Source organism: Pseudochaenichthys georgianus, chromosome 12 (genome assembly GCF_902827115.2).
Source record: "Pseudochaenichthys georgianus chromosome 12, fPseGeo1.2, whole genome shotgun sequence".
NCBI classification, from domain to species: Eukaryota; Metazoa; Chordata; class Actinopteri; order Perciformes; family Channichthyidae; genus Pseudochaenichthys; species Pseudochaenichthys georgianus.
In genome coordinates this window covers 21,645,335-21,789,513 of record NC_047514.1, presented here as the reverse complement: position 1 = coordinate 21,789,513, position 144,179 = coordinate 21,645,335, and the positions used below count along the sequence as shown (strand labels likewise).

Below are 144,179 nucleotides of genomic sequence, written 5' to 3'. Positions count from 1 at the left end.
ACATAGATGTAGTGGAGTAAAAGTAGCAAAATAGAAATACTTGAGTACAAGTACCTCAGAATTGTACTTAAGTGCAGTACTTGAGTAAATGTACTTAGTTCCTATACACCACTGCACACATGCCCTTTCAAGACAAATACACACTCACACACACACACACATTATTTTTCGCTCTTGGGCTGGAAATGGGCCGATGGGCAGAGAAAGTGTGTCATCAGCAGAAACGGACAGAGTGAGAGCACATGACTGATAGGCTGGAGGGGAAAATTGATCGGCTCCACGTCTCCCAGCCAGGCGGTCTGTCCTCTTTCCATCGCTCCATCCTCCTCCTCGTCCCCCCCTCCCCTGGCCTGTCTCCCCGCTCAACCAGCCCTGGTGACTCAATAAGGCTCAGCATGCTCCGCATCTCCAGCCCTGCTCGGCTGGCTTTGGGCCGCTGCAGATAAATAGGTGTGTGTGTGTGTGTATATGAGCACCAAAGCCACACACACCATTCATCAACCTACCAAAACTGTCCCTAGATGATTACCTCTTCCAAGCTCCCCAAAACCAGGGGGAGGGAGATAGAAAGGGGGAGATGGTAAATGAAAGTTTTGAGGGGTCAGTGGTTTTGTACTTTGGCTATTCATCTTCTCTCTCACCTCGTGGGGCGGCAGAACGGCAGGAGTGCTGCTGGGTAATTACCTCTCAGCGTGCCGCACTGCTTCATTATGTCCTGCAACTCCAATCCACTGAAACATTTGTAATTTAGTCTGGGAAGCTCCGTGCAGGCCATGCTGAGAAGGAGATGGTTGTGTGTGTGTGTGTGTGTGTGTGTGTGTGTGTGTGTGTGTGTGTGTGTGTGTGTGTGTGTGTGTGTGTGTGTGTGTGTGTGTGTGTGTGTGTGTGTGTGTGTGTGTGTGTGCGCGTGTGCATGTGTGCGTGCGTGTATGCATATTATTGGTTGGGATCATTTCTATCTCTACCTAGCCCATTTAGGAAATGAATCGAAATGTAATTCATCAGTTGCAGAGATTGCCCATTATTTTCCATGAGTATTGTTTTTCAAATCAGAGACTGGATTTGTATTTACTGACCCTTGTTGAACGCAGTGTACATGATGCATACAGAAATATACTTTCTGCTGAATACTGTGGTAATATGACTCCGCAGCAGCGACCATTTTGGCTCCTGGATCTCGATTTGTTTTTAGTATTTTAGCGAGAATGTATTGTTGAAGGTTCAAGACAAATTTTAAGGATCTTTGTCCAGTTTTTGTCCGTGGGATCTAGCCTCACTTTTGTGGTGTGTTTTAAAAGTTTGTGTCTTCAAAGCATTTTCAGGTTGAAGCTGTTGCCATGTTTGTTGTGTACAGCTACTGGTGTCTTTCTTGTCCATCAAAAGGTTAGTGTAAACACAACACAACAGATTTATTCAGTAAATCCAGGTATCCTTTACAAACTGGTTGTTTGAACAGATCCACTCTCTCCTAGCATTAGCATTTCACAGCTACATCTCCACTGCAAAAGCTGCATTCACCATATACTAAAACGCTGTTCGTTGTCTGGTTTTAGCCTAAGAAGAGAGGCTTATGTAGGATCATTTAGGGATTCTTCTTTACTGAGCATTTGGTGTTAGATTTAGATAGTAAACATATATCTTTCACAACCCGATATCACGGAAAGACGTGAACATGTGACGATTTACCATGCTGGGAGACGTGAAGATGTCACGATTTCGTCCCTTCAAACGTGACAGTTGCACGGTATTGTTAACCCATGTTAACCAGTGGAGAAATAACCGGAAATACCAAGCAAATGCTACCCCGACAGTCGGTTGTTATTGTCAATATTAATTTAATAATGATTTCTTTTTAATAGTCACACTCGATTACGCCGATTTTCTTGTTGCCCCAGCTGGGCGACACCTCTTTTAGCAGAAACCAAGGCTGCATTAATGTATTAAATCGATGTTAATCCATGCGTGTGGAATTAACGGACGTGACGTTGTGCGATTGAGTTGCTAGGCAACAGCTTCGGTTCATGTTAATTTACAAACTCTTCAACTACAACCGTAGTTATATTTAAAAACATGTTAGAAGGCCTCACGAAATACTTTAATGCAAATTAAAATGTAAATGTGAAGGAATTTGTGTATAACAAAATACATCGGTCATAAATGAAACCGGAAACAGACGTAGGCAAGATCCTCAGCTTGATGATTGGATAGATGAGAGTAACACCTACGTCACTTCCGGGCAAACAAATACGGCCCCTCCCACTTTTGGGGGAAAACAACGCTGTGATTTGAATGGCGGTCAATACAAATTCTGAAGTTTTTGCCAATCCGATAAATTTTTTTTGAAAACCGTCGATTTTTGTATCTTCAAAGAGCTCGATTACGATGGCCAGTCAGGCAAACAATTACATTCGATCATTGGTAATCGACAATCGGTCTTGATATATGGTTAAATTAAAATCAGTTGGCGAGGCTGTAATTTCTCCAGCTGTTACTCATGAGCAGTGTTGGGACTAACGCGTTACAAGTAACGCCGTTATTTTTGGCAGTAACTAGTACTCTAACGCATTACTTTTTAAATTCAGTAACTCAGTTACCGTTACTACATGGTGCGTTACTCCGTTACTGCGTTAGTTTTTTTTATATAGTCAACAGCCAGGTGAACAGAGATGAGAACTGTACTTAAGTACAGTACTTGAGTAAATGTACTTAGATACTTCCTGTGTCACATGCGGAGACGGGCTGTGGGCGTGTTTGTGTTGTTTACTAACAAGACTATCATGGCGGCGGCGGAGCTCAAGTCTAGTTTCTCCACCTGGAGATATTCTCACTATTTCACTTTTGTCGAGCACAAAGAAAAGAACGTTTTAGTTAAATGTAAGTTGTGTCCTGGCAGGTCAAAGAGCCTATCTACTGCCCAAACCAGTCATTCAAATCTCTTAAAACATCTGCAAAAACAACATGCTGGGAAGAAGCTAGCAGCTAAGACCACAGAGACTCAGCCGACGCCACTCCACCTGCACCTAAGCAACAGCGGCTGGATTTTAACCGAGGGACTGCTAGCCAGGGAAAAGTCGATAAAGCCATTGCACGGTATGTTGTAGAACACATGCAGGCTGTTGCTACAGTGGAGTCACCCGCTTTCAGGGAGCTAGTTAGCATGATAGCATGTCCGGGCGGCACACGGCATATGGGACGGAAAACTTTTTCCAACTACCTGGAGAAAGAATATACAAAAATATAAAGCCAGCTAATATCGATGCTATCCAGATTGCATATAATGCATGTCAAGTTGATCAACAGATTGTATTATTCTCCAATGCAATAACAGTACTGACATGAAGGCTATAAGGGCATTAATATAATGGGAGCCTTTTTTTAAAGTAACTAAAACGTTACTTTTCACAGTAACGCATTACTTTTTGGTGTAAGTAATCAGTAAAGTAACTGAGTTACTTTTGAAATGAAGTAACTAGTAATGGTAACTAGTTACTGGTTTTCAGTAACTAGCACAACACTGCTCATGAGCGAGGTGGAACATAATAGTTTTATCATGCCAAAAAGCTGCTGTATCGTTTATTGCACCTCAAACATTAAAAATAATCAAGAGTTCAGTGTTTCTGTACTTCCTCTAAGAAGAAAAGACAGTAAAAGAAGAGCTCTGTGGCTTCAGTCTCGATCGCCGTTCAAATGACAGCGTTGTTTCCCCCAAAAGTGGGCGGGGCCGTAAAGTGACGTAGATGTTACTCTCATCTATGAAAATCGATAGCCTACTGCTATATTTAACCATATATCTAGCCCGATCGTACATTTCTCATCGGATTGGCAAAAACTTCAGAATTTGTATTGACCGCCAACTGACAGCGTTGTTTTTCCCCAAAAGTGGGCGGAGCCGTTATTTTTGCCCAGAAGTGACGCATTTGTTACTCTCATCTATGGTTTATCCGCAATGCATGCTGGGATTTGGTGTTTATGTGATGTGAAATCTGAAAACGTTTTTTAAAAATAAATATTCCAAGTGTGCTTGCTTTTCTCTTTGAAAGTCATCATATAACGGCATTGTAATACACGGTTCGACTGCATTAAATATTACATATCTGCCGTAGTTCTCTCTAAAAGTTCTCTCTTTTATAGAGCCCTGCTGAGAAGACTTCTAGACAAACAGGAACAACTGCCGCCAAAACTGAAAACGTGACGTGGATCATAAATATATCACCAATTAAACAGCATCTTATATTTCTTTTCACACAATACGTCTCCTTGCAGTATCAACACTAATTCGGCTCACTTTTATATTTGATCCAATTGGTAGATAGGCTGTAATGTATTTACACCATAACGGTGCAGAGCTGATAGAAAGGGACACCTGGTGGTTAAAGCATGTTATTGAATTGTATAATTTATTTTATTATTAGATATTAATAGGATCCCTATAAAGTATATTCATTCGATTTAATTAAAAACATTAATGGAGCCTTTGTTTCTGCTAAAAGAGGTGTCGACCAGCTGGGGCAACAAGAACATCGGCGTAATCGAGTGTGACTATTAACAAATAAATCATTACGTCGGGGTAGCATTTGTTTGGCATTTCCGGTTATTTCTCCACTGGTTAACATGGGTTAACAATACGGTGTAACTGTCACGTTTGAAGGGACGAAATCGTGACATCTTCACGTCTCCCAGCATGGTAAATCGTCACATGTTCACATCTTGCCGTGATACCGGGTTGATCTTTGACCATCATATTTTTTGATAACTAGTTTACTTTTTCTAATCGCTGCCTTTGTGTTTTAGTAGTTTTTGTTTCTACAAGCTGTGATTGTAGATTAAGTCTAGAAGATCATAAATTGTTTTTTTAAAGGAACCTCATGTTAGATAACATTAAGAAACATGGTGATACTGAAGCATGATGTATCTTGTTAATTTTTTGTGTCAAGCATTTTAATCTTCCTCTGAAAATCCATATTTATGGTTTTCTGAAGATGCATGCAGATCATTGAACATAACATTGCAGCAAAACGATTTGTACGTCTTTCACTGTTTTTTATCATTGAGGATGGATTTTTCGTTATAAAAGTTTACCTTTTATTTGTTTGAGTCTCATTTTGTTTGTGATAAAAGGCTGTTAAGAAGAATTTCTCCTCACCGTTTGCATTGGCAAAATGTTCCGGTCTCTGCAGCCATCATTTAAAGAAATTGACCCAAACCTTATATCCCATCTTCATGCCTGACTTCAGTCCTCTACTACAAACTCTGTGGTGGAGTTGGACTGGAACAACTGTCTCCAGCCTCCATGTCTCTCTGTCATGACCTTTATCTAATCCCTCTCCGTGTCAGCCAATGACGTCACGGTAAGCTGGAGCTGTACCAGGGATGAGTCCCTGTCATACGTTCAGACCGGTGACAACACACTCATACGTCCTCTGCCCCCCCCCGGGGCTGTCGTCCAGCCGAGGCCTCCATCTCAGATGTGGACTCAGATGAGAGGACGGATGGATGAGCAGGCCTTTGTTTTGACAGAGCCGCTGGGACCGAGGTTACAGTGGCTGGAAGATGTGTTCAGATCTTCTAAAGGCTCCGCGCCCAGAGGAAACTCAGAGCTGTCACTCAAAGCGCTTTGAGTATGACACAAGCTCCGACTCTAACCTGCCATGAAGTAGTGAAGCTGCTCTCAAAATAATAAATAAACAGGGTTCATTTTTGTAAAGGTTCAGTTTTTTCATCAACTTTTTTCCGACGTTAAAAGAGGAAATTGTAACTTCATTAGTGACTATTTTCAGAGGTGGATTAATACATATTTAGTGATTATTTATAATATATCTCTCACCTGGAACAAGAGTGTGGTTCATTGATGTGTTTTTTGTAGTTTTTTAACAACGTCGTACAGAGACGATACTTGTAAATAATTAATTTAGTTGACGATAAGAAAATAAATCACAAATTCAACATTAGTCATTATTAGTGTGTATGCTGTTTACAGCATTCCACTATAGTTCTTCAAATCTTTATCTTCTTCTTATTATTATTATTTCACCCAATATTTTGCCGTCCGACAACTTCAGCCGACTTTCAGCTACAGAAACCATTCAAATATCAATATATTCAGCCTTTTCAGCACATGATGGGACACTTTCAATTTTTTCAAAATATGTTATACTTTTTGAAATATTCAGCTTTTTAAACTCTTTTTTAATGTAACTCAATGGGAGGAACCTTCAAATCCTCTTTTAACTACACCGTGCGCCAAATGCTACTCCTTCGACATAATTTCAGACTTCATTCCAACTTTAAAATGATCACAAGACATTCAGCTATTAAAGTCTTATTCAGATTTTTGATATCTTTTACACGTTTTGAGATATTTTACTTAGTCTGGATGGAGCTTGGTAAAGAGGCCTTCTTCAGATTTTAACATTAGTGTGTATTGCGCAGCTCGTTAAGGCTTAGAGTGCGTGATGTCACAGCTCGAGTGGAGGAGAGCTTGACATTTGCCTTAAAAATGTTTTAAACCTGCCATAACTCCCAAACCCTACACTCCTTGGACATCATTTTTCATGAAAAACGTAGGAAAACCTCTCTTAGGTTTAAAAAAAAAAATTAAACAAAATGCCTCTTGAGGGCATGAATTGACAAAAACGTTCAATATGTCTCCATTAAGGCCCATTGTAAATGCAGTGTCATCTTTTATCACCGCACCAGCTGCACACCTTTGGTTAATCTGCCAAAAATGCCATATTATTGACCCAAAAGTACAAAAAAAAAAAAGCACACATAGACACTCCCCAGGATCCTGCCACGCTCCACGCGTTGAAATTGTACCGATAGCTGCAACGGTTTTCAACAAAAGTTAGAAATGTAAGAGGTTTATCTCTCATTCAGAAAAATGGAAAGGCTCTCCTTTCAATGCACATCTCCATGGAAACCTCTGATCTCTGGGCTCACGTACACAGGTGTTTGATAACGTTGTCACCATGGTAACCTTTGATCTCTGGGCTCACACACAGGTGTTATGATTTGGTGCTCAGCACAGAAACAAACACAGACAAACAGACTGGAGTATAACAGACTGTCTCAGCCTATTTTTTTCTGTCTGATGGAGACTTCATACTGACTTCAACATGTTCCACATATTTTATACATTATTGGTGACGTATAGTTTTAGTTCAAAAGTTTGCTGCTTTTTCAAGCCTTTTTATTTTATTTTCTCTTCTTAATACACATTCATTCAGTATACTTACATTTCATATTTAACTCCGTCAGCCTACTTTCAGCTACAGAAACCATTCAACTATTAACTAATTCAGCTATTTCAGGACATTGAGGATATACATTTAGTTGTTTATACCTTTTTTAAACCTTTTCTTTTAAATATTAAGCTTCTTCACTATTTCTCCAACTCTTCCAGTTTAACATTTCACTTTCAAGTGTTCAACAAAGTTATTGCAATGCATTTGAGCTGGAACAATTTTGATTCAAATCATTTCACTTGTCTGCATTTCTCCGCTAAGTTCAGCAACACACTTACTTGGTTTCTGGAGCTAAAAGCAGCTACTATTCAACTAATAACATATTCAGCTTTTTATGCATTTTCAGCAACAAATGTACACAGTTTACAGCATTCACACGCATTTTTAGCAGGAAATGCTTTTTCTAGTTTAATATGAAATTCATAATCCAACAACCTAATAACTACTAAAGTATTAAAGATAATTGTGCTTCATCTTAAATAGCTTAATTTAAAACTATAAATTGTATATGATAAATATAAATATGTTAGTAGCCTGATTTATTATCTGTGTTTTAAACATTTTCTAGAGGACTAGGGATAGTTGACTGCTATGCCAGAAATAAAGTAATTACAACATTTAATTAAATACACAAACATTTCTATTTAATGTAACTTACACCATCTTAATGCTCATACATGTAAATGCTTCGATATGACTGAGGATATTAACTCAAGTTGCGAAAAGTCCTCATCCCATAGTCGTTTCCTTAATTCATTCACACTTTTAAGTCTGATTGCTTCCTCTTCCTCTCATTATCATCCAGCTCTTCCTAACTGAAGCAGCTCTCAGACAGTCTCTATTAGAGACGGTTGGCCTCTAATCCGCTAATCAGAAAACTCATTTTTCCCCCCATCTATAAACTCCCAGCAGCCCACAGCACACATACATTATGCTTGTTCACTTGCATGTTTACACACACACACACACACACACACACACACACACACACACACACACACACACACACACACACACACACACACACACACACACACACACACACACACACACACACACACACACACACACACACACACACACACACACACACACACACACACACACACACACACACACACACACACACACACACACACACACACACACACACACACACACAGTCTTCCTGTAAGAGGTGGGGCCTTACAGTAGGAGGAAGAGCCCTACTCCTCCTCCCCCTGAGTGGAGAGGAGAGAGTGTAGGGAGGGCAGGAGCAGCCAGCTGGGTTGTAGGAGTAATAAAGAAGGAGAATCAATAGGGCATGCAATGGAGCCAAGGTGCTGCCATTCATCACGCCGCCTCCCTGACTCCCATCATTCATCATGCTCAATGAGGCAGCAAATAGGAAAATGACTATTTGTATCAAACACATCTGCACTCATCCACCAAGGTATTTTATTCCCATTAACTCTCAGAGTAAAATACGCACAGGGTTGTTGTTTTTCCCCCCCCTCCTCTCAGTGATTGTGTGTGTGTTTGAGTGTGTGTCGTCTTTGTGTTGCACGTGTCTCTCTGTTTGTAAAGAAAGATTCCTCGGGCAAAGAACATATTTAGAACATATTGAGTTTTTTTCCCGGGTTTCCTTTTTTTTTTTGGAGCAGAGACAAACATTTTCTATGATTCAACCACACCCACATCCAGCCCTCTTCCCCTCCCAGGTCTCGCACCCTCCTTCCCATCATCCTTTATGTGCTGTCATTGGCGGGTTGTCATGGATGTCTTCATTCTTGAACATCGACCAGAAACACACACACACACACACAGGCCGATTTCTATTTGCCTTTTGGGTTTACACTCCGGCAATAAATCTCTGCGGTTGACTCTAAGTGCGGCTTGTATTATTCCAGAGCGGCTTATTCACGCCTTTGCTCTATAAATTACCCGTGCCAGGTAAAGATGGAGGTGCAGCTCAGCAGCTTAAAGGCTGGATGGGATGCAAATGTCGGGGACTATCATCATTATAGTGTAATACCCCATGAAATGGCGGGATCATTACAGTCTATGGCAGGATCATTATTGTCTATGAGCTTTATGAGGTTCTGGGGAATGGCAGGGAAAATAGGCCCGCGTGCACGTGCGCTCGCAGCGCCTCAACCTTTACATTAAAGTAGTGCTGTTTGTTTTCAGGCTGCTCCCCTGGTGGCGACCCCATCACATCATTACGGGCCTGCAGTTTTAATTGGATCTGTCAAATTCTAATTAATGTGGATGATCCTCAAAACACAAAACATAAACAACCAGATTCTCATTAAGATAAAAAAAAAAGGCAATCACAGTTTTGAAGGCCTTGTTTTTCATATTATTATTTTATATATCAAGATAGACGGCACACAGTTGTGTTTCAATATGTTGTTCATGTTTCAGAGGGAGACATTTGTTGGGAACACTTACCTTGAAGGCAAGGCAAGTGTATAGCACACAAATTAAACATTACAAAAATATAAATGCAAAATAAATAGTTTATAAAATTACATTTAAATAAATATAAATCTCTCATTAAAATGCCAACTCCCCCTATTTTGGGCTCATAAGCAGCAACCCTTTAAAAAAAAGTTTGACATTATAATGTAGGTGTAAGCAGGTATACGTTTAATGTATTCATCAAAAACTAAAACTCTTCTCAATTAGATTTGTATTAACAGATAAACAAAAGTTTGATATGTAAAACAAAGCTCTGATGCATTAGCAAACACTTAAAGTCTGCTTACAGCTGCATTTAAAAATATATATATTTTCCTTTTTTTAAACCTGAATGTTACATTTTTATATAAATGAGTGAAAACTGCTGATGTGGGTTCTTGCAGCTGGCAGTTTGGAGCTGCTAAAAGGTTTACCTGTAGGGAAAGGTGGATTACTAAAAGATCCCTGGGCAGATCCAGAAGACAGAGGGCCTCTTAAATTAGGATGTCTGTATGAACAGTTCTTTAAGATGGAAAAGATTAAAAGAAAATGTTTAAAAAAATCTTTATCAAACTAATTAAACTAAACACACAAGGCACCAGTAAAAGAATAATAGTGACATTTTAAGTGCAGTTTACTACTGATACTCTCTTCCGCAAGGTATTTATTTCGCAATTTGACATCCAGATGACTATACAAGAGAAATAATGTGCAGACCTTATTTGACAACAAAAGATCACCTGCATCTCAGCAGTCAGACAGCTGCTCTTCATCTCGTTTTGAGTCATTTTAGTCTGAATTTCCCATATGCACATGTTAAAGAAACAAACTCTTTATTGGTGAAAGTCAACCTTACGTCTATGTTTTAATTTCAGCCTATATTATATACAAACATAACAAACATGTAGAGTGGAGGAAGAATTATGTTGCACATTTCTCAACAAACAATTACAAATAATTGAATAAAATGAAAGACATACACATGACAGTTTCTAACAACTTTCAGCAGACTTTTGGATGATTTAATTTCAGCTTTAAGTTATCGTGTTTTTCTCACTAAGGGCTCCTATTAACACCTGAGCTAACTACAATGCCTTCTTTTCAGATCAAATATGAACTTGTTCTTGCATCACAGCAGCTCCCCTTTGCAACATAAACAAGGTCAAATATTGAGGCAAGCAAACAGACATTTAGCATAACATTACAATCACTGAAGCGACATTATGCTTAACAACTACTTTTGGGTTTTTTCCACTGAATTAAAACAAATTAGACATATCTCAAAAACCGAATAGTGCCTTTGGGCAGATCTAAGCTAGCTTTCTTCACCTGTTCCAAGTGTTTATACTAAGCTAACCGTCCCATTTTCATATTTTGCACAGACATGAGTGTGTATGGATCTTCTCCTCTAATTCTCAGAAAGAAAGCAATATCGTAAAATACCCAATTAGCAGCTGACTCATTTTATGTTTAAACCATATTGACCTGAGATCAACTCTGCATTTCATTTTGGGATTGAATAGTGCGCAAAAAAATGCTTCAGTTAAATCTTGAAATGCTTTTTGCTGCATTTAATACACAACAACAACAAACTAATCTAATCAATCTAAGCTTCTCACTAACCTCGGTCATAGTAGATTGGACCTTATATGGCATATAGCACCATCATTAAACTTGACCTATCACCAAAATACACACATAAAGTTTGATAAAAAAAAAAACCTTTGCAACTTTCCTTTTCTCCTCCTCTCTTCTAAATCTCCTCCATCTGGCCCTCTTCCTGTGCCCCACTTTCCCTCATCTCCTCGGGGAGCCGCCAGCAAAGTCACAGACTGCAGGAACAGACCCTTCAAATTCATAAAATTCATAGGATTTTTCACAAATGAATGAACACAATTTTCTACCAATTTCCTCATTATGCAAATATGCAAAATATCGCATTTAGGCCAATTAGGGATCCACACAGTTCCAAATTTAACCGTTTAAGTCGTAATTGCAGAAACTATCAAATAATTACCGCCACTAATTGTGAATATTTGTGACAGATACAACAAATTCTCACACAAATTACTTTTTATTCAAGGAGCCACTGAATGCCACTGAAACTATTTCTGTGTGCAGAAAGTCTAATTTAACTTACATAATAAAGTGAATTGACTGCTTGTTATCAGATTTGAACAATTCATAAGGCTGTAATGTGGAATGATGAGGTAAATTGGTCCAAGATCCACACAATATTTTGCCGATCTTCTTCACTGGCCTCTGTATTTCTGGGAAAATGTCTCCCATTATTACTGTAGGTGTCAGAAAGCCTTGCAGAGAGTAATAGAAGCTGATAAAAGGTGATGGGCTCTCATCACCGAGCCTCTCTCCTCCTTCTTCACTGAAGCTCATATTTTTGTTAGAATGAGCCCATTTAATAACAATATACTAAAACATTTTTGTGACAAAGCCTTTCTTTCTTCTGCTTCTTTTTTTTCTTTTACCCTCCCTATCCCATTATAAACTGCAGGGAGCGCTGGGTGCTGCATTCAGGGAAGGTCATTTTTGGACACGGACATCTATTCTTCCCCCCCAATACCAGACACAGGCATTTATAACTGTCTTGCTAGTGACCCGTTAGCGGATTATGGATGTCCCCCTCGGGCAGTGATTTGTTTAATCCGTGGAAATAGTCCTGGTGCTATGTAAACAAGCCAAGTGCGGAATGAAGGTGGCTACCCAAGCGTGGCGGGGGGCCCTATTTGTCAGGGACCCTTCATAAAATACGAGGATGGCGTTGGAGATGTGATGTCTTCATTTTACACAGAGGGCAAAAAAGGCTCTATTCGAGTGGATTTAACCATAAGAGAGGTTATTATATCATGGTTAGTGCTGCTGCAGAAATGTAAAGTTATACTCAGTTAGTGGCTTAAAGTTAATTGCCTGGTTAAAATAATTTTAGATTAAGTCCAAATTTAATTAGTTAACAATCAGAGAGAAAATTGGTTGACTTTGTGTTTGCTTAAACGTGACTACATATGTTTGTTTACTCTACTAACTTTAGTCTATATCAGCTTCTTATTTAGCGCTTTTTTGATTTCCTTATTTCTTGTTCCCATTAAATATTGCTCTTTTAAAGTGTAGTACACTTTGCGATCTATGCTTATTTGCTCTCTTTCTCAGAGTTAGACGGAAAAATCGATACCACCCTCATGTCTGTATGATAAAATATGAAGCTACATTCACGAGATGATTAGCTTAGTTTATAGCATAAAAACTGGAAGAAACAAAGTCTACCTACCTACCTGCCTAAAACCTACTTTCCGTCTTGATTTAATTTTATAAATAAAAACTTATAAGTAGCACACGTTTCAAAAACCAAAGAGTGGTTTTGGGCAGATCCTATAGCTAGCTGTTTCCAGTATTTATGCTAAGCTAGGTTAAGCTAACGATTTTATGCAGTTTCATATTTTATCATACAGACATGAGTGTCTGAGTGTGTGTCTAATTCTCAGCAAGACAGCAATACCATATTTAAAGATTTAAAATAAGTAGGCTACCCAATGACCTAATTCATTTTAGACATTTAATGTAAATAGAATCATCTTTAGGCTATACACACAAAATAGGGAACATGTTTTGGATGGATGATTCCTGTGTTACAGTAAAAACTGTTTTTTATTCCAACATCATCTTTTCCTGAAACACACACACGGCTGCAGCGTTGGACCCTCATGCAGAATGCTTTGGGAGTGAATAGAGATGAAGGAGGGATATTAAGTCACTCTATATAACATCCAGGACACAATGCCGCAGTGATTGATGGGGGACAAAGTGGGAACAGCAGGGCAGGGTGGGGGGGGGGGAAGTATGTGTGTGTGTGGGGGGGGGGGGTCCTCTGAGAGAGCAGGGGGGAGTAAATATTTGAGAGGAGAGGAGAGAAAAAGGACAGGAGAGGAGGTGAACAGAGGGAAAACACATTTCTGGAGGGAGTTTGGAGTCTATTTGTATGAGTAATCAGCTGCCTATCTACCGCCTCTCACACACACACACACACACACACACACACACACACACACACACACACACACACACACACACACACACACACACACACACACACACACACACACACACACACACACACACACACACACACACACACACACACACACACACACACACACACACACACACACACACACACACACACACACACACACACACACACACCACACACACACACACACACACACACACACACACACACACACACACACACACACACACACTGTCAGCCGTGTTTACTCACTGATTTTCTCAACAAGACAGCCATTGACACTGGATGGATGGGGCTAATCCGACACAGAGAGGAACAGCTCTGCCGGGGTTACAGGTCTGAGATAAAGCGCCCTCGACACACTCCCTTCACCTAATCTTCCGGCAAATATTTATCACTATCAATTTGGCCTGACTCTGTGACATTAAAATACCACGTATAGATAACCTCGAGCTGGAGAAATCGATGGCGGGCCCCTGCCGGCTGTCCGGCTCCGTCTCCCTGGGTATCAGACCAGAGGATCAGATGGAGAAGGTCACTTCAGTGGGACATCACACCTGATACTAAACAGCTCATCCATGCTGCTGCTGCACAGGGAACCCTCATGCATTTTAATAAAGGTTTGTTATAGAGGCTGGTGGATCCTTAAAGGGGTCCCTAAGAAGAGGAGGGGGCACCAAGGGGCCTCCTGGCAACAAAATGAGGGTTTAACTAAAAGTAGATAATCACATGTCTTATTGTCAGTTAGAGGCAGAGGTGGAGGGAGTACTCAAATGCTCAACCCGGTCTCATAGCATTTCGTGTTCACCAACACGATTTTTAATCTATTGATTCGTTTTGCACAGCACGATTTTAAAAGCAATGTATTTCTACTGGTAATGTGTTTCGTGCCTGCAGCACGTCTTTTTTTCCGGTCGGGTCGTGTTCATAAAAACATGTTCTTACTCAATATCAAGCCACAATTATTGCTTTTATTTTAAATCGTATAATTTCGGACTTTTGTTGCCGTCTGTGAGGAAAATAAATGGGGCTCAGAGCCTCAGAATTCTGAAATCTGTATTTTTAAATCTTTTTTTCCTTCTAATTTGTTATTCTTTTCAAAATAACACACTGTTATTTACTCACCAATAACACAATTATCCTTGCTTTTATTTATTGGTTTAATTCCATAATCTCTGGCTTTTTTGGCGTCCGTCAGGAACTGAATTTCAAAATAAAAATAACCGGAAACAAACGTAGGCATTTCGAGCGATTACCCAAGATCCTCAGCTATGGTTTTAAACTCGCTGATTGGATGTTTTAGCCGCAATGCATGCTGGGATTTGGTGTTTATATGATATGAAATCCGGAAAACATTTTAAAAGAATAAAATAATACTTAATTCCGAGTGCTCTTGCTTTTCTCTTTGAAAGTCATCACATAACGGCATTGTAATACACGGTTCGGCTGCATTAAATATTACAGATCTGCCGTAGTTCTTTATTTATAGAGCCCTGATGAGAAGACCTTTGGAAAAACGGAAGAAATGCCGCCGAAACTGAATACTTGACGTGGATCATAAATATATCAACAATTAAACAACATCTTCAATTTCTCTTCACACAATACGTCTCCTTGCAGTATCAACACTAATTCGGCTGACTTTTACATTTGATCTAATTCACAGATAGGTTATATTTACACCATAACGGTGCACAGCTGATATAAAAGGACTCAGTTTTTAAAGATATTACTGATTTTCTTTGAATGTAAGAATGTAAATACTGAGTCTGAAATAGTATAGCAATATGCTGTAAAATTATGTGAAAGCATGCATAAAACTATACATCTTCAGATGTTGTACATACATAAGTGTCCTACACTAATAATACAAAGTTATTATGGCTGTGTGCACCGCCTAGTGGTTAAAGCACGTTATTGAATTATTGTTTTTATGTGTTATATTTGATTAAAAAAATATTAATAGTACATACTTTCATAGGGGGAAAGTATAAATATATAAATATAAAATATAAAAAATCAAGAACATACTATAAGTGATCTCTACAATAAAACAGTTTAGTGCAGGATGTACAAAGATATTAATAGGAGGAGGTGCAAAACAGAAAAATGAATTAACCTTTATTTAAACATTAAATAACAGATTAAGGTCTTCTTTTAAATAAGAAAAAACGTTGGGGGTATCTATCTACAGATAAATATTAAGCCTGACAAAGTACTTAACGTCTAATATATTGCTTTCCTAAACATTTTAACTATGTTGAAGCACTTATTTTAACTGATATTATACATATGAATTATACTCTTATTTATGTAGATATAATAAGAAATGTGCAGAATATGACAGTTTAATGGTGGAGGTACACACATAGATGTCTTGTAATGCACTGCTGAGGAACCTGTGACCCAGTAATGAATATACTTTATTACTCGTTTCCATTCATGTCAATTGCAGATACATGTTTAGTCTTCTCAAGCACCAACTATCAAATATCTCTCCTGATTGTTGGCACTTGACAATCACCTTACCTGAATTTTACTCAGGTGTAACTAAAGTCTGATTTAAGGGTTGTTTATATTTTACATAATTAATCAGAATCTGCAAAGTAACTCAAATAAGTGTAGTGGAGTAAAAATACCAGGTTAACCTCTGAATTGTAGTGGAGTAGAATTACAAAGTAACAATGAGCTGTCATGTGGGTATATATTAATGCTATATATTAATGCTGCGCATTATGGACACAAGTGATTTTCACCCATTTATTAATTATATGTTTTACATTTGATAACACCAATGTGTTTAATACTGGCAACTTCTAATTGTGGGAAAAACGAAAACGTTCATTAGAGACGTACCATAGAACACGGGGGGCGTTCGATTCCAGTTTTGGATAGTCTGGTGTGGTTTCATTCCATTTCAAACAGCTGTTTGACGCTCTGCGTAACCTTACGGGGACTGTAGTCCTAAACGATAGCTGGGAATTATGGGTAGTGTAGTGTCTTCGGCCATCCTAAACTAAGAAATGTTGACAATCGCAATGATGCTCAAAATGTCCCTTATAGGCCTACGTCTGTTTCCGGTTATTTTTATTTTGAAATTCAGTTCCTGACGGACGCCAAAAAAGCCCGAGATTATGGAATTAAACCAATAAATAAAAGCAAGGATAATTGTGTGTTATTGGTGAGTAAATAACAGTGTGTTATTTTGAAAAGAATAACAAATTACAAGGAAAAAATATTTAAAAATACAGATTTCAGTATTCTGAGGCTCTGAGCCCCATTTATTTTCCTCACAGACGGCAACAGAAGCCCGAAATTACACGATTTAAAATAAAAGCAATAATTGTGGCTTGATATTGAGTAAGAACATGTTTTTATGAACCACACAGCTTCCGGTCTTCTACGACCCGACCGGAGAAAAAGACGTGCTGCAGGCACGAAACACATTACCAGTAGAAATACATTGCTTTTAAAATCATGCTGTGCAACACGAAAAAAAACGGGGAAATCGTGTTGGTGAACACGAATCAATAGATTAAAAATCGTGTTGGTGAACACGAAATGCCATGAGACTGGGTTGAAATGTTAGGTGACGGAATATATAATAAATAGAAAAAATACTATAATAATAATAATAATATTTTTATTTTTTTATTTGATATTTATTGTATGTTGGCTGATAATCTGAATCTGTGAAGTAACTAAAGCTGCAAAATATATGTAGTGAAGTCAAAAGTTAAATATTTGCTCCCAAAATGTAGTGGAGTAGAGGTATGAAGTATTAAACAAATGTTGTTGAGCAACTTTTACTGCAATTTGTCTACTCATGCATTTTTACCCAAGCATTGAACTCCTCGAAGTCTGACTCAATATTTTTCAAAATGTAATTAAAAGTATAAAGCCACACAGGCCCATACCAATTAGGAAATATTTACTAATCATTACTGAAAATATTATTATAAAAAAACACTAGTTTCACTTTGTGTATACAGAAATACACTAATACTGCTTTGTGGATTTTTCATTGAAAGTCAAATGTAACCCTTTCGATCAATACAATAAATATGAACAAATATGTTATTTTTATATAGACATCAATAAGATACTGTGTGAATTTAAGCATATCAGCACAGCACATTTGTTTTCTTCACATGTCTCTGCACATGCCAGACAATCTGAGTAACAAAAACATTGTGTTTCAGCTGCTTCCTTTAACCCCTACTATTGTGTCCCTCTTTTATTTTACCTTAGCTTTCATTTCATAAAATCATCTTATTCAGCTTCTTTCAGCTCTTCATGGATGAGGTTTTTACTATTTATATGGCTATGGTTTTATTATATAGATGTATTGTGCATGGCTACACACTTTACCAAAGAGCCAGACATTTGTGTCTTTGGAAACTCAACTGGGATCTTCAGGATGAGTTGAAACTGCAGCTGGAGGTTCATGTGAAGATATCAGCTTTATTTCAGTTAATACATGAGACAGTGCCTGAGATGTTGCAGTTATTTTTGGTCCTTTTCTGATTTGTTTTTACTTATTGACAACACTAACTGTTTTTGAAATGATAACAGTCTTTTCTATTCTTTTCCCATTAACTGATATTATGTTTGGATCTGTATTTTTAATGCTGGAAGTGAGTAAAAAGACTAGCTAAAAATGTTCAACAATTTGGACCCTGAATAATCCACAAAACACTCTGTGAACAGATTTTATTAGAGCTACTTTCTAATAAATAAATATTATTATTTTTAAACTGCATGGTGAGGTTTGTGGAGTATGTGGGGCACTATTTCTGTATGTGTTACATACATTGAGTACCACAAACAAAATCACCCCTATTTTAACGAGGCACATCTCAGAGACTGAAACTATATTCTGCATACCACCAGAGGTATACTGAGTTAATCTGTTTCATGACAATTTGAGTAAACTGACCCTATACATTCTGATTTAAATGTATGATTGTTGTAACACTAATAGTATGTTTTCAGGAAATACAGCCAATAATAAAAGACTTTAGTCACCATCACAGTCAGAGATGTTCCCAATTTTGATATAAATCAGAGAAAAATCACATAAGGTTTCAGAGAGAAGACAGAAGGCTGGGGGGTGTTGAATGTGTGTGTGTGTGTGTGTGTGTGTGTGTGTGTGTGTGTGTGTGTGTGTGTGTGTGTGTGTGTGTGTGTGTGTGTGTGTGTGTGTGTGTGTGTGCGTGCGTGCGTGCGCGTGCGTGCGTGCGTGTGTGTGTGTGTGTGTGTGTGTGTGTGTGTGTGTGTGTGTGTGTGTGTGTGTGTGTGTGTGTGTGTGTCTCCTGGCAAATCTGCACTATATGAGAGTACCAGCTGATTTTCCCGCCTCCTCCCTCCTCTTCCTCTCGCTAATTGACCGGCGGCGTTCATACACACATTTCTCTCTAATTTCTCATTTGCTATTCCAGCAGTGGCCAGGCACGTCTCGAGGAATACATCTCACCCTCACTGCTGCAGAGTCCATCAACGATCTCCCCCCTCCCTCACCCCTTTGCTCCCTCCCCAGTTATAAATTAGCTGTTTTGTTTGATAATCAAATCTCTGTTATTCAGCCTAGTTCTCTCTCACTCTCTTTCTCTCTCTCTTGCACACCACTCGTATTATGCACACGCACAAATATGCTTCACGCTATTTCTGATGGAGAAAATTGGCAAATTAATATATGATTTCTTTAGGAATATAAAGCACAAATGTGTACAGTGCATTTTGCGTCACGTAATAGACAACAAGTACTAGGCTACACACAGACAGACAAAACACATGTGTATGCACGTTCAAACAGGCTAATATAACAACACGTTCTCACTACCAACCCGTCACATGTTGGCGGTCGGTCAGGGCCCCTCCCCGTCACTCTATTACGTACAGGGTACCCCTTGGAAGTCAGTTTTCAACGGGCAGGGCGTCACATTGACTTGCAGAGAGCTCCCTGAACGTTGGTAATAGAGGAGTTGGGATCGCGGCGAAATGCTCTCCGCAGATCCATTCTCACAGCGTTTATCAACCTTTTTCTTACTCAATATCAAGCCACACTTATTGTTTTTACTTCTTTATTTTAATTGAATAATGTATACTTTGTTGCCGTCAGTTATGGGGAGAGTCGGGGCTCAGAATACTGAAATCTGAATTGTTTCACCGTTTTTTCCTTCTAATGTTGTATTCTTTTCTAAACCACACACTGTTATTTACTCAACAATAACACATAATTATCCTTGTGTTTATTTATTTGTTTGATTAATAAACACAAGTTGGAGTCCGTCAGGACCGAGGGTCGGAGCAGCTCATAGTAGTTGCTTTAGAGAATTTTACACCCGGAAGTAAGTATTCTCTCCGCTTCGCTTGACAAACCCCGTGATAGTCCTCAAGCTCTGTGATTGGATGTTTGAGTGTGCGCCGAGGGTTACGCCGAGCGTCGAACAGCGCTTTGAAATGGGATGGAACCACGGCAGACTGTCCAAAACTGGATTTGAACGGGACTTTGTGCGATTTACAATAAGTGCGTTCAACCAACAAAATACAAACTTGAAGAAAACAGAATCATATAAGTACATCAGGTTTCATGGAGCTAAAACATTTCAAGTGCTACTCAACTGGCTTTAGATAAGCAAGTCCTTTATTAGTATATAAGTGCTTTGTTAGTAATTATATCGCTCGAAGTGGAGTCGAAAGAGATGAGATATACTTTATTGATCCCAAGTTGGAAACATTTGCGTTACATCAGCATGTGTAACAGTTGTAAATATGCAGTGGTGTTTATTTGTAAATCATTTAGTATAATCACACAAATTCTGTGTTTTATATTTAATAATGATGTGTTCTTTATTTATTGAATGTTCAATACCTGACAAGGTGAAAAACCTGGGTCGCAGGTTCCTCAACAGTGCATTACAAGACATCTATCAATATGTGTGTATACCTCCACCATTAAACTGTCATATTCTGCACATTTCTTATACTATCTACATACATCTTATAAGAGTATAATACATATGTATAATGTCAGTTCAAATAAGTGCTTAAACATACAGTAGTTAACATTGCAGGAAAGCAATATATTAGTACTTTGTCAGGCTTAATATGTATACCCCCAAAGCCCTTTTTTCTTATTCAAAATAAGACCTTAACCTAAAGTATTCTTTAATGTTTAAATAAAGCCTTATTAGTTTGCCTGCCTGTGTCTCCTATTAATATCTAATAATAAAAATAGTAAATTTCAATAACGTGCTTTAACCACCAGGTGTCCCTTTCTATCAGCTGTGCACCGTTATGGTGTACATTATACCAATATACCAATTGGATCAAATATAAAAGTCAGCCGAATTAGTATTGATACTGCAAGGAGACGTATTGTGTGAAGAGAAATTGAAGATTTTGTTTGATTGCTGATATATTTATGATCCACGTCACGTTTTCAGTTTCGGCGGCAGTTATTCCTGTTTGTCCAGAAGTCTCATCAGGGCGCTATAAATAGCAAACTACGGCAGATATGTAATATTTAATGCAGCCGAACCGTGTATTACAATGCCGTTATGTGATGACCTTCAAAGAGAAAAGCAAGCACACTCGGAATAAAGTATTATTATTTTTTTTTTAAATGTTTTCGGATTTCACATCAACAGGAAGTCCGGTTAACTATAATGTCCATATGTCATAATGTCCCATAGATCCGCGGGTGAATAATAATCACCACATTACACACATCCCTTCACATTTAAATTTACATTAAAGTATTTCGTGAGGCCTTCTAAAATGTTTTTAAATATAATTAGGGTTGTAGTTGAGTTTGTAAATGATTGCGTTGCACAATCGCACAACGGCACGTCCATTCATTCCACAACCACACACATGGATTAACATCGATTTAATACATTAATGTAGCCTTTGTTTCTGCTAAGAGAGGTGTCGACCAGCTGGGGCAACAAGAAAATCGGCGAAATCGAGTGTGACTATTAAAAAATAAATAATTATTATATTAATGACAATAACAACCGACCGTCGGGTAGCATTTGCCGGAGAGCGTTCTCATGGCGTCTATTATCAACGCTATGGGAGGTCTATGAAGGTCTATGGGACGCCCTGCCCGTTGAAAACTGACTTCCAAGGGGTACCCTGTCCGTAATAGAGTGACGGTCAATATGTGACGAGTTGGGAGTGCAGAACGTGTTGAATATAAAGACACACACACACACACACACACACACACACACACACACACACACACACACACACACACACACACACACACACACACACACACACACACACACACACACACACACACACACACACACACACACACACACACACACACACACACACAACCATTAGAAAACTCCAAAGTCATCCAGTTTGCTCTAATCATTACAATTAGTCGTGAATTATCACCGGACTCTGACAGACGTTCCTTGTAACTCTCTTTTATTTCCACCCCGCGCTAATCAGCGGCTCTCATTACAAACGCTGATTAAACTGCAAATTACCAGCAGCGGCCCCGTCCGCGCTACCACTGCCTCGCTCAATATCAATTAAGGCCAGCAGCCCGTCTGTACTCTCGCGGCGCTTCCAAATGCTTGATAGTGCCACTTATTAGTTTGGAAAAGTCGGAAAATACCAATAATCAACGGCCATGAAGCTGCAGGGGAGAGAGCCCGGGGTTTTCCCACCTCTCACATGCAAGCATGAGCTTTGCCCGGTATAGGATTTCTCTAATGCTGCATGCAAGCCTGGAGGAGGCACACACACGCACAAACACACACACACACACACACACACACACACACACACACACACACACACACACACACACACACACACACACACACACACACACACACACACACACACACACACACACACACACACACACACACACACACACACACACACAGAAATCTGCGCCATGTTTTATTCTTGCCGACTTTGAGAGAAACCCATGTATTACAAAAGCTCAATTTTTTGTCTTGTTTAATTGTGTTTGTCTTACATTAATACACGGTAAATCTCAGATCTAACATCATTAGCTAATTATAGATGCTGAGAAAGAACTGCTTTCTACCCTGTTATGTTAACCATTTAGTATAGTTAAAAAGCAACTCATAAATGTTTTGCAATAGAAGGGAATCCGGTTTGAGCATGTCTCTCACCATGGCGGTGGTGGCAAAGTCCAGAGACTTGGCTTGGCAACTGGAAGGTCACCAGTTCAAGTCCCGGAAAGACCAAGTGCTACTGAGGTGTTCCTGAGCAAGGCACCGTTCCCTACACTGCTCCCTGGGCGCCGTACATAATGGCAGCCCACTGCTCCTAACACTAGGATGGGTCAAATGCAGAGAAACCATTTTGTTACAAAGTACCTGTAGTAATGACAATAACTTGAATCTTCTTCTCTATCAATTAACCCCTTGCTGTGCCAGTAGATAGACTCATTATGTAAGGAAATGTATATATTCTAAAAATAAATATTACTGGATGGTTTTAATTATGCTTTTGCAGTGTGAGAATCAGCATTTGTTTAGTAATATGTGACTCTCAAATATGGAGCAGAAATGTAAAGTAATTAAATGAATGTATAAGATACCTCATTGAATTGAATTCAAGTGCAGTAATGTTTTCCATCATTGTTGTTGCTTTATTTACCCTATCTCTGAACATGCAGCTCTAATAATGTCTATTTCCCTTGTTCAAAATTCTAATGATTGATTTGGTTATCTGTTTACTTCCAGGAATCCTTATGTGAGTCATATAGAGGAGTTTATCTACTTCATTGTGGAATTGAGTTTGTATTTATATCGTTTAGTATTACACACGCAGAAGCTGCATTTAATGAATCTTTTAACATACAATAGATATTTGCTGAGGATCGTTGCAGTTTAGCAATTAAGACATTTATGTTGTTTTTGTAACATGCTCTACAACAAGTATTCTATTATGGAAACAGTATCAAAGCTTTTGTGCAACATGTGCAGACATGTAGTTGAGTAACATGAACTTTTAATGGTATTGGCAGGCAGGAATTGCAATCAAATATATATTCTTTTGATACAAGCAGCCTTGAAGAAGACTATGAAATTGATTCCTTTTTCATAGATCACACAAATCAATATCAGATGCACAAAGATTCAAATGATATTGAATTTGCTGTCTTTGTAACACAGCTTTATAAGCCATGTCAATTGTTTAGCTTAAGTGATGTACTGTGTAAATAAAGAAATAGGCTTATTCTGAGGCTTATTAAACCTTTACTTACACGGACGCGTTGAATATTTGTCTATATAAAGAGTTTAATGCTGACACTAAATGTTTAAGGCCGGGTTACAGTAATGGAAACATATATACAATGGACGTGATTCAAAGCAGGATTATTTCATTGTAGCCTAAGTATGTTACCTTATTTGGTACCACTTCAATAAGACTCCCTTATAAAGGGTTTACGAATAGTTTGTAATTCATGTATTAATTAGGTTGTGAACACTTTATAAATCATTAATAAGCTTTTACAGGACATGAGATAAACAGGGCAACTGTGACCGGTTGCTTGCCAAATAGTGAGCCCACATTTATCTGTACTGCTAAGCCTTATATTGGCTACTTCGTCTTCTTCATCAGCTAGCATCCTTGGTATCTGTTGTTCACTGAGTTGATTCCCTCCCTTCCATCTTGATGTTTCTTTGCATCTCTTATGACCATTTATTAATGAGTTACTAAAATGTATAACTGCCAAAAGGGAGCCTTATTGTAAAGTGTGAAACCCATTCCCATTTGGGGGGAGAATCAACTCGGTGCCCAACAGATACCAAGGATGCTGGCTGATGAAGAAGACGAAGTAAGCTAAGTAGCCAATATAAGGCTTCGTCATCTTGCCAAATAGTGAGCCTGTGTTGATGTATGAAAACTGTTAGAACTGGTTTATAAATGGTTCTTAATGATTAATAAAGTGTTTACAACCTAAGTAATAACCTAATTATAAACCCTCTATGAATCCTTTATAAGGGTAGTCTTATTGTAAAGTGGTACCATTTATCTTATATACTAGATAGATAGATATATAGATAGATTATTATTATTATTATTATTATTATTATTATTATACTAGCTCCCTTGTTGATCAGGCCCACGGTCAGCACCCTGTGGTTTTTGTGACAGTGTTTAGTTCTTAAAGAGAGTTTTTCTGGTGTTCTCTTTCTTGTAGTGTGTTATATAGTCCCCTATAGTTCACTCTTTACCACAGCTGATATTTTGTATTTAAATGTCTTCTTACATTTCACATTGGTGTTTCTTATGCACTATTTCCGCCTTTTCTGAATCAATATATCAATTTAAAACGTGTTGATTTTTCTATTTTGTATTCTTTTTTATGGGTTTTAAACTGCTGTTTGTCTTGGCTAGGTTTCCCTTGAAAAAGAGATTACAAATTACATGATCAGACTCTCCTGGCTGAATGAAGGTTTTTAAAAAAAAACAATATATAAAAGACTATAATGAAATTGTGCATGAATGGTGGTCATTATACTCCAATTCTCTTCATGATTTTGGTCCTTAAAAAAAATGCTGGAGATGTTCTTGTTGTGGCCAGTGCTCTCTTCTTTGCTGCCGTCTGCTGGGGGGCATCAGAGCTGGTGACACCATGCAGGATCAATAAACTGATCAGGAAAGCTGGGTCTGTCATCGGCATCAAGCTGGACCCCTTTGAAGCTGGTGTGGAGAGGAGGACACTGCAGGCTGTTGTCTATCATGGATAACCCCACCCATCCTCTCCACCTCCAGCTGGACAGACAACGGAGCTCCTTCTCCAACAGACTGATCCGCTGTCACAAGGAACGATACAGGAAAACATTCCTGCCCACTGCAATAACACTGTACAATAAATCCCCTCTGGCTGGAAGAGAACTCTGTTCCACAGTTTCTCTTGGAATAAAACCACATTGGACATTTATATAATCTGTTCAATATTTAATATTCCATCTGTCATATATTTATGTATATATACCTTGTTAATATTCAACATGTATATTTTCTACTTTCTTGTTTATTTCTTGTCTTTAATTTGTATTGTACAATGTCATGTCTTTGTATGCTGCTGTAACACAAACATTTCCCAAATGTACTATCTTATCTTATCTTAAATAGAGTTCTAATTGAGCTGTTTTATGTCAGGACATTTATTATATTTATTGTTTACTTTTTTTTATCATCAGTTTTTTTATTTAACTGTAGTGCAATAATGTAGCTTAACCAAAGCTAATTCCTTAGGTGTTTACTTTCCTGTATATGTTATTATATTATGATCCATTCACTCGATAATCATCCGCCTCTATCAATGTATCTGTGCGCAGCTTCTCATCCCTGTCCTGACTTCCAACCCGCACACCGTTCACAGCACGTTTCAACTGAGAAATACCTACAATCTACAGCCATGGCAGACCCAAGAATAAGGCAAATCAAGATTAAAACTGGCATCGTTAAGAGGTAAGATTTGCTTGCATATATAACATATCAGAATAACTATCTAATTCAAGCCAACTGCATAGAATAGCCACGTTAAGCTAAATGTAAGGAGCTAACTAGCTTAGCCTAGACGATTGCAAGACGATTTGTTCGTTAGGTTCTAACTTTATTACGGTGCTTCGGTGCGGCCTATGGTCGGTGCACAGTTATTTTGTGTTATTGCGGTACATACACTCCCCCTTACCCGTCTGGTGCATAATACAAGCGTACTGTGTAGGCTACTATACATAATGATGTGTTGGGTGTGACTTGCAGTGGTAGCTAACGTTGGTCCAATGTTGTTAGCTGTTAGCTTTCACATGCTAAACACATGTCTTGTATTTCGCTCGCCAGTGAGGTGACGCTGCAGCTTTGTTTCTCAAACTTCATTTATGCTAATGGTAGATGTCTCTCAAAACCAAGGACCTACACGTTTTTATTATGATGTTTTATTCGCATAAATGGATATATATTGGAACAAAGCTAGCTACAATTGTTCCCACAAACAACTGCGTACATTGGCTAACATAGTCTTATACTGGGTGCAAAAAACTAATCTCAAATCTCTTCGTCAGTTTTTAAACCATCGTTTCAACAGCCTGTTCAGTGTCCTCCTCTCCACCACAGCTTCAAAGGGGTCCAGCTTGAAGCCATTAGGCATTCAATATTTAGTATCTGGTTTGTAACTAGTTATACATTCGTTGTTTCATGTTCCTAATTTATATAACTCTTTCTGTCTTTTTATATACATATATAAGACAAGCTTAGGTTAACTTGTTACTCATATCCCTTGATCAAACTATCAGCTTTGTTAACATACTGTATCAACATGTATTGCAAGATCAATTACACATGCCTTGAGTTACTGCAATCAAGGCGGCTGGATGCAGCACAGCCACACCCTCTCCAGATGAACCCACAGGGGCATCACAAACACACCTTAAACCATGTACAGTCTTCTACGTTTTCTTCAGAATATGTTTACCTGGCATCTACAGTAGACTATGCTTATACATACAGCAAGCTTGAACTATTATTTGTGTAGTGACAGATGGAAAGTGATTTGATTAATGAAAGCAATTCATTGAAAAGTAGTGGTTAAAAGTATGCACATTTAGCACAAGACCAAATTCTTCCCTGATTTAATAAATGGACTCGCTCAAGAAAGCTGCTGCTGGTAGCCAAGTGAAAGATAGTTGTGATAGACATGTAGTTAGTTACACTTTACATGTGACTGTGCCTTCTTCTCAATAAAAGCATGCCATATGTCCCTGTTACAAGGTCTTTAAAAGGCAGAAACAGGAAATGTGGAGTTTGCAATAAAAGCATGTTCCATTTAAAAAATCTCTTGTCCTATTGGAGCACTCTGTCCCTGTGATGCTCAATGTATCTTCAGTCCTAGCTTTTAGCTGCATGTTCAGAGTAAGACAGGCATTGAGAACTCTTTACAAAGACCCTGACAACTTCTACAACTTGAAAGTTCACTGTGAAAAATAATTAACCCGATTTGTAGACTTAGTCGCTGAGATGTGAACACTATGTTCTCAATGTCAAGATACCAGTAGAGTTTGATCCTCTTGGCATAATGATCTTAACAAAATAAAGTAATGTGATCTTACATGTTTCTCTCAATATCCTGATGTAGATTCAAAAGGAAATGCAAACAAGGATGAGTATGCTGATCATTTATTTTACTCAACAATACTGCCAATGCCACTGTTATACAAGTCTGAATTTCTTTATTTGATAAACTGGTGTAATGAAAAAAAAAAGCAATAGCAAAGGTACTTGTAGATGGGGTTTCTCTAGGAGTTTGTTAGTAGAGGTGGTAACGCAGCAGACTAGAAAGACTGCAAATATTCACTTTTGAGATATTGAAATCGGTGTATTCATGCACTATTAGTTGATATAAATGACCATTATTTTATCACAATAGTTCAATGAACATTTATGTTAATCATTTCATTGAGTATTTGCTTTAGCTGCTTTAGAAACATCTGATCGACCTGCAGGAATCAAGTCATTTATCAAATGAATAATTCAAATATTATTTCTTATTTTAGTGCTTTACCAACCTACATTATTCTCTATATCAAAAAGAGATTTGCCACGGGTCAAACTCTACGACCAGAATTAGGGATGTCCCGATCACCTTTTTTTGCTCCCGATCCGATTCCGATCATTTGATTTTGACAATCTGCCGATACCGATTTTTTCCGATCTTTATGCAATGCATTAAGAGAAAGAAAAAAAAGGTAACAGATAACGGCTGGTCATCCAACGCGATGAATTCAGCTATCTTGGCTGTTATTGTTTGGCCTTTTCACGGTTCTGGGGCAGTTTCTCTTTCCTTTTTAAAGTGTTGGTTGTTTCAGTGCCGTTACCTGAGTGGCCGCTGTGTACTCGTCGTGTTGTTGTTGGTGTTTGTTTCTCAGGTGGCGTATTAGATTGGTCGTGTTGAACGTAGCTCTGTTCTTTCCACCACGCGGAACCTCCGCCTTGCAAACATTGCATCTGGCTGTTACACTGCCTTCGCTTTAAATGTTATAATACTTCCAAACTGCTGACATTTTCTCTGTCCCGACTCCCGAGTCACCAGCTGAACGTAGCCTCTCGTTAGCTTACTGCTACTATTAGACACTGCGCCCACTCTGTTGCCAGATTTGAGAGGAATAAGCAACCAGGTCTGAAAACAAGCCCAAAAGAAAGCAACACATACATGATGTTGTGTAACTTTAAACAAAAACTAAGGCCTCAGGATGACTTTAAGACGTGAACATGGTCATTTTTGTTTTGTACCATTAAATAAATAAAAAAGTCCCGATCCCCGATTTTTTTCTTCCGATCTTTTGAAAATCACGTGATCGGCTCCGATCCCCGATCACGTGATCGGATCGGGACATCTCTAACCAGAACACTTGCACTGCCTAAGCCTTGTGTTCACTATTTGAACCTGTTTATCTCTCACTCTGTCTCCATTCACTCTCTTCTTCCCCGTTTGCATCATGTTCTAGCTGATGATGGATGTAGCCTTAGGATTAGCTGTCTTAATTTTGTATCTCTGACATAATGGCCTGTTTCGGCACAAAAGAATAATGAATTGTAATTTCAAATCTGTAGCATAATGCATTTGTTTTGTTTTGTACATGACATCCGGGACAACACATAAGCTTTGCAATGTAAGACTTCTAAAACTCATCATCCAGTTGAAGACAGCCTAAGCCTATTAATAGAGTTGGCATCCATTCTGAGCTAAGTGTGTGCAATGTGTCCAGATTTACCATGCTGGACTATGGAATAGATATAATGAGGTGTGGTGGGATAATGCGTCGGTATGGTAGTCTGTGTGATGGACTGAGAGTGTCTCTCGTCCATCACATCTCTAATTCCCTCCTGTCAGTGGTGATAGTGTAATGTGCTATTGATTGTGTTTTGATGAGGGTCAGAAGACTAACAGGCTCACTGAGGCGCTGATGATGCTGGCTGGATTTCCCACAGTGGGAAAGTGTTCTTCATTGAAAATACTGTTTGATTCTCTAAATATGACATCTTACACCCTCTCCAAAATCTTGACATGTTCCCTTAATCAAGCAGTTTGGTTAAAACGCACAGACTCATTGCTTTCTGTGTCTTTCTCCTCTGTCTCTCCTTCCCTTTTCCTCTCCCCTTGTACCCTCTCTCCTCTCTTTTTATATATATTGGAGTTTAGAGGAAACCTGCCTGCTCTTTTAGCCAGGCCTATTTCCAGTGGCTGCTGCACATTCCAGTCAGTGCCTTTTCTGCCCTAGCGAGGCGGATACCCTTAATAAAATGACAACAGTAATTTGCCTTTGTCATTCCGGTCCCAGCACAGACTACATCGTGGCTCAAAAATACAGTGCTAGAGGAGGCGGCCGAGTGTGTGTCGGCTGGCTCTAATTCCCTTTTTTTCCATTTTCCACAGAGCTGCCTTTTCCATTAAGCCTGAGGTGGCAGGTCTATTTAAAACCAGCCACGACCCTCATTCACACAGCGCTCCAAGTCTGGGAGAAATAAGAAATTAACATCAGGACTGGAAGGGGAGGAATGGACATTTTGTTATTAGACTGTCCTTCAGTTTTATTCAAATGATTCCAGCCTTCCTTCTTCCATCTTTCCCCTCGCTTTGCCTCCTTCTTTGAGTCTAAACAGGAGACATCACTCACTCTGCATCTAGCATGAGAGGGGAAGGCAGGAGGCTGCGATTGCATATGGTGCCTGTTTAAAAGCTTCTTGATGGAACCGTATTAGAATGAGTGGTAATTGATGTAAAATATGACAGAGTGCTGTTGGCTTCCTTGGCTAAGCAAGGAGCGGTGCAACACGGAGGGAAGGGTCTCCTGTAATGTAACTGATTAATGAAGGATCACTCACTTACGCACACGCAGCTGATTTTCTGAAAAATTAAATTTGTGTTGTCATTCCCGACAAGCATACGCAGCCGGAAAAAGACTATTAGCTGGGAATCATTATCAATAGCGAAATTTTCAAACTCCATTATGCCAATCAGTGCCGGAATCTGTTTAATAGATTTAGTTCCATTTGGCCCGTAATTGATAAATAATCAAAATGTATCAATGTACTCAAGCCCATTTTCACTAACAATTAAGGAAAAGAGGCCCATTTACCACCTGACTTGCTCCACATTAGGGACTAAATTGATGATCAATTCATCTCTAAAAAGGACTAGTAGTGTGTGGGTGTCTGTGTTGTGGAGGCAATAGAAGTAGATACAAGAAGTCAGAAAAGGACAAGTGAGTGTGAGATAGAAGACATCATAAAGTTTCCAAGAACACCAAAAGTATTTTTATTTATGTGGCTGCTGCATGTTTATTCAGTACGGGAAACAATGTTGGGATACAATATATACAAGTTGATATTTCTTAAGACTTGAAAATACCTGATAATTTATAGATTTAAAAACAAATGCAATCACAATTCAGTTTGGTTTAAGGCAAGGCAAGACGAGTTTATTTATACAGCACCTTTCAACACAAGGCAATTCAAAGTGCTTTTAAAGTAGTGATTATAAAGAAAAGTCAATGTTATCAGTATTGAAATTGTTTTAATGTCTACCGTGTCACTGCAGAGTCTCACTTTGAATATTGTGGAAGAGAGAAAATGGAATTAGATTATTAATGGAATTGAACAGCATACAAGGGTCATTTTACATTTCTCTGACGCTCTGAATGAATGTGAAATTAGCAAAGCACAGAGTTGTCCGTGTAATAATAATTCTGAATTGTCCTCTTGTACTTCATCATGCTCATTTTTGTTATAGGAATCAGTGACATGCAGATATAAAATATTCATTAGATTATAGATCAGATTAGACTGAACAAGTGATTGGTTGATCCCCAGAAAATGTACCATATAATTCAACATTTTCTCAATGGTCAACTGTAAAGGATCTGCAAGTCAGATTCAGGCTGGAATAAGCAGAGACAGTTAGTTAAGACTATAACTAAACAACCATTCATATGATCTAATGATATTTGGATTTATTACATGGCTTAGTTGAATACTCGATTCTGATTGGTCAATTCAGAACACGTGACACGTTGTTAATACCGAACAGACAGACCGCTGTCAAGGACTTATTGACCGTTGTTAAGGACGCTCACATCTTCAGAAAGAAGTCCGGTCGATTGAACTGTATACAGTTGGGCCGAAAAGCAAACGGAACTGGGACAAGAAAAACTGCGGAGAAGTAACGGGCAGAAACCCTCCTTTTTACGCAGCGGTCCAGACATAGACATCAAACGGCGACACATATTCACTTGCCAGTTACTTTGTCATTAGGGCAGGGATATCTAGATACTTTCCAAGGTTTGACATCATGAATTGTGCTACTTTTAAAGCAAGGAGCGATGTTTTCAAATCTGTAATCAAAAAGCTCCTCAAAAACGCTATCGAAGCCTGCCGTTGCTACGTTAGTTCAAACAGTAACAACGGACTATTTTTCTTCGCGGATGCATGTCAATTTAAATCAATACATACAACTATTTTTTAAATCAATAAAATCATTTTCTAAATCCATAAAAGCATTTCAATTAATATTGGGAGTCATAACGTTACTTTGTTGAGAATGTGGCCATGTAATAAGCGGGATAATGTGCAGCGACTTGGTCATTATGGGGAAAAGAACACCTTCATGCCGATCTAGATCCCTCCGCTTCGCGTCGGGCTCCTGATCAGCCTGTCGGTGTTCTTTTCCCCATAATGACCGCGTCGCAGCACATTATCCCTTACATAACTTGTCATCAGGCTGAATAATTGATTAGTTGCTCCCTAACAAATTAACATTTTAATTAGTTTCAAGATTTTCTCCATGATCAGCTTTAGAGTAGGATTACTGCAAGTCTACTTCACACTGAAATAAGAAGATACCGTTAAGACAGTCGCCAAAGGGCTGCACGATTTTGGGGGAAAATCTAATTGCGATTTTTATGAAAGATTGCGATTCTAATTGCGATATTTATTTTTTAGCGACCCAATGGAAGTTTATTGTAAAATGCAGCCATAACTCCGGCTAGGAAGGTCGTATCAACGTACTCCCATCTCTAGCAGCCCCGCAGCCCGAGCTACGAGTGAAAGAACTAAACTTACATGAAACTTCCGTTGGGTTGCTTTAAAGTCAAGCTTCAGTTTAAGATTCACCCTGCAATAGAAACATGTGATGGAGCATCAGTAACCTGACTCGGATGCTTTGTTTCACCAGACCATCTAAAGCTCCATTGGAAGCCATTTGGAAAAGTATTTCTAAAACACTTGGCAGGTGATTGGATCAATCTGTCTATCACCTTCTATCATGGGCCACTTCTGATTGATTAACAATGGCTGGTACATGTGGAGCACAGCACTTCTGATTGGTGTGGATGACTGACACACAAGAAAAAAAAATTGTAAAAAATAAAATAAAATAAAAATCGCAGGCTTTGCGATTTGATAATCGCAGGCTTTGCGATTTGATAATCGCATCATTTCAAATTTCGATTTAAAATCGATTAATCGTTCAGCCCTAATAACCCATTTAATGTGGTTTAAAACGTTGGAAATGTCCACATTTGAGGCTACAAACATATTTTCATGAAAAACCTGTATAACTACCAATCATCAAAATAGTCAGCGATTCTTTTCCTGTGGATTTTTCTGTGCAACCTATTCCAAGTTTCTTTATTTGAAAATGTAAGGTTTCATTTCAAAGCCTACTGTAAGGCTGCTCTCCGCCACAATACCATGTGTATCAGAGAGCAGGAGGGATGGTGTTATTGCGGTGTGTGTCTTCCCGTCCTGCGGGAGATGATCTCACTGTCCCCTCAGTCAGAGAGCCGTGGGACAGAATGAGGATAGATGGCCCCGTCTGAGACAGATGACCATCCCAACACGCCTTCTTCATGCTTCGGCCTATATTATCTGTCTGGGAGTGCATTTATGTTTCCTCTCTGATGAAACAACACTCTGTCACTGACTCTAACTGTGAGCTGTCTTCTCCTCGGTGTCTGCAGGCTGGTGAAGGAGGAGATTTCCTACGAAAAGGAGATGAAGCAGCAGGAGGAGAAGGTGGAGCGCATGAAAACAGAGGGAGGATGTGAATATGTCCTCAGGAAACAGGTATGTTTGGACCATATGTGACTTAATTTAAAACATTTACCATCAGCAGTCTATCTCTATAGTGAGTAAGTGGAGAGGTTTTGCTCTCCCATAGTTAGAGAGATTTGTGATCTGAGTTGCCCCTCATTCATGTAATGAGGTCAGTCCACTGTGATAATGAAGAATTAGGTTTTGAGAGGAGAATCATTAGTGATTTTGTAATTTGCCTGATGCATATGTAATTATATCATGTTACTTTAGAGGAGTTTGATAATTACTGACACATGCTGGTAATTCAGTGTCCCTACCCTTCTCTCATTCATTTCCCTGTGCATTGGATAGGGTTTGAACATGTGTATGCAGCACAAGTCGCTATCATCCTAAACACACACTGTATCTCTTTCTAAGACTTTTTACACTTCACTCTTCTTTCTATAAAGTATTTAAAGCCATGCTGGCATCATGGCATCAGGGATTGCTATGACTCTGTTGGTTAACCTGTTGATCACTTAGACAGACAGAAACATATCAACAACTGTTTGATGGACATTTAAGGATTATATTGGCGGAGATAAACTGCCCGTCCAAAAACAAAGTTACCAACTGATGAATATGTTTCAGCTGGCAACAGGTTATTTAACCCTAGCTGGTGTGGTGCTTAGCTTCTCATTTCTTAAACGACCATGTCGGAAGACATATCCTGGGGTCTTGGAGAGGATGTTAATCACTTTCAGAAGGGTCAAATGATTCGCCTGCATCAAGCAAAGAAAACAACAAAGGAGATTGCTGAAACTACTCAAATTGGGTTAAGAACTGTCCAACGCATTATTACAATCCAGATTGACCCTGTTCCAGAGGGATGGGCGCACCAGGGTAAGAAGAGAGGCGGATGAAGTGATGCACCCATCATGCCTACCGTACAGCCTGTGGGGGCAGGCTATGATCTGGGGCTGCTGCAGTTGGTCAGGTCTAAGTTCAGCAATGTTATGTTCCCAAAGAATGAGGTCAGCTGACTACCTGAATGTACTGAATGAACAGGTCTTTCCATCAATGGAGTGTTTCTTCCCTGACGGCACGGACATATTCCAAGATGACAATGCCAGCATTCAAGGCGCTCACATTGTGAATGAGGGGTTCAGGGAGCAGGAGATATCCTTCCACACATGGATTGGCCCCCACAGAGTCCAGACCTCAGACCCATTGACAATCTTTGGGATGTCCTGGAGAAGACTTTGCCCCGCGTTGCGACTCATCAGAAATACAAGATCTTGGCAGAAATTAATGCAACTCTGGACAGAAATACATTTTGTGACTTTGCTGCAGCTTATCGAAATGATGCGACTGCGTGCTGTACTCAAAGCTAAAGGCGGTCCGACTTTTCTTTTGGATAGGCAGTGTGCTTCACATGTTTATGAAAATGCTCATCGTAGAGGGGTGTCTCTGAAGCCAAGATCTTTTGTTTTACTTTTACACAACACTTTAGGCATATCTCCAAAAAGTACGGAGCGCCCTAGGGGACATGGAGAAGAAGAAAAAAGTATTTAAAAAAAAAAAAGTTTTGCAAGATTCGGCAACACAGAAACCACAACAATGGAGCGGTTCATCGATTTTACTTTGAGCTTGGCTTTAAATATAAAGATATAACATCAGTGCTTGGCAATAGGCACGGGTCATGCACGTCCCTCTGAGCTGAGTTATTGACGGATTCGAATTTCGTGGATCAATAACTCATGAACATAACGTTGTAAAAATACAACAACAACAAACAACATGACTTTACAATCATAGCAAGGTAGACAACGAGCTACAGAGTCGTTTCTATCAGAACAGTTCGATACGCGCCGTCATCCGAGCTAAACTTCAAGTCACAATCTGCAGCTGGAGGAGAGAGGAGTGCTCAGGGACCGTCTACAAACTGCAACGGGGTTTTGCGGGATCTCGCAAAGAGGTTTTGTTTTTGGTCAACATCATCCTGTTTTTTTATTTGCTCGCTCATTTTCAGGTTTTGGCCGACAACTTCAGTGGCTTCTTTTGTAAAGTAGCCATGAACATTTTCATGGGTGAGTTTTCAGCCAAAAAGTTGCCTGAATGACTTGTTTGAGGATATCCTGACCTGGCAGATTGCACCCTCCGCAATGTGACTTTTGCGACACATCGCAATCACTAGGCAGAAATGTTATATCTTGCAGCCCTACTTGTCAATAAATAACCCCAAAACACTGAATCGATGCAATACCAAAATATGCGGACAGTCACGGTTCACAATCAAAGCTCCACAGAGTGTCCTCGTCACTTCATGTTCCAGGCAGGAGGAACTGCAGAGCAGGCAGCGCTCCTGATCATGTTTACGGGGAACGTTAAAATTCTGTGTGCGTTTTTGTTTTGTTTGTTCATTCAGAGCAGCGGCTGGGGCTGAGCAGCCGGCTTGGCCGGTGTTAAACAGGGAGAGTGGGAGGCCAGATGGATTATGGTTGGAGATGAGAGGTCTGAGGCAGGATGGATTAGAGGTTTTGATTTTAATGGAATCAATACGCTGTAAGTGTCATCTTCATCCAGCGCTGATGGGATCATTCCACTGCAGCGCGAGGGCACCGTGACTTTTCTCTGTTTCTGCATTCCTCTGCTTTGTCTGGCTCACCTTGTCACATGGAGACGGCAAACAGCTCGACTAGTTGTCTGCCGTCTCTCGGCGTAGTCTGTGTATGAGTTCATCTGCCTGCCTGTTAGTGTGCAAAGCCGTGTAATGTACATGTGTGTAGCTGCCTCCGTGTTTTGACTCTGCAGCTCGACAGAGGGCTCGGTGAGGAAGCATCTGTCATGAGTGAGTGTGTCTGACAGCGTTAGCCAACTCTTCTCTGCTCTTTAGGGTGCCAGCCGGGGGAATTCCACATTATCCGCGGCTGTGAAAGTTCCCCAGCCTGTAACAGTTTCCCTCCAGGCGTAGTAATACCTCTTTACGCCTGATCACAACTCCTAGGCCCAGGGTTTGTTCATTTATCCAGGTGTGCAGTCAGATGGAGGTGCTCTCCCCCGCTGCCCAACTCCCTGCCCGATCGATAACTCAATAACATATTTCATACCGCCGCCTTGTTTGGAGATGTTCACCGCGGCAGAGTGGGCCCTGCAGGGGACTGTCGGGAACAAGGGAGTGAATATGCCTGTTTCTGGCTGTTTGAATAAATGTCCTTCACTTGGAAAATACTTGTTCCATGATGTGAGGAATGATAACCGGAGCAGTGGAGGGGGTACCCATGAATAAAGATGTTGATGAGTGTCTCTGCGTTTCAGGTGGAGGTGTTGCAGGAGGCCAGGATGATGGTCCCAGACTGCCGCCGGCGCCTGACCATAGCACACGCAGATCTGCAGCAGTTAATAGTAAGTGTGAAAAAACGTTTTCCATTTCACAACAGGACAAAACAATATTGATGAAACTCTCAATCTATTTATTCTGTTGCTGTTACTGGAACTAATTTGTAACCTTGTTGAAACTACATGGTGAAATTGTATTTGTGAGGTACTATTTATTATTATGCCTCAGCTTGTGTTTCACACTGAATGAAATTCTCCCTCAAGCAGTGTACCTTATAATAATGTTTTGTTCCGATTCTATATCTGAGAGTAACTTCACATAGCTGATCTAAAGTAGGAGAAATTAGTTATTAAACGTGACAAAATAATGAACAGCAGGAAAGTAAACACAAATAAACTAATATGTTGGTCGGTAGGTGGCATAATAACTAAGAACAAGCTGACAGACGCTATTAGATTGAACATTTGTGATAGCTAACATGGCAATCAATTTCATTATTAGAGACACCAATGCAAAGAAAGAGTAATGTTAACGTTTCTGCTGTTTAGTGTTGTATACGTAATGTCATTTTCCATAGCCTGTGCTCCCTGTGTGAAAGTCAAACTGAGTTAAAGTAGCTCAAAATAAGTCAGTGACAATATCAGTGTTTCCCCTACCATTATCTTGGAGGGGCGCTGCGCCCGCCCACGGAGCCCCGCGCCCCCCCCCCCACGGAGCCCCGCGCCCCCCCCTGAAATTCAAGGTTTTTGTTTTTTAGATATTTTTTTTACATATACATATATATTATATATATTATATATTATATATATATAATATATAGCACCAAATTGCAACTAATATATATCTACTGTCACTTTTCACATTGAACATGTGCTCTTTTATTAAATAAACTAAACACTTTCATTGTAAGTTGTGAGTTTAGTGTTTTTGACCCTAAGAAACACGGATGCATTGATCAATAACAATAATCCACGGTTCCTCTCTCTGCTCCCCCGCTCAGGCAGCACCCCCCCAAAGCAGTACACCAAGGGGAAACACTGAATATTGTTCTTATCTTCACAGCTGGCTTACAAATACCTGCAGTACTACATATGAAACCATAGAACAAGTTGTTCAATGCCCCCAACTGGTTCAAAGCAGTTCAATTGGTGGCAAAACTATAAACACTAATTACTGCAAGATGTTTGAATTCCAATGCTTCAACACTTTTCAAAGCAATTTGTTCAAATAAGTAATTACCCCAATCACAATGATATTTGTATAATTTACACACTGCTGTAAACCTAGATATTGTGTTGCATAGAAATCGTAGCAACAAGATGCCAGAATTAACAGCATGCTATTACTGACAATGACTTAAGCATATGGTCTTTGCACATACATGCTACGTTTGAGTTAATAAAGCCACAGTTCATTTGATTTATTGCTATTATATCATCCTTTTAATCGGTGCCATTAATCGTCTTGAAATTACATTTCCGCAATTTCTTCTCGGAATATATCTTACAACAAAAGGAGATATTTATATAAATAAACATTGATTGATATTTGAAAGTTCAATCAAATCAAATAGAAACTACTTCTGTAAAAATGCTTTATTTAAAGTCATCTTTAGAATATACTCAATTATTCCATGTCACACCAATTAAATGCTATTTTGGTTTACCCTTTCCACCACACTGCGTCTACTCCCTGCAGGGTTGATTTGGTGAGAAGCAAACATAAGCATGCATGTGTCGGGGTCATCTCAATTAATGCAGAGCAACAGGCAGCTGCTGACTGAGCTCCTCACGTGAGAGGGAGCTAGCCCAGAATTAGCAACATGTCCTCTTCACCTACCTTTAAGACAGACATGCACACATGCACACGCTCATCACAGTTCATTAGCAGCACTGTCATTGGCTGACCAACACAGGAACTCACACACACTCCATTAAAGGACACCTCCCTCTGTCGAACCCTTAGTTGCTACATGCAGAGCCTGGTGTGATGAAAAGAAGGAAATGTGACGCCTTGCAAGTTTCATGACACTTTATTTCAAATGTGTTTCATGAAGGCAGACAAAAGTTTGAGAGTAGCTGTAATTCCTCCCTTTTGGGTTTAGGAGATGGCTGTATTGTTCTAAAAGGACATTAAAACCAAAGCGTGTGTGTTTGTCTTTCCAGGAAGCAGAGGAGGATTTGAGCGAAGCACAGGAGTACAAAGAGGCCAGAAACATGTTGGACTCAGTGGAGCTTGAAGGATGACTTCTGATGGTTTCTGTGCTCAGTGCGAGATTCTCTTGCTTTAAATGTTCATTCCTTTCGTCAGGCCCTGTTTGGAGAGCTGAATCCATTCAGGGTCTCTGTTCTTGATGTAATTATTTCTACTGTTAACGTGCCACCACATCTGATCCCACGTGAACACGTTTCTAACGCCACACGAGTAGAGGGTTTTCCTTAACGTCGTGATTCACTATCTGGACTTTAAACATTAAATACTCACATGTGTTTGTTATTTCACTGGATTGATTTGAAGTAGTTTACGATGGGGACTATTGTAAAAAGCAGTAGTCAATTTGCAGATCACGTTTTATGAAGTTAACCTGAATACTTTACAGATATGTTTAGCATTCTTTTTATATGTGTGCGAGTTGTTTAAGATCTAACCTCTGATGATGATGATGATGATGATGATGATGATGATGATGATGATGATGATGATGATCCCTGAATACTAACCAAAGCTGCAAGTAGCTATTATCTTTCATCCTGCTGATTAATCCTTTGGTTTGAAAATGGTCAGGAAGAAGTGAAAAATACCTCTTTGCAAAACACATGGGACTTACAATGACAAACTGACCAGCTGGACATGATCATATCTGAGAAACAAATCAGCCTTTTGTTTATTGATTGTGAAAATTGTTGGGAATGTAATTTTCTTTCAACCTACTAATCGATTAATAAACTGATGGATTGAGAATTGATCGATGAAATGGCACAGTGTATTATCCTGTTAAGAGCGGTGAATTGATTGTGTCTTGATGCCTACACAATAAAGAGAAGCACTTCAGTGAAAAGACACATGTTGGTTCCTGCTCTGAATGACAAAGCAGCCTGTCTGCAGTTACATCTGTCATCCATGGCCTTAAAATAACGACACCTTGTATTGGGGCTGAGAGAGTCCTTCCTAAATAGTCATACTAATAAATGAACTCAATTGGCAGACAAATTAAGGTTACATTTGACTTGATCCTTATTTTACAGATTTCGATAATTATCGGGATCACCCCAAAGTCTCATTACCTCCCTAATGAGGCGCTGCTACCGCGTGACATCTACCCGGCTCCATCTCGTTAAGGAAATCGCTCTTCAATGCTGATTATTTTATTTGGAGGTATAATTATATTTCTTTCGGATAAATCACGGCCCTAATCGAGTCCGTGCAGAGGGCAGCGGCGCTAATTGAGGCATGAGATGCGGCGGCGGGGCGCTGCATCTGGGTGTGTGACCGGAGCACCGCGGGCTGCTGGGGGAGAGATATTCACATCTCACACTGAAATAAATAAATACGGTGTTACAAATCCTGCACCCTTTGCTAAGTAGCCTAAACGTATGAAAATATTGTCTGCAAAATGCACATTAACTATCAAAATAATAGCCCTGATTAGACAGTATAGAATAGCCTCTTTTTATGGAGTTATATCAATTTACTATAAGCACTTGAACATTTCAATATATCTCTTGGGGAGATGGGCAAAATCTAAATTGTTACATCTGAAACTTTTTTTAAAATAAAACCGATAAGGATTTATGAAAATCACTACATTGTCTTAGATGTAGTGGACTAGAACAATAACAGCAACAAATGTGGTCTTAGTATTTAAAAACTCAAATGCAGAATACTAATTACATGAAACTGCTTTACTCATTTGGAGCATTATATATATACTTATTTCTCAAACATGTCTGCTTTGTTTTAAGACTGCATTATATGTGAATCATCATGTAAACCGACATGCGTTCTAAAATTAGCATCAATTAAATAATTGGCCTTTATATAACCCAAGGGTTAGCTGCCTCTTTTATAAATCAACTACAGTATAATACCACCATGCAGGGATGTTAAATTAAATATATATTTAAAATGTAACTCAGGCTAAGTGAAAGTACGTTTGCATCAAATGTCTTACTTAATGCGTACTCAAATAAACAATGGTCCATTTCAGATTAATCTATATTGTTCGATTATAAGGATTGAATGTGTTCAGGCCTAATGTGAAGTAAAAAAAGTATCTGTTTCTTATATGTCTAATAAAAGTATGAAAGCAATGAAATACTAAAGTAGCCCTCAAAGTACTGTCAATCTCGACTTTACAGTTTTGAGGTGGACTATTTAGGGATTACTTCGTTTTTATGTCACTTTATACTTCTACTCTACAACAATTAAAAGCTAAATATTGGGCTACTTTGCAGAAAAATATTAAAATAATTTATAATAATCATGTAAAATGGCCTTATGCATTTACGTTCAGTAAATTAAACAACTAAACGGTATATTGGTGCTTATAACAATCTAGTTTCTGGATACGTTATAAAGGCTATAGCTGGAGTAAGGTGACTTTTAAAACTATCCTAATTATTTTACATTTACTTTATGTTAAGTAAATGTTTTTAAATGTTGAGCCTCATAACACTAAGCATTTTATATATTATTGTTTAAGTTTATTGATATTGATATATTGACTGCGTTGGATATTGTCAAGAAACCTACATATTTGGAGGTGAAAGCGGAAGGATGTTAGTCTCCCTGAAGTTTGCAGTTGAAAGTTTGTCGGCTGCTGCGGAGCTGCGGCATCAGAGGCAGCTGCTCTCCTCCTCTTCAACACAGAACCGTATTACTCCTAATCCCCAGACTGTCACCAAATCAGCTGCATGAAACAAGAATCTCATTTGTTAAACTGGGGCTTGTGCAGATGGAAGATCGATTGTTTTTCTCCTCAGAAATCTCTAATTGAGTGAATACAGACTGCAAAGGCAGATCAAAGAGAGGAAAGGAGAAACGAATCACACGGGCCTTGTGGTTTGGAGAGACTGTACTGTAACCAAGAGGTCACAGGTTCGAGCCCCGCCTGCCACCAACCCCACTGTGAGTCCATCAGAAACACAACTCTCATGGACCTGAAGGTAAACCTCAGAGGGTTAACACACACAGCAAGGATCACTCTTTATGTTGCTTTTTGCTGTTTTCATTAAAAGTCACTCCTCATCTCCACAAAGCGTGAAAATGTCTACTTTCCGCTCAGATGCACCGCATTAACCTGCAGGGGTGAATTTGTTTGTCTATTTTTATTTATGCCATGGATAAGATTGATGTGAGCATGTTAGTGGAGAGATGTAGCTAACTGTGTGTGCTCCTTGTTTACCCTAATTACAGCCTTATCAACTCGGCAAAACCAAGACCACACACACACACACACACACACACACACACACACACACACACACACACACACACACACACACACACACACACACACACACACACACACACACACACACACACACACACACACACACACACACACACACACACACACACACACACACACACACACACACACACACACACACTATTAAGTAAAACGATGCCTTTGAATTAGCTGAACTAAATACATTGCAGAATGACATTAGGTGAGAGTACTTTATGAAACAGAAAATTGTGTCACATTAAAAACAAATATCTTTTTTTATACTAAAAAAAAGGTCTAAAATGCATTGAATAAATTGTTGTTTTATTATACACGTTGCTAAACAAAGCATGACATATTGCAATATTCACTCTTATCAAACTAAATAGTTACAGGCAACAAGCGTATTTGTTTTTAGAAAATCAGTTATTCACCCTTAAAAAAAGATATTTAAGGCTTTTGAATATTAAACGAAATTTACAAAAAATGATCATGATAACATTTATGTTATTATTTTTATTTTGCCCCTTTGTATCTCATATCTTCCTGACATCCCGACCCCCCCCCCCCCCTCTCTCTCTCTCTCTCTCTCTCTCTCTCTCTCTCTCTCTCTCTCTCTCTCTCTCTCTCTCGTTGTTTAAGGTTAAATATGACCTGCTGCACCGACAGGAGTCATTCACTTGTGTATACAGCTATAAAAGCACTGAGCTATTGAAAAGTCGTAAAATGAAGCACGCAATCCATCATCCCTCAATGTGTGCATTTTTTTTTAAATCCTTCTTATAGGCTGTCAGCGCGCCAATGAGAGCTGGAAAAGAGGAAAATACCTTGAAAAAAACACCATTCATTTTGTACAGAATTATAAAACAAATAGCGATGATATTGCGTTAAATAGACAAATGCGTGATATATATTGGTTGAGTCCTGAAAAATATAAAACCCTTTTTTAAACGTAAACCCAGATTTAAACCGATTAAATTCTACCTTAAAGTCCAGCTTTTCAAATAATACGTCTTGATAAAGGAGAAGACGATAGATATCTCCAATTGCGCATTTTGATTCTCTTCATCCACGGAAGAAGACTCAGCCAGAAGCGCAGCGAGACGAAACCTGCTACACATTTGCGCATTTCATTCTCTTCCTCCTTGGATAAATTACGCAGACAGAAGCGCAGAGAGGTAACCTGCTCCACATCCCGATGCGTCCGGAACAGACTCCCGCACAGGTCTGCTCTCCATGTCGCCCCATGTCGCCACCAGATTGGAGAGAAATAAAAGATGCGCAGAGGCGAGTGAAGCCTGGATGGATGAAGAAAAGAAGCCCTCGGGTTCACGCTCGGACGCCTCCTTTGTGCCACTTTTTCAGCACACAATAAATAAACCTGCTCCCTCACAAAACGTCCCGACATCTGTCTCAAGCATGTCTGATTTTTTTTTGTCCCTAAATATCTGGCAGACTGGTGTGTGTGACAAAAGAGCTGCTGAGCTAATTGAGTCAAATGGTGGTTTATTCAGGAGATCCTTTTTTAAAGAACTGTTAATGTCTCATGGAGAGTAAATAACCCCTAATTTAGACAGATTATGAGAGATTAGGAATAAAGGCCTCCTCCACACATGATTATGTGTTTGCACATCTATCTATTCAGGTGTCAGCTTCTTCACAACCTTTCTGCTGTATCAACTGTGTCCCTTTTATCAAAGGCTCATTCACAGCTCATGTTGAACTCCCTCCACTTTCCGCCGAATTAATTCGCTCACACATCATTTATACCAAGTCCCTCCCTGCTTGACAGTCGGGACTAAATACTAGTAAATTACCGCTAATTTACTGATCTGATATTTGCGATAGATTCGGCGCTAATTGCATAAAAGCCTAATGGCCTTGAAAATGAGTCCTGGTTAGAATTAAATAAAGTTTGTTGTTTGGCTGACTGGGAAATCAAGGAGATTAGAATAGGTTCACTTGATCTCCAAGAGGCATTTAGTGTCGTAAAAATACCATCAAAAGAGGGAGATTAAAATAAATGCATGCACCATGTTATATACTCCATATTCAAGGTGTAACACATTATCCATACTGTTGGATCTGTTAATGCAGCCATGTGCTTCCTCCTCATATTATAACTCCTATTCTTGCCCTATAAAAACACAACAGCATGCACAATTAAACAAAATATTGTGGTGATCCAACATTTCTTGAACGGGTCGAAGCACTCACAGATATTAAATCAGGTTATTTTATTGGATGTAATTTGGAGGAGAAATCAAAGCCAATTACAGGAATGAGGAGGAATGAACTTGTGGATGTGAGAGGATGGGGGAGAAAGGGGGAGGAGGGTGAGGGGGTGATGGGGGTCTCTGGCTAAAGCTGACATACCTCAGGCTTCAGCTCTGATTGGTCCTCGTTTGGAGAAGCTCATGGGTTCATTCCGTCGTTAAGCGCCTCCCCATTTCTCTAAACTACATTATAATGCAACGAACCTCCCTTTTAACCACAAACCGAATTTGCTTTCATTTAGGCTATATATATTTCTTAAATAGGTTAAAGTCATAGAGATTTTTTTGGAATAGCACTTCGCCCTGGAGCGGTGCGCAATGCTATCTCATGCCGACCTCCTGGATGCTCGCCTCGGTGAGTTATCATCACCAAACTCCGGTCTTCAACTCTACTGTAAGCTGGAGGCACTTTTCATCTTAAATCAAACTCTGAAAATTGTCAATTTGCTTCTTATATTATCTTAATGTGACTGGAGTGATCTAAACTCGCTTAATTCATTGCAAAAGTAATTATTATTATTATTATATTACTGCGTAATTTGATTTAACAATTTCCTAAGGTATCGGTTTGATCGAATTGAATTAAGAGTATTTAAGGAGCAGATTGTAATGTGCATGCTGTATTGTGTGTGTCTGTCAAAGAGCTGCACTCGTTGCTCTTTTAATTTCTGTTTTTAAATGTCAGCTAATGTTAATGCATGTGCAAACATTCTTATGTATCTTTTGCCTTGTGTGCTGTATTTACCTAACATGTCCTTTTCTCTCCTAGCACAAATGTTTACTGTGCCAATCTCACCAGCTGTGGTTGTCTATGCAGGGATGAAGGATGCCGCCGCGGAGCTGCTGGGCCACAGGGAGGCTCTGAAGTGCAGGCTCGGCGGAGGAGGGGGACCTGACCCGGGACACTCGGGGGAGCTCGGCCCTGGCCCGGAAGGCGTGGAAGGGTCCACAATGCTTCCCGGTGATGATATCAGCAGCGGCGGGGGATCCAACACGGTGCAGGTCAACAGCAAAGAGCAAGACAAACAGCAGCAGAACAACAACAACTCCAGCCAGTCCGGAGGCGGACAGAGTCAGAGCCAGAGCCAGAGCCAGAGCCAGAGTCAGAGTCAGAGCCAGAAACAGAAGCGGCACCGGACCCGCTTCACGCCGGCGCAGCTCAACGAGCTGGAGAGGAGCTTCGCCAAAACGCACTACCCGGACATCTTCATGCGGGAGGAGCTGGCTCTGAGGATCGGCCTGACGGAGTCCAGAGTGCAGGTAGGAAGCATTGGAGTGGAGAGGGGAGATGAACCAAAGCTAGACACAAGTCATGCGGAGACCAAACGACAGAGACTGGTGCCGTTTGACATTTAGAAATAAAGCAAAAGCAGCATTCAAATACAGCTGCAACTCAAAAATGAAGACACGATACAGATACAGAAATATATCCAAATCAAATCAAAGCAACAGCAGCCTTCCAATTGCAAATGTTGTGTCTTAAGAAATCCTAGAATTTCTCAAATATATTTGTGTTTTCACTTTGTGAGCATTTCTAGATTTTTTCAAATTAGATTGCATATTTGAAATGCAGCATCGACTGTTGCTCCTAAATAATCAAAGTAACATTTCTTATACAAAGTTGCTATTTATTTTTGTCATGCCTCTATTCATTGTTTTGATGGTGGCTTTATATATGCTGCGTTATTAAGGATACGCTAAGGACAAACCCAAACTAAGACGTTATTGTCAGCAGCTTCCAATGAAATAATAATATAACGCATGATTAACAAATATATACATTATGTATAAGAAGTTCTGACAATGTATTCCAACTGAGCAAAATTATATTTGGTCTATTCATTAACTGAAGACATGTTATTTATAATACAATCTAAGTGAGCAGTCACTAAAGATGAAATACAGTGTGCAGAGACTTTTTGGTGATTTAAAATCCAAACACTATGTACACGTGTTTGTTCCACGCGCACCGTGCACACTCGAAATGACAGCAGGTATCTCACGAGATCCGCTCGTTACACGTTAGTTCCGTTACAACAAATCATCCTCTCTCACATCAGATCTGAGACTCAAAATAACAACTAATACTAGACAATGTTATTTAACCAAACGTTCTATTGCAGCATTTGCATACATGTTATAACCTCTACATTATCATTATTTCAGAATTATCCCATTGTAATCTAAAAAGAACCAAATGATTGCATCTGTATTACACTCCTTTAATCGCCTTCAGATAAAACGGACATTAACCTTTTAACAAACCTGCTGAGAGCTTCACTAAACCCTGTGTTTTTTATACGTTGAATGTCTCAATAATGTCAGCCATCTTTAGTCTGCACAAATACTTCATAAAATATCCAGCACATTAGGAATTATAGCGCCACCGCCTTATTAACTACCAATGGCAAATGCACTTGAGGCGCTCACATGTGAAATAATGCCATATAATAATCATTATTATTATTGAAAGGGGCGATTCAGTTTCTATAGCCTATTTCCATAAAATAAGAATTAGTGAAATGAGCTATGATGATAGTGCTGGAATAAAGGAGCAGATCCAGAGTCTGTCACTGCTCTCTGCGTCTTAATGCCGCTGAGGGTGCACCCTGTCTTTTTTTTTAAACGGAATGAGAAATTGCGTTTTCTTTCCTTTGAAGTGTAATGCATTTCAGGCCGGATTTCACGGCTGGCTACACGGGGGGAAGAGAGTGAGATTGTCCCGTTCTTATTACTGCGCCTCCACTTTCTCAAGCAAATCTTCACATTAATCATAGGCCTGCGCGTACAACCAAACCATAGGAGCTCAAGGACTCCTGGAAAAGTGTGTTTGTCACAGCAATAACATTATCTTTATTATCCGAGTGTGTGCTTTGCAATGGCTCCTCCCGAAGACGTAAACATTATAAAATAATTGTTACAATTTAAATGTTGTAGGCAATTTGGCATCGAAATAAAATCATAATATCTTCATCCCCAAAAAGCCGAGATAATTACGTATACAAATAGTAATGGGAATATCATTAAGGCAGGATGAGAAAAATAGTTCCCTAATTTCTAAAATGTTGCTAATACTTTGCACCAAAATGAAACAATGAAAATAATATCTTTATCTACTACATTTGTAAATGAAAATAGACATTGGAATGAGATGACATGAAAAGAAGGAAAAGAATAGTTCTCTAAAGTGTCAATATTTGTCATTCAATATAAATGTCTGCTATAACCAAGATGTAACCACACAGTTTATTAGACGTGTTACGGATCAAGATTAAAGAATAATAAAATACTTTTTTTTATTTGGAGACTTTTACGCACAAATCAGAACAAATCTATTGCGCATTTTTAAAAGCTGATATGATCCTGTAAACAAAGACATACATCGGTGTTTTTCTGCTCCAGATTTATTGTTGGTGCTTCGCATTATCATCATAATAACACGCTGATGTCACAACGTTTTTATGTGCACTCGCAGCTCTGATAACATGACCTGTCGGGTCTCCTGCAGCCATTACACCTCTTCTCCTCCTAACTCATCTCCTGTCTGTCCGCAGGTCTGGTTTCAGAATCGACGTGCCAAGTGGAAGAAGCGCAAGAAGACCACCAACGTGTTCCGGTCTCCGGGGACTCTGCTGCCGACGCACCACGGCCTGTCCCAGTTCAACGCAGCAGCAGTGGCCATGGGCGACAGTCTCTGCTCCTTCCACGCCAACGACGGCCGCTGGGCCACCGCGGGGATGCCCGTGTCTCAGCTGCAGCTCCCCCCGTCTCTGGGCCGCCAGCAGGCCATGGCGCAGTCCCTGTCTCAGTGTAGCCTCGGTGCAGGGCCGCCACCCAACTCCATGGGTCTGTCCCAAATGTCAAACAGCAACCTTCAATCACACCTCTACCAGCCCACTTTCCCCGGGATGGTACCCGCTTCCATGTCGGGCCCGTCCAACATGAGCCACTCGCCTCAGCTGTGCACGTCCCCGGACAGTGAGGTCTGGAGAGGGACAAGCATCGCGTCGCTGCGCCGCAAAGCGCTGGAGCACACAGTATCCATGAGCTTCACTTAGAAGAGACGAGAGCTTTTTCTTTTACTCACAGAGATCTTCTGCATTTAGTTCTTATTCATACAATCCACGATGCTCCGGGAGAAATACAACCAGGATTCTTGTTCAAATACAAAATCGCTGAACACATCTGGCATTTTTTCCCTCCAAAATCCAAATAACAGGAAGCTATTTATCCGGCCTATTGGTCTTTATCAAGCATATGACTGGTTCTATTTCAAGCTATAATTTATTATTTCGCATGTAGCCTATGACAACTATTTATTTGTCTATTTAAATTAACTTATTTGCTCTGTATTTATTTATTTGGCACATGCAGGCCTTTTATTGACATTTGCTTTGTGACTGACTTTTGAAGACACCTTCTGTGGATACTTTTAAATACAGAACCAAGATACAGATCCCTTTTTCCCACCTGCTGCACAGCATGCACATCTGAGGGGCCAAAGGGAGGCACAGTGGACAGCAGGAACAAGTCACCTGGAGGTTTTTAAGAACATGAGAGATTCACCTGAAGAAGGAAGAGCGATTTGACAGGAATCAGGACATCATGGAAGAGGACTTGACTGCATGTCCAAGGCAAAAAAAAATAAGGGACAAATCTATAAATGAAGACATGGAAACTGACTTAACTATAATCTGTTATATAGGATGTTTTGTGTAGCGGAAGCACTCTTGTTCCCATTTGGTCAGTTTGTGATAACTTATGTTTCCAAAATTATGTCTGTGCTTATTATCAAATTCTGACTTTCTTAAATGTTTAAAACCATTTTGTTTCATGGACATGTTTATATCAATTAAGTGTAAATGATCAAATAAAAATCATTTTCAATTACGTCACTACATGTATCAAGCCTCCTTTTTTTAATACAGAATCAGAGGCAAAAAACAGATATCTCCAAAAACCTCGACTTGTAATAACCTGTGTGACAAACATAGGTATTTGAATCATTTATGTATCTCTAGAAGTACAATAATTTGTTCGAACCTCTACCAATAAAGGTGCACTAATGTGTCATTTAAATCTGTTAATCTATGACATCATGTCAGATCAGTGATCTCCTCTGTAATCACCAAATGAAGACATAACAAATACTTCCACAGCACATTTGGAATAAACCCATAAAAGTAAAAAAACAGCATTAAACCAAAAAAGTTGAATGTGTGCTGAAAAAGTCATTTGTTCTGCAGGACTTTGGTCAGTAATGCAACATTCTGGGAAGTTGTGGATAGTGTATTAGTAGTTAGTATAGCATGTTTTATGCTTAATTCTTCTACATTTCAAAATTAAATTATAATTTTTTTTATAAATTACTGCATTATTTAATTCCACTACATTTATCTGTTTACTGCTTTTCAGATTTAACATTTTAAATACAAACATAGGGTTTATAAAAAAAATTATAGGCCAAAATATATTGTCAAAAGTATAGCTCCAACACAACTAGCTACAACGTTATAGTGCTGCTTAACGATATATCAACAATGTAATTTACAGTACATAGCTATTTAAAAAGTACCTTTTGTCTTTGAGAATTTTGATGATAATATTTCTATACTTTAAATTACATGTTGTAGTCCTCCTTTTCAGGATGCGTAATGGCCCTGATTGAACAGAAACATTATATTTTGTGGGCTCCTGAATACAGTTTTGCTGTATGGAATCTCACCAATGACACCAAGACCAGATGATCTTATCCACACAGAACTAAGAAACTGACAAACTGATCGTCAAGTCATGAGTTTCTTCCAGTAATAGCTGGAGTGTAGTCTTATACGTCCTCAAGGAGCAACTCCGCACAAAAGTCTCAATTCCCTCTTAATTATTTAGGCAAGATCAGAGGTGTCAAACTCAATCTTAGTAAGGACCAACCTGACAAATTAGCTAAGGACCCAAATGTGTTATTTTTCATTTTATTATCGTTTAGCTAGAATAAAAGACAAAAGAACTCCCAAACCGTAATATAAAGCCAGAAACAACTTGTTAATATTAAATCATCCTTTAAAATGACACAATCTTCATGTGTTATTGAGTGCATGCATACACTGTGTTCTTTCATGATGTCTGGATTACAATCAGAAGATGAATCAGGGGTCGGGGAAGCACACAGAGAGAGATTTTTGCAGTCTAGCGACAGATGTGGAATAATATTACATAAATGTAATAATTTGTTTCACTATCACCCAGGTTAATTAGTTTGTGGAAACGGGTAACCTATTTCTCATTGGGTAATTTGTCACACACTGACGAGGTAGCCAATCAGTGACCCTGCTGTTGGTGGGGTCATTTCTCCCAGAATGTTGTGCAGCGAGTGTGTCGTGGAAAATGTGAGAGCAAGCCAATGTTTACCTCCTATTTATTCCACACAAATAAATGAAATCAGTCAATAAACCATCCAAGTGTGAATATGGCTCTCTCTATCCCGGATTATGAATGAGAGCTCATTAATGTTCCTGTGTGTGTGTGTGTGTGTGTGTGTGTGTGTGTGTGTGTGTGTGTGTGTGTGTGTGTGTGTGTGTGTGTGTGTGTGTGTGTGTGTGTGTGTGTGTGTGTGTGTGTGTGTGTGTGTGTTCATATGCTTATTGTGTTTATGTCCACATGTTTATAATTGGCTAAAAAGAGAAATTCTGAATGCAATAATTTAAATATCTACAAGCATTAGACAATTATAAGCATTCAAAGAAAGTCCACCTTTTTAGCATAATATTTTGACATTTTGTAAAATATGCTTATTTTGCTTGTTCTTGGCAGACAAAATATAGAAAGCACAAATAGATATAACATTAAATTTCAGCCTATTTTGCTTTTTTTTTTAACAGAGCCAGGCTAGCTGTATCCACAATTGCCTTTAAAAGTTGTTATGCTAAGCTATGCTCACCGGTTTAGAGAATAAACACGAAGGAAGTTCTGCTTTTGGTAAGTAAGCAAATAAGCATCCTGAAAATGTTGAACTTTTTCTTTGAAGAAAAGGATACTTTTAATAGAAAAAATCGTTATCCCTTATCTTGTGCACATTTTTTTTTTTTAAAGTTTATAGCTGTGAGGCTTCAGCAGTCAGAATTAGCCAAAGCAGTGGGTATCTTCTCAAGTGACAACTTTTTTGTGCACAAAATTATCTTTTTGTGTGAACACACTGTACTTGGCCATTTTAGGCCATTTTCAAAATATTGAATTATCTTATTTTGCAAAAGCTAGATGTCATGATGTCTGTATGCTAATTTTAAAGCTAGAGCTAGCTGCCAGTTAGCCTAGCTTAGCATAAAGGAATCTCATAACGGTCTGTTTTCGGACAAATTACAGTGTTGGGCAAGTTACTTTTAAAAAGTAACTAGTAATAGTGATAGTTACTGCTCTCAAAAAAGTAACTAGTTACTTTATTAGTTACTAAATTATAAAAGTAACTTTTAACAAGCTACTTTACTTTACTTTAAAAATAATAACAATAAAATTGAAAATGAAATGCTTTCACTGGTATTTTGCTGAATAGTTCAATGAAGGCAACAGACTCGACCGTTGTGATGGCAGCATGTCCTCACAACCCAGTCTCATGGCATTTCGTGTTCACCAACACGATTTTTAATCTATTGATTCGTGTTCACCAACACGAATTCCCCCTTTTTTTCGTGTTGCACAGCACGATTTTAAAAGCAATGTATTTCTACTGGTAATGTGTTTCGTGCCTGAAGCACGTCTTTTTCTCCGGTCGGGTCGTGGAAGACCGGAAGCTGTGGGGGTCATAAAAACATGTTCTTACTCAATATCAAGCCACAGTTATTGCTTTTATTTTAAATCGTATAATTTCGGACTTTTGTTGCCGTCTGTGAGTAAAATAAATGGGGCTCAGAGCCTCAGGATACTGAAATCTTTTTTTTTTAAATCTTTTTTTCCTTCTAATTTGTTATTCTTTTCAAAATAACACACTGTTATTTACTCACCAATAACACACAATTATCCTTGCTTTTATTTATTGGTTTAATTCCATAATCTCTGTCTTTTTTGGCGTCCGTCAGGAACTGAATTTCAAAATAAAAATAACCGGAAACAGACGTAGGCATTTCGAGCGATTACCAAAGATCCTCAGCTATGGTTTAAGCTCGCTGATTGGATGTTTTAGCCGCAATGGATGCTGGGATTTGGTGTTTATATTATATGAAATCCGGAAAACATTTTAAAAGAATAAAATAATACTTAATTCCGAGTGCTCTTGCTTTTCTCTTTGAAAGTCATCACATAACGGCATTGTAATACACGGTTCGGCTGCATTACATATTACAGATCTGCCGTAGTTCTTTATTTATAGAGCCCTGATGAGAAGACCTTTGGAAAAACTGCAGAAATGCCGCCGAAACTGAATACTTGACGTGGATCATAAATATATCAACAATTAAACAACATCTTCAATTTCTCTTCACACAATACGTCTCCTTGCAGTATCAACACTAATTCGGCTGACTTTTACATTTGATATAATTCATAGATAGGTTATATTTACACCATAACGGTGCACAGCTGATATAAAAGGACTTGTAGTTTTTAAAGATATTACTGATTTTCTTTGAATGTAAGAATGTAAATACTGAGTCTGACATAGTATAGCAATATGCTGTAAAATTATGTGAAAGCATGAATAAAACTACACATCTTCAGGTGTTGTACATACATCAAATCAAATCAAGTTTTGTTTATAGCACATTTATAAACAATTTTTGGTCGAGCCAAAGTGCTGTACATAAAATAAAAATAGCCTACAGTAGAGACACTTTAAATACAACAGCACAGATTGTTCAGAATATCAGTATGAGAAAAACGACACCCTCTATCCTTAGACCCTCACATCGTACAAGGAAACACTTCCAGAGAAAACCCACAGTTTAAGGGGAAAAAATGGGAGAAACCTCAGGGAGAGCAACAGAGGAGGGATCCCTCTCCCAGGACGGACAGACGTGCAATAGATGCCGTGTGTAAATCGAAGAGATAATACATTTTACAGCATATAGACCGAATGTTAGGAAATGCATGTGTGTGAATCCACGAGGATGTCAGCTACATAAGTGTCCTACACTAATAATATAATAAAAAAGTTATTATGGCTGTGTGTACCTTGTGTGCACCTCCTAGTGGTTAAAGCACGTTATTGAATTATTGTTTTTATGTTATATTTGATTAAAAAAATATTAAGAGTACATACTTTCATAGGGGGAAAGTAGGTCTGTGATACAAATATAGAATATAAAAAATCAAGAAGATACTATAAGTGATCTCTACAATAAAACAGTTTAGTGCAGGATGTACAAGGATATGAGGAGGTGCAAAACAGAAACACGAATTAACCTTTATTTAAACATTAAACATTAAACATTAAATAACAGATTAAGGTCTTCTTTTAAATAAGAAAAAAACGTTGGGGGTATCTACTGTATCTACAGATAAATATTAAGCCTGACAAAGTACTTAACGTCTAATATATTGCTTTCCTGCAATGTTAACTATGTTGAAGCACTTATTTTAACTGATATTATACATATGAATTATACTCTTATGTATGATAGAATAAGAAATGTACAGAATATGACAGTTTAATGGTGGCGGTACACACATATTGATAGATGTCTTGTAATGCACTGTTGAGGAACCTGTGACCCAAGTTTTTCATTCATTGCATAACTACACCGTAGTTGTGTATATGATATAAACCTTTGAAAATCTTGAAAGGGATGTGCAAAATAGCCATAATATACAGTCTTTAATTAACTATTAATAGAGAATAACGAGTAATGAATATACATGATTACTCGTTTCCATTCATGTCAATTGCAGATACATGTTTAGTCTTCTCAAGCACCAACTATCAAATATCTCTCCTGATTGTTGGCACTTGACAATCACCTTACCTGAATTTTACTCAGGTGTAACTAAAGTCTGATTTAAGGGTTGTTTATATTTCACATCATTAATCAGAATCTGCAAAGTAACTCAAATAAATGCAGTGGAGTAAAAATACCGGGTTAACCTCTGAATTGTAGTGGAGTAGAATTACAAAGTAGCAATGAGCTGTCATGTGGGTATATGTTAATGCTGCGCATTATGGACAGCGATTTTCACCCATTTATTAATTATATGTTTTACATTTGATAACACCAATGTGTTTAATACTGGCAACTTCTAATTGTGGGAAAAACGAAAACGTTCAGTAGAGACGTCCCATAGAACATTTTGCGAAACACAATAGCCAGCATGTGTAGTTCTGGAGGGGCGTTCGATTCCAGTTTTGGCGTGGTTTCTTCCATTTCAAACAGCTGTTTGACGCTCAGCGTAACCTTGGCGCACCAACATCCAATCCCAGAGTTGGAAGATTAATCACGGGGACTGTAGTCCTAAACGATAGCTGGGGATTATGGGTAGTGTAGTGTCTTCGGCCATCCTAAACTCAGAAATGTTGACAATCGCAATGATGCTCGAAATGTCCCTTATAGGCCTACGTCTGTTTCCGGTTATTTTTATTTTGAAATTCAGTTCCTGACGGACGCCAAAAAAGCCAGAGATTATGGAATTAAACCAATAAATAAAAGCAATGATAATTGTGTGTTATTGGTGAGTAAATAACAGTGTGTTATTTTGAAAAGAATAACAAATTAGAAGGAAAAAATATTTAAAAATACAGATTTCAGTATTCTGAGGCTCTGAGCCCCATTTATTTTCCTCACAGACGGCAACAAAAGTCCGAAATTATACGATTTAAAATAAAAGCAATAATTGTGGCTTGATATTGAGTAAGAACATGTTTTTATGAACCCCACAGCTTCCGGTCTTCCACGACCCGACCGGAGAAAAAGACGTGCTGCAGGCAGTAGGCACGAAACACATTACCAGTAGAAATACATTGCTTTTAAAATCGTGCTGTGCAACACGAAAAAAAGGGGGAGATCGTGATGGTGAACACGAATCAATAGATTCAAAATCGTGTTGGTGAACACGAAATGCCATGAGACTGGGTACATACCTGGCAATCAATCTGTTTAGTTGACTCTGGTGGTGGTGAGCGTTGCTGTGTGTGTGTGTGTGTGTGTGTGTGTGTGTGTGTGTGTGTGTGTGTGTGTGTGTGTGTGTGTGTGTGTTAGCATTAGCAAGTGTTCGTGTGTGTGTATTTTCCCCATAAGGCAAGACCCGCCCAACTCTGTCTCTGATTGACTTACCCTGAAAAGTTACCCCGCTTTCACTTTTCCATGGTGCTGTGAGAAGACATCGCTGTATTCTCCCGTAAGTTACATCCGCAGGGAGATTCGGTTCAGTTCCATCACACAATGTAACGCAGTAACGCACCCATTTAAATCACAGTAACTATAACGGCGTTACTTAATGGGTAACTAGTAACGCTATTAGTTACCGCAAAAAGTAGTTGCTTTACAGTAACGCGTTACAGTAACGCGTTACTTTGTAACGCGTTAGTCCCAACACTGCAAATAAAGCAACCATAAACTGTTTAAATGTACACATAGGCCTGTGTTTGCCTTTTAACAAAATGTGAATATCCAAAGAAACAGTTGTTGCAACGCTAACATGATCTGAACCTGTTGTTTTTCTGTCCTTAAATCAACCAATAATGTCAGAAATATGATCTCTGAGAGCGGTTTGGGCCAAACATCCTATCATTAACTGTCTAAAAAATTCAATATCTGTTTTTTTGGGGGGGTAGAGGTATGTTGGCGGCATCACATACACGTTATGAGAAGTTTAATTTTATTTGACAGGCAGAGTCTAGGAGTGTCTTTGTGATTGTTATGCCAGATGGCGGCGAGAAAATCCCATTTGAAGGTTTTATTAATTTTCGTTAAACTGGAGAGGTTCGCCGATGCTGTCTTTGCGCTCTCACTGACGCGGCTGACTGACATCTCGCTGCTCCCTCCATTTGTCATTGTTTGAAAAGGTCTTAATTGTATTACATGCAAATGAAGAGATTTGATTTTTGCCCATTATCTATTCATAAGAGAAAATGAACAGAACATTAGTGGGTCACCAAATGAGGGAGGGGGGTGAGGGAAGGAGGGGAGAGAGGGAGACAGTGATGAGAGAGGAAGATGAGAGTGAAACACAAATGGCAGCTTTACATTACTGAGCTCTATATCTTTTAACTTTTGATTTTGTAAAAAAACAAATCTGTCCATCCTCATGTGTAAAGCATGTGTCTGTATGAGTGTGTGTAATAGGTCAAGGCTGGTAATTAACCTTTGATGACTGAAACACAGCAATTACAGTCTGACTCATGTGACAAATCAAAGTGACAAGCTTGAATGCTCTCAGCCACCCTCCCTGGTCATCTTAAGACCATCACCCTTTGAATTATGAGCCATATATATTTTAATTAGGTCTCATGGCACATGTGTCACCAAACAGGTTAAGTTCAAACAAAACACGTTTTCATTTAAACTACTTTCTCCTAAAGTCGTTTTGAAAACTGTTCGCGATGATAAGTGGGAAAACTGTTTCATGAGGATGTGGAGTTTTGAAATGTCATTTTTTGTCGAAAAGAAAGACAAATCTATCCAAATCCATTGTGGAGGCAGGTGTTTCACAACCTGGAAATAAATATGTAAACGTTTATGCGTGGCTAAATATCAATGAATATGGGAATAATTTTGGATATGTGACTGCTCCTTTAAGGATAGGTAAATACTCTTTCAAGTAGGTAGGCCGAGAACAAAGTGTTTGGAATAAAAGCGTCTTTCCTACATTACAATCAGGGAGCAAAGGCTAGTCTTTGAAAGATTTTCACTATTTTCCGAACAGAACAATCGGACAAGCGTCCCTACTTTTTCCCAGAATTGGTTTCCCTGATGCAAAGAGGGAATTTTGTACAAAAAAAGCTGAAACTGTGGCAAAGCTTTTCTGCAGATTTCATCTATGAATCTGTGTCTTAATTGCCAATATGGAAAAGAGGAACGATTGCAGCAACCAATAACTGTCTGGGCATGTGAGTATTACATTATGATATATCTAAACATGTGTGTTAATACAAAACCTGATCATATTTCTAAAGAAACAGGAATTATAGACGAATGTTGTTTATTGGACTTTAAAGGTGCCCCCTGCCTGTTGAGGTCTGGCAGAGTCCACGCAGGCTAAAGCAGAACACAGTGAAACCCTGATGAAGAGGGACAGTGAAGTGTGTTGGTCAAGAATGAGACTCTCTCTTCTACACGACCCTCTGAACAGCGAGGGAGGGAGCCCAATATTGAATAGTGTTGTTGGCCCATTGTTAAATTACAGCTTAATTCCTTTTCCATCATCATAACCATTTGTTTTCCTTACAGGGTGGAGATAGGGGGATGAGATCGGGCACTGTAAGCAGGGGGAGAGGGCCAACCTTTTGCTTTGCTTTGACTCTGGTCTTTAGTTTTGTTGGCCATCGCATCATGACTCCCCCTCTCAGCTGATTCCTGCCATTGGTCATATTTGACACCTGGTCCACACCATGCAGGCCAAGGCAGCTTTTCCTCCCATTTCCTCCCAGTGAACTCTTGAATCTATCCCTGTGCCCGCCTATAGTTTTTATACACTGTTTTCTTAAATGTTTTCCCTTTTAGTGTGTTTTTGAAAAACAAACCTCATTTCAAGCTGCTTTTTCTAGTCTGTTAGTGTGTCAGTTTGTCTACTACATTGGTCCTGAATTTCTTCTAGAACCGCTGGATGGATTGCCATTTAATTTGGTGCAAAACATAGCTTGCTAAAAGGACGAATCCTAACAATGTTGTTGATTTCCTGACTTTCCCTCAAACGCCACCAACATGTCAGATTCTTTATTTATTCTGAAATATTTAAACATCTGCATGGATTTGTACTTTGTTTCGTTTTTTCCACCTTCTGCCTTTCGCTCACATCATGAGGTTGACATTTGAGTTTGAGTGGTTTGATAATGTCAGTTTTATGTCGCATTTCCCAATGAATTTTGTACAACCATTCATTGTACGATAAATCCTAATAACTTCATGATCCCCTGCCGTTTCCCCTCAAACATCTCTACAACCATTGCTGAGAATCTTGCTGTATAAAATCAGTAGCTATAAATAGGAACAACATCAGGTCATACTTTTTCAGAACTGGTTATGACTAAATATCTGCTAAACTTATAACATTCCCATTCACCTCTTTCTTTAACTTTCTTTTTATGAGCATATCAGGCTGACATTAACATTTAGCTGAAAGTACCACTGTGTCTAGTTAGTAGCTACAACCTCATAGAGCTGCTAGCATGGCTGCCTCTCTTATCTTTGGCATCCATTATTCAAAACCCTCTAGAGTCTACATATTTGACCTATTCATCCAGACATCTGACAGATAGTTAAACAAACACAGCATCACCCATCCCCAAATCTAAAACCCATTCACTCCACATCAGCCAATCCCACTCTCTGCCTCCTCCTTTCTCTAGCTGCCCTTGAGCTTTTCTATTACCGCATGGAAAGCACCTCGCAGCCCCTGACAAGCGCGGCGGATCGACACTAAATCAGAAATCAGTGCCAGCCGCAGATCTGAGCCACCATGAAGGTCACAGGCCCTACACTGCGTGTCGTCTCAATCGGGGGAGCAGGAGTAGACACAGCTAGGGTGATGTGTGACTGTGTGTGTGGTGTGTGTGTATTTTTGTGTTAACAGGGGAGACACCGAGAGGAGGAGGAAGGAGAATGGATGAGGAGGATATGGAGGAAGAGCAGGTCAACATTGATGCAGAAGTCATTGTTTGGAGAGACATAAGGGGAAGTAACAACACGTGTAGACAGAGAGGTCTTCATAAAAAGACCATCAAAATCATATAAAGCGAATCAGTCAAATCATTTGATTTTCTCTCTCAGTATAATAGATAAATGTTAAAACCTTTGACACAAATACCGTTTTTGTCCTGGCTATATTGGGTTTGAAGCTTCCTCTGATCTCATGGGATTGATACACACTGCCATCTAGTTGTAAAAAGTAGGATGACACTCAGAACTGTGTACTTGTGACTTCCCTTGGTTGTTTGAATTTCTCACAACAGAATAATGTATGTGCAGTTTGACATTAAAAGGCTGTTTTTACATTCATAAAAATAAAAATATTTGTATAAAGTAATTGTAAAAACTAATACGTTCATATAATTAGTGAAGACTTTAAACAAATGTAAACTTTTTTTAACTGTGGTTTGGCTAATGGAGCAAAAACCAGAGGGACGTTCAAAATGACCGGGTTAGTTCTCTGATTGGGCTATTCTTTCTCAGACAAAACTGTTTTTATATTCCTAGATTTAACAGAACATATAATTTAAAATGTATAATTTTAAACAGTTAAACTGTACATATTCGCCAAATCAGATTCCCTTACTCATGTTTATTGTGTCCACCAAAAAACAACGGAAATTATTTGCAAGTGAGAACCTACTTTTTCATTATACAATTATTGACATTTTGTACATACATTTTTATTTTTGTTGAAAACCCCAAATATGAATCAAAACAGTATTTTTTATATGTTAAAGTTACTCTGCTGTATATCTTTAAGGAAAACACGTATAATAAATCAAATGTGTTGTTTATATATAGTACCAGTATTTATCGGCAGAATGATGTTTGTCCTGCCAATGCTTCCGTAGCTTGAGTCACATGAATGGTTTGTTTTGGTCGTGACAGAATCTGTACATTAACACGTAGCTAGCAGACACTACTGCAACAACGTTATATTCTGGTTAAAATATCAGGTGGACAAAACATAGATCTTAAAATCTTCTCTCAAGGGCGAGAAAAAGGAAATACGAGAAAGGGCGAGAAAAAGGACATACATCAGGCGGAAGCGTCTCTGGTTTCTGTTTACGCTAATGAGTGGTGAGACGCAGTGCACGCGCACCTGTAGTGTTGTTGTGCTTCAGTTACACAGTTGTTATGTTATTGGCTCTTATTTAGATTAATATGTAAACTTGCTTTATTCTGTGTCATTCAGCCAACGTTAACCGTCAACACGATGCTTCGGTGGATTCTTGGTGGTCGAGAAGCTCAGGGTTCATTGGAGGTAAGCTGTAACGGGGTAGCTATGCTATGCTAACTGTCTGATCAACGTTTATCTTTTTTTAACGTCACTGTGAAGTCAGTTTGAGGTTGGATAACTGACAGTCATCCACTGCGGTCTGTTTACTCTGACTGTGCTGTTTAGTTTGCAAAAATCAAGCCTTGCAATAAAAAACTGCCGAATTGTATCAATATACAAAATAGAAGAAGACATATAATACAGTAAAAAGAGGCGCAAGCTACTTATCCACGTATAGTCATACTATCAGTATTACTGTCTGGATTGAATTTGGACATGAGGGCTTTTAAAAAATACATTTAATTACAATATCAATATAAAATTAAAGTTGGACTACAATCCAATTAAAAAGGCTTGTCCTACTCTTCCAGTGTAGTAATTGAATGCTTCAATAATTTTAAGTCACTGGGTTTAAGGTTAGTTTATGAAGTAGCACATTTCATCATAGTACACATGGAATTCAAAGATCCTTACAAAACGTTACTTCACATGGAAGCTAATAACAAAATGTAGACTTTTCAATTAAAAACAGCAACACATTTTACATAATTATTGTCTGCTGAGTTAATAAACGTTTCTCTTGCACTTTATGTACATTTAGGCTGTTTCATCAAGTGGTCTCTGAAAGGTCACATGATACATCTTGTTAGATAAATATGAGAAAAGGAAAGCAGAGAAAGCAAAGCTCTGCAACACAAATCACTTCCTAATTAGCAGACTTTTCTCTAACTTTCCTTTTTTATTATGAAATAACGGATCATTTGACTTCAGTTGGCCTCAATGTAAGAAGGTAAATGTCTCTTTGGTGAAACACATGCAAGACATCGGAAACATGCCGTGGGGCCCAAGTGAACAAACTTTATTGGCACCAAACCAAAAAGACAGGGAACAAAAGCTTGCATGGTTTTTAATTACCGTATCGTATTAAGGTAAAATCTTAATATGAAAAGTAATCATAGCTGTCCTAAAAATAATGAGCAGTAAAAAGTACAATATTTCCCCATTCGAAATGTATTTATTAAAGTACACATCCCTTAAAATGTCGTAAGTGTGATACTTAAATAAATGTGCTTTCCACCGTTATTTGTCCCTGCTCTCCCTCTCTCAGAGACTCTCACTCTGCAGCTCAGCTCGTGTCTCACTACTTTCCTCCTCTGTGTGCAGAAAAGCTCCGTGTTGTGCATCGGAGAGGAACAGCCCAAAAACTGGTTCACTGAGCTGCAGGTGCTGAAAGGACATTTTGACATTGTTCGATTTCTGGTGCAGATTGATGACTTCAGGTAAGCAGACCACGACCCCCCCTCCATCCTCTCTTCTTTTTTTTCTCTTTCTAACCTCTCTCCTCTCTACCCTTGGCTGGCCTCTATCCCTCTGTGATTGACAGGAGATCCTCACCTACAGAAAACGTACAGAGCATGACAAGAGCCCAATCATCACCACTATGTGATTGTGTGTGCAGTACAGTATACACAAAGCCCTTTAATGCCGTCCGTACACACATGCACGCACACATCGAAAGGTTCTGCACCTGATCTCTCCTCCGCTGCTTTGTGAGAGCATGCTGCACACATCATGGTAGAGTGGGTCTGCATAAGTGCTCAGATTGGGATTTATAACAGAACTAAGTATGTGTGTGTGGGTCTGGTTGTGTGTGTGTGTGTCAGTAGGGGGGGTGCTGCTTCACGCCTGGTCTCCCCCAGTAATAACCTCCTCCTCTGGGTCTCGTCCTCTCCGCTCTCAGGTCCTCAGTCGGGGGCAAAGGGCAGAAAATTCTCTCCAGATTGCTTTTGAAGTCCGAAAATGTATCCTCGACAGTTCCTCTCTTCTCATTGTATCTCTTTTTTTTATCCGGTCATCCTGTCTGTTGATTTTGGGAACAGGTAGTGTGGACGCTCGAGGGTCAAAGGGCAAGTGGAGGTGGAAACCCCAGGACAGATGTTTTTTTAAGATTCCTTGAGAGGAGATGGAGCTACAGGAAATGATTCCTCACACAGATAGAGATTAACTTGGTGTGTTTGGCTACCTTTAAGATGAGGCCTTCAGGTGAACTGAAGCATTTCTGTCACGTAGGAGTCTACAACTCAAACTGTCATCTTGTGTTTTCCAGATGTGCCTCAGCGGGCGATGATGGCCTGGTTTTGGTGTGGAATGTTGAGGTGATAAGCGGCAAGTTGATTATTTCAGTGCATTATGAAAATGAACGCAGTGGCACTAATGTTTTTTCTTTCTCTTCTTCCTGACTGTTAGACCGGAGAGAGACTCCAGGAGCTGAGGGGCCACTCGCAGCAGATAACAGCCATGACCACCTTCTCCTGTGACGATGGAGACACGACGCACACCTCGCTCCTCACAGCGTCCTCTGACCGGAGTCTCAGCGTATCCTCAAAGCACACAATACTTTTAAATACATACTAAAAGCATTCACAATTTATTGTTGTGTTTTATAATTCAAACTTTATTTTCCTTAACCTGATTGGTCAGCTGTGGGACCCGGACACAGGCAACAGGGTTCAGACCATTTCAGATCTTCAGTCCTCTGTAAAGGTAATTGATAAGCCCCTTATAGACATGAGCCTTGTTATGTTAATGTTATGACCATTTTGCAGTTGCGTGTCCTCCCTGAAGAAGGCATGTTTTAAAGTAAAAGCCACATCGAGATATCATTGAGTTTGACGGCGCTCTATTTACCCAACGACTAGAGATAATGCTATTAAAGTTACATTTGAGTAAGGAACTACTCCTATTCTCCTTTTCTTATTGCTATGGTGTGTATTTCTGCTTTGTGCACTTCACTGTTCCATCTTCTTCTTATTAACCGTTACTTTCTAACAAGAACATGTCTAGAAAGATAAAGATTTTTCAGTAGTTTTGAAGGAAACGTCCATATTTTCTAACGGCCAGTAAGCTCCATACATACTGATATAAAACATAATGGCCCAATCCCAAACAATGCCCTACACCCTACCCCTACACACTACCCCTCCGTTTGCGCTGTTCCAAAGCAACGAGTGTGGAGCGGTGTGGAGGGGGAGTGGGCTATCGAGTCTGCAGCGGTGCTGACTTGAGACCGGTCTCTACCTGACCGGAGTCACGCTGTGTGTGTCCGTCAGGAAACAAGCTGTTAACAAGTAGTTCCAGCAAACATCCACTGATAAACTGCGATGTTAACAACCTCATGATGACCTCATATGTTTTTAACTTGGGATCAAACCTGTGTTTAGTCTAGAAAAATGTAAATGTGTGCATTTTATTATAAAGTTGTGTATATTTACAGACCGTTGCAAAAAAACATCAGGTTTAAAACTGAATTTTTTTGTCCAAGAGATGCTGATTTGAAACCGTTGTTACATACAGTTACGGCACTTCCTGTTTCTGCCGGAGAGAGGGGGCCGTTCCAAAGCTTGCTGCTGTGTTTACTCCCTCCATCTGACAGGAGGGAGCCTCGTTGAGCTGCGAGTGTCACTCCACGGAGTTCACACCATCACGGAGGGGCAGTGTGTAGGGGTAGGGTGTAGGGGCAGTGTGTAGGGGCAGTGTGTAGGCAATTAAGTTTGTTTTGGCAAGAAAGGTAAAATACCAATTAAAACGTTTGACACTTTTTTTCTTCTGACAGTTATGATTCAAGAAAGAAATGGTTATTGCCTCCCCTTGTTCACACATTAAGGTTAATGACAGCATCTAAAGGCTCATTGTATTGGAATTGTTTTGTTTGTGTCTGCACGTCAAAATGAAAATAAATAACACGCATGTGCTGATCCTTGTGTCCCTCAGTGTCTGCTGGTGCTGGAGCGGCTGTGTGTGTTTGTCTCGGGCGGGGGGGAGCTGTGTGTGTGGAACAAAGACTTCCAGCTGCAGTGTCAGCGACCCAACCACAGCGACACCGGTGAGGAGGAACAAAGGAAGAATAACTGTCACAATAAACCTCTCATGTGGTGATTGTTGCACCAACAACGCCCCCCCCCCCCCATCCCGGCTGTTTGCACACACACTGATTAATGTTGTTGTTTTGTGTTTATAACTGCAGGAATAACTGCTTTGATAGAGCTGCCCAAGAACTGCATAGCAGCTGCAATGGATAAAGAGATAGGTACGAGACAGAATGTTTAATATGTGCAAAATATTGTCAATATTGTTGATATCATTCAAACTTTATTTGTATTTCACTTTTAATAGAAGAAAGGTCATTCAAAGTGCCACTGAAAGCAAACACAATGAATAAAATCAAACAATATTCATAAACGGACCAACGCATTACTTTGTGATAGACCAAAACAACAAGTCAATAAACACAGAACAAATGTATGTATTTTCTTCCTTGCAGTGATCTACAGGCTGACGGTCTCCACAGATACTTCCATATCGGTGGCTGAGGTCCGCTGTCTGTCCGACCACCAGGACCGGATTCGAGCTCTTATTAACGTCAATGGTTAGTTATTTAAGAAAAGAATCCGACTTCTCTAACTGGCTTCATTCAGCTTTAAGAGAATGAGACATTGCCCCCTGAGCTTTATATGACTTTAGTTCTGTCTCTTCCTCAGACGGGCTCTTTGCGAGCGGCTCCCACGCGGGCGAGCTGATATTATGGGATGCGATTGAATGGAACATCATGGCCTATGAGCACATCCTGTGGGAGGAGTCACAAGCCTGCACTCAGGCCGAAATACGATTGGCTGCTCCCAAACCCAGTGAGATGTCCATCCAGCATCTGACCACCAATGGAAGGGTGAGGAACACGGGATGTGTTTGTTGTGTGTCATTAAACATTGTTTGTGTTTTGTTTTGTTATTGTGTTACATACTGTAAATAAAGTTGTGTGTATGTGTTTTGTAGCACATCCTTGCAGCTGTAGGCAGCGGTCTGTATGTGTTCAGCGTTCTGACCAAGACGGTGGTGGCCTACAGGAAGGCGGCCCACGACTCTAACGTCCTGCACACCATGCTGCTGTCTGACAGGTGAGAAATCAGATCCTGTCTCTAACCGCTTCAATGTGGGATGAAAAGAAACAAAAAGGACATTTCTTTGGCTCTCTGGAGTTTAACCAAAGACAATTTTTCTGCCTTTTAAAAAAAAATGGGTTTAGTAACGTACAAAAGAGGTGTCCGAACTACAGCCTGGGGTCCAACTGCGGCACGTTAGCCTTTTTTAATCGGCCCTCAGCAAAAAGCATTCTTTTCTTATATTGCACTTGTTAAATATATCTAAACATATTAAAGAGGAGGTTTCATGAGCCCACTTTTCAAATAAATTAAATAAATTAAAGTTGAAAAAAAATTTAATTGATAAAAAAAAAAGCCCATACCAAGCTTAAAAAAATGCCCCTCATGTTTCCCCTTATTATAAGCATCTTCAAGCATCAAGCATCATTTACCTATATTTGATCAATTTGGTAACTTATAACTTATGAGGCAGTATACCTCACCTCTAGTGAGTGGCCCAGACTTTAGTATGCTTTTATTTATGTGGCCCTCAGTGAAAAAAGTTTGGACACTCCTGACGTACAAGAAGCAAAGATTATAGAAAGAAACATTAAGAGTTAGCTTAAAGCAAAGGCTAAGAAACAATGTATATCTGTGTCAATCAAATCTTGCTCGAGACGTGTTTACACCGTCTCTGTTCCAGCGAGCTGATGTCCTGCTCTGAGGACGGCAGCGTGAGGATGTGGGAGATCCAGGACCTGCCTCTGTCTGCTGAGCCCGCATCTTCAGGTGGCACACAACAGGGCACACGCACACAACAGGGCACACGCACACAACAGGGCACACGCACACAACAGGGCACACGCACACAACAGGGCACACACACAAACAGACACTCTAGAGGCTTCTCCATTCTTAAATGTCCCCTCCCCTCCTCGACTCCTATCCTCGAGACTTAGTCCCGCCCACAGGAGATGCGAGCGGAGGACTGAGGAGGGGAACCGAGGAGAGAGGAGGGGAACCGAGGAGAGAGGAGGGGAAGCAGCAGGCGGTTAGAGAAATGAGAACTCCTCTCCTCTGAGCGGTCATTTTAAAGAGACGTCCATTAATGATGCAGAGGCACAGCAGCCTCTGTCTGATGGACAGATGTGTTCATGACCACTTATATATTTACTTTGATTCATTCACAGTGCGGTATAATGAGACTAACAGGCTACAGATGCGGACACACACACACACACATATTTATATAAATATATACAATTTAAAGTATGAGAGCACTCTCATAATAAAGTAACACAATCAGAGACTGGATATACCCCCCCCCCCCCACCCCCCTCCCTCTCTCTGGTCGCTAAAATTGGGAATTGAAATTACGGGCCAAAAGTTGTATTTACAAGTATTAAAAGTAAGCATAGGACACCAAACCAACTGAGACCCGTCTGTCCGCCGCATCTACGCACACACACCTACACCACACACACACCGACACACTGTACCACACACACACACACACACACCGACACACACACACACACACACACACACACACACACACACACACACACACACACACACACCGACACACACACACACACACACACACACACACACACACACACACACACACACACACACACACACACACACACACACACACACACACAGTACACACACACCTACAGTACACACTGTACCACGCACACCTACACACTGTACCACACACACACACACACACACACACACACACACACACACACACACACACCTACACACACACACACACACACACACACACACACACACACACACACACCTACAGTACACACACACCTACAGTACACACTGTACCACGCACACCTACACACTGTACCACACACACACACACACACACACACACACACCGACCGTACCACACACACACACACACACACACACACACACACACACACACACACACACACACACACACACACACACACACACACACACACACACACACACACACACACCGTACCACACACACACTGTACCACACACACCTACAGCTCCTAAAGCATAAACAGGCTACAGCCGTTGTGTATTTTATTGTGAAGCACTAAATGGTTTTAGAAAAAGATGGACTCTTTGTAGATATCTACTAAACTAAAGCAAATAAAGAGAGTAGGCCTGTTATACTGAGTGATATATATTATACACACTGCTCTGCTTTCTGCACGGACCTCACAGCTGTTCTCACTGTAAACATCGCATCGCGATGAAAGCAGTTAATAAAATAATATCCAGGGGATGCATGCAGAGCTGTCATTGGCTGAGATAAGTCCGGCCGTGCGTCACGCCTCCACCGTTCCCGGAAATGCATCCACGGAGGAGCCGTGGAGGACCCATCAGTGTATCCTCGGTTAGAGCTCCTCCAGAGAGCCTCCTCGACGCTCGATCCTCGGTCCTCGAAGTGCATTTAGAGAAATGAGACGTCCTTCAACATGGCGCGCTGAAATTCATTTCCGGGTCACTACCGGAGGACCGAGGAGTCGAGGAGAGGGAATGTAAGAATTGAGAAGCCTCTTCTCAATTCAGCAGTGACACTGCTGATAGGATGCCAAGTAGTTCATATTTTCAGACATATCAAGAAGTAGGCCATCGTCCCATTTCTTCTTGTGGATTTTCCACTTCAGCTGGATTTTGTTCCCAGTGATAGAATACATAAGTAGCACATAGGTTTGAATCCAAAAGTTCAATGAGGAGAAATTGCCTGAACTCAATGTTGGTATGTGCGGCTGAGTGTCTTGATGGCGGGGTGGAGGTGCAGTAATGCAGTCCAGATGGCGTGTTGTATATATCAAAGGAGAGTTACTGTCGCACTCCGGTGTGTTTCCCCCTGAAGTGGGCTGCTCTGAAGTGTGTGTGTGTTTGTGGTTGTGCTGTCTTTGATGGTCTAGCTGTTATTAGTCGTTCATATACATTATTATTGTTTATCTTATTTCTCCAGGAAACCAGAAATCAATGTCTTGCCTCTTTAATGTAAACTGTAATACAACCAAGTGTATTAGCCATAATTGTAGCAATGTGGAAGGGTCCTAAAGCATTTAATTTATAATGTACATGACATTCTCATTTCAGTGGCTGCAACCAGAGCATATTGGAATTCATTGGTTATTGAAAAATGACTGAAATGATGAATCAATGATCTGAATAACTGCTACTCATTGTGTTTCGACTGGTGGTAGCAGGTGGCTGAGAATGTAGAGGCTGAACAAGCCATACATTTATCTCAGGTGACTTTTAAAACTAAGTTAAAAGAGAGTGGATATTAGATTTAAATTCATCGAGTGGACGATGTTGCCCCTTAACTGCTGGATGTGTAAATATGAAATGCTTGCTTACAAGTTCACCATATTACAACTAAGGGAAAACATGTGTGAGTCAGAAAGAAAGCAAACATAGAAATATGAAGAAGACATGTTGTCATTTGATCCATTATATGTGAAACATCTTTGATTATACAATGTTTAAATGTAGTCCAGACATTTTATTTAAAGGCAATCCTACTTGGCTGTTCTCTTCATCTGAATCTACAGAAACACATGTTGTCCATGCATCAACAACCAACTGTGATTATATAAGTAACAAGAACAGTCAATACAAAAATAGATTACCGTACTTTTCGGACTATAAGCCGCGACTTTTTTCCCCATTTTTTGTGTACAGCTAACGGCCACTAGGGAACCTCCCAAATCTATGGATTTTAAGCGGCGGGCTCCAGCAGGAAAAGCTGGAGGCCGGAAAAGAGTGACAGGTAGCGCGTCAAAGTAAAAGTGGAACCGAGAGACAGAACGAGAGCAAGACAGACGGACAATGTAGCTGCTGCGGCTTATATGCAGGTGCGCTTTATAGTCCGAAAAGTACGGTATATATATTGTGCAGTCTTCTTCAATCCAATATTCGTGGATATCTCTTTGTCTCCTCTGTCCTTTACCCCAGGCTTCTTTGGCATGTGGACTTTCGGCCGGGCGAACAAACCGAGCGCTCCTCCGTTAAAGAAGGTGGTGGACGTCCCAAACATCCGGATGCTGGAGCTGACGGGGGATCTCATTGGACACTCGGGAGCTGTCCAGGTATGGTCTTTATGATTTCCAAACGTATGTTCTACTTTAAAACAGTGAGACAGAAGTGCTTCACCGATGTTGTGCCTGTGTCAGATGTTCGTGAGCTTCAGGGAGAACGGTTTGGTCACCTGCTCCACGGACCACCTGCTGATCCTGTGGAAGAACGGAGAGAGGCAGTCCCAGCTCCGCAGCCTGGCACTGTTCCAGAAGCTGGAGGAGAATGAAGGACTCTGACCTTTGACCCGCTGCCTTGAGATGTAAAGCTTTCCCGTGATGGTCTTATCTTTGTAATGTACTGTTTGCTTTAAATGATCATGTTTGTTGTTTGCACCTTAAATTAAAGTATGTAACTTAAAAAACTCCTCCAATTTCCAATGTGTGTTTAAGCATTATATGGTTGATGTGAAGTCGGACCTCTCGGAGCTCAGCACGTATATTATCGGCTTCTGCTTTTCTGAAGTTCTCACTTTGGGAAAAATGCTAATTTGCTTCGTGAAAAAGTTAGATTGGTCGATCGTTACCGGCTACATATCTGTCCCCTAAATATGCAGCTGTAGCCAGTTAGCTTAGCTTAGCATACAGATGGGAATAGGGAAACGATTGGCTACCATCACCTCTAGAATACATTACATTGTATCGCCTGTCACGTACTCCCAGTAAATCGTGAATTTGTAATGTTTATGCTTCGGGTTGAAAAAAACAAACAACCTATGATGTGATGATTAGTCAAATTTAATAATATTTGTTTTGACAACGCTATCCATCTCCTGGCTGTCGACAGATCTTCTGATCCAACTCCTTACCAGAAAGCGAATAAGTACATCTCCCAAAAAGTCAAAACTATTCATTAACATTTCTGGAATGCCATTCCTGTCACAACTTGATATTTAAAGAATGCTTTAATCGTCTCTCACAATACATGTTGGTGTTGGACAGAGAACATCAAAATAAGACATCATAATCCAGAGAGCAAACAAACAAGGTAGAGATTTAGTTGATCTGATGGAAAGCTTTTTGTTCACAACTATGCACGAGGCAGTAACATCTTTCAAAACACACATTACAGTTCTCATGGCCAATAATCTGTCTTTGAAAAATAATTTGTTCTGTATATAATGTTGTCACTTTCTAATTGTTGTTGTTTATAAATGATAGAAAACCACACAGGATTGGCACGCAGCCACGGCCATCGGTGTCAGAGATGGAAGAGAGGAAATAGAAATCACTGTTCGTGACGAAGGCTTATCATTAGTTCATAACAAGCAGTTCCACAATCTGTCGGTGCCTCAGCAGACTGAGATCTGATCTAATCCATATCATCAAACTCCAGTCACTGCTGCTCACAGGAAAGGCATGTCAATCTGAAATATTTCAATCGTCTTTGTGTATAGAAATCGTCATTATCGACTAGCAAAAATATCTTCATGTCATGAAACATTCAGGGCTGTAGCCACATTTCAAGTCTGAGATTTTGGAAATCACCCCTGCGACACATAACCGCTAAAAAAAAGTGACAAGCAAATAATTGAAAATGTAAAGCAAAAATAATAAAGTGGGCGAGTATTTACAGGAACAGCAGGTACATTAGGTAGTTTACAGTGTATTGCAACAATAGCAGACCTAAAACACTGAGACATGACAAGATTAAGGCTTTGATTAAGACCTTGGTCATCAATAAAATGACAATACATTATTCTGAACACATTAAAGTGGACCAGTTCTCGACAAAGGGAACTGAAAGGAGAACTCTAAAAGCAATAGTGGAATTCACATCTGATCGAACTTCCCCTGATTCAACCTCACAGCCGTACAAAACAGAAAGGATCAAATGTGAGGACCATTGTGACAGAACTTAACACTGACTCACAAAACGGTAGCACAGACCATAAAGCAACATATTGTAGGTCGTTATTTTATTCTAAAGTATCTAAAACATGTATGGCTTTTTTTTGAGAGAAGAGGAGGACATATTGCAACTAAAAGTACTTCTGTTTGCACGAAATCATAAAATAATAAGGCACCAGTATATAACTTTCCGTGCCTTTAGTTAATACTTTAATGAGCGTTTGTTGGAGTTAACTCAAGGGACTAGAGCGGGTAATATGGATATTTGCAGATTGATTACTGTTTGATGTCCAACCCAATTGTTTTATGTTAAAATTGTCATGTTAAAATTGAAGAAAGTGCTCTGAAAGTTACACAAAAGCATACACTAAGAGGTCATTCTAGTTAAATGCTCATATTAAAAGCAAAATAAGAAATGTTTCTGGTAAAAGTGGGGTTTTCACAGATTTAATGTTGCTACTGCAATTCCCCCATGTGGCCACCAGAGGGCAGACACTTCCTGCACATATCACGATCTGAGGGTCTTGTTTCTCTGAAATTAAATAATCTGAAAATCATGTGCAGACTAGATTTTTTCCCCGAACGCAAGGTGAGTTGCAAGGTTTCTAGAAACAGTTAAACCGGTTCGGCAGAAACCACGTGAGAGCGGGAGCAGATGAGCAGACGGTCGATCTGCAGCTGCTGTTTACAAGCTGGATCCAAACATGATGAGGAGCCTGCTCATACATCGAGAGGTCACCGAGAGGTCAGGCACAGCGACTCACTGCTTTGACGTTGCATGGACTCTACAGGATTTGTATATTTCGTACAGTACAACATTCATGGAAAGGTTATTCTTGCTTAGATCCTCCCAAGTCAGATGTGTCCTTCCTATGTGGGTGTCTACAGTTGGTGTCACAAAGCTATGTTATATTTTAATCACAGCTAAATTAAGCAGCTCTGATACAGTGCAATTATGTTCCTCTATTTGATCTTAACTGACTTCTTCCACAGTGCACAAAGGACAATGATACCGTGATGAAGCTACATGATCTTTAAACCAAGAAATAATCTCAAACGCAGCAGCCCTTCTTCCATGGCAGCTCGGATACGAGGCTGGACATTTAGAAGCATGTTCTCCCTCTCTGATTGGACCCTGGTAATTGGCTAAATATGGTTTCTGATACTTTATCATTAAAGTTTTTGGTCCCAGACACAAGTCAGAGTCTCATACTGTAGACAGCATCACAGCTCATAGTAATGGATGGTTCCAGGTGAGCACCTTCACAAGTCTTGAAAAAGGAACAAGCTTTCACTTCAGTGCCTGTAGCTTTGGTCACCATCGTGTTCAGCAATCGACAGACGTAGAGTGAAAAGATGTACAGGAAAAAACTGTGAAAAGCAAGAGGACGCTCCAAATGGAATAGTCTTGATAAGCTAAAGTGCAGGTTTGTGGTGTGTTACACTGTATGGTGCAGATTGTCAGGTGGGCCGCGGGGGCCACACAGTTTCATGGAGGGTTTTTTAGGAGTAGTGAGTCGACAGGGCCCTCAAATGACAACCTGGTCTCCTCTGGAAGAACCCCAGCTCAACGAGAACCACGTAAAGGAAAAGAGGCTGTGATTTGAGATTGAAACGGCGTCTCAGTGTCCGTCCTGTCTGCTCTCAGGGTCCCGAGGGCCCTGCTCCGGGGCCGTGTCCCCGTCCAATCACAGCAGAAGAGACTAATTGTTCCAGCGCGGGGCTGCGTTCGCTGTCCTGCCCTGCTCCGAGGACTCCGTCAAGAAGCAGGAGGAGGACGCAGGCTCTTACACTTCATCTCGTCCAGGCCCTTCCAGTAATTGTAATTCTCCGACAGATGCTCCATGAGACCGGGCAGGCTGGCGAAGGCTGAGGGGAGAAACACTCACAAGTTAAGATGGTCTTTTAGCAATACTAATATAAGCTTAATCGTTCCTCCTGTTCATACTGGCTGTTAAGATAGACTTTCTTTTAACAGATGGAAACAGTTTTTGTTTTTTGTAAAAATGTGTGTAAAATTCATCCAGTTAACTTGAGGCTCTAGCAGTCTGGGTTTACTTTGCATTATGAACAACGTCCCTCCACCGGGGCTCAGCCAGAAGTGCCTGGGAAAGCAATGTGTAGGCCGGATTATAGTTTAGTCTGCACATTATTAAATGACTTGTTTAAGCAATAAAGTATATGTTTCTGAAAATGACCTACCCCACCTTTAACAATTAGGGCATTTATTTAGGCATTCTAAACCAAATTAATTAGCATCCTTTTAAAATAAATAACAATTTAAGCTAGGTTTTTAGGGAAGCCGCAACTTCTTCAATGTGGGGATTTGCTGACTGAGGTTAAATAACATTTTAAACTGAATAATGTGGATATTTGAAACAAAACAAGACATCTTAAGATGGAGCGCTTTTCCTCCTTATTTGTTACATTTCAGAAACATATACTTTATTGCTTAAACAAGTAATTTTTTGGAGAAACCAGCTTGAGTGCGCTAGAATTTGACTCGGGGCCCTTCTCACTTCTCTTATTTTTCATTTCCTCGCTCCTCGGTCTCGGTCTCACCGGAAGTTGATTTGTCTGCGCCATCTTGAGTAGCGTCCCAATCATAGACATATAAAGAGTAGACGCCGCATTGGCTGCTGGGGCGCAAGAAATACGGCCGCCATCTTGGACCGGTCATCCTACAGACATTCTACCCAGAGACAGCAGAGGTTTCAAGATGCCAGAGCACTGTGCAGCATATTGCTGTGCAAATCGGCGGACGATTGCGAACAGGGGTCGGGGGATTACTTTTCACAAGTAAGATTCAACATTATAATTGGTTGTATTTTGTAAATAGAATATTATTGTACTGTATTGATGTCCGCCAGCGAAATCGTAGCCAGCAAACATTATGTTCATGGCCAACTGAGACTTTATAAATCGCTGCTGTAACAAGTGAATGTCCCCGTTGTGGGATGAATACAGTAAAATCTAATCTAATCTATCTAGGAAGAAGAAGGAAGAAAATAAGCTTGACCTCCTTCTTAAAATGTTTTTGTGTTGACTCTCAAATCTCCCGTTTTTATTTTGAAGGTTTCCCAAAGACAAAGATATGAGAAAGAAGTGGGAAGTTGCTTTGAGGAGGGAAGGGTTCACTGCAAGCGAGTCATCCGTGATTTGCAGTGAGCATTGTAAGCAGGACGAGTTTGACAGGACAGATTGTCCGACTCAGAGATGGTGTTATTCCCTCCATCTTCAGCTTCCCGGTTCACCTCCAAAGAGTAGGTGTATCATCATACGGTTATTAGCATTCATAAATGTAAATATTCTATTATCAATAACAGGGCAGGGTGACGTGCGTGTGTGTGTGTGTGTGTGTGTGTGTGTGTGTGTGTGTGTGTGTGTGATTCTGCTTTTTCATTTTAGCCAGAAAAGGGCAGGACTACGTCTACTTCCAGAAAAGCTGAAGAGAGCCTGTCTGTGGCCCCTCAGGACGACCCAGAAGCTTCAACCTCACACTCACAACCTCAGCCTAATGATGTGAGTATTTCTATTTTCAACATCATATCATAATGGTCCTAGACAAAGTCAAATCTCTCTTGTTTGCTGCCACTCATATTAAACACACTCACAAATAAACACATACACACACAATTGAAGACATGTTGAACATGCATTCCTGGCACACTCACACACACACACACACACACACACACACACACACACACACACACACACACACACACACACACACACACACACACACACACACACACACACACACACACACACACACACACACACACACACACACACACACACACACACACACACACACACACACACACACACACACCACACACACACACACACACACACACACACACACACACACACACACACACACACACGCATGATGCTGGCAGTGGCTTTGACAGGTGATGACTATAAGAAAGAATGTGGGCCATACTCTAGTTGTGTCAAAGTGTTGTGTGTGAAGTGAAACATCACTCAAACCATGTTCATCCCTCTTTCTACTGGGATCATAGCTATGTCTCGCCTGCTTCTCCTACTGCTCTTAAGGCCAGACTCAATGAAGCTTTAGCAAGAGTGGAGAGTCTCGAGCGAGAGAGGAAGAATGCCATGGCTAGAGAAAAGAGGGCAGAGACCACAGTGAGGAGTCTTTTGGGGGATTTGAGGGAAAAGAACCTCATTAATGAAGAACTCAAAGAGGCTTGATTTCTACTCAGGGAAGATGAAAGTAGCACTTTGAGATTCATGTACATCTTACTCTTACACTCTTTATTAAACTCCTTTGTTATTATATGAAGGGGACTTATTAATTTTTTCTCATACAATTTCAGATCTTCAAATAGACTTGAAGGCAAAGCAGGGCCATGAGTACTCCAAGGACCACAGAGAATGTGCCCTCACACTCCATCTACATGGTCCAAAGGCATACAAATACCTCAGAGAGACTACAACAAAAAGGTAGTCTTAATGTTGTTCAATTTCATTTTTGGAAATTACGGTTGCAAGTACGTTAAATAGCAGCTACTTAATTTTTTTACAGGTGGCTGTGTTCGGTGGATGGCAAGCTTGGCCTGAACAAGATGATGCTGGATATGCTGGAGAGAAGATGCCAGGACGACCAGGCTAAATATGGATGTGTTTCACTCATGTTGGATGACATGGCCATCAGACAACATGTGCAATATAATCCACATAACCAGTCAATGTCTGCTTTTGTAGACATGGGTGATGGAAACAATGAGACCGATGCTGCTACTGAGGCTCTTGTGTTCATGGTGGTTGGCCTACACGGACATTGGAAGGCTCCCATTGCATATTACCTGACGAAGTCTTTGTCACCTGAAACACAAAGGGTCCTAATCTAAATCTAAAATCTAATCTAATCTATCTAGGAAGAAGAAGGAAGAAAATAAGCTTGACCTCCTTCTTAAAATGTTTTTGTGTTGACTCTCAAATCTCCCGTTTTTATTTTGATGGTTTCCCAAAGACAAAGATATGAGAAAGAGGTTCTCAGTCATGCTTTGGAGGAGCCGCATGCACGGGGCATTCGGGTGTCATGAGCAACTTTGTGTAAATATGGTTTGGGCGGGGTGGTGTCATGTTCTTGTGTTTTAACTTGAACATTTACATTTTTTATATAGATGTAGAAGTACATTTTCATTTTTTATGACATAGATATTCATTTTTACTGATATATAACTTCTGTCTATGTATAATGTATTATTGTTTCTTCATTTTTCAACATATTAAAATAGCTGAGTATAGGCCTACACAATATGCTTCTCTATCATATATATAGACCATTAGTGTTTTTTTATGTGTGTGTGTGTATATATTATATATCGTGTGTCTTTTGCAAAATACCTATCATACATAACATAGGCTATCAAATACCAGAATATTCTATTGCTGTTAAGCCTACTATGAATATTAAAATACGCCGAATCATGTGTCCGGTATCATGCCTACATATATGACGTTTGCAGAAAACCCCCCCCCGTGAAAATCAGTTTTGTATTCAGCGAGTTATGATTGATAAAATGCGCTGACACTTCATTGCGCCTGCCAGACAGATTACACTGAGTGGAGCGGGTGACCGGTCCAAGATGGCGGCCCCACGGCTCGTCAGCGCCAATAGGCAGCAGCGGTCGATGCGGCGTCTACTCTTTATATGTCTATGGTCCCAATGGCCTTATTTTTGCCGGAGGAGCGAGGAGCGATAACGGAGGAGCGATAACCGAGGAACCACCAGACCATCCTTCGATGAAATCCTCAGACACTCGCCCCGCCCCCTTACTGTGTATCGCTCACTGATTGGACGAGGCAGTGCATGCACTGATCTGATGCTTCTTGACATGAGAGCAGTTTCCCAGCGGAGTGAAGAAAATACATGAACCTCACGGGACTCACTCCTCAGTTTATACCGTGGTTTGTTTCAATTCATGTATCATTTAGTTACAAACATGTGATATATCTGAACAACAAAGTGGTCAAAAATCATTTTCTTCATTTATTGGAAACATTTTCATGATCGCTTTTTTCGTTTATACATTTTAAGAATGGCATTTATCTTTTTTGAGAATGAATTCTTATTTTATTTAATGTATTTGGGTCAACAACAGATGATACAAATGTTTGTGTCAGTAAATGTGTACTAACAGAGGCGGGGGTGTGTGTGGAAATAACGGGGACAGAGCTGCTGTCAGACGATCAGCTGTGCAGCGTCATCACAAACGGACGTGGCTTCACGTGACGCTCCGGAGGAAAGGACGTCCCATTGCTCTTAAAACTCATTCCCCTGCTTCTCGTGGTTTCCTTGCGTCTCTCCATGCTTCCCTGGTGGGAGGGACTAAACGCAGGGAAACGACGCAAGTGAGGGACGCAAGGAATCCATTTAACCGAAGTGAGAAGGGCCCTCGGGTTTGAGTCTGCCACTTCCTCACAGAGCCCCTCCTCCAACACACACGAACGCGCACATGACCAATGAGGGCACGAGATAAGTTTGTGCCCCGATGGAAGGCTGACAGGCAGGTAGGCCATCCAGTTACTTTAGCCGGGCCGGCTCAGATGATTGGTCGTGCTTTTTACAGTACCACGGCTTCCACAGGTGACATTTTTTTATGGATTTTTTGTCAAAGCACTTCAGATATTCATTGCTATCGGGACGTTAAGAGCATTCCATGGAATATAACAACAAGTGTATCTCGAGTCGGCTTCTCAAACTTACCTACCCCACCTTTAAGGCTCGATCATTTAGTGACAAGTTGACTAACTTTAAAGAAAATTCTACTTGATTAGACTAACTGACTCATATTTACTCTTTTTGTGCACAAAGGGATTGCTGATTTCAGTCTGAACATTCAAATTGCATCATGGGGGGGGATCTTGCATAAACTGCAGGAACACTCACAACGAATAACTCTTCCAGTTTTAAGACCTAAGGATTCTGTGAAAATAAAAAGCGCTTCAGAAATCGGTGAGACCTGCTATCAGGCATGCGCTCAGTGTGTGTGTTTGGTTCATGTATATTTGCTAATGTTAACACACATCAGAGTTGCTCCCACATGAAAGGACTCGTGGGAGAAAGGATCCCCCTCCCCTGTGTGTTGTTTACTTCCTCTTTTGGTGACCCCACAGCGACCCTGGTGAATTGAAAGCGGCTGCTGCATGTGTTTATTCGTAAGTGAAATTGTGCTCTTCCCTCCCTTAACAGAGTGACCGTGAACCCCCATACCCTTTACTATTTTCCCAACTCCCCCCCCCTCACAGCCTCGCAGTTTCTCTCCGTCCCACTGGCATTTGGAAACTTTCCGTGACATCAGAGCTGCGTTGACAGTAAACAAGTTCCCTCTTGGGGAGACTAAATAAAAGGAAATTCAGTGGGAATGAAGAACTTAAAGAACCATGATGTCCTTCCCACTTCTCTTGTCTCCTTCTCATCCCCTTCCTCTGATTTCCTACCCTGCAGTCTGCCAAGAAAAATGAAGAAATCCTTGGAGGCATTTATGATTTATGATGCTGTGTTTTATCGTCTGATGTTTTGTTTCGTTCATTACATTTCAATAGCTGAACAAGTCAGAAATGCGGGCAATGATTCAGAGTCTTCCAATAAGGCTGGTTTTGAGAAATAAAAGCCAATTCCACGGAACAGAAAGTATTTAAAAGCTTAAGCATCTGCTATGGTGTTTTTTAGAAAAAATATCGACGTGCTACTATGACTTTATTCTGACACACTATACTGACACACTATACATTGAAGTTGTTTCTGACATTTCCGACACACTATGACTAGTTTTCGACATACTATAATATGACTCTTTTTCTGATAGTTTTCAACATACTATACTAGGATGTTTTTTCTGTTATTATTATGTTGTTTTTTTCCTGATAATTTCGACGTACTATACTATGACTTTTTTTCGACATTCTTTTCAGGAATTAAAAAAATACTTTATGACTTTTCTTTTCCTTGTGTGAAACCCTGTGTAACCGGATTGAAGCCGACTGCTCCTCAGATGAAAATCACTTGGATAGCCACCCTCAATACAAAACATTTAAACTTGAAATGTACACTTATTGTCAGTGAGAAATAATGATAGCAATACTCAGTTTCAAAACTTTTGCTAAGACTAGGGATTTTAACACTTGAGGTTACTTTTCTTTCATGAGCTAGATAGTTCTGGAGGCAGGACACCAGGCTTATGGAAATTCATTTTAAAATGTTCTTTTTTGTAGAAATATATTGCGATCCTTAATCTTTAAACGTGCACCCTGCAACACCCTCAAGTGCCCCAAGGGGTCCTAGTATGTGTTTTTTTTTCCCGACATACTTTAAATTTGACTTTTCAAATTCTTATGTTTTTTCTGAAGTTTTCAACAACACTGTTATTTTTTAAATAGTTTTTTTTAATACTAGTAAAAATGCACGCATATAAACACAGGAAAATATTGCTCTTACCATCCCAGGCGTCAAACATATCAGTGATGAAGTAATCCATGAAGGAGATCTGAGATTTGGGCACACTGCAGGTGTTCCTGTCAAACACCGGCATCACCACGGGCAGCCCCTGCCTCTTCTCCTCATCTGTCTGCACCACACACACACACACACACACACACACACACACACACACACACACACACACACACACACACACACACACACACACACACACACACACACACACACACACACACACACACACACACACACACACACACACACACACACACACACACACACACACACACACACACACACACACACACACACACACACACACACACACACACACACACACACACACACATTTCTTATATGTATATAGAATGTTGCACAGCTGTAGGACCCTGTAACTTAATATTATTGTTGCCAAATTCTGTGTTGTAGCTATTCTGCTTTTGACAATAAAACCTTTGAATCCTTGAGTCCTCAAATGAGTGTCGTCATGTGTTACCTGTGCAAAATACTCCTCAGAGATGCGCCCGGCCCACTCGATGGAGAGCTCCAGGGGTCTGCAGGGGTTCGCCACATCGGCACACTTGATCAACATCCTCTTTATCAGCAGACGGTTCTCCGGAGAGTTCCTGATGTTGGCCTGACCGTCACAGTCGCTGTTCACACTCTGCACAGACAGATGATACATGTGATGATACATGTTTGCTAATACACACATTTAAAGAGATACTCTGTCGGATAACCATTTTTAAAATGAGAAATTATACTTTGACTATTATGACATGTTATAGGACATACCATATTTGTTTATTTTTTTTTACTTTCATGCTATCCTATCGCTTTTCAATTATTTCTATAGTATACTATACTATGCATCTTTAATTAAATGTCATCCTATCACATGTTTTTTTAATGACCTTTTTAATTAAATACTATTTGATGGCTTTTTGTACCATGTTTATGATATAATATGACTTTCTGTGTTCTCTCTATATTTTTTTGTTTCATACTATCCAATCACTTTTTTAAATGACATATTTTATAATATTTTTACAAGATACAATACTATGACGTTTTCTAAGGATTTTCTCAAACTACCATGACTTATTTTTATATCTTTTACAACATACTATTACATTTTTGGTTCCTTCCTAATTATGTACACAAGTCTTTATATTCATTACGACCATAACAATTAGTAAACCTTACAGCTTAACAATGCAAAGTCATAAAGTATTAAAGCATTCTCTTTAAAAATGAATGTTTCAAATTCTTTTTTCAAACAGTTCTCTGCACTGGATTTTCTGGGACATATTTAAATGTAAAATAAAACAAACTCGGCACACTTACACTGGTGCTGGTCTCTTCTATGGCCGCCATTGGCTTGTTGATGCTGTTGACAAACTTGCTGACGTGCTCAAAGTGTCGAGTCATCTCTGTGGCCAGCACCATGTCGATGATTGCCTGTCGCAGTGTTCTGAACTGGTTCCTGTGGGCAGTGAAGGGGATACGGTCAGGGTCTGGATCCCTCTGAGACTAACACAGGGACTAACCTGCCGTACGGACCTGTCTATGTTCTTGAAGATGTTGCTCTTGCTGTCTCTGACGGTGAGCTGGAAGGCGAGGGCGGCGTGGTGACTCTCCAGCACCGCCGTGTCGTTGTAGAGGATGGCCAGCTCGCTGCCGGCGTTACACAGGAAGGAGTTGGTCCGGCCCGGGTGGTCCACATCGTGAACCGTGGCCGCTATCAGGGCCGCCACCTCATCCAGCTGGTCCAGACTGCTCTGAAGAAAGCACACACAGAGGGGGGTCACACACACACACACACTGCTGCTGACCAGCCTGGTTGTAATGCTGTAGTGTTCATAGATCAATCTGTATGATGGATTATCAGATAGACAACAAATGATTACGTATTGTTTTAGATACTTAGATATATCAGATTTTTCTCTTTTAAAAATAAGCAACCACAAGTGGAATTTATCATTTTAAGCAACAACAAAAAAAAAAAAAGGGAAAATGTTGTCAGTTTGTCCAAAATCCGATGTTCTTCTAACCTTGACGCTCTCTTTGCGGAGGAAGTAGGCGGTGGCGTGCAGCACGTCTGCGGCGTGGGTGGAGTTGTGGTAGGAGTTGGAGGAGTGGTAGCTGGCCTCCATCAGCTGCAGCCAGGAGCGCAGCGTGGCCTCCGAGCAGCTCAGGAACTCACACACCCCGAAACTCGTGAAGATCTTCAGCCCGAGGTACGTCAGCGGTCTGCAGAACCACACACAACACTTTACACAGTGCTGACTCATGCTCTTTTTGCTTCATCATGGTATCCCATCCGACTGTATCTTATCTACTGATCGAGTGACTTCGAAAATATGAGAAAGGTTGACTGTCCTTTGGTCGACTAGTGAGATGAGAGGATCAATGTTTCCTTTGAACTCTCAGCAGATAGTAAATACGTGTATTTCCAAAACCTTGAACAACTGTTTGGACTTGAGATGATTATAACAGTTGTTGTCATCTCGACTTAATAACATTCATACATTTGTCTTCACTCTTCATAGGATGAGATTAAACCATATTTCTGAAGGCAGATGATTTGAACGTGCCAGTGTAAAGAGAGTTTCGTTACAGAAATGGGTTGACTGAAAACTCAAAATATAACCACGCAATATTTAGCTTTTCTTAAATCTAAATAATTTTGAACAGAGACAGTCAAACAATCTAGATGAATAAAAAACACTTAAAGTAAGAGGAAATACATATTGTTTATTTTATTTCCCCTTCTCTTGTACCTCTTGTTTGTAGCCGCCTCCAGCTCCAGGATGTTGAACTCCCAGCAATCCTCATCGTTCAGCATCTCAGCGATGGGGGGGGGGACGTCACTCAGAGTGATGGGGATGGCCAGCTGGCTCTGGCTCATATCTAGCAGATAGACACACGAACACACATTACCAGTTGGTGATTTGACCATAAAAGGGGCAAACCGTGAGGGGGCCCCGTGTTGGATTTGACGGGTAAATAATAAATGGCTTCACCAATCTTAGCTCTTCTATATACTGATATCTGATATCGACTGTATACACATGTGCACTCATCCTGGCTGAGTGCCTCTCCCTTTGAGGTGCTGTTAGAAGATGGTGTCTGTGTGATAGGATTGTTTTAAGAATTGTTTAAGAGCAGAAATGGCTGCAGCTCTGAGAAAACAATACTGTTTCCCACTTAAAGACAGAGAAGACCATTTCCTGGAAAATAGGCCCTTGATTTTCTCTCAGTTAAGTACTCTCGTGACTGTAATCATTATAATTGGGTTACGAAATAAACTCAAATGGCAGAATCACAGCAATAATCACTTTATGAATAATATTTATTTAAAACAGACCTCGTGTTCCATAATGTTTGTGAAGATGAAGGCCACGTTCTACCCTTTTCTTAATGTATACTATATCCTACATTATGAGAGCACTATTCCATTCTGTATTTATGTTACTTTGGACAGAGCAAGGATAACAGTTTCCCCCTCCTTTCACTATTTACTGTGCAATACACTTAACCCATGTTATTTAGTAGACAGACATTTAAGAGGTATATATTGTATTAATATTGATATTATATCAGATTGATACATGATAACTGATATGTGACAATACAATTGTTGGTTAAAGCTTACTTTTGCAGAAGACATATTCATTCCCAGAGAGTCTCCGCAGCCCATCCTGGAGAGAAAGACATCAGAACAAGTTTCATTATCTGTAGGAAAGAATGTGACTAGGATGAGGGGTCGCAATAATAAAACGTATTTCATCATAAGCTGCAGCTCAATTTAACCATCAATCTTTTTCTGCAAAATACATATTAGAAAAATGTACTGGTGTTTATATTATAACTAACCAGATGAAAGGACAATAACCCACTGTAACAGCACACTGACTACCGTTCGCTCCGAACACAGTTGAAGACACAAATCTTAAAAAAGACATCATAAATATAAAAATATATATAAATAAAAACGCACTGTAATTGTTACCAGGTTAATAAAACACAAGTTACTTGTGCATTTGTTTGGGATGGCTTAAAGCCTTGACTGAAGGCACACTTGTTTGTAGTCTTGCTTAGACAGAACTGGGCTTTGGACATTGTTAGCTTTGGTCTTAGCGTGGGATTGGTAGACCACAGCAATAATAAAAAAGAACAAGGTTAGAAAAAGTTGTAATTTAGTATTTGCTGGAAGTTGCAGTCAGACCAACATCTGCGTGCAGTGACTCACCTCATAGTTGGTACTATTCAACAAATTAGGAAGTTAAATAAATAAACACTCTGGCACTCTGAAAACACAGATTTGTTTTTGGAAGCCAAAAATGTCTTGTTTCAAAAGGAATGTTTTTTCCATTTCACACGCATGAGGTAAGATACGTTGTTACAATGCGTGGACAATTAAAGCCTATACCTAACTTCTCCTCATAAAGACTTTCAACCACTTGTACTTATGAATGAAGCATTTATACTGGGGACATTAGCATTAGGATCATTTGTTAAAAAAAATCTGAAAATAGCGTGCACAAAGAATTGTACACTTTGCACAAGAGAACATGTACAATCGTGAGGACTGTTCACACTTTCTGGGTGTACTTCCTGTTACACGTTTAGTGTACGTTTTAATGACATATTGCAGCAGCTTAGCACTGCACTAGTTGTAAAAAAGTATGTATTGTTTGCGGGGGGCGTTTAATGCAGTATTGTTTTTTTATCTGAAAGTGCCCCCTCCACCCCATGCTAAGTATCCACACTGTGTCTTACACTCATGAGCCCCCCGACCAGGTCGTTGGTGTGGGGGTCGTCTTCTTTGGAGGCGAGCTGCGGGGAGTAGAGCTCCGTGGTCCTCAGGATCTCCAACACCCGATCCAGGGCCTCGGCCACCGTCACCGGACTGTTCTCCTGGGCTGCATTGATGATGTTTATTACCTGGGGGGGGGGAAGGAACGTCTCTATTCCTGCTGCAAACAGACAGGACATACATACACTTGCACAAAGGGCCCTCTGCAAAGCATGCTATAAACAGAGCGCTGCTTTCTTTGTGCATGTGTCAGTGAGATGTGCATGTGATGCTATAGAAATGTTGTTGGGGTGAAAGTGGCTAAAAAAAGCTGTTTCTCAAGAGAACAAGAGCATCACAGGACCTGCAGCGGGACAATGTCCTGTACTGTACACTGTACGGCCTGACCTGGGTTATAATGGGCTCTGCTCCCCCCGACCCTCACAGCATGACAGCAGTCACGGAGAATTCAGAGAAGCCAAAAAAAACACTGCTATCTTTTGCCCTCATGGGAATGAACGGGAAATCAATTTGATGAAAAGTAAAAAAACAGAGGCCCTTCTCATTCATTTGACTTGAACTTAGAAATAGGGTTGAAGTTGAACTCTGGATTCAATTGACTTCAAAAGGTGATTTGATACATAGCACCGTTTTCTTGCTATGTATCAAAGTCATGTGTTCGCTCTGCCCTGATTGCACTGCTGCTGTTAAACATGGTTAGCTGCTTTTAACTGTTTTACACCGTGTTGCCAGAATGACTAAGACACCATTTTGTTTCATGTTATGTACGGACAATAACGTTTTCTTATCCTGCAGTAAAATGCTAGAATTTGAGCATCGACATACTTCGATAACGCCATGAGCTCAGCATCAGCTGCTTCTGGATCATAAAAGCACTACATGCTTGGTGTAAATCCAACATGTGCAAGCTGGTGCTGCTGATGGAGGAATGAACAGTTATTTCTACACTTGAAAAGTGCTTAGGCCGGCATACACTTGTTCATTGGAAGTGGGAACGTTTTATTTCTCAGGTTTAACACAGTTTGACTATCACTGAAGAGGTGTAACATGAAATACCTTTGTGATGGGAGCCTCGATAGTCATGGAGTGAATCCTGGCCACGGAGGAATATCTTCGATTCTGTAAACTGGGAGCTGAAATCAAACAAAAAAGATGAAATGTATCATGATGGCGTGGCTTGTTGATCCTAATCTTCTACTTAGTAATAGCATTCATAGGGCCTGCAATTGTAAGCTTCAGAGGAAAGGATATACAGGAAATGAACAAAAAAGGACAGGAGATTTTAAAATAGAGAAATTGTTGATACAAGAGTAATGAAGGAGGTTAAGTGGTTTGATTGAAGAAGCAGACAAAGCAGCTGAAAATAGGCTCAGCTGTATCAAAGGGAGTCGAGGGGGGGGGGGGGGGGGGTACGTAATGTCATCAGCCCACCACATCTCTCTGTGTTCCTCCTAGTACTTTATTTCTTTTGTCCAAAGCGGAAAAAACGATAGCTCCAGAAGATAGTCCAAATTAAAGACAGACAAAACATTAGAAAAGTCTTACCGTCACTACTGCGAGAGCTGATGGATCTGGCATCAATCGAGTCTTTCCTCCTGTCCCGGTGACGGAGAGAATGGCACTCTGCACAGAGAAGTTATTCATTTCATTACATGTGCAGTATGTTAAGACTGATTAAGGGAAGGACTTAAACTGATATAAGTGAGGTTAAGGGCTCCTTTTCTTCTGAAGCCATGTTTTAATCTTGCACTAGTTTTTAGGTCCTATTTATTAGCAATACATGCGAGAAACAGAGCTGCAGTCAGAGGGGATTCATCTCGATACATCAATACGGAGACAGCTAGGGAATTTTACAACAATGAATACTGCTCTAAAAGGTTATGATAGTCCTTTTTAAAAAGAGTGCTATAGCCACACGGATAACACATATTCTGCCTGCTGCTTGATAACAACATGTAAATCAATTCAAACCAAAGTTGTAACTCTTGTTTCTTAAACACAGGTAACCAGAAATGACATTTTCTCATTTTGTTTTTGTGCATTCCCATCTGGACCCGCATGCATATTCAGATATAATAATAACAGTACTAGATAAGTGAACATGTGACCAGGAAAGTCAAATGAAATGCAAATTAGACGAATGAGTGTTTGCCAAGACCAAATCAAATCTATACAAAAAGGAAAATGAGAGGACTTAAATGATATAATGACAAACATCATTTCTAAACAGACAGACAGATAGGAGGTTAAAAAGTATATGTACATATAAATGTATAGAACTTTACATTTCTTCATACTAACACACTGATATATGGAGTTTTTTTTCACCTGTCTTATAAGTAAAATACAGTCAGTTTGTGAGGCTTTTTATTTTCACTCAGTGATTCAAATGTAATGGAAGAGTGCTTGGGCTCATCTAAAACATGTCATACTACATTTATTACTATATTTACTTCTAAGGCTTGGATAAAAATATACCAGTTCAATAAAGAGACTGTCAACATTTAAAAACAGTGTTTTAAGTTACCTGACTGTGAATGCTCCCCGCTGCATTTCTCCTCCTTGTTCAGCTTGTGGACCTGACAGACAGAGGAGCAGTTCATATACAATGTGCTTTGACAACACTGTGTTTTTGATATGGTCATGTCGATAAAGCTTCTTTGAATTGAGATCAAAGTCGAAGTTGGACCAACACCAAGGGTCACAGCTGTGAGGAACCTAATCAGCCTAATGTCCTGCTCCTTGAAGGCAACACGCTGGCAAGATGACTTCTTAATTCCTAGGACTTCAATCTTTTCATCTCACCCAAACAACCTTCTGTATTTCAAATCATTATAATCACCAGGCTTAAAAAGAGCCACAAAGATGTCACTACATACACTGTTGCACATAAAGTTGTTTATTTAGTTTTCAGACACATTCCTCTTTTTATTCCTATTTCATTTTCAATGCGATATCTTTGAAAGAGATCAATCAATACATTTCTGAGAAGATATACACTTTATCTATCAAGAATAAATCACATTGTCAAAACCATTTCATGAGAGGAGTTAAAAAAAATATATATTAATTTGTTTCCCTTTGTGGGTAACCAGCTGTTACGTTTCCATTCCATCACCTCTACTGTGTGTGTAGTTTAAAGTACATCTAATTTGTTTAGCTATCAACAGGCTGATCTAAAACAGAACGTAAGAAGCGGACACTAATTTGTCAGAGAGAGTGTGTGGGACAGAAAGCCTTTCCAAAAACCTTTATAACACACTATAGGAAAGGGACCCCCCCCCCCCTAAAAGCAGAAAAAGGTCCTTTAAAGTGCAGCTAACGGTATACAAGAATGATGCCAAATAAATGTAATAACATGTACAGCACATGTTTCTATTTGATTCATGAATGTAGCCAACACTTCCACTGTTTGAAATAACACTTGTTCATGCAGGTGACAATGTGTGCACCATCCTGTTAGTCACACTGAGGTTATGTAGATGTGGATAAGTAGATCCGGTTGAATCCGGTTACAGAAGATTGTCCTCACCCAGTGACTCACTGCACCTTTACATTATGCTGACAGTTCACCGTGCACATGTTTGCAATGCCAAATGTGTACATACAAATACATGTATGCCTTTACCTGTACAAATATATGATTTTTTATAATTTGACGCAGGAAATTGTTCCTGAAAAGTTGATTTCCTTAGATTTAAATTAAACATCCCCCATTCTTAAAATATCTATGTCGCTTGCATTGACGTCTCCACTGTGTCCCATACTGAGTAAATAGGATTAAGACAGTGTAAACACTTCTAATGACATACATGGTTGCCAGATTTTGCTGGCTACATCTTAACGGGCTTCTTGGTCTGCTAAACACAAACACACAACTCAAAAAAGAATCTTCTGAATTAACTCGACTAGAGCTGGGAAATGGTTGAAATGATGATGGCCTTTAATTGAGAGGAGAAAGACAAACACAACTGACCCTAAACCTGCAGTAAGTCTGAAGTGCTTAGACAAATACGGCTAACTAAACAACGCTATGTATGAAATGGAAACCGTGGGCTACAGCCCAGAGTCTGGGTGGGAGTACATGAGGAATAGCATGTGGTTTTAAGTGCGTTGAGGAAAATGTCATCAGAAAGGATACAGTATCAGATCAGTGTTAACCTGAAAGGACTTCTGTAGCCTCGGGTCATCAGATGAATACAAGTGTCTCAGTGAAGATGCAGTACATGCCTCTAAGCATGATTTCATTTGAAATGTCATCAAATAAAACACTTTTGTTCCTACTTTGCAAAATAAAAAGTGTGGTGAAAATGCTTTAAAAAAAGAAGGGCCCCCCCTGGTAAAGCCATTCAGTTGGACACTGCATGATTCAGATGGGGATGACCTCCGAGAACATGATCAGGCCGCTGCCGTGTCTAAGGATTCCCAATCCCACGAAGGAGGGGATGCCATGTGGCTTTGGCAGGCAGATGCCAACGTCTGACTCACCTTCGGTCCACACCATGAGAAGAGCAATGAGCTACAGCTAGTCTCTGCACAGCTTTGCCTGCGGTATAAATAGCCCGGGCGCCTGGCTGCTAGCCCTGCCTGGCCTTAGCAGGGGATGCTGGTGCTTAGCCCTAGCTTAGCATAGTATGACGTTATTGGCCTGAAACCCAGCTGAACACACCTGCTGCAGAGAAAGTGTGCACGCTGCTCAACAGAGCTGCAAGCCTGTGAGGCGACACAGTGGAGGAGGAAGTACTCAGATGTTTTACTGAAAGAGTTGTGCTATTTGGGGGTTTCCCTTTCCTGTAGTGTGTTATATAGGTGCATGATATTGGGCCGCAAAGGCTTAAAACTAAGTCTTATTGTAAATTAAAGCATGTACACATGTCACAGTAGAGGCACAAAATGCAAATATGAAACCTGAAAATGACCAATACTAGAGTGTAAAATAACCTCGCACAAGCAAAAGTATTGGCCTCAAAATATATTCAAAGTACGAAAAGTAAAAGTACTTATTGTGCGTAAAAACCCATTTCAGAATCACATATAGTATTTAATTACTGGATAATTACTATTGATGCATTAATGTGTTAATCACAGCAAGTACAAATTAAGCTAAATTGAATTTCTTAGGTAAACTGCTTTTGCATATTTGACCAATAATGATATGTCATAGTTGAATTATAAGTTTATTTATATTTTGTTTTTGTATGAGCTAATAATCAAAAAATATGAAGTCACTAATATTGTCAAACACATGTGGTGGAGTATTACTACAATATTGGCTTCCAAATGTTATGGAGTAGAAGTCTAAAGTACTATAAAAGAGAGATACTAGGGTAAAGTACTCCAATAACTACTATTTAAATCCATCACTTGCAGCCTGCAGTTCATTTGACGTATTCATACAATGATTACTGCCAGTAGAGTTAGTCATCTGAGTCCAGTTTGAATCACTCACTCATCTCCGCACGAGACCTGACTGGGCCGAGCCGTGCTGCAGCATTAGGGCTGCTGGTGGACATTTGTTCAAGCTGCACGGCTGAACTAACAACTCACTGTGGTGGTTTCTTCAAAAGGGGGTTATTAGTCAGTCTTTTGAAAGTTATAATGTTGTGCACATTTATTTTCTCTAAACAGCTGCTTTGCGCCTGCAAATCAACACATAGGTAACAGATTTTCACGAGTTGCTAATTGTGCGGGTAAAAAAACTTTGCCCAGGTTTGAATTGAATAAGCAAAGGTTTAAAAAACAAGATATTTTTGCCACTCTTGATGATCGAACTCTCGTGTGAGTTCAAGAGTCAGAACTAAACATGGAGAAGCAGCGTTCAGTTATAATGCTCTAAATATCTGGAACAAACTCCCAGAATCCTGCAGGTCCGCTGCAACTCTGACTACTTTTAATTCCAGGCTAAAGACTTTTTCCTTTTGCCGCTTGAAAAGGTCTCGGGGAGGCTTTAATAGACAGGTTTATTCACGTATGTTATACCTGTGTTATGTAAGGGATAGGGTGCAGCGAGGCGGGCATCATGGGTAGAGGAACACCCGACAGGCAGGGAGCCGAGGCGAAGTGTACAGTTTGCTTTTCCACCAAACTGTATGCAGTTAAAATGACGGACTTCTTTCTGCAGATGTGACCCGGTCTGTACTACTGGATTAACAACGTGTCACATGTTCTGAATTGACCAATCAGAATCGAGTATTCAACTAAGCCATGTAATAATCATGTTTAACATTTCTAAAGCACTTTGAATTGCCTTGTGTTGAAAGGTGCTATATAAATAAACTTGCCTTGCTCTCTCTTATGATAACTGAAAGTGAAATGGTCAGTTTTGTATATTTATATTGTATAGTCAATAGAGATACTCTTTAGACATATATCTTTCACTCACAATATATAAATGTTCAACTGTTTTGTTTATTTTCTGCTGTTGATATGTAGGTTTTTACAGTTTATTTGATTTATTTTATTTTCATGTGCAATGCCTTGGGCTCAATAAAGAATATCTAATCTTCTCATTTTCTTTGGAACACATTCCATAATCACTTGACTCACCTGATTATTGTTGTCAATATGAGGTCTCTTGATGGCTACAAAATGTCGAATCTTCCTGTTGAAGGCAACATAAGAGTCTGTCAGTCATTCTGATTTCTTGTTACCGCACAGTAAGACGTTTGGTCTGGTTTCTCTTAGCTTACCCTCCTTGGCCGATGACCGGCGTTATCCTCACATGTTGCTGTAAACTGTCGCCGGACTTCTTTCTGGCATAGTAAATGCCCGTCCATTCCTTCAGAGACAGCAGAACAGTTACTTGATACAGTTTGATCTCATGTCCCAGATGTGTTCCGGCTCCATCCGTTGACTCACCTTTCCTTTCTTGATGCAGGTGTTGATGGTGTCCAGCAGGTCGGCTCTGTTCTTGTCGCTCTTGGGGAGTTCAGTCAGTTCCTTCCCGATCAACTCCCCCTTTTGGTAGCCCATCATCCGCTCAAACGCTGGGTTCACGTACTTGATAAAAAACAGAGCAAAGTACAGTTAGAAAGTGAACTTTAAGCTCAGTAATAATTGTCTTACACTTAGCAAATCCCATAAAACAACCAACAAGGAATATATTCTGCTAACCATCGAGGTCAATGCTGTCCAAAAAGACATATGAGCCACACTGTTGCACTCGCTGACATGTTTCTTTGTTACCATGAAAGCACCAACTGTAGTTTCTTTTGAATGCATCCCTCATACCCAATACCAGTTCTTATTTCTTTTTTTAAAGTATTTTTTGGCCAGTTTTACCTCTTGAGGAGTACCACAAAAATGTAAAACGACCAGCACTATCCCAGATATGTTTTGTTGAGAAGTGGATCTTCTGACTTTCTGTGTGCAAGTGTGTGAGTATAGTACCTACCTGTATGATGTGATCTTCACTGGTGATCTCCACAGCCTCTTGGCAGTGCTCCAAAGCAGTGAAGGCAGAATTACAAGCTCTGTGGATGGAAAAAGTTAGTTAGTATATTTTATTTGATATAGCCATCAAAGTAGGAGTAACATACATTTATGCACAAGGAACAGATGAGATATTATTCGCACTTTGATGTATGCAGCGTTCAACTTTATTCCATTGTCTTTAAGAACAAAAGCACAAAGAAAGTATGACACTGCATCCTGTAGATTTAAGTATGCGGATACACTTTTCAGCCGTGATATCTCCATTTAGCTCAGCCACAACACATCCTGATTAATGAATAACAGATTAGTTTGCTCTGAGTGTATTTCTGCGTTGGGTATGTGCGATGTGTTTTTCCTGCCGTACCTGAGTTTAAACTGGCAGCGCACTTCTCCATGGTCAATCTGTATGAGCTCATTATAGCAGGCCGACACACTGCTGTTCTCCACAAACCTCTGGAGGACACACAGGGTTAAGTAGAGTTTGAAGGAGAAAGAGAGACAGAGGGCAATGGAAAACTGAATGAGTCAGGATTTACTCTGTAGCAACCTCATGTCATTTTCACACAATCAAACAGTCTGACAATAAGTGTTTCCTTCCAAACCGGCAACTCGATGCTATTTTAGTGTCTGAAGTCTCTTAACGGCTCAATACAAAGCATCTATCACAAACCACACATAAACACAAAGTCACAAGCGGAGGCAAGGACGTACTCTGCTGAATCCGGCACAGAGGAGAGGAAGAACAGATGGCTCCTCCTGGTCCGCCGCTCTACACACGAGAGGAGAAGATAAGCATCACGCTTCCACCACAGTCCTTTTTCATTCAAATACTTGCAGTGGTCCGCACTTGTATGGAAATGTGGATAAGAGGTTCTAAAAAAACATTTTCATGCTCAATGAATGACTATAAGTGATGGGTGCCACTGCCTACGTTGAAACGCAGTGTATTCTGCCAAAGCTCAAACTGCTTTTGGTTGTTTTATAACGCTTAAAAGAACATATAGGTGGGTGGAACTCGGCACACTTGGTAGATGCATTATAATGTATTTACACAGAACGGTTTTCAACTCTTTGCAGTATTTCAGATTCATTTTAAGATCCTCTTATTAAAACACCTCTTAAATGTAAAAGCATACGTATAAAAGGGAAGGCTGCAGCTTTCAATGTAAACATTTGAGAACATTTGATGTTTTTTGAATTGTGGTCCAACTTAACATTGAGGAAACACAACCAAGTGGTACCGCTGACATGGCTGTCTGCACCGACATAATTAGTGTCGTGGAAAAGGACTTTAAGACAAAAGGCGAATATTGAGGAGGTTTTGAGTTCGCTCATTGAGGTAAAAGACTTTAAAGCAGATGAGTTTTAGAGTACTAAATAAATTAACCTACGTTTTCCTCCTTTTTTGTTAACCATTTTACAGATATAAACACCTACGATTTGAAGTGTCAGGGGTAGTGAGGTACAATGGTGCAACACCTTTAACACAGAGTTTATAAAAGTCTAAAATAAACTTACTTCTGTGGCAAGACGGCCAGAATAACTGTGTTTTCCGAGGGCTTCGTGGCGCGGATCAACCTGGAAATGTAGATTAAAACTCAGAGTCAAAGGAGTCCATTTCATCCACACTGTGAGCTTATGAGCAGTCTTGCATCAGCATGTGGGCAGATTTTGGGCTGATGTCATTGCCACGAAAGAAAAGAAATTAAGAAATTAAAACAATAACACCAAACATGTGCTCCAGAGGGTCAGAAAGCCACACTGCTGGTGGGACATAAGGGAAAGTGGCCAAGGGGTGGAGGAGGAAGGAAGACATGATGGAGGATGAGAGGAGGACCATAATGAAGGCAGACATCCTCATACGGGATGATGAGGGGGAATAAAGAATATTGATGAGGGGGAGGAGTGTAGGACAAACACGGAGCAGCTGCCAAACTGTGGTAATCAGGAGACAGGAGAGACATATGGACCTGCCGCTTTACTTGCAGAAATAATAAATCATTTGATAAAATATATGGCGGTGACTTTTAGTGTATCCAAAAACGTTGGATGGTCTAGTACTGTATCCAACAATTACTACAGCCCCACATCTGTAGGAATAATGACAGAAGTAAGCATGTAGGATAAAGCACTATTATTATTATTATTATTATTATCACCTGTTGAATTCCCAAAGAGAGAATCAAGGAGGGTTCAACTAAATAAAGGGGCTTTCCAAATGTAGTAACGATGCCTAGAGGGTATTCACACAGCATCAAGTCAAACATGGGACACACATTAAACACTTTGACGCATGTGACACCTATACAAGTTCTTAACACTCTTAAAGTCTTTTGTTCATAGTTGTCGAAAGATAAAGGAATATCCAGCTTCTAGTCCTTATTTGTTACGATCACCTACAGGTTTAGAATATTCTTCAGTGCCTCAGCAAAGAGAGGAAGAAACTCTTTAAAGTTATACAACATAGACTTTAAATGCTCCCTAAATAAATGTTAAATGTGTGGTATACCTTACTAAAAAAGTATTCAACGCCAATGTACAAAGCCACTTTAAAAAATGTGGAATACTAAGAGCTTTTATGTTCGTCTTTCATTCATTTATTTAAATTTGAATACTTTTATATATTTTTTCTGTAATGTTGTCTTGTGACTTGATTTTGTGTTTTACTATTATTATTTTTAAAAATGTTGTCGGTCAAGTGTGTAAAGAGCTGAGTTATATACTGTTACATGAATAGCTGACTGACTTGAGCATGTGTCATTTAATTATTGTCACTATATTTGTGAACATAACTAATTGTGGAAAAATATGTAAAAAAACTCAATAAATATATTGTTTAAAAAAAAAGAAGAAATCAAGTAACCTTGGACAAACTTAGCACAGAGCCGTCTTTCCAAACGGACCTAATTAACACCTGGTACAATAGAAGAAGTAAGGTTCTTCTACACACACAGGAGGATTCTGAAAAGTGGCCAGGGGCTTTTTTTGCTGTTGAAAACATGGACAAGAATGAAAGAAAGAAAGGCTTCTGTGTTTGTACAACTCGTGGTTCCCCTGGGCTAAGATCCAGCGTTCCTGTCAACAAACAAACAAACACACTCACAGTTTGTAGTTCAGGCTTACTCGAGGGCCACTCGGCTAAATAGCCACTTCCACTTTACAGAGTGGGAGAGCAACAGTCAGAGCAACAGACTGAAGTAACTTCAGTGTGCAGCTTCGGGGTTCAGATAACACCAGAGGGCGCCAACAATCCCTCCACTGAAATATCCCAAAGCTTTCTCCAGTTCAAAAGCTGCATTGGGAATTAAATCACTGAGTCATTTTAGTATAGCACAGGTTTTACGGAGAACCTCCTGCTGTAATTGAAGTATTGACTGTTAAAGTGAAGGGTGATTATAATAATATCTTTGTTATTTTTTGTTACCCTTTTGGCAGACGAAGCCTTTTCAAACTCTTTGTTTAATGTTACATTACATTATATTGCATTTAGCTGACGCTTTTATCCAAAGCGACTTACAATAAGTGCGTTCGACCAACAAAATACAAACTTGAAGAAAACAGAATCATAAAGTACATCAGGTTTCATAGAGCTAAAACATTTCGAGTGCTACTCAACTGGCTTTAGGTAAGCCAGCCCTTTATTAGTATATAAGTGCTTTGTTAATAGTTCTATCGCTCGAAGTGGAGTCGAAAGAGATGAGTTTTCAGTCTGCGCCGGAAGGTGTGTAAGCTATCTGCTGTCCTGATGTCAATGGGGAGCTCATTCCACCATTTTGGAGCCAGGATAACAAACCCACGTGTTTTTGCTGATGGGAACTTGGGTCCCCTTCGCAGTGAGGGTGCAGCGAGTCGTTTGGTTGATGCAGAGCGGAGTGCACGTGCTGGGGTGTACGGTTTAACCATGTCCTGGATGTAGGAAGGGCCAGATCCATTCGCAGCATGGTACGCAAGTACCATTGTCTTGAAGTGGATTCTAGCAGTTACCGGAAGCCAGTGGAGGGAGCGGAGGAGCGGCGTGGTGTGGGAACATTTAGGAGGGTTGAAGACCAAACGAGCCGCTGCATTCTGGATGAGCTGCAGAGGTCGGATGGCACATGCAGGTAGACCAGCCAGGAGGGAGTTGCAGTAGTCTAGGCGTGAGATGACGAGAGCCTGGACCAGAACCTGCGTGGCTTTCTGGGTCAGCTTGGGACGCATCTTCCTGATGTTGTAAAGCGTGTATCTGCAGCAGCGGGTTGTAGCAGCGATGTTTGCAGTGAAGGACAGTTTGTTATCCAGGATCACACCCAGATTCCTTGCAGTCTGAGTCGGGGAAACAACAGAGGTGCCGATGTTGATTGTTAGGTCAAGAGTGAGACAATCTTTTCCATGAAGGAAAAGCAGTTCAGTCTTGTCAAGGTTGAGCTTGAGGTGATGAGCAGACATCCACTGAGAGATGTCAGCTAGACAAGCAGAGATGCGTGCAACGACCTGGGTCTCTGAGCGGGGAAAGGACAGGATTAATTGGGTGTCGTCAGCGTAGCAGTGGTATGAAAAACCATGCGGGCTAATGACTGATCTGAGCGAGTTTGTGTACAGGGAGAAGAGGAGGGGACCAAGAACAGAGCCCTGAGGGATGTCAAACATACATGCAGGTTAGAAGATGGCAAAACAAAAAAAGCCAGATTGCTGTGCCAGTTAGAGTTCTTCAAGGTATCACAGTTCAATATGAATATGATTTCCTATCTTTTGGAAAGTTAGATGAAGGATTGATGTATGGGTCACTGTCTGTCTGGTAAACATGAGGCTTTGGCCAGCAGCTTGTTGGATTAGCAAAAATAACAATTTCCCTAATTCATCTGTAATGAAATCCAGAGTCCAGCAACTCAACACAGGACACATTACAAGCCAAGTAAAGACTATGTATTAGTTGGATATCCATCAGTCAGTGAGCTTTAAAGAGTACTGGACCATGGGGCTGAGGAAGGTAGGTACTGTAAAGGAGAACATTTGATTTTTTACCACAGACTTCTACATTGATTTCGACAAAATGGTATGGTTGACGGTTGAAGCCTTCACAAATTCAGAAAATGACATGAATGAACTGTAATGCAACATTTCAAACCAAGAAAAGAAAACGCATACCTTGCAATGTTAGCATATCCAACAATCTGAGTAGATATTCAATCTCATCACGATAACGATAAAAGACCAAGATATCTACCTGGCCTACTGTAGGCGCGTTTATTTACCTTTGGACATAGGCTAACAAGGCTAGCTGTCCACTTGTTTCCAGTGTATGTGCTAAACTAAGCTAATGGGCTTTAGATTCATATTAACGGTACAGACATGAGAGTGCTATCAATATTCTCATGTGAAATCAGGACATCTTACTACATTGCAGATTTAAGGTAGAACCCTATACTGTAGTTAAAGAATTGTTTCTTTTTGTGGATGTGAAGGATTACACAATCTTTGTTTCAAGAAATAATCTGACCCTTTTGGCAGATGAAGCCCCTTCAATTCTATGTTTAATGTCAAGTATGCGTTCTGGTTAGAAAACATCAACAGAAGTCCAGTTTGAATCCTTCATCGTATAACAGTGACATTTTATTATCATTAGTGAGCGTTTCTTGTTTGTTTCCAATTGTTTCCAGTATGTGTGCTAAGCTAACTGGCTGTAGCTTCATAACAGTACAGATACTAGAGTGGAATCAATCTTTCCATGTAACTCTCAGAAAGAAAGTAAATGCAGACATTCCCCAAAATGTTAAAAATGTCCTTTAAGCAACCTTTTTTGATTCTGCAGATGACATTGGATTACAGGTTAAATAAGACACGACCTCACTGAATGAGCAAATACTTTGTAAGGCTCACCTGCACACAGCTTCAGGCTCAAAGTAGCGTGAGTGGCGTCCATCAATGACTATGATCTCATGGTGTTTCTCCAGGAAACACTCTACGGCGGTCTCGGGGGTGCGTGCGATGTTACACCTGAAGCCGGCGCGGTCGCAGGCCCACCAGAAGGCATCGCTCTGGCTGTCCTCCTTGGCGAACACCAGCAGGACCTGAGGGGAGGAATGGACGCCTGGGTGAGACAGTGCTGCTACTACGGTGATAATTATAGGATATCTCTGTTAGTAGGTCCTCACGACTTTCACTACTCAGACAGGACATTCTCCAGAGCTGCAGACATCCAAGAACCAGACTTCAGATGGTATATACCAGGGGTGTCAAACTCAATTTCATCGCGGGCCACATTAGAATTATGGTTGCACTCAAAGGGCCGGTGGTAACTTCAAGACTATATAGATATACATAGATAAATATATATAATATATATAAAATAATGTATTATTTTACAATATTTCCTCTGCATTGGATTATTATCTAGGGTAATAACTTCATAATTAACTACGTCTGAAAGCAGAAGTCTAGGGCAAATAATTGCAAGTCTCTTCAGTGCGCATCTCACAAAATGAGATGCATTGTGGGACATGTAGTTTATGGGCAACGTGCTCCTGTAAAGCGGCACGTAACCTTATAATAAACTGATTATATTCTTTGCAAGCTCTTGTGGGCCACATCAAATGAAGTGGCGGGCCGGATTTGGCCCCCGGGCCTTGAGTTTGACACCTCTGGTATATACGATCCTGACACAGAGGCTCCAGTAGGCTACCACCAGGGTTACTGACATGTATGGGCTTTAATAATACAGTAACTGATCTAACTGTTGACCCTCTCTTAACTTGGAAAACGTACATTTAGGATTAGATTGACAGCAGCTCTGTACAGGCAAGTAACACCCGCCTGTACAGTATTCCATATTTTTAAGGTTTTTGAGGTCTGTGGGGGATCCTTTGAAAACCTCAACAATGATGTGGAATACCATCACCTTTCATCGTGTAGATTACAAGCATTTTGTTGCCTTATGTTCACAACTACTTTGAGTTTATCAGATGTATCAAAAGGTTTACATCGATAGTGATGAATTCAATACGGGCTTGAATAACACAGTAACAGATCTAACTGTTGACCATCTTTCAGACCCTGAACACTTACATTTGGGATTAGATTGACAGTAGTTCTCAGAGCTATTTAACCCTTTAACACCCACCTACCATTTGAGGGTAGGTTATTTTAGATCATTAGGAAGACTCCATATTTGAAAGATTTAAGGTCTAGTCTGTGGGAAATTGTGGATAGATAGTACACATTGAAAACAACCACAAAGATGGTAATTATATTCTATAGTGTGTAATATATGAATGTATGAATAAAAAACACTATTTACATTATGTGTATCTTATGTTGAATATTATCAGTATAGGGAAGTTATAGTTATGAATGCAGCGACTCAAAATGTTTCTGTTCTATATTATATGATGCATATTTAAAGTTCAGCTTCTTAGTGACAGAGAAAAAGTTCCGAAAACATTTTGACTAAATAAAAAACAAATAAGTGCTATTTAGCTAAAAATATTACGCTGGTTTAATGTTTACATTTATGTCTCACAGCAGGAAAATCCTCATTAAGAATCTTAGCCTTTCTTCATTATTTACCATGTATAAGGTGGCAGAACCAACATTTATAAAACAAAAACTGTTTTTTTTCCAAACCGGATGGACAGATCCTATTACACACTGCAATTGGGTTATTCCCCAATTCAATATGAATACATATATTTTAAAGGATAAATCAATAAATAAAATGGATTACATACAATGAGTTACCCTGTCACAGTTTGCCTCTTTTTCTCTGGGGAAATGTGGGGTTTCCTCTCGCAGTCACATTACATAATAGTGACTGCATTTGTCCTTGTGATAGGGTGCTGGTGTCAGTGCCTTTTGCTCTTTGCGTGCCATATCTCTCAATAGGAGATCAAATATAACCGACACCTGGGCTTAACAGACCATGTCACGTAAACGTCACGTCTTCTCTCACTGAATTATTCCATAAATATAAAAACTGAGCAGCAAATAATCGAATAAACTATAAGCTGCATTTCACACCTACTGTACATACTGTACGTGAAGCCTGCAGAGTGGAGACTTTTTGATCCCACACTGTGTTACGACCACAAACACACCAGCCACCTTTGGTACAGTGGTGGGGAAATACAAAACTGTAGAGACACATACAATAGAGGCATGCACGCACGCATGCACACACACGCGCGCACACACACACACACACACACACACACACACACACACACACACACACACACACACACACACACACACACACACACACACACACACACACACACACACACACACACACACACACACACACACACACACACACACACACACACACACACACACACACACACACACACACACACACACACACACACACAGCTGGGCTGCAGCCAAAACCAACAGTACTCAGCTCTGCCTCTCAGCAGCATCACCTCTTGACTCCCTCTAAGGACAACAAAGGGTAGAGGGAGTGCATGGAGGTGCAGCAGAGAGAGAGGGGACATACACACTTTTGTATAGTTTTAAAATCAGTAACTTAGTATGTCTACCTCTAGGAGAGACTTGAATCTAGAGAATAACAGGTGAGAACAGCAGAAGAAGAACTAAAATAGGACTGAGGGAGAAAGTGAGCTGGTATTGGTGAGAGCTTGTGAAAGCCCACAGTCTTTGATTCCGTGCTGGCTTGTGTAACCATGCCACTGCTTTGTGTAACCATGGTGCTAACATGTGAAATTCCACACACACAGTACCCACTCGACCCCTGGACGATGCCTGCAGCACGGCTCTCTGACCCGCTACCCAAATACTGTATGTCACCAGCGATGGTATTAATACCCAACTAAAGTGTACAAACACATGGCTGCACTCCACCACAGCACCACTTTCTGAAATGTCACTCGCTGTTGATGAAACACACACATGTATGTTTACAGAATGTACATGACAGCGTCTTTAAAGTCCATTTTAACATACAAAGCTACCAACGTTTCCTTGTATACGAGCTTAATAGTGTTCTATTCAAAAGGCTGAGAGGACTACTCTATATGTTTGAGTGGTCTTTCCTGCTTCAAGGGTGTAGACATTCCTCCTCACAAATAGATGGTATTTTGAATGAAGGGTTGGCTTTGTACATGGAGAACAAAACACTGTACAATGGCTCAACCAATCTGACAGTCAAAGGTAGAAATAAACAAAAGGACCTCTGAGCTACAGTTTAAAGAGAGCAGAAGAAGTCACCAGTCATTGCTAAAAGAGACTGGACGCTTAGCATCAGAATGTGTGCAGTGTAAAATGCAGAATAATGCTTTTCACAAGCTGGTGTGTTGCTTTAGAGTTATATATCAGGCACTCGTACTCAATATCCTATCATTTTACTCTAAATCTTATGCTTATATATCCTTCTTTATTCTTTTTTTGTACATTTTTACTTCCTATATTATATTTGATTTATCTTTTATTTTATTCATCCTGTAATGGGGTTGCCAACTGTCACACACAATCAATTCCCCCTTGGATTATTAAAGTATTTCTGATTACAAATGCCAGTTTAAACATCTTCAATCTAACCACTGCAGAAGGAGACTGTAGAAGACCCAAAGACAAAATGGCTTCCAAAAATATGTAGAGCTAAACTGCACCATTGTGGCAATATAATGAGGGTCGCTATGTTTTCTTTACTGGAAAACAAGTTTAAAATATAAGTTACAACAGTATTCTTACCTAAGGTGCAAAACTGTGTGGAATTGAATACATATAGAAATGCATTCATTCTTTCTTCAAATGTAAATAATATAGAATCAGATATCCTTTCATTTGACCTGAATTACGGCGTTACATAATAGACGTACATATAAAGTAAAGAGGCAAGCACACTTTAAAAAAACAAAGAAGTACACCATGGTAAAAAACAAGTGAAGATATAAAAGTATTGAAGGAGCCAGTAACGTTAAAAAAATTGTAAATAAGTTGTAAAAATAAAGTGTTGTTGCACATCTGTGATAGTGATAATGTTACAGTGTGTATTGGTGTGGTGCTATATACAGTAGGTGGTTGTGGTTGTACACAAGCTATAACTGAAGGAAAGGCTGCTGTAAATAGAATAAAACAGCTGATTCCAATGTGTTTGAACGAAGTATAAATAAGAGAAGATACACAAACAACACAGTCCCGTATTGACTTCCTAGTTTGTTTGAAAACAGCGCACAGTAGGCTGGCACAGAGACTGATCCCCGACGGCTGCTGCGAGCAGCTGACTCACATTATTTGAGTTCAGAAGTTGATCCGCCATGTTTGCACATGGACTTTGGGAGATTCCCAAACACAGAGGGGTGTCATCGGGCTAACAGGCTTTGAGGACTTTATCCGTGTGGGAGCATCGGAGTCTTAAAGGAGTCCTGCATCAGGATTAAAAGGTTTATTCAGTCAAGCATCTACTTGCAACTTCGTATAAGATATGAAGTATGAGCTTATTGACCGTTTTCAAACAATTCCAGGTAAAGGTGCTGCTGCTCTGTGATTGGTGGGCCGTTTTACATGGTGCCAATACTGTTTGTCTTTATCAATTATCCCTGCAAGTGATGGACATTGGGAAGGACTTTTTTCAGTGTTTTATACACTTGCCCAAGCTCAATTTATTTGACTTTAACTTTAACTATATATTTATTTGTTGTTCCTTCCTTTTCTTTTCCCTTCACTATATCTGTAAAGCGTCTTTGAGCACCTGTAAAAGCGCTAACAAATTAAATCTATTATTATTATTATTATTATTATTATTATTATTATTATTATTATTATTATTATTATTATTATTATTATTATTATTATGCCAATAAGATGTCCCACTATGCAAGAACTTCCTATTTGGACATGTTTTATTATGCATATTGTGTGCTTTGCTATGAATGCGATAAACATGTACATTTTTGAAAAAGTATCCTCTTTCTGGAGAAAAGCAGATATTAGTTTTTGGACTATATTAAAAAGATCAATTTGTATATCTTAACCTTGGCTTTAGGACATGTTGATGGTTCACTATAAACGATCTACTTTATAGAGATCTAATGTTACATTTATTTAAAAAAATAGTTATTGCACACGAAGCTAGAAATGTATCTGGATGTAAGATACTGTAGCTCTGTGTATATAAAAGGCTACACAGGTTCTGCAACACACAAACTGTATCATACTTTACAGGCTAGAAAGCACTTCACTATAAATCAAGATGTCAACCCTTCAACACCCACCCCTCCTTTGCATTTTTAAAACCTTTGCAATCATTTAGGGATATAAAGTGTTTCAGGATTTACTATAATGTTGGACTGCCAGAAATCGTCTGGTTCCTTTGTTTTCTCTAAATCACATTTTATCTGGACAACGATTATTTTCACATTTATTCCTTTGGTCTATAACATGTGAGAAATGTATGAAATAGTTCAAAAGAGTTCCAATTCAAAAGTTTTGTATCATAAAAGACTCTGAAAACCAGGGTGGAGTGTGTGAGATAGAAACTCCCTCTGGAAGGAACACAAGGATTGTAGCCTCTGCAGACCATTTACAAAAACCAATAACGCACTACAGGAAAGGGGAACACCTCAGAAAGCATAAAAAGGGCCCCTTTAAATAATGACCAGTTAGTAAGTTGTGTACCATCGAAAACTCTAAAACCAGACAATATTAGCTTAACATATACTTCCCTAAAACAAATAACCAGTTGCTTGTTTAATTGATTCATTTGCTAATAGATTCTGTTTAAATGACCAAATACTTGTAGTGTTAGCATCCTGCAGGAAAAACAGAGGGTACTAAAGGGTCAAAGTAGCAGAATGAAAACACTTTTAGATATATAAAAACGACATGTATGAGAAATATAAACAACATGTGTGTTATTTTATCTGTGTAATAAACGAGTGGAACATGAATCACTCGATAAGCTGAAGGCGGAGGACAGCTTGAAACTCTACAGGCCTGTGAGGCAGTAACAATAAATGTCAAGGAAAAGTCACTATATATAACTCTCCTGCAGAGCACTTTATCTCCCCCTTTTCATCTCTGCGCTCCAGAGCAAGGGGTGAAGCTGGGGAGGGGCGAGTTAGGTAATGGATCCTGCACAAAGCTGTAGGGAAAACTTTGGGAGGGCAGTTTAAGGGTTTTATGGGGCACGTCTCAGAAGGCGTTTCAATAAAGCCTCTGGTCCCTCCACCTGCTGCGTGTGGCAGAATAAAGAGGTGGAGAGCAGTGTACTGTAGCTCAGCAGGAACCTGAGCGGCATGCCAGGCCTCTCACGTCACTACATTGGAGTAAGAACTGAACTCAGAAAGCCTTGGAGGTCGGTCAAACAAGCACAGCTCAAACACATGAAATCAAAGCACCTAATAAAAGGAGCCGATTCCTGAAAAGGGACTGGCAGTGAGAGGAATGCTGTGTCGTACCTGCAGTTCAACCAGCTGGTAACCTTCAGACACTTCCTTTGTTACATAAGGATAAATCTGACAAGCACACGGCCTAATCCCCTACCAGAGGATGAGCGCAGACAATCCCTGACTCAGCCCATCCGGCAATATATTAGAAGTTCCTGAAGGGCAAGACCCCAGCAGGACTGACCCCAATACGATTCTCCGAAAGCTGAATGTAGAGTTAATGAGGGGGTGTAACTTAGGATGAGGGACGCTTACATGGATTGAATTCAAGTCTCTGTGTTTATATGGACCATTGCTTTAAGACAGAACAGTTGTGCACCTATCCTTTAAGATAGCATTAGCATTGGATGTAAACATGCACAGTACAAACTGTTGTATTGGCGATCAGTCCCTAGTTTAAAATGGCAGTTTGGCACAATATTTGAAAATAAAAATAAATGATATAATATGACAAAAACTAGGGAAATAACTCAAATGATCATTAATGTTGAGCTAAACAATTCATAATATTAATACAAATAAATATGAATGATATGCATCAATTCATCGTTTGTCAGTTTTGAAAGCTAAAGTCATTTGAGCAAACTTGTTTTGGGCATTTGCCATTTTCTTTCTTTTTCAATTATGTATAAAAAAATAACCAGCAGATGCATCAATTATTACATCATCTTCAGTTGCAGCTGCACAATAATGAAAAGGTGTCGAGGAAGCTAAGCCTGGTCAAATGCAGTGATACAACATGTAAATAAAAGTTTTTGTGCAGACCACAACATGAGGATACTGTTATGTCGCCATCAGCTTCTTGCAGGTGAAGAAAACAGTAACATGACTGTAGAAGTTACGCAGTCTCTTACCTGAATGGGCTCTTGAGTCAGTTTCATCGGTCCTACACATTCTTCTGTAGCGGAAACCTGCAGGACACAGATGAGACGAAATGTGAACAAGCAGAACACCAAACACACGACGCAAAACAAGCTGAAAACCCTTCTTACCATTTTATCATTCATGTCCAGAAGCATATTGGCATATTGTTTGTTCTTGCACTTCACCACCTTTAATCTTCTCTCTTACCTCCCTTTTTTTAAGTTTAAAAAGTCCAGCAATAAAGCAAGTATTCCCTTGAAAAGAGCAACAGTCTGCTGAAAAAACAAATATCAATTCATCCTGGTTGTTTTCATTTTCTAACGCCTCTCCTACCCTGTAGATGTGGATATTTACTCGCAGTCTTAGCCGCCCAGAATGGAACCGTCTACTGCAAACGTCTTAAGAAAGTATTAGCAGACAGCCGCAGATAGAACTCCCAGGTTTACTTACATAATCCTACTGCAGGAGCATCACACACTGAGCTGTATATATGTGTGTGTGTGTGTGTTTTCACAGCCTGTCTGAGAAGCCCCAGCGGGCCTCTTAACCCCATGTGTCACTCTGGTGTGAATAAGCACACACATGTTTACCCCACAAGCAGTGAATCAGCGGTGCACCGTATCATACTGCATCACTTTAGCTATGAGTGTCATGCCCAGGAATGAACCATCAGGCATGTTCAGTGTTCATGAGTCATTTTTCTCATTGAGAGGTCTTCGTGTGGCTTATGTGATTGTGTTGCTTATGATCGTAAACACGCACTCATAACCCACAGTAGTCTCTTCCAAGTTAAAGACGAATATCTGAGGTATCCAAGAGAGAGGAGGGACAACGAAAGAAGGGGAGGGGATTTATGTTATCTACTCGAGGTACAAGCTCCATAATAATACACGCAACACACACACTCTAACCAGTCACCAAGACGCAGCTGTGTGACTAAAGCAGTGAGTTGGACACAAGTTGGTGACTCAACCACACACTGGTATTATGTGTCTGTTGGTATTAGGCTGAGAAGTGAACATACTTCATCCCACATCTCTACTAGCCAATAACGTCACTAAGAGCCTTAGTTGAGACACTTGAGAAAAAGCGTGATTTTGGTTTACATGCATCGATGTTGCTTTAGTAGAGCAATATGATATTACTGTAAAAGAATTGCAGCATTTGTGAGCGTTAGTATTGGACACATGATAATATCTATAACAAAAATTGCAACGCGTTCACTGTCACACAATTGGACAATTTCGACATTAAACTCTACCCCGTTACACAATTTGAAACTGCTTTCACACTTGTTTAACATTTAGTAACATGTTTTTTATGTTTTTATGTTTTTTAGCCTTTTATTGTGACTTTTTATATAGCTTATTTTGTGTATCCTGTATAGACAATGTGTAGATCTTTCGACTGTTGATATTAGCAGTCTTTATTAACTAATTACTAACTATTAATAGCCTTCTAATGCTGTAACACAATCACGTCCCAATTTGGTATAAAAAGAGAACATCCACCCATCTACATACTTGTAACCAGTGCGTAAGCTTGTTTGACCCAAATGTGGCAGTGAAAGTGAAAGGAGCTCTATTATGCTCATGTTCAGGTTCATATTTGTATTTAGTTCCTCTACTGTGACATATTTACATGCATTCATGTTCAAAAAGCACCTCTTTTCACCCTCTGTCTGAAACCAGAGCCCAGTCTGCTCTGATTGGTTAGCGTGCCTGTTCTATTGTGATCGGTGAACCGCTTAGATTTTTGCCCGCCCCTAAGCCTCTCACGTACAATGTGTTGTGGCCCTGGCCAATAGAAGCGCAAGTGTTACATCGTGATGTCACAATGTTACATAAGTAAACAAAGGACTACAATTGGAGTGCTGGGAACTTTGGGATGTTAACCTTTGCAGACCGTTTACATGCACAGAAACCTATATCACAACATATGAGAAGCAGTTGTGTCGTCACAGTCATGTGGACCTCACTTCAATATTGTTTGTCTCGGAGTGAGGAAGAACTTGGAAGTCTGAGCTGGATTCACTTTAATGTTGTCAGAGATCGTGATGAGGTCCAACGAGGCAAAGCAATGAGGTCAATCGAGTAAGAGATGACCCGAGGGAGAGCTAAACTACAGAACCCCAGAGTCAGTATGAGAACAAGCAGCATCTGGTGGTTCAGTGTTGAAGGCCAAAGTCTTGTGAGACAAAAAGACTGAAGGCACTAAATCATTATTGAGTGCTCCAGTGACAACAAGAAGCACAGACTCCAGAGATGTCAGAGAAAATGAGTAATCGTGTTGTACTTGAGGACAACACAGCCAGATGTGAAACAGGAAGGAAGGCGCTGGAAAAAGAGAACAATATGGAGAGTCAGTACATTTACAGTAAGACTATGATTAAAGAAGTGTTGGGTGAATCTGTCACAAGACACCATCTCTACTTAGAGAAGCTGATCAAATACTCACGGAAAGAAAGGAAGGGGAAATAGGTGAAGGAAGATTGACACAGACAAGAGCCTTAGAGTACAAATGAAAAGTACAAGCGAGATGAAGTTCACTTGATGTGTAAGGATTTCGAAAACAAAGAGGCTCAGAAGACAGAGAGGCCAAAGTGGATAGAAAATAAATGTCAGTCTGAAGAAAGACTAAAGTATTGCCATTTTTGTTATTATCAGTACATGCGAACATGTACTGTAGATGTGGACACAGAAAAATGAATACTTCATATCTAATGAGAAATTGTATTATTAAAGAAACCAATTCAATCAGACACCCAAAGAGGTAGATAAGCAAGACCTTTATATGAATAATTATTGCGGTGACTGGACATGTAAGATAAATTAACCTCGAATTGTGATCTCTTGGCAATTACATTCTTTTTTTTTTAAATCGTACTCGAACACACATTTTCATATTTGTGGAGAGAATAAAAATCCGGATTCATGAGGGCTAAACTGTACCTCGAAAAATTAAATAAAAGTACTCAAAGTGAGGGGAACAGACAGAGCAAAAGAAGACCGACAGGGGGTACAGTAAACACTAACAGGAACACGGTATGGCTTTGCAGTGTTTAAAGACTGCTTAATGGAAAATAAAATGTGAACAGACTTGGACGGAGACAGAGAACCTCGATCAGTGCTGCCGTCATGTTAAATAACGTTGCTAGCGGCGCCGTTCCAGCCGTTGGTAGCCTACGCAGTGGATCAAACTATTTTAATGATGTAATCAATAAAATAGTGTTTAAACAATATTGTGGATCAAGTTGTTGGATGAATTAGTAGGTAGCCTTGTTATAAGTGGGATAATGGACAGCAAGGCGGTTATTAATTAAAATAGAAAACCTTCATGTTGATGTAAGATCGGTCCTCTTCGCGTCAGGGTGCTGATCACCATGACAGTGTTTTTTTTAAAATTAATGACCGCCTTGCCGCACATTATCACTTACACAATAACTTCCAAATGTTTCAGAACACCAGCATGCACCATGCGTCTCTCAAGCTTTATCTTTGCCTCATGTTTCTCCTTCTGCACCCTTAAAGGTGGGGTACGTTTCAGAAACCGACTCGAGATACACTTTTTGTTATATTCCATGGAATGCTCTTAACATCCCGATAGCAATGAATATCTGAAGTGCTTTGACAAAAAATCCATAAAAAAAAACGTCATCTGTAGAAGCCGTAATACTGTAAAAAGTACAACCAACTGGATGGCCTACCTGCCTGTCAGCCTTCCATCGGGGCACAAATTTATCTCGTGCCCTCATTGGTCACGTGCGCGTTCATGTGTGTTGGAGGAGGGGCTCTGTAAGGAAGTGGCAGATTTTCTCCGGTTGTGTATTTTCAAATTCTAGCGATCTCGAGCCGGTTTCTCAAACTTACCTACCCCACCCTTAACCCAACTCTCAAATGTTGTAAACCTCTCATTTAGATTTGTAGCTAATTGCTAACCTTATAAAGCGTTTTCTTTGTTTGACTGCAGCCTCTTCATTGAAGTCATTTCCACTCATTGTATTGTTTCAGTGAAGCACTCTGTAACGTTGGCTCTAAAAAGGTGCTGTATAAATAAACCCTTAATGACTTACTGGGGCCCAGGTACATCATGTCATTACTGTATACACATTACACAAGACAGTTTAAACATTGCTTTCATTGTACCTGCTCTGCCATCTTAACATAGTTACGTTATGCTTAATGTATTCTTTTGAGGGTGTTTACTGTTTACAATGATGTTAGCTTATAAAGATGACAAGTGAGTTTACTTTATGGCTAGAGAACAGAAAGAGTTGTTTACATTTATTGGCCAATGTCTAATCATTGCGAGGAAGTGACAAAGCAGGGTTGTAGAAGAGTTGACCTTGTGAGAGGCTTTTACTTTGAACCTCACCAGAGTGTTTAGAGAGCAGATATGATACAGTATGACGTTAGTGTAGCTTTCAGTGCTTAGTCTTCTGATCCTATGCATTAGGGCACTTCCCTCTGTATATTAACAGTGAAATGTAATTTGATTTATTTTGTATGGCCTAGGAGTTTATGTGAATCACAGTTTTTGAAGCAAGTCTTATCTGCAGTGCAGGCCTACTGAAATGCCTCGATGGACTTCAATTCCGCCTCAGCCTGCACACCGCTACTGTCATCTTCTTTAAAGGTTCCATACAGTATTATGATAATTTTCAGGTTCATATTTGTATGTAGTGTCTCTACTGGGACATGTCTCCATGCTTTAATGTTCAAAAAGCTCTTTATTTCTCTCATACTGTGCTGCAGCACCTCTTTTCACCCTCTGTCTGAAACCAGAGCTCAGTCTGCTCTGATTGATTAGCTGGCCGGCTCTGGTGTGATTGGGCAACCAACCAGTCCAGCCTCTTAGCCAATCACATACAAAGTGCTAGCTAATAGAAGCGAGGGTGTTACATAGTGATGTCACTTTGTTAGGAAGTAAACAAAGGAGTCCAATGGAGGCCTGGGAGGGAACCTCACCAAATCAAATTCCTCATGTATAAACTTACATGGCAATAAACCTGAATCTGATTCTGATCTTAGATTAATCTGACTGATGGCAATATTATCCTTTTAATTCATGTTCTATAGATCCGCTATAACTTCGCTATGACCAAGATAATGGTGAAGAGAAAGTCGAATTTTGTGAAAGTCCAAATCTGAATAATTGTGAAGTGATCAAATCCTCAGTTTGAAGTGCAGAATTCACTCAAACATTCAAGCGCTACCATCCCTGGCACTGATCATTCAATATTTCAAAATTACCAAAAAAGAGCATGGAGGCATATCCCATTCAGACTATACTCCAGTGAGATAACATGCATGTAAACACACACCTACTGGAACTTCTTCACAAGTAAACAGTTGTCCCAGTCCAACATTCAAACTATTTTCCACTTCACAGCCTGGATGACATTCCTGCTCTCACACATCCCCCTCTTACATCCCAAAACTCAGACTATATCCACACTACAACAGCTGGAAAAAAGATGACATGACAGACACGAATTTTCATAAAGGAATACTAATATTGTGTACTATGCATGATACCACTGATGGATGTAAACAAGACCATTACTCTGAGAATAATGATGTAACTGGCCTTGTTTTTCAGACATGAAGAAGGATACAAACTTAGCTTACACTCAGCTTAGCTTCATATAACCATTCATGAAGACCTGGAAAACCAAGCATGAAGCGAGAGATCTCTGATTTTCTACCAAAAAAACAAATAATTGTAAAATGTAAACGTTTCTTTAAGTCTACTGTTTTTCTGTTTCTTAATGGCCTGCAACTGCTTGTACTATTTTGGATGTTGTCACTTGTCCTGCATGTAGTTATGATCATATTTTTTATTTTAAATGGTGTAATTTTATCTTCAAAAAAGTGTACAAAATCACTTTCTACAGGGCTATTGTCAAAATAGAACAGCTGTGCCTGCCAGCATAAGTTTGCCCCATTTATTTTAAAACACAGAAGCTGTATTGTTCATGATCACTTAACCTTTGTGCGTCTAAAATAGCGGTTGTTGCGATGACGCTAAGAAAAGTGCTAAATTATGCTCTGCCTGTAACTTCTTATAAGTCAGTGTCTGTGTACGAGGCCCTGAGGGTGTCTCTGTAGGACACCAGCTCCTTCACATGGGAATGTTCACACTCCTGCCATACTGACGAGAGGCGTAACAACCGACTTATGCTTATAGAAACATATGCAGCACGCACGCACGCACACACACACACGCACACGCACACAGACAGACAGACAGACAGACAGACAGACAGACAGACAGACAGACAGACAGACAGACAGACAGACAGACAGACAGACAGACAGACAGACAGACAGACAGACAGACAGACAGACAGACAGACAGACAGACAGACAGACAGACACACAGACAGACAGACAGACAGACAGACAGACAGACAGACAGACAGACAGACAGACAGACAGACAGACAGACAGACAGACAGACAGACAGACAGACAGACAGACAGACAGACAGACAGACAGACAGACAGACAGACAGACAGACAGACAGACAGACAGACAGACAGACAGACACACACACACACACACACACACACACACACACACACACACACACACACACACACACACACACACACACACACACACACACACACACACACACACACACACACACAACAGACAGACAGACAGACAGGACAGACAGACAGACAGACAGACAGACAGACAGACAGACAGACAGACAGACAGACAGACAGACAGACAGACAGACAGACAGACAGACAGACAGACAGACAGGACACACACACACACACACACACACACACACACACACACACACACAGGTGCATGATCAACACCATGGCAGATTATCAAGATCCTGCAGGGAAAGGCTATGGCTTTTAATGATAAATGTAATCATTGATCCTCTCTCAAGCCTCTTAGATAGAAAGGAACTGAGGGAGGACAAAGGAACAGCTGACATAACCAGCAACACACACACACACACACACACACACACACACACACACACACACACACACACACACACACACACACACAGAAATAAAGAGCATGCAACGTGTAGAGCCTAAAATGTCTAAAGGCCGGCCAAAAGTAAAAAAAAAACATATTTAAGGAAAAATATCCACAAATGTCAAAAAGAAAGCCTTTAAAATGTAAGGTGCAAAAGTACAATTATTTTTGAATAAACCGTAGGGTTATAGTAATAGAACATGTGTTTATAATTTGTAGCTGTAGGCCTGAATGGGTTAACCTTTTCTGAGGGTCTGATGATCATCTGCTACACTACTTCTTAACAAAACCCGTCTATATCCTCTGGGGATCATACATATGAAAAAGTAACTGTTCACATGCTCCCTCATGAGAGAGATACATCAACAAGCACACATAATATGACGGGACGTGTACACAACTGCACACGTTTATGATCTCTGGACGGGGGTTTCAGCTGCACACACTCTGAATGGAACTACAAGACACATCGATCCTTCACAGATTTCACACCAATATATTATTCATTTGGTTTTATGAAGTGAGGAACGTTCAGCATGTTCACTTGACTTTTGTGTGTGAACGTTTTCTTACATTTTACCAATACAAAAGGCAAAACAATCCTATCTCAAGAACTACTTATTAAAGGTTTTCACAACTTTTCTTTTTCATGCACATCGCTCATTTGTCATCAGAAACAGACGACCTTGAGATGTGGTTGAAAGTGTTGGGAAGTGTTAGTTAATACACCTGAGTTGAGGCTTTTTTGTTGTCACACACTTGACTTTAACATGCAGCAGCTCCCATGATGAATGCAATGAGCTATTATGCAAATAAAAAACTATATTTTCACCAGGTATAAAGCTTGTGAAGCTTGGTGTCCATGCCAGATCGGACAATGTCTCCCTGTGTTTTAACTTTAACTTAGTTTGAAGCAGTGCTGCCGTGAACTGTGTAATCTGAATTGAGGTGAAGAACACCAGAGAGTGCTCTGTGCTTTGTTGCTTAAGAGAAAAACTATTTGATTTGCTCATCTGACTCTGTATTCTGCTTCTAACCTTTGCCTGCATGGGGCTGCACGGCTGTACATAAGTTAGAGATAATAAACAATAATCTGAAAACAGGCTTTTATTATAGCACACATTTAGACTTATAGTGACACATATAGCATATTGAGTTTGGGACACTTTCATCCAGTACTCAATTGTACTACACAGACAGATACATTTTATTATAACGCCTTTTATTTAGCATGAAAGCAAATACATGGTTTACTCAATATTATTGAACTATAATGTATGATTGAGTGTGGAATACATATTTTTCTCAACAATGTCTTCCACCAGCAGCCATATGTACAATAGAAGCTAAAACATAAATTACAATATAGTAGACGTGTAATAATATAAAATGCGTCTTCATACGAGAAGTTATTGTTTACACTTACACATTTCCTAATTTTTGCATACAACTACAATACATATATGATATGCACTTAAATGAATGTTTTAGAGTGACTATTGTGCCAAAGTTGAAGTAAAGTGCTACCATCGTGACCTGTAAAGAAATGGCTAAATCCTGTCAGGGCCAACTAATGGCATTTTCTTTTTAAACATTATTTGATCTGATAGCCCAGCTGCCTGCTTCTTTGTGAGAAATCTTTAAAAACATTGGAAGCACTGACACATGTATGAGATCACTGTCACATCATATGTAGCCTCCTAGCATCATGACTGATGGCTGGCTGCATGCAGGGAGGAACTGATAGAGGCAGTGAATGAGAGGAGGCTGAATGAACTGAAGTCATGACAGAACTGTAATTAAAGCACCGGATCAGAAGGCTCATTGGGCCTCCTCCGGTATCAAACACACACACCGACAGGCCTCCTCACGTGTGATTCCCACTCACGACCCGGTGCTGATGCTGTGCCAGTGTTCTGACAGATAACCGTACCTTGACGCTGTTGTGGCTGGTCTGCGTCTCGGCCTCGATGCGAATGTGCCCGCCGCTGTTCTCCTTGCGATCCCGGCAGGAGTTGTTCCGCGAGGGGCGGCTCTGGTAGGTGAGGACGGAGGGGATGGTCTCGGCCGCATCGGTCTTGATGAAGAGCCCGTGTAGCGTGGCCGCGGTACCCTGAGAGATGGTGGTGGTCTGGTGGGGGGAGTTGGATTCGTCCGAGTCTCTGCAGTAGATCACCCCGCTCTGAGAGACGTGGATACTGGGAGCGCAGCCCATGCCTCAGCGCCGCGCCTCCGGAGTCAGATCCCGGATAATAAACACTCGGGTACCACCTTCCTCTGGTCCACAGCTGCCTGCACACAGGCGGCTGTTTTCTCCGGGCATCGGCAATCGCTCTCTCCTCCACACACCTCCGTTTGAGCACATCAAGGGGGGAGGAAACGTGATTATTTCAATCATGCGTTCCGTCAATCCTCCTCAGCCTCCGCTAGTGCAGGATCTTGGATAACGATGTCATATTCAGGACAAACAAGGTGTTTCATGCTATAGTCTAAACCTTGCTGATGGCCTGCACCACGCTTGCGCATCTATGAAATGACCCGGGAAATGAATAAAATCACTAAATGGACTAAACCACCTGGCTGCTCTTCATCGTCATCCTCTGAGACATGCTCGTGTTTTTTGGTCTGTGGAGAGTTGCTTGCTTTATGAAATCTCCTCTGTGTCTCTACTTTAGTTATTCTGCTTGCAGATCATTGGCCACGGTCCATCCCTCTCTCACTCCCCCCTCTCCCTAACATTATATGTCTCCATCATGACCCTCTTATCTCCCCTGAGACCCTGCTCTGACTCCAGGGGTCATTTCAAGCCTCACTGTGGCGAATTACACATAATGTTGTCAAAGAAGTATACGGCTAATGGAGGCTTGATGTAAAAAACACTTTCGAGCTTACACTTTCTTTGAGATTGCTTGATAAATATACTTAAATAGTAAGCCTATATTCGTTTTTTCCAAAATGTGTGTGTTCCGTTTTGGAGGACTCGGGTTGACGAAGTTTCTCAATTAATCTTAAAGGTCCCATGACATGGCATATCACTGATCATAATTCCATTGTTGAGATCTACTAGAATACATTTACATTGTTCAATGTTCCACAATCACATTGGTTTTTCATACAGTCTGTAGTATGTGTATTCACTCTCTGTCCCTCCCCCCCTCCCCTCCCTATGAGCCCACTGTGCTCTGATTGGTCAGCTCGCCCACTCTGTCCTGATGAGTCCACCACCGTTACAGCGGAACATCAGTGATTATGTGTTACATGGCGTTAGCAACCAGAAAATGACACCAGTAATGACAAACAGATGAGAATGCTGCGTGGGGTCTGGCTGCCGTGTTGGCGGGACGTTGCGGGGCTCGCTGCTGCGCCCTTTGAGGCTCGAGGAGCGGACAGTGTGAGCTGGATTACAGGTGTCGTTTCCTGGTTGCTGCGTGGGGTCTGCGAGACAGCGAGACACCGCAGAACTCAGCATGAGCAGTGTGTGTGTGTGTGTGTGTGTGTGTGTGTGTGTGTGTGTGTGTGTGTGTGTGTGTGCGTGCGGAGATCCGCGGAGCCGCGGCTGAGAAACGATAAGGCTGAGTCATTTCATTTCATTTCAAACCTTTATTTAGACAGATTGGTCCCTTGAGATCATGGATCTCTTTTACAAGGGAGACCTGCATCAATTTAGTTCCACATGAAACATAAAAACAACATAAAAACAAACAATAGAGGACATCATATTTACATATTCACCAACACTTACAAACACCCATAGTGTCAGAAAGCATCTCGTGCAGACGTGCCTTAAAAACATTCAGAGAAATAAAATTGCTCCATTTTAATTTGGACTGTAGGCTGTTCCAAGCAAGTGGAGCTGCGCACATAAAAGCTGTCTTACCTAAGACAGTCCTCACTCTTGGCACATCTAACAAGACCACATCCTGCGATCTCAGACAATAGCTGCCCGCAACTTTCTGCTTTACCAGAGAGCAGATGTAATACGGGAGTTTGCCCAATATAGCTTTATAAATAAAAGTGTACCAGTGACTGAGCCTCCGTACAGAGAGTGATGGTAAACCTGCCTTGGTATACAGTGTACAGTGATGTGTAAGCGCTTTACAATTTGTGACAAATCTCAGAGCACTGTGATACGCAGCATCTAACTTGCTCAGGTAATTGGCAGGTGCATTCATATAGACCAGATCACCATAGTCCAGCACAGGTCAAAAGGTCACAGTGACTAGCCTTTTCCTGGCCTCAAGCGAGAAGCAGGACTTGTTTCTGAAAAAGAACCCTAGCCTAACCCTCAGTTTTTTAAGCAGGTTATTGACATGAAGTTTAAAAGAGAGACAATCATCAAGCCAGATACCAAGGTATTTGTAACAGGCAACAACTTCAAGTTTTGTTCCTTGCGTAGTTACAATATCTAAAACAGGCTCTGGTGTCTTTTTTGCTTTTGAAAAGAGCATTACCTTGGTTTTATCCACATTTAAAAGAAGCTTTAATTCAGAGAGCTGAGTCTGAATAGTGTTAAAAACAGCTTGTAATTTAAGTGAGTGAGTGAGTGAGTGAGTGAGTGAGTGAGTGAGTGAGTGAGTGAGTGAGTGAGTGAGTGAGTGAGTGAGTGAGTGAGTGAGTGAGTGAGTGTGTGTGTGTGTGTGTGTGTGTGTGTGTGTGTGTGTGTGTGTGTGTGTGTGTGTGTGTGTGTGTGTGTGTGTGTGTGTGTGTGTGTGTGCGAAGCTCCGCAGAGTACCGCGGCTGAGAAAAGATAAGGCTGAGTGAGTGTGTGTGTGAGAGATTTGGACCAATCCGAGGAGCCGTTATGTCACTATGACCAGGAAGAAAAAAATGGAACAAGAAAACTCTCCAACGAGGCGTTCTGGGGCAGCACAGGCAGGTCTTTTCTGTGTTAGAGTTTTACTCGCTACAGGGTGTACTTTGAGGGTTTGAGACTGCAGACCGTTTACATGCAGGAAAACCTATACACACAAGGGGACGGGTACTGACTGGGAAAGCATGATATGGGACCTTTAACAGTTTGGTCCATACAATGTCAGTTAATATTAGAAGTGATCCCTTTTTGTCCACCAGAGGTGTTAGCGTGAACCATTTCCTAAATCAGAAATTGATGTCTTCAAACGGCTTGTTTTGTCTGACCACCAGGCCAAACCCAAATATCTTCAGCAAAATAACAAATACAAACACAGTTAAGAAGCTACATCTAGTCAATGTCTGCCTAAAAAGACTCAAAATGGATCATCAAATTATTAAAGTGATAGTTTCAGATCAATAATTTGTACCATATGGTACCTCTACTCATTTAAGTAATTTCTATTTGACTTATTACAAGATGTAGGGGTTGCTGTGACGCTGCGGGGGTCAATACGTTTAAACAACCAGAGTCAAATCTTTGCCCCCCAGCCTCTGTAGTCAACATGGCTCCCGTAGGTAGACAGAGTGCTCTTTCTTCCATGGTGACCCCTCAAGGAAGTATAGTACACGTTTTAAAAATAAATAGAAAACAGTAACAAAAATGAGTTGACAGTGACACTTGCAAATGCAATATAATAAACTATGCAATGGTAGCACACCAGCCATGTCGCCAAATCAGGACAGTACAAGTAGGGCGGGCCAAAACATCACTTTCCCACTTCCTAGCCCTACTTGGGGCTAACTGGCTTGGCATCAATCTGGGCTGCATGGTACCTGGTCAACCTTTATCACATAAGTCTGCAGTTCTGCGCAGTTGTACAGAACAGTTTAGCATCTTTAAACTCATTGTTTTGGTTTTTGAAATGCACAGCTTTACTGTTTTGGTCTTACTGCTCATAAGGAAGACACTTTCAGCTTCAATATCTGATAAGCCCTCTGTACACCTGCTCTGCACTGTTAGTTGGGGGAGCATTTAGCAGCTAAAGTAAAGACTCAGATATTTCCCTTAGGAGTCGTTGGATACCAAAACAGAGCTAAAATGAGAGTGAATCAGGTGGACACAAACAAAACATCAAGAGAATGCCAATGTTGGTTTGTATAAATAGGTAAACATTAGCCACATAACAAGTGGAAGTGACTACAAAAATGTATAAGTATTAAATAGAGTTACATTGACAGCGAGTATTATTCTGCATTGAGTCGTTTTACCATGATACTTCAAGTAATTTGTAATTATGTTAAGGATCATTGTCAATCCAGGGATTCTTCCTGTACTGAAATGTTCAATAGTATAGCAACGTTCACATGTTAATGCTTATTTAATTTTAAGTACAAATTGTTCTCTGCGAGTGTATTTGTATTTGACAGTACTGTATACAATACATATTGCTTAGTACTATTAAATGATCTCCTGTTGGGAATGCAGACAGCCCCCTGGTGGCCGGCTGTCACAGGTTCAACCACTGCTCAGACCAGCAGCACCCATAGACTGTATAGTATAAATAAAAGGCAGCACCTCATCAAACAAGTTTTAAATATATTGTACAGGCTGATACCTAAAATATCCACATCTATGTCGGAGTTCACCATCTATGTATACTTTAGGCTACAAAATCCAGATGTTAGTTGGCAATCTGTCAAACCACTAGTATAACTTTAAGAAAGGAACTATACACAAAATAAACCACTATGCACACACACTTTTCTATATGAATTAACCTTATTAATAAAGGTTGTGCACAGACCCATTTACATGAATGAACTCCAAATATGTTTTTTATAAAGAGGTATTAGAGAGCTTTAGAGTTGTGGCATTTGTTTAAGGAGTTTGTATTGGTTTGTCAGCCTAAGCAGTCAAAAAAAGCCATGTTAACCCATTGAGACTATATACACCAGTAACTGACAGAAACATTTCAGATTATTATAAAGTAATGGTGGGAAACTTTTCTTGATTAGATTATTATCTAAAATAAACATTTTGCCACAAACTTTTGATTTGTCCTCAATTGTATTTGTCCTCAATTGTATTGTATTTGTTTTGCTTGATTAATGAGTTGTAACTAAGTAGATGTGCAGTGTTTCAGTTGTGATAAATGATCCGAACATGAACCACTTTGAAAATGATATAGAGTCAGATTAAAGTTCCATGAGAAGCCTGTAGGCTACTGCAGTTTTTCCACAAGAAGAACGAAGCAGCACTTTGCTTACCTTTCTTTGTCCATTGGGTAATAAAGCACATTCCTCTAAGGACAGTCCACTCATGTCTTAAAGCCACGAAGTTGTGTCCTTCTGTATCAAAACTAAATAATAAAGGATAGCAGATAAACTGTCTATAATGAACATACATATGCAAAGCTGTATGTGTGTTAAAAGAGTTGAGCGGTGTCCCTCAGGTACGGAGCGGGCAGACTTGCTGCCGGCCTCTGGACTGCTCTGAGCGGCTGAGAGCAGGCTGGTGTCCGGGCGGCCCTAGTGTCCTCATTTTAGGACCAGAGGACTGCTAAAATGTGCAGGTCATAATAAATACAAATAATTATAATACAGTGCTTACATTGCGAGTAAAAGTCTCATTGAAGTTCTTTATCAGCAACATGGAGCCTGGATTTATCATTTTAATCAGGGTAATGAAGATTGCCATATTAGAGTCAGGTAACAGTAGTGGTATTTTAACTATTTTTTATTAATTAAAGGACCTTGGTAAAATTGCACTTCTGTAGAAAGTAGGCCAAAAGATTGAAGTTTAGCCTACTCCGAGTCAATGTTACTATGTTACATTTTTAGGGAAAGGGGAAGTTGTATGATGATAAGGATTTGATGAAACACCTGTTAAGCCCCAAGGTCCCCCTCGGCGGGTCCTTTTTTTAATTGTTTTTCATGACACTGTGTCTCAGGGGATCTTAATATTTAAGAACCTATTAATGTGTTATACCAGATTAACGGGAATAATCTCAGCTAACTGATGATATAAACCATTTTTACCAAAACAAAACACAAGTCTCATAAGAAGCATCTAAATGACCCCTGAGTGAAAAATGCTGGTTTATAAAGCATTGAATGGTTTAGGCCCAAAATACATTTCTGACCTGCTGCTAAATTATGAACCATCCAGAACTCTCAGGTCTTCAGGGACTGGTCAGCTTTCTGTCCCCAGAGTCAGAACTAAACATGGTGAAGTTCAGTTATTATGATCCAAATATCTGGAACAAACTACCAGAAACCTGCAGGTCCGCTGCAACTCTTATTACTTTTTAATCAAGGCTGAAGACTTTTCCTTTTGTCGCTGCTTTTAATTGAGCTATTCCTATCTTAAAGTGGACTTATTATGCTATATTGGAAAAATATATTGTAGGGCCATACCTATACAAAACATGTCTGTGAAGTTTTTTGCTTAAAATACCAAACAGTTCACCCATTGTAGCCATCCCTCATACTGCTCATACCCCTCTTTTGCAGCCCTGTTAGAGAAACGCAGATTTTGGGTCCTTAGCTTGAAAAAAAAAGAAAAAGAGGAGGCGGAGCTAATGCCTGATCAGAATTCTACCGGAGATAAAGTAAAATTCTGCTGTGATAAAACGCCATCCTGTTCTAAACCACATCAAGGATTATTTCTGAAACAGTATAGAGCTCAAATGCTTTTTCTCTTGCGGGTTTATCACAAGGTGAGTTCCTTTTTTTATTTCCTGCTTTTTAGACACATGTGCTCTAGAGCAGGGGTTCCCAACCTTTATTGTGCCCAGGACCGGCAGATACATTTAAAAAAAATCGCGGACCGGTTGTCAATTTTAACTGATTTTAATATTTACTCACCACCAGCAGGTAGCAACAAAGGCTGTATGGAACAGCCTGAACAAATACTAGAACAATATGCATCCAAAACAAATTAACAACGTTTAAAAAAGAACCGTTGTCGTTTTTTTGGTTTTTCTGAATAACGCAAAACCAAAAAACCGACGTTATTCAGTTTCCCAAAACGGGAAAACAGATAAATCAACGTTTTGTTTTTGTCTGTATGATTTACGGATAATCCAGTGAATGCTGGGAAAACGAGGAGAAGGTGCATCATGAAGGAGATGTCCGGTGGCCAGGGTATGTGTGTGTGTGTGTGTGTGTGTGTGTGTGTGTGTGTGTGTGTGTGTGTGTGTGTGTGTGCATGCATGTGTGTGCGTGCATGTGTGTGCGTGCGTGTGTGTGTGTGTGACACTGGCATTTGTTTTCAGAAGATATTAGGATAGTGTCGTTCGTTCCGGTGCACTCCGACAGCATTTAGCACGACATCGATTCGAGATTAAGATTAAACAAATTTATTTCAACTCAGTGAAAGCACTGCCTGCTGACCAATCAGAGCTCAGTGTGCGGAGTTTAAAGCGATCAAGTCATATTACAGGAGAAAGGAAATACAGAAAAGCTGCCGTTGCAGGAAAGCTGCGGCCGGCAAAAATCACCGACTGTGTGAACGTGAACATTAATAGAATATCACCTCCCATCTTCAGAGCAATCTGACTATTATAACATTAGCGTTAAGAAAGCTTACTTAAATATCTGCCACAACATAAGCAACCGGATCAAAGTAACATTAAATACAGTCCGCGGCATATCACTTCATAATGTATCAGATATCTCCTTATCTGAGTCAGCTGAGCCGTATCTGGCCGTGCAACACTCACAGTGTCACAGACTGTATGCAGAAGTATTATTTTAAGCAACACATTAAGTTGACGAAACACTCGAGTCAAATGTAATTAAAGTCAGATCCACTCGTGTCTTAGTGATATCATAAACCTGTTAATGTACGCATTCAAACACTTTTTCTTTTACCAGCTGTATTCACCTTGCAGGTGCAGCTATGTGGCTTTTATCCTGTATAAAGGGTTTAAGTCATGGATGTTTAAAGTTTAACTTCTTCATATTTGTCTAATATTATAGTTGACTTTTCATTCAGGAAGTATGATGCTGCGCTGTCAGTACGCTTCTCCATGTTTGTGATTGGTCGAATGCTCCAGATACCACCCCTTTCATGTGAACGCGCACCTAACTAGATAGGACACGGCTGGCTTGAGCGATCCACTTGATAACCAGCGTCGTAGTACAGTTTAGCGAGAGCGCGTATGTTTTGGATTAGGCCAACCGGCTAACTCAAACATATCCAGGTTAGGTTGAACCAGCTTCGTAGTACAGGCCTCTGGTCCTTTCATCAGACGGGAAGTGAAAGAACGAGCAAGACCCATTGCTGGTATGATAACAACCTGGTACTAAGCACACAGGCATCTTGTTAAAGTGATCTTATACTCTGATCTTAGCTATCTCTTAAGGCCCTGTCACACTGTCCCGAAATTGACACCCGATGGACACACGATAAAGGAAATGTTCAAATTCGGCTGTGATCGTAGCAACATCGGGCCATTCGTGAGGGCATCTAAGCCATCGTATGACCGCCGGTAGAGTTTCTCAGGCTCCGGCAGCAACTTCGTGAGCGGCAACTTCGTAAGGCACTCGTGAGGGCATCTTGTGAAATCGTGTCATCTTCGTGTTATCATCGGTGCATTCGCCCTCACTCTGATCGGGGCGAATGCCCGATGGCACCGAGGATAACACGATGCCCTCACGATGGCCTTACGAAGGGCAAAATTGACACACGAATTCAACACGAAAATGAACCTTCGCAAGGTCCTTCGGCAATTTTTTGGCATGCCAAAGATTTTGCCTCCGCTCACGAAGTTGCTGCCGGAGCCTGAGAAACTCCGCCAGCGATCATACGATGGCTTAAGATGCCCTCACGAATGGCCCGATGTTGCTACGATCACAGCCGAATTTGAACATTTCCTTTATCGTGTGTCCATCGGGTTGTTTTATTGCACAACAAAATCATGTAAATATATTATGTAAATAACCCAATTTGTGTTCTGTGAAACTAAAAAGGATATAATATATTATTATGAAGGACAGTTGACAGGAAATTGTTGTTGTTATGGAAACAACATTACGGAGAAAACGTAATATTTTCTACATATAAAGACGGAGAAAGTAAAGAACAAAGTCTGAAGATATCAGTACAGTATCATAGTACTGTAACATAATTGTTTTTGGTACTTTCAGTGCAGTTGTATGTCTTAAATGTAATGTAAATGTTGCCTTCGTGTGTGGTTCGGGGTCATCTTCGTGCGAAATTCACAATTCCATATTCGTGTGTCCATCGGGTGTCAATTTCGGGACAGTGTGACAGGGCCTTTAGTGGAGGAAAACAATTGTGACATCACTTACGCGACTCTGGGATTTGTAGTCTTTCTAGTTGCGTATTTTTCATAGTCATATATTTCAACAGTTTTACGACAAACTGTGACTTTTTTGACATGGAAATTCTTTTTTAAGATTGACAAACATCATATGTGTAATTCATGGCACAATTCAAACGGGATCGAAAGATACGTTTTCTCTCTCCATTGACTTCAATACATTATTTTTTCGAAATAAGGTCCCATGGACCGGAAGTAGATGGGCGTGACTTCGTCACTCTATTTCTCTAACCACCTGCTGCTTCCCCTCCTCTCTCCTCGGTTCCCCTCCTCGGCTCCTCCGCTCGCATCTCCTGTGGGCGGGACTAAGACACGAGGATAGGAGTCGAGGAGGGGAAATTAGTGAAATGAGAAAGGCCCAAAGTTGATTGAAGTGGACAAAGTCGATATATAAGAAGGTAAGTTTTGTTTTGTTGTTATACAAAGAGCTTCATATTTACGCAGCTACAGTAGCGTTAGCGTGTCTACAGTAACTACTACACCAGCTGAGGAGAGGAGAGCTTCACCTGAAGAGAAGATAAAGTGAGGGAAGAACATTGTTAAAAGAGATGACAAATCGAGTGCAGGTAAATAACACGGGCCATAGTGAGTACCGCGGAAACATTTGAAGAGAAAATTAGCAGTTTGTTTATATGTATGTATTTGTGTATAGATCATGTTGCAACTATACAGAGCTATAGCAATACTATATGCAACTATGGTCGGTGGAGAAGTGATAAAATGTGAAGAGGGACAAAGTAATGACAGCAGAGTAGTTTGCATTAGACATGCTCAAGAACATATAGAGAAGACATTCAAGGAGAGAGAGACAAAACACAGATTCAACGGTAAACATGATGTATCTTTCTATTTATTTAGCCAACCATTATTTAGACTATGTGTTTTTGATTGACTTGATTAAATGATTTGATTGACTTGATTAAATGCCCTCCGCAGTCAGGTATTCTGTGCTGGGAAAGACAAAGTGATGTATTGTAATATTAAATGATGAAGCTAGTAATACGATTTACAGTATAGAATAGAAAAATCAAGTGGTAATAGTAAAAATTAATACCTTTCCTCTGCAGTTTGCTCCATTTTCTCTTCTGGCTCAGACTGGCTATCAATAATGATAAGTGCATACACATTTATGTAGTTGCAGCAGTGAGAAGACAGTTGAATAATTACTTTCAAATACAGTCATATTTACAAAAGGATGTCGATCCTCTTCCTGTTTTTTTTTTATACATTGGGTTCTAAACTGACAACAGCACTTTTGTCATACTCCTGCACAATCCTTGTAAACATTTGAAATGGATGCAAGAAACAATATCTGATCTTTGAAAAATATTTGTGGGTGTTTTTTGTATCGTCTTCACTAAGATGTAAGATGTTGTGGGTGTCATTTGGAAATGTATAAAAGTATAATTTTTCTGCTTCCTGGCAATGTTACCCACTGTGATTTGAGGCTATACAAACAAACAAATGTACAAATAAAGATACACACCACACAACTGTGTCACGATGCAACTGTCAACAATTTTTTTCCGGTGCCGGAGAGGAGGTTCCACCAGCCGGTTGACCTCGTGTGGACACTCTCACCTTTTTCACCACCTCGGCGGCGGTTCCAGACGCCACTCACGTTTTCATCGGCGCCTGGGTGGCGCACTCCTGGACCCCGTCTCGTCTCGACAGTTTCGAACGTCGCCCATGCTGCCATCGGCCCGTGGGTGCCGCGCTCTGGAACCTGTCTGGCCTCTCCTGCTTCCCGGGGATTCTTTCACACACATATACGGGTATTGGGCCGAGGGCGACACCGTACTTCCGGTATCCGCCATTTCACGCGAGGTGCAAGCAGAATATCATAGTCTATTGCCTTAATCAATATCTAGTCAACTCTAAAATACCACATATATGCAATGGCATGATAATATTATTGTGACAAGTGGGGTATTCACCTGGTGTTTCCAGAAATTAGATGTAGATGCTGCCAAAATCGACGAGGGCCACTTTCGAGGGTCGTTTTTCCATACATCTGCAGGCAGTCTGTAAGGGCAATCCGACAACCCACACAGCTCTAGGTTACGCTGGTAACGACCTAGAGCACACCCCTCAAGTCCAGAGATGTAATCCGAAGACATGCAGCGAATTCTTCGGTCGTTAATTCAGAAAAAAAACCTAGTGCGCTCTGCCTGGCTACGTTAGCTAGCTGTTTATATTTGCACCTCCAGGAAAATGTCGTATTTATATATATATGGCGCGCGTTGCACTGTGTGTGAAAGAATACCTCAACGCCTGCTGAGGACTTCGTGCCCGCCGCTGCTGCGCGTCTGCCTGCGGCCGGGTTGCGCTCCTTCCTCCCGGGGAGACGGCTCTTGTCTTCCGGGGATACCTCGACGCCTGCCGAGGACTTTGTGACCGCCGCCGTTGTGGGTCTGCCTGCGGCCGGGTTGCGCTCCTTCCTCTCGGGGTGACTGCTACACCATCCCTGGGATACCGCTCCGTCCTTCCGGAGATTTCATGTCCGCCGCCACCGTGCCTTCACCTGCGGCCGGGCAGTGCTCTTTCCTGCTGGGTTCGCCACGACACCTACTGAATATTGTTGTATTTATTTTCAGGGTTTGTTTGTTTTTCATTTCATTATTTGCAGCTGTTTCCTGCTTATGTATGCGTTTTTGGCTTTTGGCAGTCTATGGTTTTTGGCCGTTGTTGCGCCTGCCGGCCACCGTAAAATATACACAAGTTGTCTACGTACTGTACCAGATTTACATACAAGAAGTTGCTGAGCATGTGAATTACAACGTGAGCTCCTTCAAGCTCGACAGCTCATAGTTGGCCTGAAAAATTGAGTTGACAAAACAGTCTGAACTCGTGGTCCACTTACCTGTTCTTATGCTTTCCTCTTTTATTTGTACTGTAAATCAAACTGTAAATACTAATCACAGTTGAGTTGTATGCCAGGAAGAGGAATGTGGAATAACTGCTTGGTTTTAACGTGCAATGAACAATTCTTCTTCTTTATTATATTTTTTATTTGATATGATCATGTGTATTAAAATGCATTATAATGATATAATTATCAGAAGAAGTGGTAGATACTTTTGTATGCTTGTTTTATATGTATTTGATTTGTTCAATCAGAAGGTTTGACACAGAAAGATTAAGAAAAAGTGTTAAATATGAAAGGACGTTTCTTTGGATTGATCTTCACGTGGCCAGCAGAGGGCAGGAGAAGTACGGTAGATGAGATTTGATCAGCTCCATTCAGATGCTTGTCACAACTTGAAACTTGGAAGGGAGTGTCCAGAAATATAAAAGTGACACAAATAAATACTGTTTTGATCAAAAGCTGTGACTTGTTCTCTCAAGGAAAATCAAGAGTTATCAGTGATTACAACAAAGAGAACAAGAGAAACATGAGATGCAAAATAAGTCACTCATGTTGGTCAATAATCAAAATAAATCAAATTTGATATACATATACGTCTCTGCTCTGGAGTATTAATCTATATTTCTGTTACTCCTTCGGTCTTTTATAGATAATCTTTATTTATCTGGGATATTTGATATTGTGTATTATTTGTGATATATGTCTTTCTACTGCAGATGTGTATATTTAAGAATGTGCTAATTATTTTTAGATTGTATTATGTCTAGACTTTATTAAATGTGTTTAATATTGTAATGCCTAAACACATTGCTGCTCCTGTAACAGGCATTTCCCAATTTGGGATCAATAAAGTATATCTATCATTCTACCTACCTGCCTGCCTGCCTGCCTGCCTGTCTGTCTGTCTGTCTTCACTATAAAAAGGTATAATAGAATAAACTTTCCAGATTAAAGGGAAATGGAAACACTTTTCAAACTGCTTTCCATGCGACAATATTACCATTAGGAAATGTATTTATCTAGTCTATTTCCAATGTAAACGATCGAGATACGCGAATTTACTTTTTGAAATACGTGCCTAATGACCATGGGCGCTTCCATTGCTCCGGGACTTTTCCAGTGACGTCACTGATTGGGTGCGGCTTCCTGGGCCAAAGCTCAATAACAAACAACATGGCGTGCAATGCACCAGTAGTTTACATTACAAGAAAACGGTCGTCGTCAGGAGTTTATTGTATTGCCCCAGGCTGCACAAATGGATTTTATACAAAGAAGGAAGAAGTACATTTCCATAGGCTGCCACTAAAGGATGAGAAGCTGCTCAAAGTCCAGTCTGGATGCCTGGTTCAATACAAAACATTGGATTTGAAGCCAGGATCTGTTCCCACAATATTCGATTTCTCAACGTATGCAGTCGGGAACACCGACCGTCCCAGCACGTCGGCCGCGCAAGACAATGACAGTGTCAACAAACGTGAAGTTCGAGCCACCAAACGAGTTGCTTCAGCTGCCGAGAGAGAGGTAAATATTGCAGCACTACCAGATTACTAGCTCACACATGTATTTACTGACACAGTGTGACCTTATTAATTAACGCAATCGCGTCCAAACTAAATGGTAGCTATTATTATGACGCACAATTGGGGGTGTTCTATAGCTCAACTAATTAAACTGGCATACACACGCTCATCTGTCGAAAACAGCCCTAAAAAGGCTAGTATTGCTATTGATGGATGGTATTGCAGGACCCAGAGCGCACGGAGCACAGAGCGGACAGCAGATAATGGAATTGCAGTTGTATTGCTTATAGATTATCAGAACATTTCAAAGGGGACACAGCCCCATTGTATATTAACCTATGGATTAACTACATCATCGTTTTTATCGTTGTAATGCCATTGAAGACCAGTTTAGACCAGACAATGAGGAAGGTAAGCTGTTAGCCTGGCGTATGTTAGTACCTAGCGCCACTTGTTTTGATGTACGTTTTTGTGGATAACCTCGCGAGTTTGTATCTTTCAGTGTTGAGGTGGGCACCGTTAGATTTTGTGTCTCCTTGCGATCATAAACGATGTGTTGGATGTGCGGCTAGGATAAGTAATAAGGGAGCTATCGGTGCAGTAATAGGTTAGCATTTTCGCTCGGGGCTAATTCAGAGGCTCACTGTTAGCATTGTGTTTTTTAAATTTTTTTATTCCGGATCGTATGCCACTCTATTCGACCGAATCGGTTCATAAGCATAGGCCATGGGATGCCTGGTAACTGTAGATGCTTCCATATCAATGTCATCTCCCGACGAATAGTCAAATTCATCGTTCAAAACGTCGATCTCATTGCAAAATTCCTCCATCGCTGCCATATCTGCTACGTTGTGTTGACTTTTGGTGGAGCGAAAACACAGCCAGTGACGTCACCATTTGGGACTCCCCTAATGGCGGTGGCCTGGTCCCGGAATTCCCCACCCGGCCGGCGGATAATTAATTTTCTTTTGGCGAGTAATATCATATACAATAAATATTACGATCAATATCCATTGTAAAATGAATAAACTACCGGAATATTATAACTGTAATTGGTGTTTCCTTTCCCCTTTAAATGTAAAATATAAATAAAATTGAGTAAATAAAAATACCTACCTACCTGTCTGTCTGTCTGTCTGTCTATCTATAGCCCATGTCACAAACACATTTGTCTCAGGTTTACAGATATAAAAAAAAAACATGAATTTCACTATAAAAAGGTATAATAGAATAAACTTTCCAGATTAAATGTAAAATATAAATAAAATTGAGTAAATAAAAATACAATTCAAGAAATATATAACATTATTTATTATGTTTTACAATAAAAAAAACAGCCCTAGCCGTCATGACTGACTTATAGGTTTGCGGAGAGAATTTGTCATTAAAGATGCAAACTGAGAACGTTTAGATAGATATAGGCTAACTTATAATTAATATTTAAAATATATTTCTCATAAATCATGACGGTGGAGTTTAAAGGATGGCACATTTTTCAAAGGATACAATAATGCAAAATGCAAATAAGAAAAGCTTGGCAGTTTTTTTAATGAAAAGATAGGAAACAAAGCCATATGAATGGGTTTTAGCCAATATAATTACTCAGAAAAAATAGAATGAATACTCAGTATTGCCAGGTGTTTGACAGATACATAAATATGTAAAATAGGTGAAAGTCCTTCTTGGAAGACACATGAAAGCCAAAGACGCTGACCGCGCTCTCATCCTGTTTACCAGGAAGCTGGATTTCAGTCTCTTCTGCTCAATTTGCAGGAATGTGTAGCTTACCCTGTTATGACATAAGCAGGCCTTTGTTTCCCTAAATCTGAATTATGCATGGCTGCACTGAATCCGTCTTACACAAACACACACAAAGGGTGCACACTGCTTATGTTACACTTTGATGCACGCAGCAGTGGGCTTTCACACTTGTCCGTATTTTCACGAGTGAGCACGCACATGAGGTCTGAGGTCTGAGGTCACGAGGCTGTCACAGACCGTTCTCCTCTGCATTAAAATCACTCATCAGTTTTCTTGTGTTGGTGAATGATTTGTGAAGACGTTAGAGCAGGGGTGCCCACACTTCTTTGGCTGGTGAGCTACTTTTGAAATGACCAGCTCACCGAGGTCTACCAACCAAAAATAAAATCCCAAATTGCAAGGGTTGCTGAATAATACGTTTTATTTATACATGGGATAACTACAATAGGGCTGCAACAAACGACTAATTTGATAATCGATTAATCTATCGATTAATCGACTATTCGGACTATTACTGTATACCTTGCACAATTTCTCAAACGCTCTTATTTAGCCATCAACTTTTAGATTTAGCTTGAGGTTGTTTTAGGCATGTGGAAACTAATAATGAAGACAAAGATGAATACTTGATTCAAAAATACATATATTATTAAATTAACAAAATTGACATTGCTTTTTATTTAAATTAAATAATATTTCACATAAAAAGAAACAACAATGTTTTAACAAATCATATTAAATAATCTGATGACAGATATAAACAGAATAGCTGAAACTTTAACAAAATAAAGAGTAACTCAGTTACCTCTAATCATTAACCCATGTTTGTATAATTGAGTTAACTCTGTCTGTTGCTGCTAGCATACATAACACCTGACGTGGAAAAAGTACTAGTGGATGGGGCTACAGAGCTGCTAGAAAGACAGTCGAACCCGGTGCATTCCTCCGTCTGAATGTGGTGCACTTTTGCTAAATGTTTAGACAAATTGCTCGTGTTACCGCCCTCACATGCTAAACAACACTCTTGACAACGAGCATTGTCCACCTCAAGACGGGTAACATTTAACCACACCTTGGAGCGCTTCTCTCATACCTCATTCACACCAACGGTGTTTCAGGGCCGGTTCGGAGCTGGAGCTTGAAAAGCACCAGGTTTTCCTCTTCTTCCGCAGCGGAGCAGCCTCTTAGCTCCGGAATCCGGTTCGTTTCAAGCACCAAAAAATTGTCCGGCCAGAGCAAAAGCACCGCATACGTCACGCTTACGTCGAGGCGGGGGCAGGGGCAGAGACAGATCAACTCCTGAACAACAACAAAAAGCCCGCGTTTTATCCAGTTTGTACACAACGATGGAGAAACTTAACCAGAGTTTCAGTGTTTCTGCCATAGACTGTATATATAACAGTTTCTGCTCATGGTGAAGCAACGTGTCTGCGTGTTAAGGTGGAACCTGAGCATTCACGTTGATCACCTCTCATTATAACTCATTATAAATCTATAAAACTATAAATATTCAACTTTACTTCACGTGTTCATTTGAGAACAGCTGTTACATACCTGGGTGAAGGTTACAGTTCATTTAAATGAAAGATACAACGTTACTCCACACTCATGGTTCAGTCCACCTTAAGAAATAAGACCGACCTCGGAAGCAGTTGTGTTTTAAAAAACCCTTTATTGACACGAGTACACTTTTTTATAAGAATATAACTAAACCACAGAAATGACTCCGGAAAAGCTGCAGATAGAGCCATAAGAAATTAATGCAGCTGATTTCATCCGCGCAGCTTGGCTTTATGAAGCAGGCACGCAAACGGTTACGTCATGACGCAAACGATGACGCAACGACGCATTACCAGTCGGACTCTGTGCGGTGTGAAAAGAGCCAGAGCTAAACCGAAGAACTGGTACTGAACCTGAAAAGCTCTAGCACGGAGCTTGAACCGGAGTTGCGTTGGTGTGAATGAGGTATCCGCCATCCCCGCCGTGTGTTGCTGCATGGAGCAGCCGCGTGTGTGTAAACTGCCACGCCCCTTCGCACACAGACGGGAGAGAGATCTCGTCTGGATTGGAAAGGTCGAAAATACACCGACCATAGACGCATTTGCTTGTCTTTTTGCATGTTAGAAACGAGTTGGCGACACTAAGACTGCGAGATAATGTTTGTGTAGCAATAATACATGACCTTTATCTTTCTCAACTCGCTACTCGGAGGGAAGTCGCTGTCATATGCCTTGTGAACACTCCGATAATGCCTCTCCACGTTACCTTTCTTTGGCAGAGCGACGCTTGCTTTACAAATAAGGCAAATAACCTTTGAATGTGACATCACAACAAAATATTCTTCCTCCCATTCTGGGTTTTTATTTTTTATGAATGACTCGCGATCTACCAGCATTGTCCACGCGGTCGACCGTGTCGACGTACTGGGCACCTCTGCGTTAGAGAAATGCTTTTGTTCTGACAGTTCAATAACAGTACATAATATTCTTATAACCCCGGTTAGTTACGAGGAAGTGTCTTTAACATTAACATTTTCAGAGGAACACCATGTGTGAGAAGTGAAGGGCAGATTGTAAATAATAACACCAATAATTGTACTTATTTGAGGACATCTGAGGGCTATACTACGAAGCAGGATTTTCGCTTAGCGGGCTAACTTCAGGGAAAACTCTACGAAGTTGGTTCTCTTTTTAGCAGGCTAGATCTCCATCGTAACTTATGCTGTGCGGCTAACCTGCTCCGGAGCAGGTTAGGTTGCAGGCTAAGAGCTCAACTCAGTGAAAGCACTGCCCGCTGACCAATCAGAGCTCAGTGTGCGGAGTTTAAAGCGATCAAGTCATATTACAGGAGAAAGGAAATACAGAAAAACTGCCGTTGCAGGAAAGACGGCTGGCAAAAATCACCGACTGTGTGAACGTGAACATTAATAGAATATCACCTCCCATCTTCAGAGCAATCTGACTATTATAACATTAGCGTTAAGAAAGTTTACTTAAATATCTGCCACAACATAAGTAACCGGATCAGAGTAACATATAGGCTACAGTCCGCGGTATATCACATCATAATGTAGGCTATCATATGCAGGGTCGGCTCCAGAAGAAATCGAATGGGGGGGGCAATCATTTACCACGGGGGGGAACACACTGCCGTCAACAACCAACACACAAACACCAACGCAACTTCAATTTCAAAACATGCTGTAAAGTCTCTTGTCTTTCACACACACGGCGCTGTGCGCACTGCGAGCGTCATTACGCATAGTTGAAAGCGAAAACAGGCTATTTCAAATAGACTATACTCTACTCTTCATGCATAAATGCAGACAGACCCCAACATCTTTCAACATTAACATAGCCAGGGCTGGTATCATTAAGTAAATGAAAAGCATGTCTACCTTTAGAAGAGTTGCAAGTGGCGAGTGCTGGTGCTGAACCTCAAGAGAATGTTTTTCCATTCGGTTGTGCATTTTCTTAGTCTCTCTCAAACGCAAGTTGAACCAGCTGGGCCTTTCTTTTGTGGAGCATTGCACGTCTATGGTCCGAAAAAACGTTCCTTAGAGTGGAGAATGAATTCTCGCACATTGCTGTGGAGGCGCCAAATGGCATGTTTGAAAGCAGTCATTACGCTTGGCATTGCCTTAAGGTGCGTGTGGTAATTGGAGAGGATGTGCTGTATAGTCCAATCCCCCTCAATTGGCTGTGACTGTTTTTGCATGCTGAAAAACTGTTTTGCAACTTCGTACTCTGCCTCAATTACAGGCGATCCCGACAGGTCCATAATGTGCTTCACAGCCTTTGCATCAAGGAATGTGTCGCTTTCTGGATTCAGCGCAGCAAGTGATTTGGCCAGCTGCGAGTTGCGCTCGCTGAATCTCTGATCCATTTCTCCAAGCACTGAATCAATCGTGTTGTAGTACAGTCTCTGAAGTTCTGTTTTGTCATCATCCCTGTGTCCTGTAGTTCCCTCGACTACATACCCATCCATAGTGGAGTTGGCTCTGCGTCTCCGTTTGGGCACTTCAGGTCTCGGAGTAGCGCTGGCAGCCATGGCCATGTCCCACACTTTGTTAAACTCCTCACTACAACGGAGTTTGCGTACACAAGCTGTTGCACAAGCCACGAGACTTAAACCTGTCATCAAGTCAGTATTTTCTCTCTGTAAAATCTTGTTTGGTGGGTCCAGCAGGGAAAGAACTGTGTGCACTAACTGAGCAATGAATGGGAAACTGGGCTCAGTCATCTCACGCAGCAGGCCTGTTGCTTCCATTCGTATCTCTGCACCGTGGGCCATCACAGAATTAATGTCAGTCAAAAGGGATGTTATGTCGTTAAAGGATTTTATAATTACAGACACAGTGGCAAGATGTCCTGTCCATCTCTGTTCCAGAAGGCGTTTAAGGTGCACACCCTTATAATGCACAGCAACTGTGGGCTACTTGCAGAACTTGTAGAGGGCATTGCACACATGAAAGAAATCCACTAAAGCTGTCTCTGCTGACATAGCATGTACTACAACTAAGTGTAGCTGGTGGTTCAAACAGTGTACATCAGGAATCTCACGACCAGTTTCTTTTGCAGGAGCTTCTGGACGCCAACATGTTTCCCAGACATCAGAGCAGCCCCATCAAATACCTGGCTTAGTATCTTTGTTGTGTCCAGTCCAACTTTGTTGAGCTCTGCCACGACTGTGTCCGTTAATGTCTGTGCATCACCTTTGTCAGCTGTCGATATGATCAGCAGGTGCTCTGTGACGTCATATGTCTCATTTACAAATCGAATGACAATCGAAATGTTTTCACACCCCGTGGGGTCACGGGTTCCATCTACTTTCAGTGTGTAAAAGGAGTCTCCTATTTCCTCCACTATAGCCTCAGTGCTGAGTGTACTTATGAGTTCATTTTGCATTTCGTGACAAGTGTAAGTGGCGTTTCGAGGGATTGATTTCATTACATCAGCCAATTCGGGGTCTGTTTTGATCGTATAGTCCAGCAGGGAGAGGAAAAGGCCACTGCCCCCCTCTGACATGTTATCAAAAGCCTCTATCTTCCCTCGTAAAGGCAGCTGGTTTTCCACCAGAAATCCAACCACATCAGCCCCTAGTTTTGCTGATATAGGCTTAGTTTGTCGGGGGACATCTTACTTCTTCCTTCTCTCTGTCTATACCTGTGTACTCTCATGTTCCGATTCACCCAGCTTCCCCAAATGTCTTTCTTTTTGGTGTCTATATACGCCGGGATCCGGAGTCATGGATGATCCTGCGGTCCTGTGTCCTGGATCGCGAGCCCTGGATCGCGAGCCCTGGATCGCGAGTCGTGGCTGTGGTCCTGGATCATCGGTCCTGGATGGATATCCTCGTGGATTCATCTTCCTATTATACACACATGCATTTCCAAACATTTGGACTCCCTATGTTGCAAATGTATTATCTTTTCAATTTACACACGGCATCTATTGCACGTCTGTCCGTCCTGGGAGAGGGATCCCTCCTCTGTTGCTCTCCCTGAGGTTTCTCCCATGTTCCCTTTAAACTGTGGGTTTTCTCCGGAAGTTTTTCCTTGTACGATGTGAGGGTCTAAGGACAGAGGGTGTCGTATTGTCATACTGATATTCTGTACACACTGTGAAGACCACTGAGACAAATGTAACATTTGTGATATTGGGCTATATAAATAAACATTGATTGATTGATTGACTTCAATAAGAGAGGAGATATAATACCTGTTTTTTCGTAGTTGGTCTGCGTTAACAAGTGTAGAAATCTCCTTTCCAGTGCCTCTCTCGCTCCTTCCACATTGCATAGCAAGAGAGATGCTCCTTTGAATTTGCATGTTTATGAAATCCCTTGTCTCTCTCCACCGCATTTTTCCAGTTACGGAAACCAACAGACATAAATGCGTCCATCCTCCGGGTTTTGCTAGACTGCCGAAAGCAGAAACAAAATGCAGCATCGGCCTTGACACTGTATTCAAGCCAGTCTCTGTTGTGATACCAAGCAGAGACAAACAAACGCCTCCTGCCAGTGAGGATGCTGTAAGGGTATGTTTTAAGACAATTTGGTTGGGCTGATCAGTTCCAAGATCATCTATGGGTTGATTTCCAGCGCTAACGTTAGCTGCCAGCAGGTGGATGGGCTTGGCTAGCAGGTGTATATTGGCTGGTCGAAGAGCTCGGCTCCAGCTCTTCAGAGGTGGTGCCGGCGATGCTGGAGCTGGGTTAATTCCCTTCGTTTTCCGTCCGTGGAGGAGTTGGACGAGGCGGTGTAGCAGCTGCACCTTGCAGCCATTTACGTATATTCATTTCTTTATTCCTTTATGTCCGACAGTCCGAGCTTATCTTCGTCTCACTGACTTGCTAATTGTGCTCGCATTTTTTGAAGTAATAACAACAAATCAAAGGCCGGGATCATTGGTCAAGAAACACACCAATCACCAGTGAGCACACCTCAGGCTGTGTTTTTTTATTTATATTCTTTATTTCTGATTTATTTCACACAAAAAACCTTTAGTGGAAACGTTTTCACTTATAATAAATACATTTAAAAAACGGCAAAGTGGCAGGGCTTGCCTGGCCTGCTTTAGGGGGGGCATGGCCCGCGAATGCCCACCCATGACCCGGACCCTGATCATATGTTTCCTTATCTGAGTCAGCTGAGCCGTATCTGGCTGTGCAACACTCACAGTGTCACATACTGTATGCAGAAGTATTATTTTAAGCAACACATTAAATTGACGAAACACTCGAGACAAATGTTAAAGTCAGGGGGGGGGAGCGGCTAGTGGAGTACTTCGTGACCACAGAGTGTGAACGTTGTGATCAGCTGTTTTAGCGCAGTTCTCAGTGAAGGGGGGGAGTCTCCCTCCGCAGCCGGTTGGCGTAGTTTTGGCACAATTCCGTTGTACAGACCGACGTTAACAGCAGCCCTGTCTGTGCACACGGAGACCGACTCTGTCGTCCGGTGATCTAACCGCCTTCTGGAAAAGCTTCACAAGTACGTCGGTACGCAAATGCGCTTTGTGACACAAGTGACGGTACGCCTTTCAGATTACGCACATAACCTGCGTACCAGTTATATGCACCCCTGTACTACAGCAAAAGTATTCTCCGTCGGGACTTCCTGCAACAACACCATGCCGTTATCTTGATTCTGATTGGCCAGAAGACATTATCAAAGATGTTCTATAGAAAAGACAATCACTACTTGACAAAAGTTTTCAAAACCGTTTCTGGTCTTCGGTATTTCCAGACAAGTGGTGACTGAAATCAATCTTACTAACTGCTGTCTGTGCAATTTACTCCGCGCAAGTTGGCAGACTTTATTTTGCTTACTTTAACATCATTTTTCATGGTGGGGCTAAGCCATTTCTTGGTATGGGTGTAGCTTACCCCAGCCATACCCTGGCGCTGCCACTGGTGGGATGTATGGGGCGAGCCATTCTGCACATGCGTTAAATGCGTTAAATATTTTAACGCAATTAATTCAAAAAATTAATTACCGCCGTTAACGCGATAATTTTGACAGCATTAAAATGTACCTATGAAGTTGACCATCCCCATAATGCGAAATACATCTGTCTTGTCTGTGGGCCTTGGCATATCCTGTATGGCTCTGATCTTTTCTTGGTCAGCTTGTACACCTTGTGCAGAGAGCTTGTCTCAGAGAAAGACAACTTCTTGAACTCCAAACTCGCATTTGCTCTTGTTAAGCTTGAATCCATACTTGTGTATGCGCTCCAGCACCTTTTTCAGCCTCTCATTGTGTTCTTGTAGTGTAGAGCCCCACACAATGATGTCATCAACATATGCTCGAACACCGTCCAGCCCCTCAATGATGTGCTCCATCGCTCTGTGAAATATTTCGGATGCTGAGATGATCCCAAAGGGCAGTCTGAGGAAGCAATATCTGCCGAATGGTGTATTAAAGGTGCAATATTTGGTGCTGCTTTCATCCAATTTCAGCTGCCAAAAGCCTGGAGACGCATCAAGCTTTGTGAAGAAGCTGGCACCTGCCATTTCACTTGTGATTTCCTCACGCTTACTCACAGTTGTGTTGATGCAATACACTCTCTTGACAAGTTCCAAATCTTCACATGCTTTATCACTCAGCAGTGAATCAAGTCCATCAGCGACAACAGAGAAAAGTAGGTGGTGCACTTTACCTTTTGAGGTTACCTTTAATATGCACACGCCCAAACTGTTGATTTTCTTTCCATTATAATCTTTTAGTGCCAGTGTTCTTTTTTTTATTTGTGGCTTATCTTTCATTGCCTTGATGTCAGACAGGCTCATCAGGTTTGCTTTTGCACCAGTATCCAGTTTCATAGTTATTATTGTCCCGTTAATCATCAGTGGAGCTATCCATTTGTCTTCTCTGATTGCATTAACCTCTTTTTGCTCAGTTTCACAGTTCACCATGCCAACAAAAAATGTCTCACTTAAATCATCATCTTCCACTATGTTTACAGACTTTCCTTTCTTCCTCTCATTTTCCTCTCAAAATGGTTCTGGCCCTGGCAATTAGAGCTGTGCTTACCAAATGCCGGACACTGTCGTGGTTTGTGCTTCGAGCCGCAGCGCTTACAGCTGAATGTCCCTTCTTCCGACCGCTGTGTACGCCGCGTCTGTGCGCGCCATTTGCCTTGGCTGGAGACCGCACCAACTGCTACGCCATCACTCACGTTAGCCGCGCCCGCCATCTCGCTGAAAGTCCTGACGTGCATTTGGGACAGCTCGCTTGCATGGCAGATTTTTATAGCTGCTTCACATGTCAGCTCCGTTTCCCTTAGCAGCCTTTCTCTGACCTTTTTATACTCCACGCCAAAAACGATCTAGTCCCGTATCATGGAGTCCCTCGGTGTAGCAAAGTTGCATGACTGTGCTTTTAGCTTCAGGTCAGACAGAAAGCTATCAAAAGGCTCATGCTGCTGCACACCTGAACGGAATACATATCTCTCGTATGTTTCGTTCTTTCTGGGAGAGCAGTGGGCATCAAATTTCTCGAGCACTTTATCCAGTTTGTCTTTATCAGCCTGCTCTTCATACACAAAAGTATTGTACACTTCTATCGCCTGTGGGCCTGCTATAGTTAGCAGTAGCGCTACCTTCCTAGCATTCGGCTTAGTTTCCAGTCCCATGGCCGTGATATAAAGCTGGAACTGCTGCTTGAAGGTCCGCCAGTTGCTGTCGACATTTCCCGAAAGTTTTAGCGTCTCCGGTGGCTTTAATGAATCCATGTCGCTTGTCACAACTCCTCACTTAATGTGTTTTTATTTTACTTCATAATTTACTCCTGGTACCATGTTTTGTTTGTTGGTCTATTAAGGAACTGACTCGTGCTCCGTGCTAAGGTGTTAGCCAAGTTTAATCAAGAGGTCTTGTTCGGGTCCCTTACCGTACATGTGGATTTAAACATAGGTCACAACTATGTGGCGACACCTTGTGGTAGGAGTATGTATCTATCTAATCAACACACCCCCCTGGGGGCTATACTACGAAGCAGGATTTTCGTTTAGCAAGATAACTTCTGGGATTTCCGGTCCTACGAAGCTGGTTCACTTTTTAGCGGGCTAGATCTCCATGGTGACTTATCCTGGAACCTAGTCTGTGCTCCGAAGCAGGATAGGTTCCAGGATAAGAGATCAACTCAGCGAAAGCACCACACCTGCTGACCAATCAGAGCTCAGTGTGCGGAGGAAATATAGTTTAAACTGCCGTTGCAGGAAAGACGGCCGGCCAAAATCACCGACTGTGTGAACGTGAAAAATGAATAGAACATCACCTCCCATCTTCAGAGCAATCTGACTATTATAACTATTAGGCTATGTTAAGAAAGCTTAATTAAATATCTGCCACAACATAAGTAACCGGATCAAAGTAACATTACGTAGCCTACAGTCAGCTGCACTGTGAGTGCAGACGTCGATGTGTCCCATTATCATTCATATTACATTATAATGTATCATAAGGTACATTATGATGTATTTGATACGCAGAGTGAAGCAGGTACTGTAGGACCCAAACGCAGATAACACCTTTATTGCAAGGGCTCTTATCTAATATATAACTTGAACAAACAAAACACTCTACGGTGAACTAGGTCACAAACAAAAGAAGCACCAACACTGAACACAGGAGTAGACAAGACTAAATACAGGGAGGGGTAATCACAAGACGAGAAACAGCCGGGCAGGGGAGGAGAAACACAAGGGCCACAGGTGAACACAATCAAACAACTAGACACACCAGGGAAACTAACGACGGGAGGAAAAACACAGGGAAAAGGACCAGACAATAACCCAGGAGGAAAACATGACAGCAAACACCCAAACATACAAAACTACAAGCGTGACATAAACCTAGGAGTGTGACAGAACCCCCCCTCAAGGGACGGATCCCAGACGTCCAGCAGGTGGAGAGGGTCTGGAGGACGGGTCTCGGGCGGACGGCCCGGGGGCAAGGCAGAGAACAAGGAGGGGAACTCGGGCGGACGACCCGGGGACAAGGCAGAGTCCAAGGTGGGGAACTCGGGCGGACGGCCCGGGGTAAGGTAGAGACCATGGATGGGGTCTCGGGTGGACGGCCCTGGGGCAAGGCAGAGTTCAAAGAGGGGAACTCGGGCGGGCGGACGGCCCGGGGCCAGGGCAGAGTTCGAGGAGGGGGTCTCGGGCGGACGTCCCGGGGGCAAGACAGAGTTCGAGGCGGGGCGAAAGACCACAGCGGGCGAACTCAGGGGACCGGGCTCGAGGGCGAAGACCGGACAGCTCCGGAGGCCGGGCAGGAGCCGGTGTCGACCGGACAGGATCCGGAGCCGGTGGGACAGGTGTCGGCAAGATTCCCCACGGAAGAGGACACAGGGCCGGCAGGACCCCCGGCAGGAGAGCAGTCGGCGGGACCTCCAACGGCACAGGACATGGAGTTGGCAGGACCCCCGGCAGAAGAGCAGTCTGCGGGACCTCCAACGGCACAGGACATGGAGTTGGCAGGCCCTCCGGCAGAAGAGCAGTCTGCGGGACCTCCAACGGCACAGGAGATGGGGTTGGCAGAACCCCCGGCAGAAGAGTAGTCAGCGGGACCTCCAACGGCACAGGACATAGGGTTGGCAGGACCCCCAGCGGAACCTCCAACGGCACAGAACAAAGGGTTGGCAGGCCCTCCGGCAGAAGAGCAGTCTGCGGGACCTCCAACGGCACAGGAGATGGGGTTGGCAGAACCCCCGGCAGAAGAGTAGTCTGCGGGACCTCCAACGGCACAGGAGATGGGGTTGGCAGGACCCCCAGCAGAAGAGCAGTCTGCGGGACCTCCAACGGCTCAGGACATGGGGTTGGCAGGACCCCCGGCAGAAGAGTAGTCTGCGGGACCTCCAACGGCACAGGACATGGGGTTGGCAGGACCCCTGACAGAAGAGTGGTCTGTGGGACCTACAACGGCACAGGACATAGGGTTGGCAGGACCCCCAGCAGAACCTCCAACGGCACAGGACATAGGGTTGGCAGGACCCCCGGCAGAAGAGCAGTCTGCGGGACCTCCGACGGCACAGGACATGGGGTTGGCAGGACCCCCGGCAGAAGAGTAGTCTGCGGGACCTCCAACGGCACAGGACATAGGGTTGGGAGGACTCCCAGCAGAACCTCCAACGGCACTTGAGTAGGGACTTGAGTGGGAACTCGAGAGGAAACTCGAGAGTTGACTTGAGAGGTGACTCGAAAGGGATCTCGAGAGGGAACTCGAACGGAGACTCGAGAGGTGACTCGAACGGGATCTCGAGAGGGGACTCGAACGGAGACTCGAGAGGTGACTCGAACGGGATCTCGAGAGGGGACTCGAACGGAGACTCGAGAGGTGACTCGAGAGGAGACTCGATAGGGGACTCGAGAGGTGACTCGAGAGGGAACTCGAACGGAGACTCGAGAGGTGACTCGAGAGGAGACTCGATAGGGGACTCGAGAGGTGACTCGAGAGGAGACTCGAGAGGTGACACGAGAGGTGACTAGAGAGGTGACTAGAGAGGGGACTCGAGAGGTGACCCGAGAGGTGACCCGAGAGGGGACTCGAGAGGTGACTCGAGAGGTGACCCGAGAGGGAACTCGAGAGGGGACTCGAGAGGTGACTCGAAAGGGGACCTGAGAAGGAACTTGAGAGGGGACTCGAGAGTAGGGTTGGGTATCGTTTGAATTTCCATGATTCTGATTCCGATAGGCCTACCGGGAAGAAATGTTTGAACATTTGAAAGTAAAATGCTTCAATCTGGTGCACTTTAAGCAGAATTACTAGAGACTAGATGGGGTACAACTCTAAACAACCATATGAAAAAGATCGGTTTACATTTTAATAAAAGAAGTATGTGAACATAACCAGTAACCTACCATAGCCAATAACAAATACATGTCACGTATTTTAGTTTTGTTGTTCATTCATATCTTATTTTACTATGTTATTAATGCATATTTTTTGTATCTCTCCAGTTTAAAACGATATGTCTGGTTTACTGTCCTATAGTATACATTGGAATGATTTCAAACCTGTTTCATCCCAATAATTATAAAGGAGTGCCTTGGAAATATGTGTTTACAGAAATTGTGATCAAACCGTTTGAGACCCACTGAGATAACTTAGACTAAAGTGAACTATCTAAACACTCAGAGTCCTACCTCACTGAGCTGTAGTTATCAGCCACTCAGTCTGACTGGACTGGAGAGGACTCTCTCTCCACATCATTGTAGAAATATCTTCTTCTTCCGTTAGAGCAGCTAGCACCAGATGCTAATAACAACAGCGCGTACCGGTGCATCCTCCCTTTCTCCCTCGCTCGCTCCCATGCTCACTTTGGCTGTGAGCTGCGGTTGCCAGATAAGCCAACATCCCCCATTTTCATCACTTACAGCGCCCATCGTACAGGGCAAATGAAAAGTGTACCCGGGATGAAAAGGGTGTTACATTTACTTAATTATGAATGTTGTTACATCAAGGCCGAACATTAGGATGAGCACCAACGGTCACATTTTTTTTTTTCCCTCCCAGAGCTGTCAGCGTGGCGCCTCCACAGATCTGGCGCTCTAGGCGAACATCTATAACGCCAGTGACGGGCCGGCCCTCGTCTCAGGTTACGCTATAGGAAGTGTAGGTACAACCATAGATATATATAAACACGTGTTTATATATATATATATATATATATCTATGGGTACAACGCTACATTTCCCGCCCCTTCGCAGTCATACAGTATAGGCTATGGAGAGCGGCGAGAAACATTTCCTCAGGCATCGAAAAGAGGAACCGAAATTCACATGTCTAAATGATGCCGTTGGAATCGAAATGTTGGAACCGGTTCCGAACCGGAACCGGTTCTCGGTACCCAACCCTACTCGAGAGGGAAGTCGAGAGGAGACTAGAGAGGGGACTCGGGTAAGAACTTGAGAGGGGACTCGGGTAGGAACTTGAGAGGAGACTTGAGAGGGGACTTGAGAGAGGACTCAAGAAGAGACTCGAGATGGGACCTGAGAGGGAACTCGAGAGGAGACTAGAGAGGGGACTCGAGAGGTGACTCGAGAGGGGACTCGAGAGGTGACCCGAGAGGGAACTGGAGAGGTGACTCGAGAGGAGACTCGAGAGGGTACTGGAGAGGTGACTCGAGAGGAGACTCGAGAGGTAGCTCGAGAGGAGACTTGAGAGGGGACTTGAGATGGGTCTTGAGATGGGTCTTGAGAAGGAACTTGTGTCGGTCGGTACGCAGACAGGACACGGGGAGCTGGCGTCGGCTGGAGAGCCAGCAGGAGACGAGGTGCTGGAGTCGGCCGGTACGCCGACAAGCCTTGGGGAGCTGGCGTCGGCTGGGGAGCCAGCAGGAGACGAGGTGCTGGAGTCGGCCGGTACGCCGACAAGACTCGGGGAGCTGGCGTCGGCTGGGGAGCCAGCCCTGTAGCCGGAACTGGAGTCGGGCCCATGGCTTCTGGGGCCGGTACTGAAGCCGGAACCATGGCTGC

The 144,179-nt window shown here is 40.9% G+C and overlaps 4 protein-coding genes and 2 long non-coding RNA genes across 9 annotated transcripts; 5 read left to right on the top strand and 1 right to left on the bottom strand.

Annotated features, from left to right (window-relative positions):
* The first annotated feature begins 26,085 nt into the window (after positions 1 to 26,085).
* On the top strand, positions 26,086 to 40,127 carry tbca (tubulin cofactor a). Its single transcript, XM_034096561.2, has 4 exons — positions 26,086 to 26,223; positions 33,768 to 33,873; positions 37,141 to 37,227; positions 39,328 to 40,127. Exons 1-4 carry the CDS (start codon positions 26,171 to 26,173, stop codon positions 39,406 to 39,408), a joined length of 327 nt encoding a protein of 108 aa, XP_033952452.1. The 5' UTR covers positions 26,086 to 26,170; the 3' UTR covers positions 39,409 to 40,127.
* Positions 40,128 to 45,128: 5,001 nt separating this feature from the next.
* otpa (orthopedia homeobox a) lies at positions 45,129 to 49,714 on the top strand. Its single transcript, XM_034096449.1, has 3 exons — positions 45,129 to 45,281; positions 45,705 to 46,147; positions 48,442 to 49,714. Exons 1-3 carry the CDS (start codon positions 45,206 to 45,208, stop codon positions 48,943 to 48,945), a joined length of 1,023 nt encoding a protein of 340 aa, XP_033952340.1. The 5' UTR covers positions 45,129 to 45,205; the 3' UTR covers positions 48,946 to 49,714.
* A 10,850-nt stretch (positions 49,715 to 60,564) lies between these two features.
* wdr41 (WD repeat domain 41) lies at positions 60,565 to 70,376 on the top strand. Of its 2 annotated transcripts, XM_034096454.1 has the most exons (14): positions 60,565 to 60,792; positions 60,908 to 60,976; positions 62,156 to 62,271; positions 63,099 to 63,147; positions 63,239 to 63,367; positions 63,473 to 63,535; positions 64,763 to 64,874; positions 65,016 to 65,078; positions 65,313 to 65,417; positions 65,530 to 65,714; positions 65,822 to 65,943; positions 66,611 to 66,696; positions 69,889 to 70,022; positions 70,107 to 70,376. In XM_034096454.1, exons 2-14 carry the CDS (start codon positions 60,929 to 60,931, stop codon positions 70,245 to 70,247), a joined length of 1,353 nt encoding a protein of 450 aa, XP_033952345.1. In that variant the 5' UTR covers positions 60,565 to 60,792; positions 60,908 to 60,928; the 3' UTR covers positions 70,248 to 70,376. The 2 variants fall into 2 exon arrangements, with proteins under 2 accessions (XP_033952345.1, XP_071061133.1); XM_071205032.1 differs by lacking the exon at positions 66,611 to 66,696.
* Positions 70,377 to 70,729: 353 nt separating this feature from the next.
* On the bottom strand, positions 70,730 to 120,137 carry pde8b (phosphodiesterase 8B). Of its 3 annotated transcripts, none has more exons than XM_034096138.1 (22): positions 119,970 to 120,137; positions 105,828 to 105,884; positions 98,447 to 98,637; positions 94,109 to 94,168; positions 93,302 to 93,359; positions 92,955 to 93,043; positions 92,550 to 92,628; positions 92,015 to 92,155; positions 91,846 to 91,934; positions 91,703 to 91,757; positions 87,684 to 87,735; positions 86,702 to 86,779; positions 86,213 to 86,289; positions 85,120 to 85,284; positions 83,993 to 84,038; positions 83,118 to 83,247; positions 82,389 to 82,587; positions 81,898 to 82,115; positions 81,682 to 81,820; positions 80,831 to 80,998; positions 80,332 to 80,461; positions 70,730 to 73,727 (listed from the first exon to the last, which is right to left on the bottom strand). In XM_034096138.1, the coding sequence occupies exons 1-22, from the start codon at positions 120,021 to 120,023 to the stop codon at positions 73,618 to 73,620; spliced, it is 2,385 nt and encodes a 794-aa protein (XP_033952029.1). In that variant the 5' UTR covers positions 120,024 to 120,137; the 3' UTR covers positions 70,730 to 73,617. The 3 variants fall into 3 exon arrangements, with proteins under 3 accessions (XP_033952029.1, XP_033952028.1, XP_033952030.1); XM_034096137.1 differs by lacking the exon at positions 119,970 to 120,137 and adding an exon at positions 114,784 to 115,466; XM_034096139.1 differs by lacking the exon at positions 119,970 to 120,137 and adding an exon at positions 105,966 to 106,296.
* On the top strand, positions 74,471 to 75,547 carry LOC139434863 (uncharacterized). Its single transcript, XR_011644167.1, has 3 exons — positions 74,471 to 74,657; positions 74,934 to 75,121; positions 75,267 to 75,547. It is a non-coding gene; the product is annotated as an uncharacterized lncRNA (long non-coding RNA).
* LOC117456306 (uncharacterized) lies at positions 109,294 to 111,526 on the top strand. The gene is made up of 3 exons (XR_004553230.1): positions 109,294 to 109,367; positions 110,352 to 110,472; positions 111,439 to 111,526. It is a non-coding gene; the product is annotated as an uncharacterized lncRNA (long non-coding RNA).
* Positions 120,138 to 144,179: the final 24,042 nt, after the last annotated feature.

Excerpts from the sequence above, each read along its gene's own strand:
- otpa (XM_034096449.1), top strand. The coding sequence starts at position 45,206 with ATGCTATCTCATGCCGACCTCCTGGATGCTCGCCTCGGTGAGTTATCA. Across the intron at positions 45,282-45,704 it reads CTCCGGTCTTCAACTCTACT|GGATGAAGGATGCCGCCGCG; the intron begins GTAAGCTGGAGG and ends TTGTCTATGCAG. Across the intron at positions 46,148-48,441 it reads TGACGGAGTCCAGAGTGCAG|GTCTGGTTTCAGAATCGACG; the intron begins GTAGGAAGCATT and ends GTCTGTCCGCAG.
- tbca (XM_034096561.2), top strand. The coding sequence starts at position 26,171 with ATGGCAGACCCAAGAATAAGGCAAATCAAGATTAAAACTGGCATCGTT. Across the intron at positions 26,224-33,767 it reads AAAACTGGCATCGTTAAGAG|GCTGGTGAAGGAGGAGATTT; the intron begins GTAAGATTTGCT and ends CGGTGTCTGCAG. Across the intron at positions 37,228-39,327 it reads CAGATCTGCAGCAGTTAATA|GAAGCAGAGGAGGATTTGAG; the intron begins GTAAGTGTGAAA and ends TTGTCTTTCCAG.
- wdr41 (XM_034096454.1), top strand. The coding sequence starts at position 60,929 with ATGCTTCGGTGGATTCTTGGTGGTCGAGAAGCTCAGGGTTCATTGGAG. Across the intron at positions 64,875-65,015 it reads ACCCAACCACAGCGACACCG|GAATAACTGCTTTGATAGAG; the intron begins GTGAGGAGGAAC and ends TTATAACTGCAG. Across the intron at positions 65,715-65,821 it reads ATCTGACCACCAATGGAAGG|CACATCCTTGCAGCTGTAGG; the intron begins GTGAGGAACACG and ends TGTGTTTTGTAG.
- pde8b (XM_034096137.1), bottom strand. The coding sequence starts at position 115,065 with ATGGGCTGCGCTCCCAGTATCCACGTCTCTCAGAGCGGGGTGATCTAC. Across the intron at positions 92,156-92,549 it reads GTGAAGATCACATCATACAG|TACGTGAACCCAGCGTTTGA; the intron begins GTAGGTACTATA and ends TTTTTTATCAAG. Across the intron at positions 80,999-81,681 it reads TAGAAGAGACCAGCACCAGT|AGTGTGAACAGCGACTGTGA; the intron begins GTAAGTGTGCCG and ends CTGTCTGTGCAG.